Source organism: Triplophysa dalaica, chromosome 14 (genome assembly GCF_015846415.1).
Source record: "Triplophysa dalaica isolate WHDGS20190420 chromosome 14, ASM1584641v1, whole genome shotgun sequence".
NCBI classification, from domain to species: domain Eukaryota; kingdom Metazoa; phylum Chordata; class Actinopteri; order Cypriniformes; family Nemacheilidae; genus Triplophysa; species Triplophysa dalaica.
The window spans coordinates 22,012,354-22,156,532 of NC_079555.1; the positions used below are offsets into that span (position 1 = coordinate 22,012,354).

At 41.3% G+C, this 144,179-nt stretch overlaps 5 protein-coding genes and 1 long non-coding RNA gene across 8 annotated transcripts in view; 1 reads left to right on the forward strand and 5 right to left on the reverse strand.

Moving 5' to 3' along the window:
- mapk6 (mitogen-activated protein kinase 6) overlaps positions 1-2,199 on the forward strand; it is a 24,469-nt gene extending 22,270 nt beyond the window's left edge. For all 3 annotated transcript variants that reach the window (XM_056765712.1, XM_056765713.1, XM_056765711.1), the window contains exon 6: positions 1-2,199. This exon is cut by the window's left edge and continues 197 nt beyond it. In XM_056765712.1, the coding sequence (XP_056621690.1) occupies positions 1-923 (923 nt within the window). In that variant the 3' untranslated portion in view covers positions 924-2,199.
- Positions 2,200-19,993: 17,794 nt separating this feature from the next.
- bcl2l10 (BCL2 like 10) lies at positions 19,994-25,754 on the reverse strand. Its single transcript, XM_056766938.1, has 3 exons — positions 25,620-25,754; positions 24,526-24,936; positions 19,994-20,766 (listed from the first exon to the last, which is right to left on the reverse strand). The coding sequence occupies exons 2-3, from the start codon at positions 24,931-24,933 to the stop codon at positions 20,644-20,646; spliced, it is 531 nt and encodes a 176-aa protein (XP_056622916.1). The 5' UTR covers positions 24,934-24,936; positions 25,620-25,754; the 3' UTR covers positions 19,994-20,643.
- Positions 25,755-27,210: 1,456 nt separating this feature from the next.
- Positions 27,211-81,527, reverse strand: gnb5b (guanine nucleotide binding protein (G protein), beta 5b). The gene is made up of 12 exons (XM_056766906.1): positions 81,402-81,527; positions 75,364-75,475; positions 66,768-66,904; positions 66,582-66,623; positions 54,925-55,001; positions 53,367-53,499; positions 33,538-33,681; positions 33,255-33,346; positions 31,162-31,210; positions 30,745-30,841; positions 29,674-29,840; positions 27,211-28,067 (listed from the first exon to the last, which is right to left on the reverse strand). Exons 1-12 carry the CDS (start codon positions 81,525-81,527, stop codon positions 28,056-28,058), a joined length of 1,188 nt encoding a protein of 395 aa, XP_056622884.1. The 3' UTR covers positions 27,211-28,055.
- A 3,176-nt stretch (positions 81,528-84,703) lies between these two features.
- On the reverse strand, positions 84,704-92,662 carry LOC130436068 (uncharacterized). The gene is made up of 3 exons (XR_008908911.1): positions 92,622-92,662; positions 87,085-87,201; positions 84,704-84,859 (listed from the first exon to the last, which is right to left on the reverse strand). It is a non-coding gene; the product is annotated as an uncharacterized LOC130436068 (long non-coding RNA).
- Positions 92,663-129,821: 37,159 nt separating this feature from the next.
- Positions 129,822-132,259, reverse strand: LOC130435750 (arylamine N-acetyltransferase, pineal gland isozyme NAT-3-like). The gene is made up of 2 exons (XM_056766569.1): positions 132,167-132,259; positions 129,822-130,854 (listed from the first exon to the last, which is right to left on the reverse strand). The coding sequence occupies exons 1-2, from the start codon at positions 132,256-132,258 to the stop codon at positions 129,975-129,977; spliced, it is 972 nt and encodes a 323-aa protein (XP_056622547.1). The 5' UTR covers position 132,259; the 3' UTR covers positions 129,822-129,974.
- A 4,191-nt stretch (positions 132,260-136,450) lies between these two features.
- Positions 136,451-143,511, reverse strand: LOC130435278 (neuronal acetylcholine receptor subunit alpha-5-like). Its single transcript, XM_056765766.1, is given in 9 exon segments — positions 136,451-136,618; positions 136,933-137,013; positions 137,015-137,305; positions 137,439-137,780; positions 137,852-138,023; positions 138,217-138,313; positions 138,316-138,423; positions 143,075-143,171; positions 143,448-143,511. Coding segments are annotated over 8 exon segments (1,332 nt in total). The 5' UTR covers positions 143,148-143,171; positions 143,448-143,511.
- Positions 143,512-144,179: the final 668 nt, after the last annotated feature.

Below are 144,179 nucleotides of genomic sequence, written 5' to 3' on the forward strand. Positions count from 1 at the left end.
CGTGGGAACATGAAGATCACCACGAGAACAAGTACTGCGACCAGGAGTGCAGCTACACCTGCAACTACAAAGCTGTGTCCCCTTCCTACCTGGATAACCTGATCTGGAGGGACAGCGAGGTGAACCACTACTACGAGCCCAAGCTCATCATCGACCTCTCCAACTGGAAGGAGCAACAAAGCAAAGAGAAGCTCGACAAGAAGGGCAAGAGCAAGTGCGAGAAAAACGGGCTGGTGAAGGCCCAGATGGCCCTACGGGAGGCGACTCAGAACCACGCCGTCCCCGAGAAGGACCGCGAGCAGGAGAAACACCAGAACCTCAACCAGGGCTTTGATTTCGACTCCTTCATCGCCAGCACCATCAAGCTCAGCCTGCAGCCGGAACTCGGTGACGTGGACCTGCTGAATGAGCTGAACACCTCGGTTTCTCAGCTGGACACCCGCGTCCCCGCTGGCTCCATGTCCAAGTCCATCAGTCAGGAGAAAGAGGAGAAGTGTCTGGTAAACCTGGCCCAGCTCGGCGTCTGGGCGCCTTGTCCTTGGGACAGTGACACGGGAGGCATGGACGAGAGCAGCCTGATCGACGAAGCCTGCTGGGATGTCCGCAAAGATGAGCAGCTCCAGAAGGAGAACAGCGACTGCCAGAGTAGTTACCTGGACCGGCTCTTCAGCAAACGCGAGGAGGTGGAGTCTGATGTTCAGTCTGGCACCGTGGAAGCACCCGTCCCAGAGGACGACTTCATATCTTGCGGCAACAGCATCGTCCTCAACTTGCAGCTAGAGTCTCTGGCCATTCCGGGCTTCGAGGGAGCAGACGACATTCCTCTGAAATCTATCCAGGCCTCGCTGACGCCCTCTGCTGTGAAGCGCTCCCCTCAAATCGCCCACAAAACGTACAGCAGCATTCTCAAGCATTTGAATTAAACTCCACCCATTCAAGCAGAGTCCAGCTTAGTTTTTAGAGTTGTGTATTTCTGTACTTGAATCATTTCATATCTTTTTAATTTTTAAGGAAGCCTTTTTTTTACCCGAATCATATATGAATTCAGTTAGCAAGTTTATCTAAAAGTGCTGGACTGTGTTCACTTCACAAACATGAAAACCCTCAGATTTCCACTTTCTCTGACTGATAGAAATAATAATAAATCAAACTAATGGCATGACATTTGCACACAGTGTACTGTAGGTTGACGATCGGGAAAGACTGTTAAACAGAATTAGATGGTGTGATCGATGTAGGCAAAGCAATTGAGACGGCTAGCGTGGTATAATGCACTGACTTACAGTAATGTGACCTTCTGACTGACAGCCAATAGGAGAAAGACAAGCAGTGCATCTTTGCCTTCTCTATCTTACCTGACTTGAGGCTTTTTATTTATAAAAATGTTCCATCTGGTTTCTGTTCAAAGCGATGCCTTTAGGCGATTTGTTGATAATGTAATCTTCCTGAAACACAATGCCAGCATGGAAAGCGTTAACTGTAGGTTTGTAAAGGCGTTATCTACCTCAAGGTAACAGCAGAAGGTTTTGTCTCCCGACTGTAGTGCTTTAATGAATCACTTTCATCCACTTCTACTTTCATTTTGCGCTCGCCATAGTGAAGTGTTAAGACCATTATTTATTTTGAGTAGATGTGAGATATTTATTTTCAAAACGTTGTAATTCTTTTTTTTAATGCAAGTCATTGGACTTCTGTTCTGGTCTGTCTTGGTGATCTGTGTTTGTTTAGCTGTGGATGATCTCTCATCCCTTTGAGTTGTACAGAAATTCACAATGCTCTCCCGAGTTCCAGCATTTGTTTTCAAAAGGATTTACCATAAGGAATTTTTTTTACTTGTTAGGTGCTTTGTACCAGTGGAATACTGCTTTATGGCATTTTATGCGCCTAAAAGTCTTAATTTTCCTTTTTTATATCTATTATAGACATTGTTAGAATTGTGTGCATGGAAGAAAACCCATGGAAGGTACATTAAAATGAAGTTAATGGTGAAGTATATTGTGAGTCATTAATTTTATTTTAGTTGTATGTTTTTATTACCAGTTAATTTTTCCAAGCAAGCATGGTTGAATTAGGTTGAGATCTAGCATGTAGTACACATACCAAATTTTCTTTTGTTTAGTTTTTTTATTTTGCTTTTAAGTGCTGGTTTATATTATTTGTTCCACTGTAAAGAAACATCAATAAAATGGCCAGCAAAGATCTCGCTGTCATCTTGACTCATTTTTTTCAGATTCCAGAAATTCCCCATGGGGAAAAATGATCTACATTATGGTGATGGAGACATCATCAACAGTGTCTGTCAATACACAAACGGATGCTAATCTAAAACTAACTCGCTTCCTGCTTCCGGCAAAACAATGGGCGTAAAAGTCCAGTGCACTTCTACTCTGGGCATTTGCCGGTAGACTGTAAACATCCACTCATCTAGTGATTCCCTGCTGTCAGTGAGGTCACCTGTCAATAGATGAAGGCCATCGTTTCCTCAGAAAATCCAAGTCTGTTTTGTAATTGTAAATGTTCCACATGCAGTAGACGTGTCCTGTGAGCATGGCAACCCATCTCTCCATGGGTGGGAATTTAGGTTCAACAAAGCAGTGGATTATTGTGAGTCTGGAAAATGGTGCATGGCTCCCTGCGGGTTGTGTGGACATGGTAACCTCAGGCCACGTGATGTTCATAAAGAGACACACTGAGCTGTTCATCGCTCTGATGGGAATTCAGTACCCACTCGTACCTGTATCCTTGAGCAGCTAGAAACATGCTTTTCTCCTGCGTCTCAGATATTTATCTTTTTCAGAAGTCATGTCACAAACTGAACTCTAATGCATGCTTGGCAGATCTGTCAAATGTAGCCAAGTGCAGATTATTTTTTTAAGTTTATTTATATAGCGCTTTTCATAATGTGTATTGTTCCAAAGCAGCTTTACAGAGGCAAACAGGAAAAACAGTAAAGGTAAAACACAGCACAGTGCATAGTGTTTATAGAACAAGTAAGATCATTCTTATAAATAATATCTAATTAATAAATAAATCCAGTCTCCCGGTGAGCAAGCCAACACTGTCCTGCTGTGGTGAGGAACCCAAACTCCAATGATTGATTAATGGAGAAAAAAACCTTGGGAGAAACAAGGCTCAGCCGGGAGGGCCAGATCTCCTCTGACGTGTCGTAGCTGCACTCAGTGACCCTGACCAAAAGCCAACGAGCAAATGTCCACGAGGGAGAGCCCGCCATCCGCAACCCAGAAAGTCCCACTCACCGAAAACCGTGCAGGTTCAACCCTGAGCGTTCAACCCAATTTTGCCTCTACAATCTACATTCACACTTTAATTAAAAAAATGACATGATTTAGTTCTCTTTTTATTTCTTCTAAGCAGTTTAAGAAGAAACATTTGAACTGCTCTGCTTAAAGGGGCCACATGGCGTGAACATGTTTTTCTGTCTTTGTTATGTTAAAAGCTGCCTATGCATGTATTAGACACGTAAAATTGCTACAATTAAAGTGTGTTTCAGTCAAATCTGGGTGAGCCTTCGCTTTTAAATTGAATGCTTCTTTTGTTCACACACTTTCATTTCTGCTATTTTTTGTGTATAACACACCAAAGACACAGAAAAACACGTGTTCACGCCATCTGACCCCTTTATTAAAGTAATGTGCGGAATTTGACATTGCAAACCAGTTGCAATGTTCCTGGGTTGTTGCCAGGTGTTTTCACATGTTTTGTAACCTAGCAAGTAAAAACGAATTAAAATAATTGTTTAGGTCTCTTAAACAGCCCACATTAAACCACTGTAAAGTTTCTAGTCAAAATTAATAAATCTTTTAAAGTGATGAGTTAAATTTCACCCCCCAAACACACTTAGCTCGCTCTCTCTCTCTCTCTCTCCATTAGTCTGTGCTGTCAATCTTCACACATAAGCAGGAGCAGGGTATAAATAAGTAGTGATGTGTCACTTGCTTCTCTTTCCTGCGACCTCTTTGGATCCATTACAGCCGATCTGCCCTGGCCTCTGGTGAACTGAGCTCACATCAGAGCATATACGACTTGATTTTCATTCTGGGTGTCTGGTTCAAACGCGGCTTGATTCACTCGGCACAGTGACCCTCGCTGATAATCGGTCACACTGTCAGGTGGAACGCTGGGTTAAAAATAAAGTGCCCGAGCCCAGGAACAGAACCATAAGCTGCTTTTTCTTTCGTCAGCTGATGGCAGCGTAAAGAAACATGTTATATTCAAGGTCACTGCTGTTCATTTTCATACCTCGAAATCCACACAGATCCCAGGAAACAGACTTATTCACTGAAGCTGATTTATGGCGGTTGAAAACACACTCACAAAATGTGCCATTAAAGGGATCATATGGCGTGAACGCTTGTTTTTCTGTGTCTTTGTTATTTTATAAGTTGCTCATGCATGTATTAGACACGTAAAATTGCAGAAATTAAAGTGTGTGAAGAAAAGATGCATTCTATGTAAAAGTGAATGCTCACCCAGACCTGCTTGAAACACCTCATATAACCACACCCCATCAGATGATGGTCTGATTTGACTAAGACCGCCCAAATGTATCCTCAAGTAAGGTGGTGTACCTGACAATTGACAATTGAAGAGGAACCTGATGTTCCAAATATGGCAAGATGCGTAACATTACCATCACACGCTTGCCGTAATCGACCAATCACTACGCACTGGTTAACTGGCCAATCATAGCACACCTCACTTTTCAGAGCCATGAGCTTTGTTAAAAATTTGTGTGTTTCAGAGAGGCGGTGCACAGAGGAGATAAAAACATGCACAGTGTGTGGAAAATACAGCGCTTTTGAACCTTAAATCCTGTTTACACATTGAGTTACATCTAAAACAAACCATAATATTCCATTTAGCCGTGTCATACGAACCCTTTAATAAAGATGACAGAAGAGATGACACCTCTAGATCGCTGTGTACCGAGGCTACTTCATTCTGAGTCACCCTGCTTCAGAAGAAGATGTTCCTGCTTTGGAATAAGTCATCTATTAAGGATAGTTTTTGTTCTAGTTTAATAGAGAACAAATTTGGTACTGTATGTAACGCCTTGATCTTAACACACACACACAACCGTGTTTTTATTTCATGTTGGCAGATATTAAAAGTCAGACACCACATTCCATGATCTTTTGTTTTGTTATGGCTAAGCCCTCATAAATTTCATGGTAAGAGTATTTCATAAAAGAGAGAGGCTCATTTTTATTTAAAAGCACTTCATCACAGAGAGATAAAATAATCTCATAAACAATGCATGTCTGTTCTAAAGGGTCCAAATGTAGTCGCAGAAATGTATGTGTAGTGAGAGGTTCTTCAGAGGCGCAAAACATCCCAAAAACATCCTACACAATGGAGTAATACCCCTCAAAATACTTGTGTAAACTAAGGGGTTGGGGGGAGCTCTGCTTGAGTCTGAAGCTCTGGTTGTCAGATGTTACCTCATCTTAAATGTCCACATAGGAAAATGAAGGCTTAAATTATAATAAAAAAATAACAACGTGCAAGATCAAAGTGCAGGGGTGAGAAATAGCTTACTTTAAACTGAATAGAAACGAGAGAAATCAATGTGATGTTAATAATACCATGTGCGTGTGAGTCAGGTTTCATTTTCTTTGTGAGGATCAAGAGCCCCGGCATTTTGTGTATGTGTGAGTAACAGAGATTGAGTGAGGAAAGTTCAGGAGGTGCACCACAGGACCTGCTTAACAGGTACTTCATTATTTGGAGCACGTGGAAATAATGAGTTCACTAAGAAGATGAATCACGAATCATACTCAAACCCACACAAACCCCCAAACACAATGTACCCTGTTGAAAAATCTGCATATGCTGGATTTGGTGTGTTTTGAAGATGGTTTGAACAGCAACATTTGATTGGGTTATAGCTATTCGCTTGGCTGTATTCTGTTCAAACGTAATGTTAAAAAACTCTGTGTTGCTTATGTTTTACGATTCTCCTTTAGAGAGATATGATCGAATTGTGCACACAAAACTTTTTAGTGCTAAATCTAGCTCCTAAAGCTGTGATACGTAAAGATAATAGAGAACTCATCAGTCCCACTATAACACTGTAATTCCTGCAGTCTGCCATAAATCTTCAACATTTTAGAAGGATTTCATAACAATGAGCTTAACCATAAAGAATACAGACATGTTATAAGACAGGCAAAATTCTTAAATTAGCTGAACATATACTTTATATATACTATATGAACATTTACTTTATTTACAAAAGATAAGTCATTTTTTAAATAATTCAAAAATCATGTTATTTATTGTATTTGTAAGCTGTATTTTTTTAAGTTATTGTTACCTAATAAAGAACAAACCGTTTTTGTAAATGTACTCTTCGCTGTTTGAATTAGCAACTTAAGTGTATATTTTATCATCTAAATTTAAATATGGCAACAATAATTATTTAAAATCTTTATTTGAATATGAGTAATTTTTTTTTAAGATCTTAATTTAAATATATCAGCATGAGACAACATACTATAATATTTCTCTGATTAAATGACTGAGAGAGACCCATCCTCTATCAGCCAATCTCTGTGGTCATAGTCAGTAAGCTTGCTGACATCATCCATAGCAACAAGGTCAACCCCGCCCAACCTCACAGCTTATCATTTCTTTCAGTCAAAGTTGCTCTCAGCAGCGTTATGAACAGGGTTTAAGAGGAAACTCTTCACTCAAAACTTTTACAGCTGTTTGGAAAACTATTGGTGGCAAGATCAAATGTTTTGTGAATAATAAACACTATCAAGTCTTTCTTTTAGTGTGAAGCACGTCAAATAACAGTTTTTCACAAAAATGACTCTCATAATGCCATCGCATGCAAAGCATGCTGGGAACTCTAAATCCACTGTTCAGTTAGTGACATTAACAAAAAGAATTAATGCGTCACTCCACAAAATAAAGTGAGTTGAACATTATAAAATTAAGTTGAATTCCCTCAATAGTTTGTGCATTTAGAATTCTGAAATTTTTCCCAACATCTTTAACTCAAATTTTGGTTGAAAAAAGAAGAACACGTATAGAAACAGTGTGAAAATCATTCTGAAATACTGATACATAAAACAGCACAGACACAAGGAGGTGAACAACCAATCCCAGCTCATACAAAAGAAGATATGAGTAAAGTTCAGAGATTCCCAAACAGAGTTAGATTGTGTAGATATGAAATCTGTTGATAGTGACCTCTGTTGGTAAAACAATATAACTGCTGCACGTCACACACGGGACACCTTGTTCTTACCTCCTGACAGTAAAAAAAATCATGGTTTATTTTCAAATGTCCCTCACTCTGGTAGTGGAAAATTAAGCACATTGCCTTGTGGGACACGGTGTTCACACCAAATGTCTTCTTTTGTGGATTATTTGACAAATGTTGAAGTATTGTTCATGTATTTTGAACAGACAGAAGAACTGGTGGTAGCAACGTTTGAAAGGTCAGAGTGAACTCACATTCACATAACTGACTTTCATTTCACTTTAAGTGCTGTCAATCAAACAACCGTAGGCTAAAGGGCTTATCACAACAAAAACCAATTTGCAAAGTTTATTCACAATGTCAACCTCTCAGAGTCTGAATGATGTTTCTTGTTCTACCTCGGATATCAATGAACTTTTGGTTATTGCTTGTGTTAGTGTGGGATCTCTACATAATTCTATAGGATACAATTCATGTAGGCATGTGTTTTTCTTTGGTATAGTAGCCCTGAAATACATTTCTGATTAATTGACCAGCTGACTGTACATTACTCTTGAGAAACTCACAGATTTTGTTAGCCTGATGTTCGTGCTCCATGTGTGGATATTAATATCACTGTGAGCTGGCCGATAGAAATGTGTCTCGCTCTCAGTTATGCCTGTATCATTTCACTTTTCAACATGTAAGGGCAAGGGATATTTTCAGTCTGTCAACACATGGAAGACAAGCAGAGCACTGAAACAGTGTAATAAAGCACAACATGAGTGCATGTGTAGTAATGAAAACTGGTACAAGCGTACAAGCACTTGTCTTCAGCTGGTGCTCCGTCTTAAGCTCGCTGCTCGACCTGATTTTGCCAGTGCTTGATGTTCTCAGGGCAACATATTTTGTTGATCTAAGGACAACATTTTTATAAATAAAACCTAAATCCACACCAAACCCCAACTCTAACCATGACTTACCCCTAAAATCAGAGGGAATTGATAAGTAAATATGATAAGAAGTCAAACTCAGTTCCTGGAGGGCCGCAGCTCTACACAGTTTAGCTCCAACCCTGATCAAACACACCTGATTCAGCTAAACAACATCTTCAGGATTACTAGAAACTTCCAAGCAGGTGTGGTTTAGAGCTGGTTGGAGCCAAACTGTGCAAAACTGCGGCCCTCCGGGAACTGAGTTTCCTTTCTGTCGGTCTCTCGACGTTGTGTCGAGAACGACAGATGGGGTTCGCCCTTGAGAAACAATCAACTCTGACTGCTATAGAAGAGGCGAATGAAATTTTGGGAATGAAATTTGCATGCTGGTCTCCGCCCCCGGATATCCGGTAAAAAAAAGGAAGACGGCGTGCAGCATTCATTTACCTTTTGTTCTTCAGAGCCTTCGTTCATGACTACTAACAAGATGAAATCAATGAATTCTTCTTCTTCTACATTGCCGGATCTATGACGTAGAGCAGCGGATCGTCCCAAACTGCAGCGACCTTTCCCTGGCCGTCTCGGTGGTTCCAGAGAGGTTAGAGATATTTTCCGAAAGGTCCTATTCAGGACTGAGCATTATCCAGCGTGTGACTTTGATGAGATGTCGCTCCGCATCTGACTGGCATTCGACCCTGAAGACTCCGAGCTCCCCACCCAAGGGGGTCGAGCTCAGGAGGAAGCAGAGGTGATGTCAGCCATTCTAACCCTAAATATCAGTTCAAATGTTTATTAGTTTAACAGTAACCTAAACAGTACTTAATAAAGTAGTTTAATGCTTTGTGCAAATATATTATGCTGATGTCAAATAAGATGGCATTAATAAACAGCACCCCTGGAGTAGTTTATATAAGGTCTACTTTAAATGTTATTGTAATCAGAAATAATTCATTTACATACTTCCATACACAACCACTAGATGGCGCATCTATGTCATTCACACAGTGTTTGACTGCATTATTCCACATGTAGGCCTACAGTAATAAAGGTATTTGCAAACGCGGTTTCAGTTGATTCAAATGGATGCATTCAGAAGAGACTTCAACGTGTTTCTAATAGACAGTCACTAGATCAGCCATTCGTATAGTTTCAAGCTATTAAATCGCAGAATGGCCAATTTTAGTCTCTGTATATAGATTATGTTATAATGTTAAAGCATCTCATAAAGACGTCTCAACTTCCAGACAGAGGATTTTCTGTGTACGTTACAAAACACTGTTCAGTTTCCCACTTAATAACAAATGACACAACACGCTCTTTTGAGGACCAAAACAGTTGTGTTCAGCGTTTATTTTTCTCTGGCCACCTGGATACATAAAGATAACACACAAAATGATGTTCTGAAGGAAACGGTTGCTCTGCATTTATGACAATTGTGTGCATGACGTAGAGAGCGAAGAAAGGTTCCTGATGGCCATCTGTACATCGTAGTCACCCATCACAAATTACAATAAATTGAATATTGCTATTTACGTGGGTGATCATCCTATAGCGGTCAAAAAATACAGAAATCCATATTTAACGAAAAAATCCCATCCCTGCAACAGCTGCTAGCCCTCATTGGCCACCTTAAATCTTGCATCAGAATAATTCCCCAAGGACAATCATTCAATTCCAACCTTCTATCAAACGCAGCATCAATGCCCTCCCTCCATGATATAGTCACTTGGATGAAGCCTGTAAAACAGTCATTTCTGTCTTCATTGAACTGTATTTCCATCTTTTATAATGACTACGTCACACATCCAGAAGACATCAAACTGTTCACAATTGCAGCACCTTCCACTAGCTTCGGCGGCTACTGCAACAGGCAGCCATAATCTTCAACTTAATCTGTAGTTGAAAGACCTTTTACCATGATTCATGAGAAGTTAATATCCTCAAGTCAAGTGGCCTTGCCGCATAACAGTTGAAACTGTTTCAAGGCATATCACTGCTTTTACCAGCTTCCGTTCCCTCAAATGTATGTGTGGTCTATCTGCAATTTCATCACTCACACCCATAACAATCAAAAAATCAGAGCATCATCCATTCAGACTAGCTTTCTGGGATAAACTTCATCCACAAACTTGCCACCGGCAACCAATGGCACTCTATTTCCCATTCTCATGTGTCCATGCTCCTCAAAGGTCTTCGATATTCAAGAACGAATCCACATTATTAAGCACCTTCTGTCAGGGGCATGTTTACCATTTTGGTGGTCCTAAGCAAGGTCAAGACCTGAGCCCACCCACACATTTCCTAACATTTTTGTTTGAATTGCAGAGCAGTATTGAGTACATGGAATTAATGAGACAAATATCCATACAAATATTAACTTGATTTATTTTACGTTGAACCACATAACAGCACACAATTCTCTACAGTTTGTTATAAGAATAAACCTTCTTGGTTTAGGGATGAAAGGGATGTTTTATACAGAAAAATACAGAATGCTTTTAGCTACATTATAAGAAAGTAAAAGATTCTTCTATTCATGCTTTTTTTATAGCATTCGTGCGCATCATTGTGTATATTTGAGTGTCTTAATCAAGCGTCAAATGGTTTTACCGCTTGTAGCCAATAGGGGACCCCCTTGCTAGCAGGGCTCTACGCAATTGCGTGGTTTGTGTGGTGGTTAACAACGCTACTGCCTACTGTTAACTTCCGACCTTCTGAGTCACTGCATTCGAAGGATACGTTCGGGTGACTTGAGCCCTTCAAGAAGACCAAACATTAGAGTGCATGTTTCTACTTGCACTTCTGAAATTGTTCCGAATTTGCCGCATCAACATCAGCATTCAACCCGGTCATTCATCCTACCCCATTTGACATCTCAGCTCATAACCCTGATTCTCTCGTATACACCATTAAGAAAACCAAGACACACTAGTTCGTGGAGTCGTTCCCTATTTACATTTTTTTGACTGAACTCCTTCCTTCCCCTATGAGCCTCTTTCTAAATATGTGCTCTCCAGAAAGTCCAACCATTCATCTCATCAAGAGCCACTCTTTCTGGCTGAAAACAGAAAAATAGCCACAAGATGTTAGCACAAATTTTCTAAATGCTCTCAGCTTTTCTGGAAAATAATGAATCAACCTTTCTTAGTATCGACATTCACAAATGTGGATCTGCAGGTTTGTCTTGGAACATTCTGATCTGTAAACATTGTTACTGAATGTGCAAAGTAGTTGTAGTTGGGACATATTCCATTGGGTTTCTGATGTGCATTGTCAAGTTTCATTGTTCAAACAAAAGGGCGATTGTGCTGAGAGGGCGAAATGTGCCATTAAATTCAAGGGAACTTCTCCCTCTTGTTTCTCATTCACACCATTTGTTTCTGAGGAGGATTGTGATGAGGGGCTCATCCAGTAATAACACATGAACTCAACATCCATGACACTCACTGTTGTTTTGATGTCACCGATGTTGTCAGGCAGTTACATCTGGAGTGATGTCACAAAAGAAAGTCATGCCAGGGCTTGTGGTAATGTAAGGGTTTGCCTTTGTGCATCCTCCCTTTCCCAGTAACCCCAGCGTACTGTAGCGGCTCTTAAATGATTAGTTCGCTCCTCTTTTAACATCCAGCTGCTCATTGTGAAGGAGATCATCATCACAGAGATTGTGGAATTTCCCCATTTCAATAATCTCTGTAATCTCAAACACAGACAACTTCATGAGCAAGAGCAGATATTTTGAGGACCAGATGTTTCATGAGATTGACATAAATGTCATGTGGAATCTCATTTTTATCAGCAACAATACTCGATGTCAACAGCGCCTTTGGTAACAAGACTCAATTCATCATTACTGCACAAGGAATTGATGTCGCTGCCGTTCACTGTACATGCTTGCAGAGAATTCTGAACATATTTAAGCAACTTTGTGTCCAAAATCTGTGAGTTTGCCTTTCAATGGGGTTGTTTTGTGGTATTTGCCCGAGCGGCTCTAATGATCCTCAGCTCTCATTATGGCGACACTTACAGCAAATGATGTTTCCCCTTAGCAAACACGACTAAAATTCTCAATATCAGCATTTACATGATGTGATCTATCAAAGTGCAGAAGGTTAAGCAGCCCTCCATCTCATAATCTAGCATCTGTTGTTTGTGATCATGTGAATGAGGTCACTGCATGTTTACCATCCCCCAATTAAACATGTTTCTATCAAATACATAAACACACGTTTTCAAAAAACAAACCATGATCCCGTAAATACATTTGTGCTAAAAATGTATTCAAAATGTTTAATGTACACTTCACTATACATTTGACAGCCTAATATAAGATATTTTATATCATAATATATACAGTATCTTTGATGAAGTATGCAGTTTATATGAAGAGTTTAGATCCCAGACCCTCAAAATCTGTCAGACGACTTTTCTTTTAAATTTTGTTTTATTAAAAAAGTTTGGAAGGAGCACGTGCAAATACATTTGCAACTGCCCAGCATTAGCAATCATGCCACCCAAATCAGACCGAGCTCTATAAATAGTAATTTAGCCTTACCTCATCCACTCTACATTTGCGCAGCATGTCAGAGAACAAGTTTTACGCCAACGACGACTCCACGGCCGCTCAGGGTTCTTCTGAAAACCCTGCCACCACCCAAAGCACCAGCGCCGGCCAAGACCCTGCCACCGCCAAGACCGCAGAGACACCGCGAGGCCGCCAGCTCTCCCACACCGTCTGTCGCACTCCGAAACGATGAGGTATCCCAACCTCCTCTCTTCCACCATCCAGGAATTCAGCGTCTTCCACGGCATCCTCCTACGCCTCAGCTCACTTCTCGATTCCAGAGAAAGCAACAAAAGCCGAGCTGTACAACCTGTACAACTCCAGCAAGCTTGAAGTACCTCCAACCACTTCCATTTCGAAGCCGAAAGTTGGCGACAAGACCGTCCGGGTCCGCAGCGCCATACCTCTACGGCCCAAGAAAACGGCCATTCCAGCCATCGCGTGGAAGAGGCACCGAACCCCAAGCCAAAGAGGCAGGCCTTCGACTAGCCTAGGCCGCGCCCCTGACCATGCCGACGTCAGCCACCAACCTTTTCCCGGATCTTCAGAGTCCAACACCTCTTCCAGCTCTACACCGGTCCACAACTGCCGCGGCAGTGCAAGCGCGCTCTTGCCAGCGGTAACATTGCCTAACCTATCTACTGCCTATCATCCTTTAAATTTCCGCACTGCCAAACGATAGTGTGAGGCTGCCTCCGTTATCGGCGCAGACCCAGACACTCGGTTATTCTCCTATCCCTGCTAATTTTCCTATTGCCACAGGCTTTTCCCCCACACACTCAATCCAGCTCTCGTTCCACCTTCATGCATATCTGTGATTTTTGTGGCGGTGCTCACGCCCCCTATATATGCCATGTTAAAAAGTCTGCAAATAAAAATTCTAGATTTTACCCATCAACTTCAGTGAATGTTTCTCACCTATCTCTCGAATTGTCACAACACCCTGACACAAACTTCAAAGTGTTTCCGGTCTCACACACGGCTTTAATCCCGGTGTCGAAAACCTCCCATCCGGAGCATCATCTGTGCTAACCTCCAGTCCGCTCTCGCCAAACCAGAATCAGTCGATCATCTATCTTCATGATAGGCCCATTTCAAAAAAAAAACTTAGGTGTTTTCGGCCATACGCATCATACCGCAAGGCCGTCCTTTCATTCCCTCTCTCCATCCATGCATTCGAGGACCGGATATCCCTGACAGACTTGTGCTGCAACGAGCTGAGTTTGTGAATAACTTTCCTGAAACAATGGAACAGACTCTCTTTTTTTACAATGACATGGTTTCGCGCCCAGACGATATCCAATCATATACGGATGCCGCTCCATCCGTCAGTTTCGGAGGGTATTACCAAGGCCTTTGGTTCGCATCCACATGGCACCCTCAGCTGTTAAACCTCCCTCGTCCTCTGCACTTTTCGAGCTATATTCATTGGTCATCGCAGCCTTTCTGTGGGGGAAGGAATGGTCAACCAACAGCATCACAGTTCAATTGGACAATGAAGCAGCCGTGCAATGCATTAAAAAAGGTTGTTTCCATTCCCCCGCACTAACACATTTTATAAGACGTCTAATTTGGATATCAGTATGCGACAAATTTATATTAACCGCAAAACACATTCGCGAGCCAAAAAAAACAAATAGCTGACTCTCTCTCCCGTTTTGCTTTTCAGAATTTCAGGTGGCTGGCTCCAGAAGCAGACCAACTACCTACCCCGGTACCTGACTATTCTGAACTAATTTCCCCTAAACCACCCGCTGAAGCCTCTCCTCGACGTCTCTCTCAACCATTTCATCGACTCAGTATCCCCCGGACATTACAATCGTACCTCACAGCTTAAAATCTTTCCATGCAGGATACAGCGAACATTCTCAGATTGTTCAATGCTAGCCATCACTTCATTCATCTCTTACCTAAACACTTCAAAGTCCTCCAAGCCAGTTCCATTAAAGGATACCTAAGCGGATTTTCAATTTTTCCACAAACTCATATTCGGATCACTTTCACCCCAAGTAGCCAATTCACAGACCTCCATGCTCATCAAAGGTATCCAAAGATTTATCTTTTTTCTGTATTTCACACTGCCACAGCAGTGCCGCCCCAGCAGGGGCCTTTCTCTGTATTTCACACTGCCACAGCAGTGTCTCTCCAGCAGTGTTGGGTAAGTTACTCTGAAAAAGTAATTCATTACTAGTTACTCAGTACATATTCAATAGTGTAATTAGATTACTGTCCAAATTACTCTGTCCAAAAAGTATTTAGTTACTCATTTATTACTTTCTATATCCTACATCAACCTTGATTAGTTAAGTGATTCAAGAATATACATGAAACGGCTTATTGAATTCATTGAAATAATATTATTAACTGACCAAAGTATTACAAAAGTGAGATTTATACATTAAAGCACAGATTTTAAAGTAAGACTTTGAATTTCTAAGTCAATTACGCTATTGCACACGCATATATTTAAATTAATTACATCAAAAGTAACTGTATTTAAATTACAGAAAACATATGAGTTATCCCTTACTTTACTTTTTCAATGGAAAAGTAATTCAATTACAGTAACTAATTACTTAGTAACTAGTTACACCCAACACTGCTCTCCAGCAGGGGCCCTGATCTGTATTTCTTACTGCCGCAGCAGTATCCCTACCTCACAAATGCAAACAGAAACCAACCCCCTTCCAGAGGCCTCAGCCGTGACTCTACCCCAAGCGAAGGCCACAACTCACCGGCCACAAGCTCTGCCATATTTTGTGGGCCAATAAAAACCCAGCCTTGGCTGCTGTCCTGCGCTACATGCATTGTTTTGGGGGGGAAGCACCCGAGGCTCGGGCAAACACAGAGATCGGAGCCCTCACCCCGGACAAAGGGGAGTGCTCTGGGGTCGGGAGAGAATGCCGACCCTGGAGCCCTCTCCCGGGACAGCATATAGTATGCGCCAAATACACATACTATATTCTCTGCTTAACTAAACTGCCACCCATTTAATTAATTGCTGAGGCAAACTCGTGAAATGAGCATTTTCAATCATTTACTTTCAGCAATAGCAGATTTTGAGACCGGACAGAGTTTGGTATTTAGTGCGATTTGAAGCAAAATTATTTGAGCAATGTGTACTGTTGCTTCCTCGGTGTATTTAATTGTGCTCACTATAAAAAAAAAGTAATCTCTGTCTGTATGTTGTTCCTGTGTGAGACGCTTCCATTGTTGCTAATTTTAGCTGTATCTGATGTGTTGTAGCAGGATGATTTGAGGCTTAGAGACTGAAACACGGTGCATTCCTTCGGATCAATGCCATGTTTCAACTGTGGCGAGTCAGGCAGGACCCAATCAGCGGCGCTATGGTTACAGATGAAATCAGCGGATCGCCAACACCTGCAGCCAATCTTCAGGGGAGATAAAAAGGAGAGAGCCAGGAGGAAGGGTGATCTACCTCTCCATATCTCGCAAGACATTGATGCTCTGTCTCTTTCTCTTTATTTAAAGATTCAAGCCCCTGAAGATTGGCAGGATCCTCGCCCGACGGACCATTCCCTCACACGCACGAGCACCTATTTTTTCGATTGCCTGCGCTGGAACGGACACTTTTCACGGGACACTTCGAGGAGAATCACTGCACCAAGAATTCACTGTCACTTTCACATGTGCTTTTGTAATAAATCACCCTCCGTGGATTGTTTTCACCAGCAAACGTGCCAGTCTTGTGTCTTATACCCCACACAACATATAAGAGCTACTTACCCCCTTGCACAAAATATCTTTACCAAATGTATTGCATGTGGCAATGCCATCATATTTTTTCACAAAGTTGAACCACACTTTGAAGGTTTGCTGCAGTCAGTCATAGTGCCAATGGTAATGAACTGCCCATGTGCGTAATGAGATAAGGTTGTGTGATACAGATCAGAGGACCAAACGCATGGTGTCCGTATCTCCTTTACAAGCGGTGGCCTGCAGACAGCAGATAAATGACAATGAGGCAACGTGACACGTGAAGCACCTGTCACCAGAAGCTCAGAGTGTCCCAGACAAGAACAGCGTGCAGTGGACAGTCCTTATGATGCTGAATATTTCAAGAAACACTGGTGTGTAAGAAGAGAGGCTCTGTTCCACAGCTCGCTTCATAAGCTTGCCTCCATACTCACAAGATCAAAACAATCCACACTTGGTTTATAATGGTGAATATTATAAACAGAACTAAACTTTAGCATCAAATGTGATCTAAGATATATACACTTCCATAAGTGCTCTTATGCTTTAGTATTTCTTTAGATTATCTTGAGAACATCTTTTCTTCAGACACCATGAATATGAACTAAAATCAGCTGATAACACTATATTTTAATTGTTTGGCTGCTGCAGCTGTATTATCAAACATTTCAAAGGAGCAACGTTAAGATTTTAGTGGCAGGTTCCATTGCAGCCAATGGTTCAAACCACCGCTCAAGTTTTTGTTTCTTTGCTGAAGGAGGTGGTGTGTGCAGGAAACATCGCTCTGTAGAGAAGTTTGTCCATTAGGGGCTACTATAGAAACAACATGGAGAATTTCATGCACGGGGACCCGCGGTGTATGTGCATAACGCTTCATTATGTTCTTTATACACCTCTGAACACATATTGCATTTTTTTTACTGTGTCCCAATTCCGGGCTGCGCTCTTTGAAGGCTGCAGTTTAAGAGCGATTGCGTCACAGCATCGCGACTAAAGGCTGGTAAAGATGTCTTGATTCAAAATGCGACCTTATTTCAGCGGGTTTTTAATGAAAGAACGAATGTATCCTTCACATCTTTCGCTATCCCGAGATTCATTGCGCGACTGTATCGGCTTGAAATTCTTAAATAATCATTCAAAACCTTAGTTAAATGAAAATATGTCACTCACAAAAGCGGTCCATTTCAGTGTTTTAATATTATATATGATGTTGTGAAGTAATATTATTGGTCCATTATTGTGTTTTAAATGAATAAGACTGGTTAATTTAAAATACTGTAAGGCTGTTAAAATCTACATAAGTGTCATATTCTCTAAAATAAAATAATTCTGGCTCTGTATTTGTTTAATAAGTCGTCTCAGTGTGTCCTGCTGTCGCTGCGCAACATGAGCAGGAGGTGACGCAATTAGGAAATCCTCTGCGAGGTTAGAGCGTCTCATTTCAGTTCACTTCTTGGACTTTTGAGGCTGCGTGCTTTTGAAGAACAAGTCCTAATTTTTAAGTCTGCAACCTTAGAAGGTTGAAACCCCTGAATTGGGACACAGCTAACATCAATAGATCCTCCAAAACATTACACACTGGACCTGCAGCACGCTTTAGCACAGTCTTCTTTTGCTTTTCGTTCTTTCGTGGAACACTAAGGAGCGGCTACGCAGAATGATCACAGTTTTTTACGATGAGTGAATATACACAGTAATGTACATATTAGTGTTTTGTGCCAAACCTGTTGTAAAGCTGTTCACAAACTGAGATTAAAAACAAGCTGTCTTGGTGATAAAGTTTTTTGCATCCAGACAAAAGCAAACATTGATATTGGTCAAGCTCAGTTTTCTCAGACATTCTACGATAAAAAACATATGACATAAAGAATCACCACACTGCTTTAACCCATCCCATTGTAAATTGCAGTTATTCATTTAGGATTGTAATGCATTTAGTCTGAAGGTATATTTTGGTGCATGATGTCAGAAGCTGTGAAGAAACAGGATACAGCTCAGCGCTTTCATCAGTACAAATTCTCAGAATCGTGACAGGAAAAAGCACTTTGGCCAAGACAGACTGCTAGACCAAAAACACCAGAGCTCAGCAGATGTTGTGTTACCATCAGATCTGAACACTAAAACAAGTGTTTGATCGCTCTTGCATTGTCTTGCATGGCATGTTATTGTCTCTTTTCAATTCCCCCGAGTAATTCTGAAAGGAACTTGATAGACAAAGAAAACTATATGAGCACTGGTCTGGGTGAAGCAAATGTGTGACCAATGACAACTTCATCCAAAGCTCTCGATACCATTTTATGTAACTCTTGCGTTCTCAGGACCAGCATGCCTTTGCAGAAACAGTTGCTTACAATACAATCAAAGACATCCCACATCACCACCTGGACTTTGATGCTGGTATCTGTACCATTGTTCATTAAAACACAGCAGAGAATGGCTTCAAAGAGACTACTGATGTTATGACGAGAGCAGGTGAGAAAGTAATGCCATACGCGGAAAAAAACTGCAAACATGCATTTTTATTTACAGCTTTGTCTGCAAAATAAATCATCCAAAAATTGCTACATTTTTACATATTCATACAATACGTCCAGGTTTTGTTGGACTAGTTTGGGTTGGAGCAAAGCTGAGCATTTGCATGATTGTTTGGACAAAGAGCAGGATAAAGTCCAGCAGCCTGTGAACGGAGAAAATACATGTGATGCTGCATTATATCCGTGAAAGACATAGAGATAAGGGCCAGAACGGAAGAGCGAATGCAAAGCACTGACAAATTCAGTCCACCATGCAAACTAAAAGCACAAGATAAAAAAAGCTGTGTAAATACAGACACACTTCAGACCGTCATTCAGTTATGAAGGCTTTAGGTAGAGCTGAGCTCCCTCCACGCATCCAAAGTCTTTCCAGAGCTGACAACAGGATTCACTTTAAACTTAATTTGCATTTGAAAATACAATGCAATTTAACATCTGTATATCAGAAGCACATCAAAGTGAGCAGGGTTGCAAAGTTATTTTCAAGAACAATGTTTAAGTTTTGAATAATAGTGACTGTACAATATTATAGGCATAGGAGTAACATTTTGAGCTTGGGTTTCAGGGCTAGACTTGATTTGCCATTGGGATGGTTTTTGTTACGGGGATCTGGCAACCCTGAAATTCAGCCTTAAAGCAGACTTTAATCATTTTTACCTTCCACAAAACTGCTGAGAATTCCCTTTTTTACTTATAAATTAAACGGGAAATAAAAAATGTCCCAATTGAGAAAACGTCAGATAATTAAAAATGACTCTAAATCAACCATCAGCTTTATGGTCAGCGAGTACTAAAGAATGTTGCTGAAGGATGTGCAAACCTACTTGCGCATTTCTAGTGGCAATAATAAACCTCTCAAAGGAGGCGATACACTCCCCTTTAGAAGGCTTATCTGCCAGCATGGTAAGTTCATATTCAACTAGATGTAAAACACATTAGTTTGCGGCATAAACACGTCCCAAATGATACCAACACAAACACTCAAGCTCACTGCATATACAGCACACAAAATAAACAGGCAAACAAGATTGGATTGAGTTCATCTTTACAGTAACATCATTTTTTTAAGAAAGAGGTTAATAAATAAAACAATGGAAAAATATAATGTTTTGTCAATTTTTGGGAATAGCCTAAATATCAATCATTTGTTCTTAAAAGGTAAATAAATACATTTACAACGTAAACTGGTCATTTACAATTGGGGAGAATAATCACAAATTATGCAAGAGGCTCAACAAGATAGCACCTTTATAACAAATGACTTTAGCAAGAAACCCAAAGTGAAACACAGTCAGGGCAAAGAATTATCAAATATATTCTGCACTTTCTCGTGTGACACAGCCATTCAAAGTGAACGCTCGCTTGACTGAGGAAAATAGAACTGTGCTTTCATCCCATCCTCACAAAACAAACAGTAAATTCTATCTAAACTAACAAGATGTACACAGAAACAAGTGACGAAAGGAATTACAAAACAAAAAGCACCTATTAGGACATGCAAAGAGTTCTTGTCCCATGTTAAGGCCATGTTTAAAATCAACAGGTGTGCTTTATACGTTTTGATGACGAGAAAAGAATTTGACTGAGAACTTACAGATGTGTTACCCTTTAAGAGCCATTTTATCTTGATAGAAATGAAGAGCAAGGTAAGGGCAGGTGTGTGTGTTTGTGGGCAATACGCCTTTAGCGGACCAAGAGAAAGGTTAGACCAGCTAAACCCACTCCTGCTGCTGCGAACAGTGCAGTCTTCATCGAGGACTCTTGCTTTAACTCTCTGGCGGTGTGGAAAAACCTGTAGAAACCCTCCTGAAACAGACAGAAGGAAGCAGGGTGAGTTTAAGCATGACACCATGAGGAGAAATGCAGCAAATGAAAACGGTCACATAACCTCATGGCCAGGAGAATGAGCTCACTCACACCGTGTCTACAACAGACGCCACACCATAACACAACACATTTTAATATCACATTTAGCCTACACTGGATGTGGTGCGGAGCGACACGACAAAACCCAGTAGGAACAAGCAGGTTTTGATGTCGTGTGGCGCTGCTCGCGTCCGGTGTAGTCACAGTGTCAGTGGTTCAGACATGAGATCCATGACCTGTCTATTCTTCTGTAACATTACACTCTATATATACACCTCAGCTTTTGTTAGCTCAACCACTCTCAAACGCTATACATGGCTGTATGAGACCAGTCTTTTTTGACTGCACTTATGCTTTTAGTTGACCAGATTGCTTCCATCGTTTACACCATCAGTAAGTCGCTTTGAATAAAAGTGTCTGCTGAATGAATAAATGTATGTAGTTGTTCTGCAGACTTTTTTCCTGACTGATGCTCACTAATCGACCATTAACTGGTAAGAAGGAAGTCAAATGACAATTTGTGTATCTTAAACTGATTAACAAAAGTTATTTTTCTCAGATTATAGGAGAATTTGTTAACAATTGTAAATGAATTACCACAAACTAACAATGTTTCTGCACTTTCAAAGCAAGGCAGCTGACTCCCTATCATGCAAAACAAGCCCAAGAGGCCGTCTGACTGACTGACACTTAAAGCAGCCAATGACGATTCAGCGCCATGTTCATGTGTCGATGTCCCTGCGTTTTCTGCAGAAATCAGGTTATGACTTCAAACTCCTGCAGTGTTTCATTGCAGTAGATTGATTGTCATTATGATACTCATGATTCTCCAACAAATACCTTTGTTAAACTACACTCTTGAAAATAAAGATGCTTCAAAAGTTTTCCACAGCGATGCCACAGAAGAACCATTCAGTCCAAGGCTCTTTAAAGAACCATCTCTTTCTTATCTTTTCATAATTTGAAGAACCTTTTTCCACCAATACGAACCTGTTGTGAAACAGAAAGGTTCTTTGGATGTTAAAGGTTCTTTATGGAACCACTTAAGACAAAAAAAGGTTGTTGAAGCAACTATACGTTTTTACACTGGACAACAATAGAACGCATTAGAACCCATTATGAGTCAAAATTTCATCCACACTGGATGCGACATGACAATCCGCATGGTTTGGCGTCTTGTGTAGACACGGTGTAAGAACGTATGGTCACTGTAGCAAAACCATGGTGAATTATTGCTTACCATAGTGTAACTGTACGGACACCATGTTTCCATGGATCATTTTGGTCAGGGTCAGAGGAATTAGCCCAAACCAAAGTAAATAGCTTTCTTAAATAGTGTTTAACTTTACAATCAGGTTGTATTTGTACTCTGAGTAAATGCATGAACTAACTGTGAATAATGTCATTTCTGAGCATTTATTAGTCTTCACAAGTGTTAGTTCTATTAAACGCTGAAATGATCTTGAAGTAAGATGAATAAATGTTGTTGTTCATTGTTATTTTGTGCTAGCTAATGCAAATATAACAAGTACAACGTTATTGTCAAGTTATTAGAGTTACACATAGAGGGACATACGGGTGTAACTGTCTGGACGCAGCAAAAAAACGGAAAGCTTCTTCAGACGCAACACCTGCTCTACTGAGTCCAGGTGCACAGCTTAGAATCATATGAGCGAAGCAATAGAAACCAACCATGCGCTTTACACACAATAGACCAAATGGATGAGAGGCCTTTAGCTCTGCTTTCAACAGCTGCCACATAAAGACAAAACAGATCAGAGAAAGAAAGAGCTACGCCAGGCCTCTCAAACCCTTCATTCAAATGCATGTTGCCATTTGCCTTATGGCACAAGACATGGAGTTCAACTGGACCATATCAGACATCACTGGTGACATCCTTATAGATTAGAACAAAGAATATAAACCTAAGGGGTTAAAGAGACCGTACACATTCGGTCATGTTATTCCTCACCTGTAAGAATGCATGATGTCACAAACTATTCGCTCAGACATGACTCACAACAGACAGACAAGGTTGAAGAGCATGGGCACAGTCAAACACTTCTGCTCGGTGTCTTACACAGGGCAACAAAATGACTTGACAAGACTTGTATAGAATACATTTCTGATCATTTTATGGTACTTTGCTCTATGGAGCATCACAGCCTCTGGTCACTGTATGGAAAAGCAGCAGTGACATTTTTGAAAGAAAAACAACAGACATAAGAAAGTCACATATATTTGGAAGGCCACAAAACAAGGATAGGGATGAAAGGATTACCAGTTTGACAGTTACTCAATGTTACCGTGTCTGTTTAGATTTTTGTTAAACTGTACTTGTTTCATGTTTTGGAAATCTACAGTTAAACACTGTTCAGCATCAGCCAAAACCAGCCAGAGTATAACACAGGTTAGATCAAAATCATCATGCAAAAGAATCTGTTATTGACATGTGGAATAGAATACATGTGGAATATCAAATCGGCCTGTGAACGCTCAAGAGCAGGCTGACTGTGAGTTTGCTACTATAGTAAAAACGTATTCACGATTGTGTTAAATGACACTAAAAATGGCAGACACATCTGGAGCACTCGAATGCGCCATCTAGTTATATATATATATATATCTATGGTTGTCTGCAGGTGTCATAGGAAAACAGCTCCCGGCTCCTAAAATACACTCGATTCTGACGACACAAAATCTGACTTGGAATTAGTTCATTCATTTAATAGTCTGCTATATTAGGAAGAAGTGAATGAAAATGAGTCAACAATATGGCACACTGACGTATAGAGCCTGCGTCACACAGTACTGTGGTGGAAATTCATCATAACCATAACAACAAGCTTATATTACACTGGTTGGGATTATTTTAAGTTTTAAATTCATATACACTTTATTTGTCATGTTTATCGTATTAGTTTATAATAAAGAAAACAACAAAACTTTATGGCACATCTGTTTGCTCTTGTGTTTAATCAAATTATTTCGTATACTTTTTGACCATTATCACATTCATTTAATGTTTCTTCTAAAAGAGTAGAATAATGCCATCTGATTTACTCAGGTAAATGTTGGCCTGATCTCTCATTGTGGTCATGTTGTGACAGCTGATCTCCTGGAGTTATTTTGGCAGGGGACTGTAGAGTAAACATTCCTAGTTCAGCGCATTCGAGTGGAAGAAGTCAAACCAAGAAAAGAGACTTGATGGGACATCGCAGAGCAGTTTGAAATGTACTTTAAAGAGCAGTGTAACGTCCCCACAAGCATTGGCAAGATTCTTTGGCTTAAAGCAGTCACTAACTGACACAAAGAGAGCAGCCACAAGGCGGCGGATGCTGTTCTCCACTGAAAGATCCCTACCTACAGATTATAGTAGAGATCTCTGACATAACACCGATAGAAAGAACACCCAAAAGATCAAACACACGCACAAATGAGCTGGCCTTTAAAATACATGAACAATTACGAGAAATGTGAAGCGAGACACCACCCACACATTAACCAAACATGAGCGTGGGCTGCGTGGCTAGGTTCCTCTAGGTGTGGAAAACCCCCCTCGCCAAATACTCGTTCAGATTTAAATTGAAACCTATGGATAACATCCAGGTTCTTCCCCTGTCCGAGGCACTAGTCAGTTTTTCACAAGCGCTGAAACGTAGATGGGTACCACACCAAACACAGTATTGCTATGCTTACCCAGCCTCCGTTTTCCATCAGCCAGTCTCGCTTTTCCCCACCCAGGTACTCCGCTACGGTCTCGGCGAGTCTCGGTGAGCACTCCGAATTCCCTCGCCTGGAGAGAAGCTCACTGGCCAGCACTCCAGTGAAAGCAAAGATGGAGACCACCCTTCCCCAGTTCAGTTTCCCATCTCCCACCAGTTCCCTCATGACCCTGTGCAGACACTGGCTAGGATCGGATCCGCAGGTGTCCAGGAACTCCTGGGAGAGAGATCTGAATTTGCCGCTGTGCTGCTGCTCCATCTCTTTGGCCAGGTATCTCATGGCTTGTGCTGACTCGCTGGGAGGCGTCTGTTGGACCCCGCTGCAGAAACCCACGTAATCTTCTGCCAGCACAAACGTCTCTTCCCTCAACCAACAAGACATTTTCTGAAAGTCAGGAACATAAAACAATATAAATGACATGTCATATAAATGACACATACAGCCTTTTATCGTCACGTACGTTTGGTGGCTTTTACACACAAAATATAACTGATCTGAAAAGCCCTCCAAAAACAAACCATTTTCATTATACATGATTTACATTATACATGATAACAGCTTTTGTTATTGTTGAGAAACTGACAGTGACCGAATATCTCCTCCCGAAATGTCACCATATAAAAAGTAAAACTTTCATTTGAATTCAATAACTTCCTTCACGGTATTCGTACACAGGACAACTCGAGAACACTGAATCCAGAGATCGGTAGATCATTTATAATAACGGCCTTCATCTGTGTAATAACCTCGTGGAAAGAAACGGATTAATACGAACCAGTAGAAACCTCCAACTTGTTTAAATAGCAATGACCCACCGCATAAACGTAGTATCTACATAAATGAAAGATATTTGATAAAACCTTATATTGTCGTGCGCAACTGTGCGAAACACAAAGCCGGCTGCGCCATTGCGCACCAGAACACAAAGACGCGCAATAACACACAGTCCGTCTAAAAATACACACAAATTCCGCTATCTGTTCTAACTCTGTCGGTGAAATGTAGACATTTTCGTATGTATTGGATGATTATTTGTTTACAAACGTGAAAATAATACATCGACTCACCCTCCCAGCGATGTCAGTCTGCGCTCTCCACCGACAGATTCACAAGCGGCAGTCCGATCACGCATCAGACGCTCTTCCGACATTCCGCACTCTTTAAATCCACGCCTCCTCTCTTTTAGACACGCCCTACCGTACGCCGGTCGTCAGAGAGGGGTGTGTCCAGTGTGGGCGGACAATTTCCAGCAATAGTATCCAGCTGCAGGCCCGCAGCCACTCGTTTTAGGACACACGATCCAGACCACGAGTCTCAAGCCGGAGGGGCGCGCCGGCAGCGCCACGCGTTTCTGGAGCAGGATGAGTTCTGTCCAGTTTTGTGAAAAATCTATGTATATACATCTTTCACATATTGTAATTACAATTTAAAATCGTTGTAGTATATCATAGTTTTTTATAGTTTTGTGCCCTTTACAGTCTCATGGAAGATGGAACACCTGGAAGGTTGCAGGGAGTGTCCTTTATATATTTTTTCATTCCAGGAACACATGGAGTATTTTCGGTGTAAATCGGATGATGAAATAGGACTGAAAGTTAATTTAATATCTAACTGTTTATTATTCCTGTTGCAATCATACATCTCTCAAAATTTACAAATATGTTCTGTTTGACTGTATTTTGTTGAAATGTTTGTTCGAGAAATGCAAGACTTAATGTAAAATAATGTCTATTTGACAAATAAAGTCCACAGTTTGTCCCCAAGTGTTGAACAGACATGGATTATTTAGATATTATGAACATCAAGTAAATCATATTTTGAAGTCTGAAAAATAAAGTAGCCTATATTTCACATTGAAAGTCTATACTTTGTGCCTAAGTGTTTGTTTCAAAATCAACAGATATTGATTATGTAGATATTTTGAACAGATCAAACGGATCGAACATAGTAAATGCATTTAAGAGAGTTAGAAAATATGACTAAGATGTTCAGAAACCACTTCACTTTCACACCACGTTGTATAATCAAATGCACAACAACTTTATCCCGTTCCTAATAGAGCACAGATAGTGGTGAATACTAATGCATTCAGTCTTTCTGCCACTCAGTGGGCGCCACTCGCTAGACTTCACGTAAATACCCTCTGTAGACTAAATGTGACCCTGGACCACAAAACCAGACACAAGTAGCACAGGAATATTAGTAGTAATAGCCAACAAAACATGGGTGAAAATGATCAAGTTTTCTTTTATACCCAAAATCATTAGGATATAAAGATCATGTTTCATGAAAATATTTTGTGGATGCAGCAAAATCATGAACAGAAGTTATGTGTAAATCTTAATTTAAAAAATGTACCCTTATGACTGGTTTTGTGGTCTAGGGTCACAAGTAAACATTTCCCTGTAGGAATGTAATGACTTTAAACAAATTAACACATCTTAAAAACAAGGGTGGCTATACCGATCACCAGTGGTATTTATTGAGATACTTATTAATTCAGCATTAAATTGTTTAGGAAAAATATATTTCTAAAATATATGTATCTATAAACTGATTATTTACTTTGTGACAAAGAAAGATGTTATTTTGCGTCAACAATATTTAAGCAAATCCACAGCAAAAAATAAATACAAATCCACACTGAAAACACTAAAACAGTCCATTTAATTCTTCTGAATACAGTGGCTATATTAAACAACTGGAGACATCAAACAATAATTAATACAGAGGGTATATCAACTTGAATAAAGCATACTGTTTGTGGATTGATGCAGCAATTAACCATTTGATTCAGATCAACACTAGAACACATTTGATCTAAACAGGACAACTGAAAAACTGAAAAGAGTTTTATTTACATTCAAGCGCAACCAAAACTCATATAGTTATAATAATAGCATCATGTAAACTACACACACTATTATTACAGTATATATGAAATAATGGCAGTAAAGTCAATTTTAAATACTGTTTTCATTATTTGTAGGGCTGGTTTCCTGGACAGGGTTTAGATAAAGCCAGGACTAGACAATAGTTAAATCTGGACATTTATTTGTTTTTACAAGCATGCCTTTCAAAAAACATTACTTGTGTGGGTTTTGAGATGAAAGAATTGGCACTGATGTATCTTAAGATATGTCAGTGCAAGCTGTTTTCAGTTTAGACGACTCAAACTGTATTTTTGTTCTAGAGCTAGTCTTAAACCCTGTATGGGAAACCACCTCATAGTCATTTAAACTAGACCTGTTCCACAAGGTCTCTCTTTGTAAATCACTAACATAACACTATAGCAACAAAAATATAATTCAAATATAATATGCTATTCTTAATAACTACTTGAATGAATGAGTTCATTTCGTTTATAACTTTAGAGATAAGATAAATGACATATGACATTTATGAATTTGTGTTAAATAATAGCCTGACAGATAAGACTCCCTACAGCGATACAAAGAAGTCCATGAAAAACATCTCTTGTCACACGGGTACAGACCAACACATCAAGCCCAAATCTGCAGAAAATAAAAAGACAATGTGCATGATATTGGTATAGAAGGATTGCAAAAGGAAACCAGAATATGGTTTAAAATGACGAAAGGTTTGGGGGGGGTGTTGTGTAAAGTCCCTCCTGCTCTCAGGCTGGTGTAAAACACCTATCACTACAGACACACCCTTTGCTATAAACTACATCTGACCCAATTCAACAATCTTATGTGCAATGTTTAAAAGCATTTACTGTACCAGCGCCAGTTTTACTATTGACTATTTTTATAACATCAACTCATCTTATTACACGGCTCATCTGAATACTTAATTCTGATCGGACAGTCGCGACATTCCAAGGGTTGTTCATTCCAAATAACAACTGCTCAAAACTAATAACACCCTGTAACCTGGATGCTGCAAATCATTTTGAGAGGGGCAGTTTAATATTACACATCAATGAATTAATAACATATTGACATTATATTTACAAATGATTAAACCAATTTGCCAGTTCGTGACGTTTGAACTTCGTTTCTCACGGAACTAAACAGCTTTTCCTCACTGAAGGTCTGCATTCAGTAAAAATGAGCTAATAAGATATTTCCAATTCACATTTCATATCCAGTTATTTTCTCACGTGGCAAGTAGCTGTGTAATAAGTGGGATAACGTACAAGCAGACGGCTGATATCACCAAATAGGCAAGACCATATACAAGACCCTCCGCTTCACGTCCTGATCACACTAACTGGGATGATTTCTGAGATAACAAGAAGCTGCCTTTACATTATCCCTTACATGACCTGTAACCATGTCTACATTCTTGACCAGATCACTGCTAATGTATTTTGGTTGCTTTTCATAGTTGCCTTGTAAAGATACCTGCCGAGACCGATGTTATCTTCCTATTTTGTATATATAGCTGTCCAGCTGGAATTCTTCAGACAAATCTTAACAGATTAATAGAAATGCTCCAGAACAGATAACGCCCTGCAGGTCTTTGGTAGTCACCTAAATTGAATAGTCTTCTATGTATTTCTATAGCTTCTGTGAATTTGTGAATCAACGTTTCAGTACAACTGGCTTAAAAGAATCCGCAGGTAGAAAAGTGCATATCACACACGTTTACAAGTTATTATGCAAAGCAGATTGTGGGTTGTGGGTTCGATCCCAGGGGATTGCAAATACCTATGTAAAATGTAAAGGATAAAGCAATGTAAGTCACTTAGGATAAAAGATCTGCCAAATGTCTAATGTAATGTAATTTTTGTGCATGAAATTGCAGTTAGATGTACAGATAAAATATATTTGTGGATTGTACATATGCATTGGGACAAGTGCATTTGTAAATAGAGGGCGTGTGGATTGCTGTGCGTGTGGATCTCTTGCGTTCATTTGTGAATTGTAGTGCGTGAATGTGGATTTTTTTACGTTTATCTGTGGGAGGTTTTGATATTCTTTTAACTCCACATTACATGACCATGCCCCTCCCAAACGTAATGGAATAAACTTCACAAAGTTTACAACAGGTCTATCAGACGGTTTGATTTTTTATGTGTCCCTACTGTATCTACATTATATGGGTAACGTATGACATGAAGCCTATTTGATAAATTTCGGAGTTGGTACTCACCCGCAAGGTGTTATCCCATGATCCCGAGCAGAATGCCGTACCATCAGGAGAAACTCGGACAGTGCTAATCCGGTTTTCATGGCCAAAGAGAACCCCCACCCTGGTACCTTTCAGCACATCCCAAACGTTAATGGTGTAGTCATTATATCCAGCAAACAGCAACCGACCTGAGAAAAGCATACAGAGAATACGTGTATTTTATTGAATGTTCAGTGTTTTCTCCCAAAAAATCTTTATTTCTCACACAGAGCATTTGAAGTTATTGAGCATGGACTGGGGATTTTGGGGGGTGAACTATTGCAATGCAATGTCTGATTTACTCATTTTGTAGGGTGGTATTTAGTCCAAAAACAGAAACTAGTGAACAATGTAAGGACATTGGAAATTCCAGCACTACAAGATCTGTCACAAGTATATAATCACGAGTGAACACAAACGTTAGTCCTCTCATTTTGTGTGTAATTACAGCTGATATTAAGTGATTCACTTTAGAAAATAAAGAAAGACTTTTTTGTCTATTGGCCTTAAACTGCTCGAACCCCGCAAACGCTGCTAGCAGCTATAATATTTCATTGAATCAGCATACTGTCTTTTTTACTCTATATATACTGTATAACATATGTGAAGTTTATAGAAGAGTCAAGAGAACACATCTGTCACTATGTACTCCCTTGTGACTTTCTTCCAGAAGCCATTATTTAGAAGGTTCACAAAACATGATGTGACCGAGGACAAGACCCGTCTGCCTATGACTCGCTCTGTAGCTCTTAATCTCATTAGCTACCACGAATTGTCCTCCATGTGCAAAAATAAATCTCAGCATTATACAGTCACTGGTGAACATGGGTCATGTATTCTGTGCTCTGGACTTTGTATGAACATCCGTTGTCAAATGACTTGTTCAGGGCAGCACTATATACATTTTGTTGTATTAACTACTATATAGGAATGTGTTTGACCCTCCTCATCCAGTTTTTACTTTTGTTGAATGCAAAATAACACATAGCATTACAATGTTCTGCTAAACTTCTTTTGATTTTGAGAATGAAAGGCTTGATTTTGTTGTCTCACCACTGAGGGAAAAGTCCACAGTGGAGGCTCCAAATATGACACTCTCTTTAGAGAAGACGGCCACCTCACGATCAGCTCTCAAGTCATACAGGCGACACTGAAATGACATCACAGAAGGATGGATTGAGACGCTTTGACTGGCTTATCATAGATCACTGGTTGACTAATACGCTTCATGAACCTTGATCCGTGATATCAACATCAAACAAACAACACACACGCAACATGAATTTATCAATTCATCAACATGATAAAAAGGGCATTAAGATTAAAATCAGATCAAATGATCAGTGATGGATTCACTGACTAAAGCAATGATTTTCTCATCTTTATCTACAGTATGTTTGGAGGGAGCATTCAGTGTACACAAGGCAATTAGAAATAGACTTGATCATCACTGTTCTTCAGTAAACTCACTGTAGCATCATCAGATCCAGATGCAAAAGCATCACCACTAGGATAATACCTGCAAATAAATAAACAAACAAATACACGTTAATGTTTTTGATTGAAATTTCAAGACACAATATGAAATATCAGCAGGGTCCACAACACTAAGCTAAAGATAATGCTGTTCAACATTTCTAAATGTATTGTGTCCATTCCAGTCCAGTGTCTGCTGAATTTCAAACAAATCAAAGCTCAGGAGAGACAAGTAAAGCTGTTTATTTTGTGTCAGCCAGAGCGCTTACATCAGTCATTATTACTCAATAATTTTAAAACCACTAATATATTTTATAACCTTATGTCTTTATCAGTGCACATACGTTCTTTTCAAAACATTGTTTCCCCACTGAAAGAGAAAACTATTAAATTAAGAAAAGGATCAGGAGCCCAACCAAAGCAAGTACTGATCACAATAACGTTGGTATTCCAAATCATTACAGGTGCAAAAGGAATATTGATTCAATGGAATTAACACTGAAAAATCAACAGTTTATTAGCAATTAATCTGTTTCAAAACTGTTTTGTTTTCCTATAATTTCAATTTATTCGGCAAGGATAAAAATCAATCTTGTTTGAAGAATCTTTTTTATTTTAAAGATATTACTTTTTTATATCTATATTATACTATAATTATAATGTAGCCAATTCATGTGACCCATTGGATGAAAATGTTTAAGTGCATAAAAAGGGCATAAAGATTTCACAAGCATGTGAGAAATCGAGATATTTAGATTTCGTTCCTGATGTGACATAGACGCAGGCTCTTATTATAATATTACCGACCCTTAATCTACACAATTCGACCAATGCTGCTGCCAACCTTTAGTTTCACAAGCGACAGCGGTGTCCGTGATGCCATGGCTAACGTACATGGACAGCATGCAATAAAGTTGCTGCACAGAGTCCAAACCTAGGAATTGACTATAGTGGATTTATTTCATTTTTAGTGGAAATCCCTCAGAAACCATAAGTAAAAACCTGCTTGTTTGCGAGAATCACTTCAAGCCGGGATGCTTTTACAAACCTGTGTGCGCATTACGTGGATTTTTGGCAAACATACACGCACAAAGTAAGCACATTAGGATGCGCTGTTTGCCGTGACATATTTTTTTGTCTCCAGTCAAATGGTTTGAGACGTTTAAAAGCGAAACTAACAGCATTGGAGTTCAGGAAACATAATTTAGCTTAACCATTGCCACAGTACTACACGTGTGTTGTGTTGACACGCCGGACAGAAGGGGGGTTGGGATGCGCTTTAACTCATTATCATTTAAAGAGACATGCACCAAAACGGGGTTGTGTGAAAAGGAGCTGTTTTTTGACGAGGAAAAAAGGATTTTGTTTACACAGCCATCAAGTGTTTTTAAGCAAAATATGTTCCAGACATTTCATGAAGACCCTAATAAAACACACCAACGTTGAATGTGCTCATACGATGAGTCCTTTAGAAAAGAATCATGGTATATTAAAAGAAACAGCTGCAGATTTACAGAAAGATGGTGGCTGGCATATTTTACAAACAATATCAATCATAAACTGTGTCCCAATTCGCATACTATCCATCCTAAATAGTATTAGAAAATAGAATGAGTATGTCCCAAATCATAGTATGCTGAAATGAGTATTCTCAAATTCCCCAGGTGGTCTACTGTTTCCGGTGAAAATTCGAAGTGTGAATCCTTGGACACTTAACGGCAGATATCACCCACAACTCACCACCAGAGAGCCGAGTTTAGTGAAACTACACTGCATTTATAAAATTAAATAAAAGATGCTTCACTAAATTAATAAATGTAAGTATACAGTCAACATTACACACAAAATAATGAATGAACGTTTAGCTTTAGTAAGTCCGAGTGCACAAAAATGTAAAATACTTTTACATAACAATAGTAAATACTTTAAGTACATAATATAAGCAGGCAAATTGGGACGCAGCAATAGACATTCAAGGCAAAACAGGTGAATGATTTCATTGCCATATGGGAAAATATACGGCTTTCAAATTTGGAAGATTTTTTCAGGATTGGTATAGATGTGTTTTTATGTGTTTAGTCACTCACTTCACACAGTTGATGTCAGACTCATGGGTCTCAAAGGACTGAACGTTCTGCCCTGACCGCATGTCCCACACATTAGCCTTTCTGTCACAGCCCTGAAACACACACAAAGCACTCCAGAAACCTGAAGAATGATAATCCAACATAACTGATTTCCCACACGAGGGGAACAATTCCAAAAATAGCGTCAACAGTGTGACCTCAGGTATGTTGTTGTGTGTGTTTGAGTGTAGACAAGTAGTGTTTATAGATGTTTAGATGGATTAGGAGGTTTTGTAGCTCTGACCCCTGACACAAAGGTGTTTCCAGTCTCAGAAGGTGCGAGGTTCAGTGAGAGAACATCTGCTGTGTGACCGTTGAAACTCTGCAGTAGTTGTGCACTTTCTACATCCCATAATGCACATGAGCCATCACCGCTTGATGTCAGAATCTGAAACACACACACAAACCTGCTGATCATAACATGATTTGCGTTGTATCATGGGAAATATGAGTGACCGACTGTACATCAGATGTACGCTCAAAATCAGAATGCATTGTGGGTAAAAGTAGTGATCAAATGTAGGGAATGAGTTGTTTACTCAGAATTTGGACAACACTACAAAATGGCGGACCCCCAATAGAGTGCACTATATAGGAGATAGTGGGTGAATTCAGACACAGTTAGAGTTGGAGTCTGTAGGACAGTTGCTCTCCAGGAGCAGGGTTGAGATCACTGGTATTGAGCCTCATCGCATCTTGTGGAAGTATTGGCAACGAATTGGCCGTTAACATGATGGCCTCATAAAGCAGGGTTCCTTAACTCCGGATTTCTTGATCCACGTTTCTGCAGAGTTTGGCTCCAACCCTAATCAAACACACCTGAACAAGCTCATCAAGATCTTCAGAATTCTTACAAACTTGCAGGTAGCCCTGATAGCAAGAGAGCAGATGATAACCATTGAATCAATGATAAAAACTGTTGATTTGTACATGTTAATTGTACCGAATCAATATTACTTTTGCACCCGAGATTAATGTTGAAGCAATGTTGACATTTCAACAAACCACCATTGTTGTGATCAGTGTTTTGAAGATAGATCATCTTTGGCCAGTGTGAAAATGTGTTCAAAGGCTCAAATTTGTTGTGGCAAAGAGAGACAGAGTCTTTAAGACCAGGTGATGATGGGGATTTTTTAAGTAGTGATGTAATCGATGTCAAGTCATCTATATAACTGGTCTTAAATGTGCGGTGTTATTTGTAACGGTGGCTGTCCAAGATAACATTACCACTAAAGGAGAGTATCTAACTCAAGTCTCTGGTGTTATGGCGCGTGGCTCTACCCACGAACCCTTATGTGGAAACTACAATTCGCAACAAAATAATACGACATTATATCAGATTTACGGTCAAGCTTAATTGTTAGGGCGCCAGATAGGAGTACGCCTGTAAAAAAATATAAAGAAACCCAGGTTCCCTTTCTGTCGGTCTCTCGACGTTGTGTCGAGACGACAGATGGGGTTCACCCTTGAGAACCAATCAACTCTGACTACTATAGAAGAGGCCAATGAAATTTGGCGAATGAAATTTGCATGCTGGTCTCCGCCCCTGGATATCCGGTATAAAAGGAAGACGGCGTGCAGCATTCATTTACCTTTTGTTCTTCAGAGCCTTTGCTCATGACTACTAACAAGACGAATTCAACGAATTCTTCTCCTACATTGCCGAATCTACGACGTAGAGCAGCAGATCGTCCCAAACTGCGGCGACCTTCCCTTGGGCGTTTCGGCAGTTCCAGAGGTGTTAGAGATATTTTCCAAAAGGAAAACCTCCACCCCGTCAGCAACCTTCTCACAAGAAGCAACACTAATGGGAAGACCCCAGGGAGAACAACATCGGGCCCGACCTTCACAGCCCCGTCTCTGATCGTTCAGTACGGGACGGCTTCTGCCTCTTCACCAAAGCCGGACCCTTTTCAGGGCCTGGCGCCCACTTACTCACAGAGTTTTTCCGCTCTCCCCGGGTGAACTTTGCAGCTGGACTGTGCTCGGCAATCCGATCTCACGTCTTGGAGAGGCGTGAGGTCGAAAACACACAACAGCAGCCACCACTCTCAAACTGACAGTGCGTGCAGCTGTTACGCCACGCAGGTAAGTAGGCGGAGCCAACGTGATGTGGTTGGCTCCGCCAGCCAACGAACCACTCCCCGTGGGAATGGTGAAGCAGACCGTCCTCTCTGTCCCCCTGCAGTCCCTGGGAGCTTGAAGGCTGCCCACACTGTCTCGGTAGCTAATGAGTACGGTCCGTCTTGGCTACTCGATCCAGTTCGCCAAAAACCCTCCCAAGTTTCAGGGCATCCTCTCTCCATCTGTCAGAGGCAGGGACGCCTCCGTACTTCGGGTAGAGGTCACCACCCTTCTGGCGAAACAGGCATCAAGTTCGTCCCTCAAGCCAAGATGTTCAGCGGGTTTAAAAGCTCGTACTTCATGGGTGCTCGGGCACCTAGATCGATTAGGACTAACAACAGGTCAACCGAGAAAGGAGCAAGCTCTCCCCAGTGCAAAGCATCCTCTTTCTCGGCATGGAACTGAACTCTGTCACTAGGTCGGCGTGACTGTCCGCAGTACGCGCCCAGTCGCTGTTGAACTGCCTGGAACAATTCGGGTAGTCAGCAGTCCCCCTGAAACAGTTTTCAGAGGCTCCTGGGAAACATGGCGTACTCGGCAGGGGTAATAGCCCTCGGGTCGAGGCACATGAGACCGCTCCAACACTGGCTACAGAGTCAAGTTCCAGAGGAAAGTGTGGCACACCGGCAGCAGGCGCATGGTGATGACGCCCCTCTGCCGACGCACCCTAACCCCCTGGTCTTCCATGACCTTTTTCCGGACTGAGGTCCAACTTGGGCTGTGGTGACAACGAACGCCTCCCTGCAGGGGTGCAGTGTGCAACGGGCACGCAGTAGCGGGGCGCTGGACGGGCCCCCGCCTGCGCTGGCATACCAATTGCCTAGAGTTGTGGGCTGTGCTATTTGCACTGAGGAGGCTACTCACCCTCTGTGGCGGAGACCATCAACCAGGCTAGTGCCCCATCTATTAGGCAGTTATACGTCTCTAGATGGCCCCTCTTCTCGTCCTGGTGTCTGTCTTAATGAGAAGATCCACTGAGGTGCTCGATCGGGATCATGTTGTCCTTCTTAAGAGACTGGAGACTAACATATCCCCTCCACACTGAATGTGTATGTAGTCGCTATCGCCACTCATCACGACTCAGTTGATAGAAAGTTTCTAGGGCAGCACGACTGGGTCACCAGGTTCCTAAGGGGCACGAGTGGGCTGAATCCGCCTCGTTTCCGATCCAAACCCTGTTGAGACCCTAACGTGGTCCTGGTGGGCGTCTCTGGGCCCCCTTAGAGCCCCTCGGAGGTTCAAATCTTCCTCACCTTTCGAGTAAGATGGCCCTCCTGATGGCGCTCGCTTCCTTCAAGAGGGTATGGAACCTTCAAGCATTCTCCGTGTCCTCGGATTGCCTTAAATTCGGCCCTGGAAACTCTCATGTTATCCTGAGACCGAGGCCCGGATACGTGCCCAAAGTTCCCAAGACTCCCTTCCGGGACCAGTTGGTGAGCTTACAGGCACTCCCCATCGGGGAGGAAGACCCAACCCCATTTGGTTGTGTCCAGTAAGCGCACTGCGCCTCTACTCTACTGTACCCATCTGAAAGCACTGGGACCCCCGACCATCACACTGGAAGTGTACAGTCTCGTGAAAGCCTCGTGCTGACACGCCCAGGCCTGCTTCCGTCGCTTTGCTAGAGATCGTGACATGATACATAGGAACCCCAGCTGTCGTCTCGACACAACGTCGAGAGACCGACAAAAAGGGAACGTCTTGGTTACGTATGTAACCTCAGTTCCCTGATGGAGGGAACGAGACGTTGTGTCCCTTATGCCACAAACGCATATCGTCCTCTTCTGTAGTCGTGAGAGGTTCTCAGGCTCTTCAGAACAAAAGGTAAATGCCTTTTATACCGGACATCCGGGGGAGGAGACAAAATCATTCGGCAAATTTCATTGGCCTTTTCTATAGTAGTCAGAGTTGATTGGTTTTCAAGGGCGAACCCCATCTGTCGTCTTGACACAACGTCTCGTTCCCTCCATCAGGGAACTGAGGTTACAGACGTAACTAAGACGATAGCATGTCACACACCACCTGTTACAAACTATGAAACAATAAATTCACAAGTTTTAAAAGCTCACCTTACATAAGCAGTTTAATAAACAAGAAAAACAACATTCACATCCCTCCAAGAACAGATTGTCACAAGAAGTCCCATCAACATCACGACTCAACCAAACAAAGAAAATATATACCCTTCAGATCCACATGAGTTTGGCAACGTAGGTCCAAATTGTTTAACCTCAACTCACATTTATCACACGGTTTGGAGTACTTAGTTTTTTACTTATTGAATGTCTCATATAAAGTCCATATATGAAACACCACAAATGAGCAGTTTCTTGTCGGCAGAACGAAGAGAAGACATTAAAAAAATCCCAGAAACATAACCGAAATACAAGTAAGTAACAGTAAACTTGTAACGGGTGTTTGAAAATCGGTGTTTGACTACCGTGTGCGTCTAAGCGTGTGTGTGCTGAAATGTTAATGTGGCAGAAAGTTTTCGTCACTGACCCAAGTTTAGCAGATTGTGATTCGTAGGGTGAGACTGAGGATCGCCTGTAGACTCCATGAAAGTCCTTTGCTCTGCCACTTTCCACAATAGATGGCTGTACAAATGGTGCGTGAAACTCCGCTAACCCACAGATACCAGCCACATGAATGTTTCCTGCAGGGCAGGGACACATGTCCATAAACCAGTAATCCACTTTAAAGTTCTCGACAACTCTCCCACGAGACTGCGTTCACTTGGGTTCTCTCTCAGGCCTCTCTCCAGTGCATTGGCCTTACCCTTAAATCCGCTTGGTTTCTTAATTGATGCACACACCTCTGCTTACGTCATCGAATTTGAAGTACCAGTACCTGTCAAAGTCGTGTTAAGGTTTTTCATTCTGCCACATATTAATGGGAGAATACAGTGCTATGGCCGTTGTGGTCCCAACAGAACATACTCAAAAATTGCTGAATAAATTAGTAATAAATAATCAGTGTATGAAACTCAAAATGTGACAATCAACAAAAGAAAGCTTCACGCTGCAATTCATGTTGGGTTACATCATAGTACAAAACTCATTCGTAACTCCCAGCATGCATTTCGGTTGAAGTTTGATGATCATCACCATTGTTGAGGTTTGTGTGAAGAGTGTTGATGTCTAAGTGAGTCACTGTCAAATTAAACATAACTGTAAAGTAATTTTACATTTGTGAACTAGAACATTTATATCAGTCATTAAAGAATCAACATCAGAATATTCCAAAGCAGCTTCTTACTTTTATTACAAATATTTTGGCATTTCAATACTCAACTGTTCTAATTGAAACACTAATGTAAATAGAAGAGATTTAGCTGAAACTAATTCTGGGCTCAAGAGCTCAACCAAAGCAAACACAATAATGGTGATTCATGTTTTTTCATTAATTGGAGGAGCAAAATTGAGATTGATTCAATGCCATGTCATTGAGAAATCAACATTTTTTGACATTGAATCAAGGGTTTTCCACTTCTCACATGCTATTAGGGCTAACCACACATTTGTAGTAAGCTCTTGATGAGCTTGTTCAGGTGTGTTTGATTAGGATCGGAGCAAAACTCTGCAGGAAAGTGGATCAAGAGGTCCAGATTTGAGGACTCCGGTCATAAAGCTTACTTTCCCCAACCTCAGAGCTCAATGTGTGAATCGCACCATTAACATCACCTGTGGCATAAACGGTTTAAAGAAAAATGCAATACACGCAGAAAAGAGCAGTTTCATGTACTTGTTCTAAACAAATTTTCACAGTTTTCAATTACAGTTATTAAGTGTGAAAAATCGCTTTAAAAAAACTGGGTTTTATTATCAGTATTTTTCCCCAAATGCCATCAATAAAGCTTATAGGTGAAGTATGTATGAAGTTGTCAATAGCCACTGGTTTGATCAAAATCACCCTGACCTCAGGGGAAAAAGTACCAATCTTACTAGGAAGTGATTTCGAAAACATGCATACGAAGTAAATCATACAAAAACAAACGATTATTAGAAAAGTGCTAGACAGAAGTTTCAGCCCCAACCTGTTACTGAAGGAACGGAATGCAAATCATATTAAAATGTGTAAATAAATCCTTATTAATTCATGCTAATTATCCAAGTTGTGAAATACTTAGGAATTGCCATGAGATTGTGAATTGACAAAATTCATGCTCCAAACTCACAGGAATATTTGAGGTTATGTTCCTGACTGGCAGGACAGTGCAAGGTTTTGATCGTTTTTTGGCCTTATGGAGGCAGCAACCCTCTACCCACTTAGTGTCTGTGTGTCTTATTATGAGATATTTTTTTTACATTTCTTACAGCCATTCACACAGCACACTGTGTAGTCTCTGTAAATGACACCTGACCTTGGCAATTCCATGCAAATGTCAACCTAACCATGAACTCAGATGTTAATATTCTGTGTTCAACATAATAAATGGATTCTCTGAGTTTCAAGTTTTGACCGCAAATGTCACGTCAATAAATGCTGGAATTGCCCACCTGTTTTTTTCCAAAGGTGATTTGTCCAGATCACTCAAATGTTTCCTTTTAAATCACTTTAGCAGGGAAAATCCCTTCTTCGTGAAGACTTTGTACTGCTCTTTAAATAACTATATTAAATCCCCTCCCTTGACAGAAAATATTTCACTTCATCTTTTTATTACTGTGTTTGGCAGGAACCATAAAAGAGGAACAATCTCTGACATATTGTGATACTCCACCGAGACAGAAACCCCTACATAGTCTTCCTGTAACACACTCTTCACAAACTGATCTATTACTGCTAACAGCTGGTGTGAACTTAAACACACCCCTCACATGCTATATTAGACGTCACTAATGAAGTCTACTGAAAGAATTGTTTGTTCAGGTATTTATTACTTGAAGCATTTGCTACCTTAATTCAGCGCAAATGTTGTGAATTCTTTGTTATGGTTTGTACTTGACATCAGTTCCGCAGTCGCACACTGAAGAAACTTGAGTAAATGTCACACATTTCAGACTTGAATAAATCTACTAAATAAATAATTTTATTTGACTGTAATAAATACCTCTAAATGTTGACGCCCTGTATACATACACACCAGAGAATCCTTTGCCTGGGCTGACTGGTCGCTAAATGCAGACTGAAAAGGAGACCCCTGTTACCCAGTACTGGCAGATGTCCTGTGTCTGGACCAGGGTTATTATAGTTTTAAAAAGTATATATATTTATTTAGTTTTGTAACTTGTCTTTTTATTTAGTCTAGTTTTATTTATTTTTAGTGGTGCATAAATAGTTTAGATTTTTTTAAATCAATACTTTTTTTTATTATTGTTAGAGTCTATAGCGTTATATCTTGGTAAAAAAATTAAAATGTAAAAAAAAACAGTTTGTTGACTTCTTGAACATCACTAAACGTTTGTATGTCTAGTTTTTATTGTGTATGAGTCTCATGATTGTCCTCATTGTGGAAAGACATACAAATTGTGTATATAACTGTAAACACGTACATCTAAAATACAACAAACTTAGTGTTATTTTTGTTACCGTTTTAAACAAATAACAAATACATCATGTGAACGTCGTTAATTCCCCTTTAAGTTTGTTGGATTCTTACCCTTTAGTGAAGTCCCACAAATGCTACCATTGCTTCTGATCACCATGTTTAGTTTAGTTTATGTTTATTTACTTATAAAGCACATTTAAAAGCAACAGGAGTTGCAACCAAAGTGCTGAACAACAATTATAAGACAAAATTATAGCATTTCCGATCAATCAAGATAAAACAAAGGGACAAATAACAGATCTTTTCAAAGCAGATTTAAACAAATAAATAGAAGGAGAAGAGATTGAATAGACGACCAAAGTGATATAGAGGTGGAATGCAGAATGACGAGACTACAAATATACTGGGGGGTAGAGCAAAGTAAAGCTTTAAAAACGAAAAGCAAAATCTTAAAATCAACATGTTCCAGACAATAATCTTGCTGCCGCATTTTGCACCAATTGCATCGGTTCAAAGATAATTTAGGCAAACCGAGATAAAGTGAGTTACAGTACTCCAACCTTGAAGTTATAAATGCATGAATTACAGTTTGATGGTCCATCATGTAAAGCGTCCTCTTAATTTTAGCTATTGATCTTAATCGAAAGAAACTGCTTTTGACAACAGAATTTATCGGCTTATCAAAAGACAATACAGAATCAAAGAAAACGCCAAGGTTTCTAACATGATCATCTTTCACCGCCATTGACAGGTGATCTTGTCATTAAAAAACGCTTCCCCGCCAAAGACGAGTTATTACGGCAAGCAGTATTTGTACAGCATGTGGCGCTATTAGATACCTTTGGGAAAAAGTACAGAACCCCAGAACCTAGAACTTATATGTTTTATCGGTTGTTAATGATTGTTCCGAGTGCAATCTGGGCGGAATCTTTGACCAAAAACGTTAATTATCTCAGCTGTTTAATCAAAGTGATGCACTTTTGAAGAAACCTACCCACATCTAGGAGTGATAAAAAACGAACACATGAAGATAGAAGAATACGGTTTCTTTTGTTTGAAAGCTGAGACTCTGATCTTTCATTTGACATATTGTTTGTCCGTATATTCTTTACACAAAATGTACTCTGAGCCATTAAACTTGGGTGAAAATGTTAAAAAATGCTGGCGTAGGGTGGCAACTTTTTTTTAAGAGGCTGACGGCGAAAGAGTTAAGGTAGGAAGCATTGATCAAGTCTTCAAAGAAGGATGTCATGATTATTGCAGTGGTTCTCAACCCTGGTCCTCGTGACCCCCCCCCCCTCCATCCCCCGACCCGCACTAGATGTTTTTTGTATCTCTCTTGTTTAACACACCTGATTTAAATCTCAAGCTCATTAGAAGAGAGCTCAATGAATGAACCGCATTCCGATTGACGTGTTCCCTGAACTGTGTTCATTGCTCTCTAATCCCTGCACACAGGAAATCGGCTGACGTTAATTTAAGAACACAAATTTGTGCCACAATACTGCCTGCTGCGTCTTCACACAGACAAAACCTATTACGGAAGATTGAAGGGCTATTTAACCGTAATCTTGAGATTTGCGCAACATTATGCCCATTTCGAACTGGAATTATGGCAGAATATCTAGTGATGTTTACTTCGCAGGGCTCTTGCGGGCGTATTGAACAAACATCCGAAGCGGTAGGAGAAGCATACAAAATATGCAGAGCGGGGGGGCGCGAGGACCAGGATTGAGAACCGCTGATCTATTGTATCAAATGCTGCAGTAAAATCAGGCATGATTAAGATACGGCAAGAACCAGAGTCGAGGGAAAGTAAAATATCAACCTTCAACAGGGCAGATTCAGTCCTATGAAATTCTCTTAACCCAGACTGAAATCTATCAAAAATATTTAAAGTACTCAAGTAAGATGAAATTTGAGAATAAACACATTTTTCCAAAACTTTTGAGATAACAGTTAATTTAGATATGGGTCTATAGTTATTCAGTTTATGCTGATCAAGACAATGCTTTTTTAGCAGTGATTGAACTATAGCATGTTTAAAAGAGGCTGGTACAATACCATTTGTTACCTTTCGCACAAATCAGTAGAGAATTCTATTGAATCACTAGGAACAGGATTTAAAAAGGCATGTATTTCCTCTGAGCTTCCTTAGCGGCACTCTGATACCGTTTAAGACGATCTCTAAAAATGTTGTATAATATCTGAAGTTTGTTTTTCTTCGAACTGCGCTCAGCATGCCTACACTCTTGTCTAATGGCACGGATGGGCCCCTGAAGCCATGGCTGTGCTTTTTTCATCATCTTGGATCTCTGTAACCTAAAGTGAGCAACTGAGTCCAAGGTGGAAATGCATGTATTATTAAAAAGTTCAACTAATTCATCAGGATGGACAGTAGAGGAAAGGACATTCACAGCAGTTGGAATTTGGGTAGATAGATACACATCATTGAAGGACTTGGCAGTAGAGGATTTAAAACATCTAAAATAATGAGGATAGTGATAGGATATAGGCAGAGTACATGACAATACGGAGTCAGAAATAACTGGACAGTGATTAGAAATAAAAGCATCACATTATTCAATATTTTTCACAGAAAAACCATGTGAAAACACTAGATCCAACGTGTGACCCTTCTGATGTGTAGGACCAGTGACAGATTGTATTAAAATAAAGAGAGTCCATAATACATGAAAACTCTTGACCAGAGGTTATGAGTAACAACATACATGAAAATTAAATTCACCCACAATTAAAAGACTATCAAAACGTGATACTAGAGAAGCCAAGAAGTTGGAAATCTCTTGGATAAAGTCCTTATTACAGTCAGGTCCATAAATATTGGGACATCGACACAACTGAAACGAACAAGATGTGCTTAAACTGCAGACTGTCAGCTTTCATTTGAGGGTATTTACATCCAAATCAGGTGAATGGTGTAGGAATTACAACAGTTTGCATATGTGCCTCCCACTTGTAACCAAAAGTAATGGGACAATTGGCTTCTCAGCTGTTCCATGGCAAGGTGTGTTATTCCCTCACTATCCCAATTACATGAGTTCATTTCAAGTGTGCTATTTGCATTTGGAATCTGTTGCTGTCAACTGTCAAGATGAGATCCAGAGATGTCAATATCACTGAAAAAAAAAACATCAGAGAGATAGCAAAATCATTAGGCGTGGCCAAAACAACTGTTTGGAACATTCTTAAAAAGAAGAAACGCACTGGTGTGCTCAGCACCAAAAGACCCGGAAGACAACAGAAAACAACTGGGGTGGATGACCAAGGAATTCTTTCGCTGGTGAAGAAAACACCCTTCACAACAGTCGGCAAGATCAAGAACACTCTCCAGGAGGTAGGTGTTTGTGTGTCAAAGTCAACAATCAAGAGAAGACTTCACCAGAGTGAATACAGAGGGTTCACCACAAGATATAAACCATTGGTGATCCTCAAAAACAGGAAGGCCAGATTAGTGTTTGCCAAACGACATCTAAAAAAGCCTTCACAGTTCCGGAACAAAATGCCCCAAGAACAAGCAGGAACTGAAGACGGTTGCAGTAGAGGCCTGGCAGAGCATCACCAGGGATGAAACCCAGCGTCTGGTGATGTCTATGCGTTCCAGACTTCAGACTGTAATTGACTGCAAAGGATTTGCAACCAAGTATTTAAAAGTGAAAGTTTGATTTATGATTATTATTCTGTCCCATTACTTTTGGTCCCTTAACAAGTGGGAGGCACATATGCAAACTGTTGTAATTCTTACACCATTCACCTGATTTGGATATAAATACCCTCAAATTAAAGCTGACAGTCTGCAGTTAAAGCACATCTTGTCCCAATATTTATGGACCTGACTGTATATTTTGGAAGTCTGTAAATCAGAGCACAGAGCTAGGAAGTGGGAAAATCAAACTTGAACAACTGCACCTCAAAACTATAAAAAATTTCATCAGGCAAGCGTTTACACTTAAAACAGCTACTGAAAATTGTTGCAATTCCACCTGTATGACCACCAATTCTAGGAGAATTAAAAAATGAATAGTCAGGAGGAGAGAGTTCAATCAGGGCTGTAGAATACCAAGACAATGCCATGTTTCTGTCATTAGTAAAAAATCCAACTCATGGGTAGTGCAAAAGTCATTTAAGATGAATGATTTGTTGGACACAGATCTAACATTTATTAGCCCAAATTTAAGAGAGAGAGATTTAGTTCTAGTAAGTGGGTGTATTGGTGAATATTCCAGAGAGAGAAGGTTGACAGAATTATCTCCAGTATCTAGGCTGGCACGGGAGAAGTGGACAGGAGACCAAACAACCAGTATTTTCATCATCAGCAAAATTACGAGGACGACTGGCAGTACAAAATTGAGCGGCGATGAAGATAGCGTCGGCGAAGGGCAATCCCCAAACAGCGACAGAGTTTATAGATTCCTTCTGGTAAAGGCGACGATGTGTTCAACTGAACCAGTTCAGCAGGTGAGTAGCAAAGAACCATTGTAGATAAAAACTTGTAAGGATCCAAAAAACGAGTGAATTCAACATGACGTGCACACTGAAAAAAGACAAAAATTCCGACCAGCACGGAGAAAACACTAAGCCAAGAACTACACATCTTTTCTGACCTAACTAATGTTACATGACCATGAATGGAAACACGTTAGCCTGAACGCCAAAAAACACCCAGAACCACCCTATATTGGGTAGGTAAAGGGCAGACCGGATAAGAATGCCCCAGACCTTTAAGAAACCCAAAAAGGAGTAAACATGTAACAGACTAGAGAGAACATGGAGGCTTACCCACGGGCCGATACGCAACAAGCTGGGGGAACTGATGGGATCAACTGATGGGGTCAATGAAGGACAGTAAAAGGATTACGAGGGAACACCAAAAGTTCGGCTTAGTCTTTGGTACATATGAGATATAATCCCCAGAAACCGGGGGTAGAAAGGCACACCGAGATTAATCCAGAAAAGGAAGCAAAACCATAGGAATAAACATCTGAGAGCAGCAACAGGCACACCAGCCAGGGTGTGTTAACGGTACTCTGAAGTCCTCTTAAACAGGGTGCAAAAAGTTCACAAAGGTTGCAAAATTTACAGAATCCGAATCAGAAAGAGCTTTATTGCCAGGTATGTTTGCACATACAAGGAATTTGTTTTGGTGACAGGAGCATCCAGTACACAGAATAAGCAACAACACAGAGACCATCAAACAATACAAAAAACAGTAACACAGATGATTTAAATAAGGGCCTAGGGGTATATAAATTAAGAAATACAATACAGTAAACATGGGAGTAAAGCTATAGAGAGTAAAGTTATGTGTGTATGTAAATATGTACAAGTAAAAAATAGAAAAGGAAAATAGTCCACAGAGTTTAATCAAAAACGGTATATGAAACACTGTCTACGTCAGCGTTCACTCTACCGGAAGAGTGGACTCGCTGTTCTTTGCAGCAGAATCGTATTAACAAAAATGCACCTACTATCTTCTCCATCTCTGCCAGCGCCATCGCTTCACTGCTGGACAGGTCAGAAGTTAATAGTTTGTCTGCCACCAACAGGTCATTACTAATCCGGCAGTATCAGTTTATAACACCAGTCACTCCGTGTTCAAGTGCTGATCCAACAATTTAAAATACCAAAACTAATCTTTCTTTTACTACATTTTATATATTTTTTCTTTGTTTTGTAGGTGCACATTTTGGTTACAGTATACAATTCAAATTTGTTTACTTTAGTTTTTATTTTAATTCCGTTAACGAAAATGTTATTTCACTAATAGTTTCAGATTTCATGATAGTTTTCGTTTGTGATAATAACCCTGGTTTGGACAACAAATTCTGTAAGGTAGTTACAGATAGCTCCAGGCCCAGATGTACCTCACATGCCCATACCCGACTAGAGATTACGCCAGATCCAGTTAAACATCCTGTGCATCCTCCTGTGAGAGCTTGTAGACTTACTGACCATCCCAGCTCTAGCTCAGGCAATTTCTTCACCAACCAAAGACGGACTACTTGTTGTCACAATAATGCAAACGTCTTGGTTAAGTATGTAACCTCAGTTCCCTGATGGAGGGAACGAGACATTGTGTTGAGAACGACAGATGGGGTTCGCCCTTGAGAACCAATCAACTCTGACTACTATAGAAAAGGCCAATGAAATTTGGCGAATGAAATTTGCATGCCGGTCTCCGCCCCCGGATGTCCGGTATAAAAGGAAGGCGGCATGCAGCATTCATTTACCTCTTGTTCTGAAGAGCCTGAGAGCCTCTCACGACTGCAGTAGAATGCCATACGTGTTTGTGGCATAAGGGACACAACGTCTCGTTCCCTCCATCAGGAAACTGAGGTTACATACGTAACCAAGACGTTCCTTTTCTGTCAGTCTCTCGACGTAGTGCTGTCCTCGGACCAGCACGTGCTTGTCCTGCACGAGAGGCCGCAGCCTGCTCAGTGCAAGTAGCACAGCCCACAACTCTTGGCAATTGATATGCCAGCGCAGGTGGGGGTTCATCCAACGCCCCGCCTGCGTGCCCGTTACACACTGCACCGTACCCCTGCAGGGAGGGGTCCGTCGTCACCACAACTTGCCTTGTGACCTGCCCAGAGGGACCTTAATCCGTCGAAAAGTCATGGAAGACCAGGGGTTATTGTGCGTCGGCAGCAGGGCGTCATCACCATGCGCCTGCTGCCAGTGTGCCACGCCCTCCTCGGAACTCGACTCTGAAGCCAGTGTTGGAGAAACTTTCCATCAACTGAGTCGTGATGAGTGGCGATAGCGACTACATACACATTCAGTGTGGAGGGGAGATGTTAGTCTCCAGTTTCGTAAGCAGGACAACACAATCCTGATCGAGCACCTCAGTGGGTCTCTCCCGTCTCGCGTCATCACCATGCGCCTGCTGCCAGTGTGCCACGCTCTCCTCGGAACTCGACTCTGAAGCCAGTGTTGGAGCGGTCTCATGTGCATCAACCCGAGGGGTATGACCCGGTGAGGACGTCATATGTCCCAGGAGCCTCTGAATTGTTTCAGGGGGACCGCTGTCTGCCTGAAATTTTCCAGGCAGTTCAACACCGGCTGGGCGCGTACTGCAGACAGTTGCGCCAACATGGTGACAGAGTTGAGTTCCATACCGAGAAAGAAAGCTCTGCACTGGGGAGATCTTGCCCTTCCCTTGGTTGACCTGGAGTCCCAATCGATCTAGGTGCCGGAGCACCAGGTCCCTTTGTGTACATAACAGATCTCGCGAGTGTGCCAAGATAGGCCAGTCGTTGAGATAGTTAGTACCCGCACACGTTCCTCCCCTCAGGGAGAAAGGGCGGCTTCCACGATCTTCGTGAAGACCTGTGGAGACAGTGACAGACCGAAAAGGAGGACTCCTTCAGGTCGATTGCCACGAACCAATCCTGACACCTGATAGATGTCAGGACGCGCCTCTGCGTGAGCATCCTGAAGAGCAGCTTGTGAAGGTGCTTTGTTCAGGGTACGCAGACCTCTGGGGCGCAACCCGCCGACTTTCTTGGGAACGATGAAGTGTGGGTTGTAATCCACTGAACATCTTGGTTTTGAGGGAGGAACTCGATGCCTGTTTTGCCAGAAGGTAGGTGACCTCTACCAAAAGTATGTAGGCGTCCCCACCTCTGACAGAGGGAGAGATGATGCCCCGAAACTTGGGAGAGTCTCTGGCGAAATGGATCGAGTAACCAAGACGGACCGTCCGCATTAGCCACCGAGACAGCTGTCGAGCTCCCAGGGACTGTGACAGGGGGACCAAGGGACGGTCTGCCTCTCCATTCCCACAGAGGGTGGTTCGATGGCTGGCGGAGCTAGCCATGTCGCGGGGGGGACCCCGGAGGGAAGATTGACTCTGCTTACTTACCTGCCTGGTGGGACAGCTGCACGCACTGTTGGTTTGAGAGTGGTAGCAGCTGCCGTGTGTGTACGACCCTACGCCTCGCCAGGACGTGAGGACGGGTTTGGCGGAAACATTCCAGTGGAGTGTGCGATCGGCTAGAAGGAACACCCAGAGGAAACAGAAAACTTTTTGTGAGTAAGTGGGTGCCAGGCCCCGAAAAGGGCCCGGCTTTGGTGATGAGGCAGGAGCCGTCCCGTACCGACCGATCAGAGTCGTAGCTGTGAAGGTCGGGCCCGATGTTGTTCTCCCTGGGGTCTTCCAGTCAGTGTCCCTTCTCGTGAGAAGGTTGCTGACAGGGGGGAGGTTTCCCCCTCGACCTCCGCTTCCGGGGTGCCCCCTGTGGGGCCCCAGGAACCGGAGGCGATGTCGAAGGGGTCCTGGGCTGCCGGAAAACAGACATCAGATGTGGCTAATCGCCACTGTCTGCTTCTTCACCGTCAAAAACTGCTGAGCGCAGTCCTCGACGGTGTTACCAAAAACCCACCCTGCGAGACGGGTGCATTAAGAAAGCGGACTTTCTCTGTGTCAGTCATCTGCGCAAGGGTCAGCCGGGGGTGTCTCTCCTGGACCACTACAGTTCTTGAGATTTTTTTCTTTTTAATATACCTTTGATACTATGGTGGAGCAAAACCACTCAAACTCAGACTTTTTTCTTGACTACCACCATTTAATTTCAAATAATGTCACAGATTTGTCAAAATGTTAGTATAAGTAATACTGTTGTAATTGGCTCATATGTAACTTGATAGTGTCCAAAGACTACAGTTGAAAGAAAAAGTATGTGAACCCTTTGGGCTTACTTGGATTTCTTCATAAATTGGTCATAAAATGTGTTCTGATCTTCATCTAAGTCACAACAATAGAGAAACACAGTCTGCTTAAACTAATACCGCACAAACATTATACGTTTTCATGTTTTTATTGAACACAACATGTAAACATTCATAGTGCAGGGTGGAAAAAGTATGTGAACCTTTGGGTTTAATAACTGGTTGACCCTCCTTTGGCAGCAATAACCTCAACCAAACGTTTCCTATAGTTGCAGATCAGACCTGCACAACGGTCAGGAGAAATTTTGGACCATTCCTCTTTACAAAAGTGTTTCAGTTCAGCAATATTCTTGGGATGTCTGGTGTGAATCGCTCTCTTGAGGTCATGCCACAGCATCTCAATCGGGTTGAGGTCAGGACTCTGACTGGGCCACTCCAGAAGGCGTATTTTCTTCTGTTGAAGTCATTCTGTTGTTGATTTACTTCTATGCTTTGGGTCGTTGTCCTGTTGCATCGTCCATCCTCTGTTAAGCTTCAATTGGCGGACAGATGGTCTTAAGTTTTCCTGCAAAATGTCTTGATAAACTTTGGAATTCATTTTTCCATCGATGACAGTAATCCGTCCAGGGCCTGAGGCAGCAAAGCAGCCCCAAACCATGATGCCCCCTCCACCATATTTCACAGTTGGGATGAGGTTTTGATGTTGGTGTGCTGTGCCTTTTGTTCTCCACACATAGCGTTGTGTGTTCTTTCCAAACAACTCAATTTTGGTTTCATCTGTCCACAGAATGTTTTGCCAGTAGTGCTGTGAAACATCCAGGTGCTCTTTTGCAAACTTCAAACGTGCTGCAATCTTTTTTTTGGACAGCAGTGGCTTCCTCCGTGGTGTCCTCCCATGAAGTCCATTCTTGTTTAATGTTTTCATTATTGTAGATTTGTCAACAAAAATGTTAGCATGTGCCAGAGATTTCTGTAAGTGTTTAGCTGACACTCTAGGATTCTTCTTCACCTCATTGAGCATTCTGCGCTTGTGCTCTTGCAGTCATCTTTACAGGACGACCACGCCTAGGAGTGTAGCAACAGTGCTGAACTTTCTCCATTTGTAGACAATCTGTCTTACCGTGGACACATGGACATCAAGGCTTTTAGATATACTTTTGTAGCCCTTTCCAGCTTTATGTAAGTCAACAATTCTTGATCGTAGGTCTTCTGAGAGCTCTTTTGTGCGAGGCATGGTTCACATCAGACAACGCTTCTTCAGAACAGCAAACTCAAAACTGGTGTGTGTTTTTATTGGACAGGCCAGCTTTAATCAACACATCCAATCTCATCACATTGATTGGACCTCAGGTTGGCTGACTCCTGGCTCCAATTAGCTCTTGGAGAAGTCATTAGCCTAGGGTTTCACATACTTTTTCCACCCTGCACTATGAATGTTTACATGTTGTGTTCAATAAAAACATGAAAACGTATAATGTTTGTGCGGTATTAGTTTAAGCAGACTGTGTTTCTCTATTGTTGTGACTTAGATGAAGATCAGAACACATTTTATGATCAATTTATGAAGAAATCCAAGTAAGCCCAAAGGGTTCACATACTTTTTCTTTCAACTGTATTATTTTCCCTAAACAACATATGGGCACTGGCTAGTGTCATTTGCTAGCTCATCTTTTTGATCACTTTTTTGTTTTGTTACATCTAAAATGTGAATGTCAATAAAAAAGTGAAACCATTTGGTCTAACTGTTGTTTTTTACGTGTTGCGGTTAGATCCCTTACAGGAATAAAATAATTCATGAATATGATTTAAAAACCATTTGGTTTATCATTAAAATACCTAAATATGATGCATTTTAATTAAATAGTTTATTATGTAGGAAATACATAATCCCAGTTTTAATGAATTTGAAACACATTTGATTTATTAATATTATTACATAAATCTTATTCATACTTGTTTCATTTACATATGTCTTATAAATTTGTATCACATAAAGATTATTACTTAATTTAGGTAAAAAAATATGTAATCCATAATTTTATATGCAATCAAAATACATAAATCTTAATTATTAGAGACAAATATTTTTTGAATGCAAGACCCTTCTCCATCGATGGCTCCGTGTGGACAGGAGGTCAGCTCAAGTTAGAGATCTGGTGGTTCCAAACCTCTTTCATGAAGGATTAATGGCAGCTACATGCATCTGTCAACCTTCAATACAACAGATTGTTTTCAGAAGTCTTCCCCAGATCTGTGTCTTGATATGATCCTGTCTCAGAGCTCTACTGGCAGCTCTTTTGACAGCATGTCTTGGTTTTTACTTTGATATGCATTTTCAGCTGTTGCACCTTTTATTGAGAGGTTTTTGTCCTTATTCAACTGAATTTGCCACAGGTAAACTAACTTTCAAGTGTCTCAGAAATAGGGATGCACCGATCCGATACTCTGGATCTCAGCTAAAAAGACCTGGATCGGGTATCGGACTGACGGGTTCTCTTCAGTCCGATCCGTTGCGATACCCGTGGATGTTACTCTAAAGCTTCATAAAGGACTAACTATCAGGAAATTACCATAAACGTTGTCAGGCACTGTTTTCGATGTCATGTATTTCGATAGCTTTATGCGAGGAATAAACCAATATAGCATAATTAAAAAACTCTGACCTCCGCTGGTGCGGTCACCTGTCGATCTCAATCCAGCATGCGTGTGTCCGGGAACAGTCAGGACGTTACTCGTTCAAAAGTTTTCAATATTCTTCATAATCACTAGATAATAGACTGTGGTTTTGTTTAAAATGCATTTTGCCGGAGACTGTACTCGCTGAGTGTAACGTTATTAGATTCAAGCACTAGAAGCGGTCTATGTTATGCGTCATTCATACATAACTTTAAACTTTAGGATGGATTCAATGTTCTATGATTTAAACACATAACATATCTCTTCTCTTTGTGTTATAACTGTTTTGAACTTGGGAAGCAAAGATCCCCGCGACAACAGGATCATCTCTATCCGGGATGCTCGTGAGTGAAGCGGGTGCATTAAGCGCATCATTCTGCGTCCAAAGTATTTTTTTTACTTAAAGTAGTTTAAGATAAGGCAACAACATAACAAAAAGTGAATAAAATGAAGGGGGATGAATAGTTTTGCAAGCCACTGTATAATTGAGTCCCTAATGCATCTAGAAACATAGAAAACGTGAAAAAGAAGAACCCAGTAACTTTGTTGTTGTGAGCCTTTTTCTGCAAGCATGTAAGAAATCGAGCTGATCAGATTTCACACCCCTTGTGACATAGAAAGGGGTTCATATGATAATATAACCGCCCATTAATCTGCATGTTTACACACACTGCATAGCCGTGGCATGCACTACACCAGTGTTGTTTACACAACCATGGAGTGTTTTTAAGCAAAATATATTACAGACTTTTCATGGAGACCTCGATAAATCATGTCAACTTGTTAAAAATGTTCATCCGATGAGCCCTTTAAAAACAATTTTAATGTTTGCTCTGTAAACAAAACAAATAACTTCAATTATATATTAATATACCTGACAAATTTCAAACATATGCCTACAGATCAAAATGTTTTAAGATCATGTAAAATATTTTAAACCTATGTGTAGGGTTGAGATATTATACATCAGGACCTTTCAGCCTGCACCTTTCATGACCCAAACACGTCATTTCATGGAAAACATGATTTACTGTACATAAGACGGCTTCACTTAACATTCATACTCAAACTATTGAAACACACACACTCACCTGCATATCAGACCTAGTAAAGCTGCAGGAAGACACATAGTTGGTGTGCATTGCCACAGATTTCCTCTTAGCAGCCAAATTCTCGTTTTTATCCAAAGAGAGAGGATAGACTGAGCATTTATTATCCAGACCACTAAGAGAATGAGAAAGAGAGAGAGCAAAGAATGTTAGATTTTCAGTAGTTGACATTACTCTCGTCTTACATCTCAGTGTGTCTACTTCTATCTTAAGGCACAGTATAGCTGTTTCAGCGCTATAGGTTGCAAAACAATAACTAATCGTAGCTTGATGACGATTTGAAGAAGCGTGAAATGGTGGGATTTGTGGTCTTCACTTCCACTGATGATGGAAATCCATCTGAAGAGACTTACACTGTCATGGATGGCACACCGCTCCCACAAACAATCAGCAAACTGCTCATAGACACCGCCAAGTGTGCCTTATAAGCAGACCAACACTACATACTACAACAAATACTTCTGCCTTCATTCATGAGCCTCACTAATTTGTCATGCACAGATCCATCAGCATTTACGGTCAACTAAAATATTACTAAGACACCATTTATCATTTGTTATATTTTTCTACTAGTGGGTCCAGTATACTATAGTTCATTTATGTGTTTTGAAGATAGCAAAATAAAGTAAACTGGGACAAAATATACCCAAACATTCTTCGTACAGTGGACTACCAGTAAAACTGATCAAACTTTGGGACTAAATTATTCAGACACTTTGAAGTGTTTTTTCTTTAACTGTTAATGTGACCTTTTTACACACCAGACTGATCAAAAGAAGCTTTGCTTGGTTGCCCTAAATTTACTAAACTATGGCCAATAATCATGTGATTATGAGAGTAGTTGAAGGTGTCTGAATAAATGTTGGTTTGACTGTATCACGAGAGTGACTCAACAGTAGTACTTTAAAAGCGCTCTCGATCAGCCAGCACAACACTGATGCAGTCCGAACCACATGATTTCTGAGAGCGGAAACCAATGATACCCAGACATGATGACAGGTGACCCTATAAATGCTGGTTTAATTTCTGTGGATTCAACAAAATAATACAGTATAAGGGGCCGATCACATAGAAAGCATTTATTGCCATAGATGCGCCTTCTCCCATTGTCCAATCTAATGAAAGGAGAGGTGGGCCTTCCGGTGTGGTGACGGAACTATACAGTTGATTGAATTGTCTGGAGACTGAATGATGAAGGAGAAACTTATGTTGGCTGACGCCGGTTAATCGAACAAGGTTTAGCAAGCGCCCTCTGCTTGTACCTGTTCAAAGTTTTTGATAATATGACAGTTAAAAGCAACTAGAGCTTTAATCCTTGACTGACAGGACAGATGTTCCGGTGGATACCTAGCAACATAAAAACCCACTCCGCACTGCCCCTTTACAAAGAGTCAACCAAAAGGGCAGCGGCGCGCCTCATGCTTTCAAACATGAAGAGCCAGTTCTATGTGATCGCCCCCTAATAAGCTAAATATATAATATAGTACTAGTTAAAACATTGTTGACCTTTAATAGCTAAATCATGGAAATTCAGACCTACCCACACGCCACAGCACAGCCAGAAGGGGAGTAAGCACACGCCATCACCCACGTGCAAGGCATAGTAACTACATGCTCCTGTTCAACACACATCACAATTACTCCTAAGGAATGTGACCAGCATGACAGAAGAAACAACGTGCAGATATAACAGATGAGGCAACAATGACATGCTTAAGAAACAGTTAGGAAAATATAATTCCTGTGATTATCATTGACAGGGCACTGAAGCAGCCAGTTACTGGAGATCACTTGGCCGCACGTCTCTATCGGCCGATAATCAGATCTGTGACTCAATTGGCACTCATTACATTTGGTCAATCTCACGGACCGTCTCACATTAAAATGTTTCAGTTTGTTTGTCTCTTTGGTCACGTGTTGGACAATGAATTATATCGAAGTTGCAAGGGTGTTGTTTTCATCAAGACATTGATCACTGTAAAGTTAATGTGTATTGTGCTTGTTTATCTTATTCTATATTTACACAATTCATCACCCTGGATTTATAAGGTTCTATCTGCATTCTTAGTAGTAACACTTTATTAAGCTTCGTAGATTTTGCAAAAATGAGAGGAGGAACAAATCTCTTTTAAACTGTAATTGTCAAAAATGAAACTGTAAAACAGGTATATTATCAAAATCATCTCAAATTTGTAAATAGGGATTTTTAGACCAGATGAAATACAGACAAAATAAAATCACTTTCTGCTTGGAATTATAAGCTTCTATCTGAAGCAATTCATTTGAAGCAACACAAACAGTTAACTTGTCATTGATTTGAAAAGATCAAATTGGTGTTTTAATTGGTGTTGAGATGTTTAAAAAAAGTTACATTTAATGCTTTATTATTATTATTTCTTATATTATGTTACATTATCCTATTATATTTAATTATAAATATATAAATTCTTATTTCATATTTTAGGACGGATAACTTTTTGTCTTGTTCAGGTAAAGCATAAAAGGAAGTGCTAAATATTTTGTTTAGTTCAGATGTTCATTTTAGGTAGGAACCGGGACTTTATTCCACAGAAAGCGGGATAGATGAAATGACATTCTCTCTAAAGATACACTCAGCAGAAATAAAACTCTAATGTTGTTTGTTGTAATTAAAGCTGTCTTCATATGAATAATTCCAACTTCTTAAGTCATGAAGGTGGTTTTGTTCAGGTGCTTGCTTGTCACCATAACCAGCTGGAGTCTCCTCTCAGGTCCACTAGAGGGCACTCTCCACATCACCTGGACTATCCGTTCACTTTCCAATTCCCATAACCCATTTCTGGACGTATTAATTTACCATTGCATTCAGCTGTGTCTCAATAGCCTTATTACCTCTCACTAAATAAACCCTTTTAATTCAGTCTGTCTTGTCTTTATTATTGTATAGATATTAGTGATGGGAGAAACAAAGCTTTTCGAAGCTTTGAATCAATTTCTTTGCAAAATGATTCAGGTTTTCGAAGCGCTTGAAAAAACACATGCTGGCGCCACCTACTGGTGAAAATGTTGCGAAAGCATCAAGATCTCAGGCCAAACTCAATGACAGATTATACAAACATTGCTAACGTTTTCTTAAAATTGTAAGGTTTTAAAATAAATTTGAAATCTATCATTAAATATTAGTGTATGCATTTTGTGTTTAATTGTATTTAATTATAATCATCAGAACATTAACACAATTAGGATAACCATCACTTTCCCCTTTAACAATGCACTTATTTGTCTTTAAGGCTGTCTAGCCAAATTAGTAGTTAAAGTTAAGATCGTGTTATACATCTGGAAAAGGGCAATGAAAGAATTTTTTTAATGTTTTACAAAGTTAGCTTTATCTTAATTAATTGTAAGAACTCAACAAGATGTTTCACATTTATTTAAGACCACACAGAAATTATGTTTGACAAAAATTAAGCTGTGATAAGAGTACAACAAGACAGAAGCATTATTATATATTTTATTTTAGAAAATACGGTTTTGCAATGTTTAAGCAATTAAAGTTAATGATTCACTTTTTACAACACAACCTCTTTTCGAAAATCCCCATCGGGCAATTCCGTGAAAATGTCAACCTTACCACAAAAAAATCTAAGTTTTTACCAGGGTTTTTTTCTTGTGGTAACGGCACAGAATTTAACATTTGGTGGTTCGGACACCCATGTGAGATCTCTCTTCAAATTTGTAAAACATTTGTTATATTTTTATTGCATGATTTCTCATAGTCAGGAAAGAGCCATTTTCAGGATTGTCACAACATATTCCTCATAAATTGACACATGAAAATGAATATAAAGTAACTATTTTATTTTCTATGAAGAGGCATCCCTTCTCCATTCATTTGGTATTATTGCTTCAGGTTGTGCATTTTATTTCACAGAAATCCTACAAAGTTTGTCGTCTCCTAAAAACCATGTCCTTTTTCCATAATGCATGTTTATTTCCCTTTTTTTAAATATATATTTTTCTTCCATAGACTGACTTATTTTGAGGGTTAGACTCTATCGACAATGGTTAATTAAAATATAAACAGATGGTTCAATATAATCCTAACAAATTCATTCTCTGAGCATTTTTATGTCCTGTCCATAACGCTGGAATTGCCTCATCTCGCCCCTGAAGCCTCATCCTCCAGCACTGAAAAGGGCCGTCTCTTTGATCATGTCCACTAAAGCCTCAAAAATCCCCTTTGGCCTAGCTAAAAATACATTAGAAATGATTAATGTTCACTGAGTGTATTTTGTAAATATTTATAGTGTGCAGTTTTAAGGATTTGAGAGGTTAACATTTCTTTAATCACATCAAAATGTGTTCTTGATCACTTTTGTCTGTAAGATGTCCAGAAGAGTAAGTGTGGAGCACTTTTTACATGCTCGGTCTATGAATCTCCATCAGATGTATGCCAATCCAATAAATCACAGTGTTGGGAGTGCAATTGTTTTAACATTAATGAAATGGTGTGATGTGGATCACAAATCATACACCTAAAAAACTTCACTCCATTTATCTGTGATATTATTTGTTTAAAAGCCAAGTGATCAGTTTTGCATGCTCAGTCTTTGCATACTCAGTCTCAGTCAGTTTTTCTCTAGATTTCATGACAGGCAGTATTAGGACATCTTAAGATGATAACTGAAAAAAAATTCTACAAACATAATTGATTAATTTGTGGTTTATTTTAAATATACATAGTAAAACTTGACAACTATTTGTAAAAACCATAGTAGACACCTGTTTATATGTTCAACTTCAAATCAACACCCCCTAGTGGTGAAACATGGGAGTTACGAAACCGTTTTGAAACAGTAATGACATAACGAAACCTCGTTTCCTAAAGTCACATGACTTGGCCAGTTTAATACGCACTCTGAAGCACTGATTCAAAACAAAAGATTTGCTTTGCCCTTTGGATTTATATGCCCTGTGTGGATTGATTGCCTGTGTTTGGATTATTTATTTCATGGATTATCAATTTGGATTACTTCTTGAATAAAGGTGCATTTTTATTCTCAACCCATAAATCTCTGAGCAGTGCGGGACTAAATATAGTAATAGTTCCGTTTCTGTCGGTCTCTCAACGTTGTGTCGAGAACGACAGATGGGGTTTGCCTATGAGAACCAATCAACTCTTACTACTATAGAAAAGGCCAGGAGGGTCGAGCTCGGGAGAAAGCAGAAGTGATGTCAGCATTGCTAACTGGGGGATACGTGGTTCCTGTGGTCGGAGCGCGGTGCAAACCGCGCCCACCCCGGGTGCCATTTTTTCCCGAAGGTGCATGAGGAGCTGTGTGAAACTTGTAGCGCTCCACTCCCCGCCTGCTCCAGTCAACCAGCTCCGGCTCCCTTACTTCCCTCGATGGTGGGGCAGTCAAAGGCTACGTCAAGATCCCCCGGCTGGAATTTGCGGCTGCGTTGCACCTGTGCCCAGGCTGCCACCTGGGGGAATCGGCCATGCCTACCGTCCAAGGCGTGTAGGACTTCGGCATCACTGGTGTTGAAGGCTTGCGCTGCCGCGGGCCAGGCTGCCTCCTCTCTCTACGCCTCCACCCCATCAGCAACCTTCTCGCAAGAAGTAACACTGATGGAAAGACCCCAGGGAGAACAGCATCGGGCCTGACCTTCACAGCCACGGCTCTGATCGGTCGGTACGTGACGGCTGTTGCCTCGTCACCAAAGCTGGACCCATTTCAGGGCCTGGTGCCCACTTGCTCACAGAGTTTTCCCGTTCTCCCCGGGAGTACTTGCAGCCGATCGCACACTCCACTGGACTGTGCCCGGCAACCCGACCTCACGCCCTGGCAAGGCGTAGGGTCGTACACACACGACAGCTGCCACCACTCTCAAACCGACAGTGCGTGCAGCTGTCCCGCCAGGCAGGCAAAAATGCGGAGCCAACCTTCCCTCCAGGGACCCCCCGCGACATATGGCTAGCTCCGCCAGCCGACGAACCACCCCCCATGGGAATGGTGAAGCAGACCGTCCCCTTGGTCCCCCTGTCACAGTCCCTGGGAGCTCGAGAGCTGCCCACACTGTCTCGGTGGCTAATGAGGACGGTCCATCTTGGTTCCTCGATCCAGTTCACCAGAGACTCTCCCAAGTTTCGGGGCATCATCTCTACCTCTGTCAGAGGCAGGGACGCCTACATACTTCGGGTAGAGGTCACAACCCTTCGGGCGAAACAGGCATCAAGTTCGTCCCTCAAAACCAAGATGTTCAGTGGGTTACAGCCCGCACTGCGCCTCCACCTGGACCGCACGCAGAGCTCAGAAGCTCTGACCAGCTCCTTGTCTGAGTTGGAGGACAGCAGAAGGGGAAGGCTGTCTCCAAGCAGAGGCTGGCGCACTGGGTCGTTGATGCCGTTACGACGGCATACCGATCTCAGAATCTCCCATGCCCATTGGCAGTGAGGGCTTACTCCACACGGGGTATAGCCACCTCCTGGGCACTGGCCAGAATCACCTCTGTAGAAGACATCTGTAGAGCTGCGGGATGGGCTACGCCCAAACAAGGCTTCGCAAGGGTTAACAACCTTTGCATAAATCTGGTGTCAGCCCACGTCCTGCGTGGCGACATGTAGGACTGGCATCCGGGGGGGGCATATGCCTGCGAAAGCACCTTTCCACCCTCCAGTAGGTTGGGTCAGTGTGCTATCTACCTCTCTTCTTACCCAAACATATGGCTAAGAACAGGTATCTCACCAACCTTCCTTCTTACCCAAACACTGGTTAAGGACAGGCATTCCATCCATCACTAAGCAAGCACCCCCTGGGGGTTGACTGGGCAGAGCAGCCTTCCCCCTCAGGCCGGGACACCATATGAACTATCACAGATAGCTCTAACCGGACCTAGTGCTACCGGACGTTTGTAACACGACCTCCGTGGGCTGTTCCGTCCGATTTATCCTCATAAAATGGTTCCGAGGACCATGATCTTCCCCAGTTGGACCACCACCTCGTGGTTAACTACTCAGCCAGCACGTTCCATGCGTTCTCCTCCAAGGACGAGACCGTACCTATGTCTATCGTATTCCTCCCCACGGGTAGGAGGTGGCCTCTGCAGCGCATCCCTAATTAAGGAAGTTGCGCTTACCCGATGTAAACCCAAGCCGGACGGCCTCTCGCCAGTAGAGAGCTAAGGCCTCCGTCCGTGAAAGGTTACCGGTCAGGGCTGTACCCATCTTTCTCCAAGAAAGCTCTGGAACCCCCCGACCACCACACTGGAAGGTTACAGTTTCGCGAAAGCTTCGAGATGACACGCCCAGGCCTGTTACCATCGCTTCGCTTGAGATTGTAACGCGATACCGCGTTGTGGCGTTTTCCATGGGCAACCCCATCTGTCGTTCTCGACACAACATCGAGAGACCGACAGAAAGGGAACGTCTTGGTTACGCAAGTAACCTCAGTTCCCTGATGGAGGGAACGAGACGTTGTTTCCCTTATGCCACAACATGTATCGTATTCTGATGCAGTCGTGAGAGGCTCTATGGCTCTTCAGAATAAGAGGTGAATGAATGCCCGGTGGCGGAGACCGGCATGCAGATTTCATTCGCCAAATTTCATTGGCCCTTTCTATAGTAGTCAGAGTTGATTGGTTCTCAAGGGCGAATCCCATCTGTCGTTCTCGACACAACGTCTTGTTCCCTCCATCAGGGAACTGAGGTTACATACGTAACCAAGACATTTTCAGCCATACTGTAAAGTTTTACCACATATTGGTGAAATACATTCTGTTTTTGCTGTGTATAAAACATACAATATGTTTCAAAGTTTATTCATATAAACACCAATTACGTACAGTTGTGCTCATAAATTTACACACCCCTTGCAGAATCTGGAAAAAACTTATTTTTCTCTGATTCTTAAGACAGTATGATGTTACCTAAACAATCAATGAGAGTTTTTATGTTGAGTCATAGTTGTTTAAGGGTTTCTTGTGTGTCCATAAAATATCTCAATAAAACTACTGAGGGATTTGAATGTCCATTTTCACACTTAGACAGTTCACCAGGAATGGTGTGGGTTTGTGGTGAAACTGCATATTACCATTTAGATGCAGGGGAATGGAAAGGTTGTTGTTATGCTGCTATTTTGTCCACAGGAACTAGCATAATGGAAAAGACAAATCTGGCCACATCTTTGAATAGACATAAAAGGGAAGTAAAACTGCCAAATTATTATGCAGGCCATAAGATAAGTGATCCATGGACTACTCCTTGGGAAAACGTGGGATGGTCCCTAGCAGGTTTGTTTACAGGAACCGGTACTACTGTTGCTCTGAACAAAATTAATGGTCTGGCATGGCAAGTTCTTTCTTTGGAAAATGACACAGCACAAGCTTTAAACTTAATCTCTAACGAATTAAAGAAAATGAGAGTTGCCGTCGTGCAACATAGACTTGCTTTGGATATATTAACAGCAGAGAAAGGAGGAGTGTGCAAAATGCTAGGAGTATCTTGTTGTTTTTCAATTCCAGATTATGCAGACAATGTCACCGACGTTGTGAAGCACATGAGAGAATCAGTTCGTGAACCCACACCGGTAGATGCAACATGGTTTCAATGGTTGGACAGCCTATCCGGGGGATGGGGATATTGGAAAACCGGTAAAGTAATTCCAGTTGTGATGACCATCTTAGCCTTGTTATTATTTTTGCCATGCATGTTGCAGTGTGTGGTCGGATGTGTTAAAAGATCTGTTACTTCCTTTACAACCAAAGGAACCGATCGAATGATGTTAGCGAAAAGAACGACTGACGTCAACCAGGCTATGCTGGTTAGACGCACATCTAAAGGTTATCGTCCGAAAGATCAGAATCAAACTTGGGGATCCATATTTGATCATAACAGCGATACGGACGAGGATGATAATGATTGTGTTCAAACACAGGAGTTAGAACCAGAACCAATACCGGTGATAGAAGAACCAAGAAATGTTGATGGACGTGACAATGTAATGGAAGGAGATAATGGGCTTGACGATTCGGTAATTGAGATTGGCACAGTAGATGATGAAGAGTAGATATAATTATGTTTATGTTTTCGTTTTTATTGAGGGTGATTGGTGTTGTTATGTTTTTATTACAAATCAGTCCGATTGATCTTTTACCTCAAAGAGCAGCTTGCAAACCAGAAAACCACATAAAAATACGCATATGCAACTATCCTTTTATTAAAAAATTTGTGTTAACCTTTTGATTAACCTTTTGTACTACTCTATATATATTTGTTCTTTAAAGGGACACAGGACGGCTTGTAAGACCGTTGGTCTGAAAGTGGCCATTGTGAGAATCTGGATTTCGTCCTGTCCTCCACAAATACTGCATCTGTGTTTATTCCAATATACATCATATGTATTCTTATTATTCACTTCTATTCATAATATTTGCTCCTTACTTTCTTGTTGTTTAACCTCGTTGAAAGTTGTATTATGTCTTATGCTGTCTTATGTTGATATAAGCATCTGTTGTTCTCCATATCAAGGTTCCTAATGATGTCTATGGACGATTGTTTTGTTATTGTAATATTAAATATGTAATCATATCTGATTGTTCAGGAGGAAAGACTAAACAGAAAGTCTGGTGATTTTCCACTGTTTTGGTGGTTTTATATGACGCCTCCTGAGGCAAACTTATAAGTATTAGTCCTAAAATAATAAACTTTGGACTCTGATTGAACAAGCACTTGTGTCTGTGTCAAACTTTGTCTCCAGGATCCTGAATACTCTGTGTGTTCCGTCGACTAGACTCTTCAACCGTAGAATATTGTTTAGACAAGGGGACAGAAGAAGTTTACATTCTTTCAATGAGTCATTAGACTGTCCACTGATCTTAAGAAAAATTATCCAGGTCCTCCACAATCTTTGCTTTTTCAGAATTTCTGGATATTTGACTGATGTCCAGCAGTAACTGTATGATGTTGAGATTCATCTTTTTACATTGAGGACAATCAAGAGACTCTTACACAACTATTACAATAGATAGAAACATTCAGTGCTGCCCAAGTCAACACCATTCATTTAAAGTCAGGTGGGTGTAAACCTCTGAAAATAGTTTTGGTGTAAAAAAAACTATATATAATTTCCTGAAAAACATTTATGTATTTTTTATTATTCTGAAGGACATTAGTGAATGAAAAAATAAGATGTATAAATGAAACAATAACAATTTACACCAAAACCATTTTCATAGGTTTTACACCCACCTAACTTTAAATGAATTGTGTTGACTTTATAATAGTTGTGTAAGAGTCTCTTGATTGTCCTCCATGTAAACAGAGGATTCTCAACATCACAATCTCAACAGTTACTGCTGCACATGATTCAAATATCCAAAATTCTGAAAAAGCAAAGATTGTGGAGAACTCTGTGTGATTGTTTTGAAGATCAGTGGACAGTCTAATGACTCATGACACACAAGAAACCCTTAAACAACTATGACTAAACATAAAAACTCTCATTGATTGTTTAGGTAACATCATTCTGTATTAAGAATCAGGGGCGTCTAAACTTTTGCACTGGGATATTTTGAGAAATTCTATTATTATTCTTTAGTGTGAACTTTATGTTAACATTTCTTTAGTGAAATAACTTGCACAGGGCAGGACTAAATTGAAAATAAACCTTCATTTTCAAAATTCCACTTATTCTTACAAATATTTAATCTTTTCCCAGATTCTGCAAAAGGTGTGTAAACTTTTGAGCACAACTGTAAATATGTCCTCATTTAATGACAAGACAACGCAATGAAGCTGTGGCGTAAAAAAACTAATGAAGCACATCTGTCACTTCTCCGATGCGCCATGTTTGAAGTTCAAACCCTGGCCACATGGGGAGATTCGGTATCAAATTGATTTCCCAACTTCCCAGTGGGAAACGTGACATCATAGGACGTTCATGTGCAATTTTTACCACGGAAATTTAGAAACTTTTTTCCGATAATTCCAAGAGCATGTGAAGGGAGCATAAGACCACATCAATTAATTCAATTGTTGACTTTTTGATCTTTAAGGCTTAATATTGTAATTTTAAGACGATTTAAGATTTAATTTGAAAAAAATTGTATTTGGTCCTCTTGTGAGTATTCAAAGTGCTGATAAACTCACAAACAGAACCTTAGAGAAACAAGTTAGAGTTTGACCAGCTAGAACCTCTTATAACAAAAGTCTTACAGAACTTAATTTACAGAAAACCATCACAGACTAGGGAAATGTGAATATATTCAGAGCCTTTTAATTCTAAGGTGCTGAATTATAATAAATAATAATATAAACAAGGCAGCAGCTTTATCAGAAATATTTGTCAGTCATCAATGAGTCATTCATCAAGAGACTTTTTTTCGATTCTAACGAATTGGTTTCATGATTCACTGACTCAGTTAAAATGTTCTACCAACAACTTGTCCTCTTAGTTTAACATTTAAAGTAAGCCTTACATTTCCCTTTCTGAACTTTGCTGTATAAATAAATATGTTGCACATTTGAATTCATTTCCACATGAAAAATGGTATTGTCTACTTTAGCATTCTGTACCAAACGTCTTACCAATTACTATAGTCAATACCACAAAACAGTGTTGTGAACAGTATAATACAGTTCACTATAGTAAATACAAAGTGTTTCATTTAGATGTGGTTTATTGTGTAGATTTTGATCATGAACACGGCACAGTATGGTGATACTTCAGCTGGTATAGTATCGGAAGAGGTATTTATGTTATCGTGACAACCCTACTCACAATGTGGAGACAGCATAAAAATGATTCAAACATAAACAGCAACAATCTACAAACATGGACAAAAACTAATGATTACTTCTGATAATCTCTCTCTCTCTCTCTTTAGCATGCATTTAAAACCCATGTACATGCAACTTTATTCAAATTTTCACACGTGAAATTCTGTACAACAGCATTTATTTTAGTGGTGGGCCGTTAACGGCAACGCAGTGAGACTTTTATCGCGCGATAAAAAAAATGTCGCCGTTAATCTATTCTCAAAGTTGGGTTGGGAGCTGGGTCTATACTACGCAAGCTATGATGACTTTCACCTTGATATTTTAGCGCGGATGTATACCAGCTTAACTGCACTGTACGGGGCGAGAACGAGATTTTTCAACTCGCGTGATTCGCGTCATTCGCGGAAGCAGAAGCCGCCTCATCATCTCATAACCAGGGCTTCATTCGCGCAGCAAGTAGGTCTATTGGCTCTTTGCATTAACATATAAATCACTCGCGCTTGACACGCCATTCGAGTTTGGTCTGAACACAACATAACGTTACTGTGAAATTACCGCATCAAACGTGACGTGCTAACATAGATGCAGCTATGAAGCCGCCGGGTTTGCTTCAGGGAATATTAATTTTTAAGAAGCTTCCCAATAGAAACATCGACAAGACTAAGGTTGTTGGCACCTTGTGAATGCGGAATTGGTTTAAAAAAAACACTTTCTCTCAACAGGTAGTGGTCTAGTTTCTCTCAACAGGTAGTGGTCTAGCTTTAGTTGAAACCAGTAACTTTGTATTGAGATCTAATGTATTATGGCTCCTGTATGACATATCGCTTGTTGCTCCCTCACTCTTTGTAAGTCGCTCTGGATAAAAGCATCTGCTAAATGACTAAATGTAAATGTACTGTAGGAGCTCTTCCAGTCTCAAGTACCACCTAAACGCAAATCATCCCTTAGCTAATGCGAAAGTAAACACAAGTTCATCTTATTGAACATAATTTAATTTTCATCACCAATTATCATAGTAGAACAGCTCTCTCAAGCAGTTTGTGATGTATTTTGGAAACAGGAGATGAGCCCCTGGTCTAATGCGCCACCTGGCTTGAGAAACCCGTTCTCAAAGAATTACTTTTAGTCATTATTTGGGTAGCACACATATTCTGAATGCCTTCGGCAGAATTCAAATGAGCCATTTTAATCTAGATTAATCTAGATTAATTCCAAGATTAATCTAGATTAATCTAGATTAAAAAAATTAATCTATGCCCACCACTAATTTATTTACGCTTGGCTGATGTTAAATGTTGTGCAGGATTCGTTTTTTCTTAATACCTCAGATTTCCATCAGAGTGCATTACAACTGTAAAACCCGCAGATTAAGCTGCACAGAAAAAACATTTATCTATTTACATACAGAAAAGTATAGTGACAGATATTGAAATATTTACCTTATTTGTTGTGTATGCATCCCACACAATGACTTTTCCATCCTACAGGAGAAATGATAAAATGGCTTGAGAACTAATGAACTATGGCTTCTAACCCTTCAGGACAACACACAACATGTAAAAAGCAATTTCTTGTTCTTCATCCATGAAAAGTAAGAAGTGGTCAAGCAGTATGAGTAATGTTACCTGAGAGGAGCTGACCATTCTTCTCTTGTCCAGGCACCAGTCCATACACAGCACTTTATTCCCGTGTCCCTTTAAAGTTCTCCTCGTCTTCATGACAAGCTGACCTAGAGTCTCTATCTTCTCTGCCACCTGATTCACTACAGCCAGACAGATATATCACCCAAAAATGAAAAGTCAATCATCATTCACTCACCCTCTTGTCATTTCAAACCTGTGTGACTTTCTTTCTTCCGCAGAACACAAAAGAAGATATTTTGAAGAATGTTGTTAACTGGACCCCATTCACTTGCATTGGTTTTGTGTCTGCACAATATAAGTCAATGTGTGCTGGCATTGTTCGGTTACCGACTTTCTTTAAAATATCTTCTTCTGTGTTCTGCTGGATGATGACAGAATTGTCCTTTTTTATTTTGCGTGTGGTATTTCAGATTATTGATAAGGCAGCTTTTTAGATCTCTGACATTTACAACTTTATAAAATATTGACATAGATTTTAAATAAAATGGTAAATCAGAGTAAAAATCTTAAAAAAGATCTTAAAGTTCACTTAATACTCCCCCTCTCATTCTCCTTCTGCTACTAGTCAGAGCCGTTGAAAGTTGTGACACTCCCGTAGACGTTCAAATGCATGAGTAACTCGTGTCATGATGGGCTCTAGTTCCTAACATTGCATTGAAGCCCCTTTATTTCAGTGTTCCCAAACACATTCCCTGATAAGTTGATGAAATACATCTCTGTTAAACTGGTGTTTTTTTATTAGGATGTTTTGGGAAAAAACTGTTTTCTTAAATAAAAATGCCTTTGTGTGTTTGTATATGTGATTGAATGAGTTTCTATGAAGACTGCTCATTAAATGAAAATGTTATCTACACTCTCCCTGTATAAATGATGTAATAAAATGTCTGAATGACTTGCATTTAGTTAGTTTTTGGTCCTCTTTATAGTGTTGCCCATTGCTTTCATTGCGCTGTATGGCCCTCTCTCTGTGTCTACTCTGTTCACCAAGCGGCATGGAGAAGCACAACATTCATGGACAAACAGGGTTTTCAATAACTAATCACTTATTCACCTTGTTTGAGCATTTATGATTCAAAATGCGATAACTGTCTGGGCATGTAAACACGAACACAGACAGATTTAAGCAGTTCAATGCCTAACTATAGCGTTAAAACTATTTAAACCGGCCGTGCAAAGGGAATTTCATGCATTCCGACTTCTTTACAATGTTAAACGTGCTGTCTTCTCATGCTTAACATGGTCAAAAAACGAGTTGGGCGTATTACTGTGCTCGATACATTCCCTCAGTGATCACTGATAGCATATTCTGGCAACACGACCAACTTGATTGCTCACCTTGCTCGGCACCATCCAGAGCTGAATCTTGAGCTGAATGCCAAACAACCTGAATCTTGATGTGACAGTGAGTAAATTACCGAGTACTTCGGAGAAAGCTAAACGCATTACAGTGCAAATATGATCTATACTTTGGAGTCGAGGTTCATTATACCATCAAGGATTCTTTTTCAGTGACAGTCAAATCCTGCAGAGCTGCTTCGTCATGTAGTGACTAAATGGAACTTAATGGGTAAAGACCCTGCTTTAGTCACAGACAACACTTCTAATATGGCTATAGCTGCACAATTAGACACTGTCTCCATGCTAAGCGCACACTCTCAACCTGGCCTCACAGCACCCACTAAAGCACCAGCTGTTGCAAAGTTACTTGGATGAGTATGACACGTTGCAGAAGTGCTCCAGGGCTTCATGCTTTGCAGAAAATCTAAAGTTACTGGAGCTCCCTCTGATAACAGAGGTTTTAACAAGATCGAATAGTGCCACTGACATGGTTATCGTTTCCTAGTACAACAGCCTCCAGTTACAGCTGAGCCGTGGAAGAGAGAGAAAGATATGAGCACCTTGATTGAGTCGGACATATCCAATGCAGAGGAATTAATTTAGGCCATGAAACCAGTGAAGGTAGCACCATGTGTTATGTCAGATGAGAAAAACCTGATGCTCTCTGTCATAGCCCCACTACATGCAGAGCTCCAGCATGACACCAAAGAGAACAGCTCAGGGGAGCGACAATCTTTACCAAGCTGCACGTCTGAAGCACTTACAATCTGGTGCGTATAGGAAGAGTGGAAGTCAGCATTGGTGACACCTACAGGTTACTCTGAATACTTAGTCATGCTAAATGGACAGCATAACGCACCTTCAGTATTCCAGGATTTCATGCATGAGGTCGTCAGAGACTTTTTGCATCAGTTCGAGATTGTCGACATAGACGACATTCTGATCTACCTCTCAAAGCATGCTGCGGAGGTCCTAGAGTGCCTCAGGGAACATCACCTGCACCTCAATGCTGAAAAGTGTAGCTTCCACCTATCTTCCATCCAGTTTCCTGGTTAACACATCTTAAGGGTATCGCCATGGACGAGGGGTAGGTGACCGCAGTACGCAACTGGCCAACACCCACAACCATCAAAGAACTTCAACCTTTCTGGGTCATCGTCGAGATAGACACGTCCTCTTCCAGGGTAGGAGCGCATTGGTTTAGGGGTGCTCAACATCTGTTCATCACATACACAGACCACAGAACCTGCAGCACACAAAAATCTACCCAGGGTCCAATGGAACCCTCTCACTTCTCAAGGAGAGCTTCTGGGGGTCCGTAATGGCGGGCGCAATGACCAAAAAATCTATTTCACAGAATGAGTCAATTTATTTTACGACGACAATATATTTCACAGTTACAATTTCCTATTATAATTCTATATCTTATCCCTATATTTCATTTATTTATTTATTACAGAACATTTCCTTTAAATGCTCACCATGGTTACAATGTTGGAAAGTTATGAAAATGTACTAAGGAAATCAGATTTATTATGATAGGCTATAGCCAGAAGATAAATATAAACAAATATGTATACAGCAGGAAGATAGACAACATGTAAGACAATGAAGTACGAATATATGCACAAACAATGAAAATACATGTAGGCCTATATGATTGGTGTTATAAACCGATGTTCATGGGGTCTGTCCTATAGGTCTTCATCTCTCTTCACTTTATATTAGATGTGCACTGTCACTGTGTTGCGACTCTGTCTTTAGGTTTGTTTATTTTCGCGCTTGTCATTGCACTGCGAATCTCTGATGACTTCACTGGCGTCGATCAAATAGGGAGGTAGCGCATCACGCTAAAAGTGTTCACGCGAGGAGCATCATTGCGCAAGTTTGGCCTCGGCTCGCCTAAAGTTGAACTTTATTAAAACTATTAACAGCTTTATAAAACAATCTGACTTCTGAAATACATGAGAATCAGTTTTTTTCATTTGCATGCGCATATACCTGCACCCCTGCATGAGCACTGCGGGTGAGAGAGAACACGCCGGAATAGAGCGAATCACAAAACTACAGACTGAAAGAAGATCAAAATAATATTTATCTATTTATCTATTATCCATTTTTTATGAGTGAATTCATTCACATTTTTTTCTCATCTTAACACCCAACTTGCAGAGTGCTAAGCTAACCACGCCTACTTATTTACATTCCGCATTTATTTACATTTACATTTATTTACAAAAATCTCTTACGGTTGACATTTTATTCCGCGGTAACAGAATATTCCGTCATTCCGCCCAGCCCTAGTGGTCCGGTATGACAGCGGATGTGAGACAGTTCATCCAGTCTTGTAGAGCCTGCTCCATCTCCAAGAACTCCAGACACTTACCTAAAGAATTATTTATTTCATGGCCGTTTTAGTATAATTCATGTAAAGTTATGTCTTTATTGGGGGAGGAATTGCATATCTTAGGAAATGTGACTGTGAGTTTGTCTCTATTAGCGAAGCTGCATAAACTACATATCAGGCATTAAATGTAAAATCCAATTTGTGCATTAATTGGTCTCATGTTAAATATAAGTGTATTAATAAAGCAAGTGAGTATATGTGCACACTTTCGTTTCTGTCGGGACTTCCCTCAGAGGCTCTGCTGCAGTGACGGTCCTGCACTTAATTCTCTAAACGACCACAAGATGGCGGAGCTTATCAACAAATCCGATATTAGAAAACACATATTTGATTAGAGGAATTTGATTAAATATCGGGACAAGTATCAGGAAACATTTTTTCCCTACTATGGCGAGGGATGGAACGTGTTTCTGTGTTTTAACAGTTATAACAGTCAGGGATGTCGCTAGGCCGTTTTTAGGTGGGCTTAGCCACCCTTACCTTATAGCTCTTTGCCCCACTAAAAATTTGTATTGCTTTAGTCCTCTTTAAAACTCTTATTATGAAAACGGTGCCAAGCCGCATTATTTATTGCATTCTTCAGTTCACAGCGGCACAGAGTGGAGTGAATGTCATAAGCTTATCCTCTGCAGTCTCTGCCACTTTCCCTCTCCCTAATCAGCTCTGTCTCCTTGATGCTAACACCGCTACCCACACCCTCTGCTCCACACTAACCTCCTGCTGAGACATCTTATGCCCTCTTACATCTAGGCCATCTCGTGCATCTCCTTCTGCCCTCTGGTTACCTGATGTTCTCCTTGAGCATCGTGCCCCTCTCAGGTCTGCTGAGAGAAATTGGCGCAAATCAATAGAACCTACTGACCTCTTTCTCTATCAATCTGTTCTCTCTTCCTTCTCTGCAGATGTCTCCTCTGTGAAAACCCAGTACTACCACGCTAAAATCAACAACTCTCCTGACCCTCGTACTCTCTCTAAAACCTTTTCTGCTCTTCTTTGCCCGCCTGCCCCCTCACCTCACCATTGTAAAGAAAATGACCACTATCAGCAATTCTCTGCGCGACCGTCTCTTGACAATGGCCTATCCCCAGACACATGCTTGCTCCCCTCGTTCTCTCTCCTATCTGAAGAGGACGTTTCCAAGGTCATTTCTTCTAACCACCCGACTACCGGCCCCCTAGATCCCATCCCCACTCATCTCCTCCAGGTCATCTCTCCATCGGTTGTTCCCACTCTGACCCACATTATCAACTCATCTCTCACCACTGGTACATTTCCTACACTCTTCAAAGAGGCCCGTATTACCCCACTACTAAAAAAACCTTCTCTTAATCCTGCAGTGTTAGAAAACTACAGACCGGTATCCCTCCTCCCCTTCGTTGCTAAAACTCTAGAACATGTTGTATGTAACCAGCTCTCATCCTTTCTCACCCAGAACAACCTCCAAGACAGCAACCAGTCTGGTTTCAAGAGCGGTCATTCCACTGAAACTGCGCTGCTCTCTGTCATTGAAGCCCTGAGACTGGAAAGAGCTTCCTCTAACTCATCTGTTCTCATCCTACTGGATCTATCTGCCGCCTTTGACACCGTTAACCATCACATCCTCCTGTCCAACCTCAAGGCTATGTGTGTCTCCGAAATGGTGCTACAATGGTTCAGGTCTTTCCTCTCAGGTAGGACATTTAGAGTATCCTGGAGAGGTGAGGTGTCACAATGACACTGTACGCCATAGTTACTTGAAAACAATAAAGTAGATCATGTTTTATTTACATCGATATCACACCTAGCTGACCACTAAGCAAAGGCTGCGCGAACGAACTTTTTAGCCCCGCCCCCTCGTGATTCTGTTCTTATGCCCGTGACACAATCGTCTTTTTACAGAAAGAAGCGTCCAGTTGTATCTGTCTTTCATAAATGTGATCAAACTAAAGACTCTATGGTTATTTGAAGGGTGCGATACTGTTCTTTATATACCCAAGATTAACATGACATATGCAGACGTTCTATGTGTTAGGTCTGCTTTAAAAGACTCTCACGGAACATTGATATCATTGTCTAATCGAACACGTCGGTTTTGAACTGTCTCTCTCCCTCACACTTTAATCAAAAGCAAGGTCAGAAGACAGAACCCACGTTTCACGTGGCCCATTCAGAGAATATTTTTACCTGAATTGCAGCTGGGGTAAATGTGCTCAAAAACATGCTTCCTTTTCTTCCCTGACAAGTGTTCCACACATGCAGCTGACAAAAAGGAAAAATCCCATTCTGTAAAGTGTTTTCTGTGTTAACTTCTATCTTTTGTGATGTCAGCTGTGAAAAACAAACAGCGCGTTAATGTATGCTAATGTCCGATTGGCAACGTAATGACTCATTTGAACAGATTCATTTTGTTGAAACAACTCAAGAATCAAACACTGAACTTACGAGACTCACTGACTGAACCCATCAAATCTGTCACACAAAACACATCAGAACACAAGCGTGCTTACACCATTAAACAAGAGTTTTTACTAAGATTAAGTATTTAAGTTTATTTATGACAACATCTAGTAATAAAGTACATTTAATATAATTTAGTTCTGAGTTACTTTTGAGTTTAGGCTAGCTTATTTTATTTTATGTGGTAAAAATAAAGAAGGCCAGTTGCAAAAATACAGCTTTTGCAAAGAGTGCAATAAAGGAGGATTGTGGAGAGTGCAAAATTTCATACCAAATACATAACTTGAATTAAAAACTAAATAATAACAACTGTATAAAATAACTTATTCAAAGTTTCTTTGCATTTATTTTGGATTTATGGGGCTATCAAGAGTTAAAGCTGAAATATGAAGCGGTCTATAGCCTACTATTTTAAAAGACAGAGTGACAAATAAACAGAATGTTTCATTAACTGAGGTCTTTATTCAAGGTCATTATGATTACTAGAAAAAAAGGGTGAGATGAAACTGTAGGTTGGTGCAACCAACAGAGACAGTGGGTCGCACCAGTGCCATCAGTGGGAAAAATGAGTCTAGATCCCTGTTATTCATTTAAAACATTGAGGATGTGTTAAATGAACATGCAGTCATGCACAGGAGTAACAGCGCCCATGCTGATCAGAATGAATGACAGGGATAAATCATACAAGTTCTTCCTTCTACTAAATAATGACTCAGTAGTTGATTGTGGCGTTTATAATATGGATTTGTGGCTGTTGTTGTCACTTTTAATTATAAATTTTGCAGATTGATTAATTAATGTGATATTAATTTTAGTTACAATAATGTGTCTTTATTCTGCATATATTTTAGTAATGTATGTGGTGCTTTATATAGCCTATATATAACCTCATTGGAGGCTGAGCCCGCCTAACATTAAAAACTTAGAATCGCCCCTGATAACAGTAGCATCAGTTCTGCCAGTTCTGAGCACCAGCGTGTCACGTGACAAATCAGCACCATCCACATCACACAGTTATTTTTAGCCAACCGCATGTAATAATCCTAAAATAAAATAAGTCTTAAAGATAAAAAATGCAGTCCTCATGTAAATTACTTTGCATGACGTAGGCTATTTCTTTCCTTCGCAAGAATTACTCTTAGCGTTGTAACGTTGTAGACATTTCTTTACACCCAGACAGCAACATTAGACATGGAGTATGTTTGAAAAAACAGATTTGCAAAATAATGTTCCAACTCGAGGCAACAATTGGGGTGTTTATAATGGGATTAATTGTCTTTGTTGAGTCACAACGAGACGTGGTGTAACGCTGGATGATCAAGAAGGGCCAAAGCGCTTGTGTTGTTTATTATGTTACCATTCCATGCAGTAATGTGAGCTTGTTTCTATCTCACACAAACACTGTTTGATGTATATGCTTGTTTGATAAAAGGTAAAACAGTAAGTTATAGTTTTTAACTATTTAACATAATATTCTTTTAATAAAACCTTACCAATCCTTAACATCCTGCTCAAGTCGCGCTGGCAAAGTTGATGTATCGGCTTGATCATATTTATTTTCCGTATCAGATTTGGGCTCTATCGATATAAGTATCTATGACATTTTATCACCTGTCAGTCAGTACAATGTCCTGGGAACCATATGTTCCGAATATGGTAAGAGGCGTTACATTTCCCTTAAACTCTTGCAGTATTCAACCAATCACTACGCACCGGTAACTGGCCAATCATAGCACACCTCGCTTTTCAGAGCGATGAGCTTTGTAAAAAGCGTGTTTCAGAGAGGCGGAGCAAAAGAGGAGATACAAACATGCACAGTGTGTGGAAAAAACAGCGTTTTTTTAACCTTAAATCGTGTATAAACATAACATTACATCTAAAACAAACCATAATATTCGTTTTGGCCGTGTAATTTGACCACTTTAATATAATACTGCCTATGACAGTTTAGAGAGTAGATACATGAAGCGATTACACTTGTCAGAACATCTAGGCTACTTGATGATGTCACTGACATGCTAATTAGTTTTCTAAATTATGCATTCTTCCTAGTCAAATTAAAGACACACATTTGATTATTATTATCTTTCTAACACTCGACAGACAAAAATTGCTCTAAATGTAATTTTAATCAGTGCATATAATATGTTTGTATTTAGTGAAAATTGCTGCAAATACAGCTGTGTCAACAATCCCATTCAAACACATTGGGAACAATTGAGAGCTCCATGAACCACGTGACCACGCGGCGGCGAGATCAAAGTGTGTCGCAATTCAGTTTATCAACGGCTCCGCTGCTAATAATCTTAAAGAGAAAGTGAAATGCCCGTGTTGCGCACTGACGCGCACTATAGTAAATCGGCTTTTGAGAAAGCGATGCCAAGTGTTTTTACTTACGTTCCACATCGTGTAGTTTTGCTCTCTCCTCCTCCAGTTTGGCTTTGAGAGACTCAGACTCGACTTTAAGTGTGTTCATGGTTTCGCCCTTTGCCAGTCCCCGACAGGCCATCTTTAAGGAAGCAAAGTTAGATTAAGGATGGAGAACTACATTTGGGTTTTTCAGGAGCTGAAACTGATAAGCAACTCCACACACTCTGCGCAGCTGATGATGCGAAAACGTCACCGGCACCAGCGTGTCACGTGACAAATCAGCGCCATCCGCATCACACATTTATTTTCGTTGCCCACTTTGACTGTAGCACGAAATATTCCGTGTACAGTACTTCAAAGTCTGCACTGCATGCACTGTATAATAATCATAGAATAAAAAAAGTTTTTTTTTTTTGATGGTGCTCTTGTTATAATGTGTATTTTTGTGTAGTGTGGCTGTGAATATATTTCTACAGATCCTTTTAGCCATATACTTGAAAGCACTGTACTTCAGAGGCCCTCTCATGACTACACGTGTTATTTGAGAGTTCAAAGATAAAGCATTCTACAGTACAAACATCATGTCTAAGTGATGATGAGGGACCAATTCCTTCTCTGAGACAAACACTCTAAACCAACACATGAACACATTTATAACATAAATAATATTTTAAGAAATTAAACAGTGTAGCATACATGCTTTTTATGTGTTCCCTGGGAATTGAACCCACAACCTTTTGAACTCAAACTTTTGAAAACGGGTCTCATTAGCGGGTTGTTAGCTGTGTCCCAATTGGGGGGTTTCAACCTTCCAAGGTCGCGGACTTAAAAATGAGGACTTGTTGTTCAGCCTCAAAAGTCCAAGAAGTGAACTGAAATGAAACGCTCTAACCTCGCAGAGGATTTCCTAATTGCGTGATTTGCATCAAGTGCTGCGTGGGGACAGCAGGAGTTTTTTTTAACAAATATGGAGCCAGGAAAATGATATTTTATTTGAGAGAATATGACACGTTTAAGTAGATTTAAACAGCCTAACAGTGTATTAAATTAACCAACCTTATTCATTTAAAACACTATAATGCATCAATAATGTTAATAAACATCATATATAATATTAAAACACTGAAATGGACCGCTTTTGTGAGTGACATATTTTCATTTAACTAAGGTTTTGAATGATTATTTAAGAATTTCAAGCCGATACAGTCGCGCAATGAATCTCGGGATAGCCAAAGATGTGAAGGATACATTCGTTCTTTCATTAAAAACCCGCTGAAATAAGGTCGCATTTTGAATCAAGACATCTTTACCAGCCTTTAGTCGCGATGCTGTGACGCAATCGCTCTTACAATGCAGCCTTCAAAGAGAGCAGCCCTGAATTGGGACACAGCGTTTAACTCCCCTGTTTCTGGTTAGCACACTGGACTCGGCCCCACCACCATTTTAGGAATGTGAACTGTTGATGGTAATGTTAAAGAATTTGAATTGTGTTAACCAAATGTCATCGTTATGAGAACGTAGCGACAACGTTGTGGTAAATTTACATTTTTTAGAATCTTGACTAACGTCCCAAAAACATTGTGGCCACATCCTGAAATGCAGCTGTGACTTCAGCCCACAGAGAACATTGTCGCAACGTGGTACGTTGAATACTTGAATGTATTTGGCCATTTTGTGTTTTAAAGGAAAATTATGATACATGTTATGCTATGGTAAATTTGTCATAGCTCAGTGGTAAGAGCATTGTGTCAACAACTCAAGGTTGTGGGTTCGATCCCAGGGGATTGCACATACCTAAGTATAAATGTATAGGATGCTTTGGATTAAAGTGTCTGCCAAATACATAAATGTAAATGTTATATTGTCTAGATAAATGTCATAAATCCTTATCTAAACAGCTGAAAATATCAAGTTTGAATATTTTTTAATAATGAGTTTTAATAAGATGCAAGAATTATAAATATCTCTTATTACTACTTTATTCCCAGAGCTTTTCTCCAGTATGCGCTTTCTCCTCTGATCTGCACAGAGCTGCACACTTACATCATTAAGAGATTGTCATGATTCCGCTATCATGTCATGTTTATTCTTGGTCTTGCAGCGGAGTCATGGCATAGCCTTAGGGTTTCGTGTGAGAAGGACATGGCTTTGTTTATATATTGGCTTGCCATGTGCTTTCTCATATCTCGTCTGTGTTTCCCGCCATCTCGTTTCCTCGTTAACTTTCCCTGAGTGTTTAATCCCTGTTACATGGTCCCTATTTATTATCCTTTGTCTGTTTCCCCTTTAAATAGTCCTTATGTTTTGTTGTCCTGTGCTCGGTCATTGTATGTGTTTCCTGTGTGCCACCATCGTGCTACCCTTGATGATTTGTATTCATACCTGATACTGGTGTTGGAAGCTCCTGTCTAGTCCAGTAAGTGTTCAGTTTAGTTTATGTCTGATGTTGTTACCTCACTTTATTGTTAGTTAATCTATGTCCTGTTATTATCCTGTTTGTGCTGTTATACCCCATCGTGGGTCTTTGTTTTGTGTTTCTTGGATTTAAATAAACCCTTTTTGTTAAACCCTTCATCCCCGCTGCCTGCAATTAGGTTCTTCCCCGAGAGTTCATGACAGAGATTTTTTTTTTGTTAGTTTTACACAAATGTAATATAAATCTTAGGGATCCACAGAATGTGTCTGTGAAGTTTCAGCTAAAAATACACCAGAGATCTTTTATTATACTATGCTCTAGGTGCCCAGTTTTGCATGTGAGGAGAAACTCGTTGTTTTGGTGTGTGTCTCTTTAAGTGCAAAAGTCTCCGCCCCCTTTTCAGCAGAAAACGCAGCCGGGGCTCTGGGCCTGTGCTTCCAATGACTAAACAAGAAAGAAGGGTCACGTAAAGACAATGAGAAACGCTGTGTCTAGTCTTTAAACACCAAACACATTTTTTCTACAAGCGAACAGACTACTAACAAAGCAGTCGTGTTTTATTTGTGAAAGAAAGTACATATGTGACCCTGGACGACAAAACCAGTCCTATGGGTCAATTGTTCGAAATTAGATTTTTACATCATCTGAAAGTTGACTAAACTATTCATGTTTGGGTTGTTAGGATAGGACAATATCTGGTGGAGATACAACCGTATAAAAGTCTGGAATCTGAGGGTGCCAAAAAATCTAAATATTGAGAAAATTGCCATTGAAGTTGTTATTCAAAGGCACTGTGGCAGGCCATCCACTCACAAAAATAAAGTTTTGATATATTTAAGATAGGAAATGTACTAAATATCTTCACGGACCATGATCCTTACTTGATATCCTTATGATTTTTGGCATAAAAATAATAGATCATTTTGACCCATACAATGTATTTTTATCTTTTACTAAAAATGTTCCCGTGCTTTTGTGATCCAGGGTCACAGATGAATAACCGGTCGCGTAGTAACGAACCATAACGTAGACTAACTATGTTCCGTACACAACGATGATCTGTAAAGATGACCTTTTACTGCTGATAGCTGTATAAATCAGTGTCATACATAAGCTGTAAATGTGTCATCCTTATTTTGCTTGGCTCCACTCTCAGCCCGAGACAGGCAGCACGTTTGCCCATCATTCTGCGTCCAGTCATTGTGATTATTTTTCATAAATTCTCATGTTTTAACAAATTAAACATTAACTGTAGCGCAATTGATTGTGATATTTTTGCTTCCAACTCTTCATAAAAATGAAAAGTTGAACGGAATGATAGAAAATTTAAACATATTTAATATGATTTCATACATAAAGTTATATAACAGTTAATTGCAAAACTGTGTGTATATAGGCAATTTTATAAACAACCATATTAACAACTAGATAGCTCACAGTCGACCAGTTAAATGTCCATTTTCGCAGTTGAAATCAAGTTATGCAATCTTTACGGAACATCATTGCAAGCCTGTACGGAACACTGTTAACCCTTATCATCTTCCATACATGAGCAGAAGAGGTACTTTTTCCCACATTTCGTAAATACGGATGGTCCAAAAGACATCAAAGTGTAAACTGTACACAACGACTTTTGGGAGTGAGACCCGGAATCACGTCCCGGGGTTTCACGGGTAAAATAACAAAACGGGGTGGCGGGAGATGGGTGTGAAAAACGGGAGATACGAATGGGAGTGTTGACAGGTATGTCTTTAGCAAACAGACCCCTAACAAAGGCGTAACGTTAACTATATGCAAATAAGCACACATGACAAACCGGTCAGGTATTTACAAACCATACTCACTGCTTTCTATAAGTGAAAGTACTCAAGACAAACACAACACATTTTCTCTAAGTGAAAGTAACGTTTCACAGACAATCCTGTCACGTGTTTACAAGCCACACACATTGCTTTCTATGAGTGAACGGACAATGTGTCACATTGACATTTTATCTAGTTTTAAGCTGCCACAGGTCCCTTAATTACCGGTACTATCAATGTCTTTATCCGCTGCTTTGCCTCGTTCGTTCTGGAGGATTCTCATTGAAAATAAAATAAATCCATAGCTCTCTTGTCTCATGTGAGGCTGGGAACAGAAACAGTGTTCTGTGCTGGTCTGTGCAGACAACAACACAACACACTGCAGAAAAATACTTTCTTGCTTAGTGTTTTTTTCCTGTAAAAATGTCTACAAATTTTTGAATCAAGAAGCATTTTCTTGATGAGCAAAATGAGCTAAGAAAATAAGTCTTGAATGCTTCTTGATTCAAGAATGTTTAGTTATTTCAAGTAAGAAAGTCATTTTTTGCAGTGCAGTTAGGATGCTTTGATTACTTTTGTCATGGTGTCGGAACTAATTCACGTATGTCGCTTTCGAAAACAAAATTGACGGCATCGCCATGGTTGAACCCAATCAGAAATAGGGGCGGTAATATTATGATAAGAATGGCTACCTATATCAGAAGAGGAGCGAAATCTGTACGACTCGTTTTCTCACACTGGGTTGTCATTTTTCATGTTTTCTGAGTTGATAGATGCACCAGAGTCCCAATTATGGCACCGCCAGCCTTTAAAAATGTTTTTACATGCCTACGCCAGTGTTTTTTTCACATTTTCACCCAATTTGAATGGCTCACAGTAAATTTTCTGTTAAGAATATATGGACAAACAATATGTCAAATGAAAGAACAGAGTCTGAGCTTTTCAACAAAAGAAACCGTATTCTTCTATCTTCATTTGTTCGTTTTTTATCACTCCGTAGATGTGGTTAGGTTTCTTCAAAAATGCATCATTTTGATTAAACAGCTGAGATAATTAATGTTTTTTGTCAAAGATTCCGCTCCGATTACACATTTTCACAACACGCCAGTTTGATCATTACGACCTGTTTTTCGTGTTCCAGCAGCGTTCAATGATACATTGCCAAAACTAATATAGGGTGCTTCTCAAACCCAAGCTGTGTCCTTTTTAGAAAAATCTTTCGAAGGCTTTTAGGCCTGAGTGCTTCCTAATATTAAACACTAAAATGAGACCGTGTAGTCATTATCTGTGGCAGTGTCATAATGGATTCTGCCCATTCAGTCACTGCATGAAAACTTCAAAGTAAAAAATAATAATATACTGCCACAAATGTTGAATTTATGCCCTTAAGACAGCGACATCTGCTGACTGACACCATGCTGCCTGGTCACAGGATCATGCCTGCTGAAGATACTGAGGAAATTACATCGGTCCCTTTGCCGAGTGCATTCCAAACGACTACATAATGGCACCCACATGCCCTGTTCTCTTCAAAGTGTAAACTACAATTTGTGATGCTACCAAGATACCTATGTTTTGCATTTTTTTAAATGAAAAAACGATGAAACCAGAAGGTGTTTTTATTGTGTACCAAAAGTTGATGTTCATAAAGTGGTAAAATGCGGTTATTGACTAAATTTATGGCTTTTAAACCTGAATCTGTGGTCGGAAGGAGACGGGCCGGGTGACTATCTAAAATGCTTAACAAGGTTTAACGTACCTAAACATCAACCAGGGAAGCCCACTTTTCTGTCAAGCCTTGTCATAAACACTAATATGTATTGGCAGGATAGTGTGTGAAAACATACCATCTCCACACACAGCGAGCAGTAGTTGATGGGCTCATTCTTTAGATAGATGTTCATCAGAGGTTTGTTCTGACTGCAGTTATCACACTGGCCAAACGTGATGGCCAAAAACGTCTGATCACACATCTTTGGGTCTTGTAGAGGATGAGCCTGTAAAAAAGAGAAGCAAACAAATGCAAAATCACTTCAGCTAATTACCATAGTTAAAATGTGACCTTTGTGAAGTTTACTCAATGAATACACATGTAATTATTTAGGTCATTTCAATGCTAGTATTTGAAGATTCTCACACAATTCTAACACTTTTTCTTACAGGAAAATAATTGGTATTTCATTTTCATATGCTTCTGACTAGCAATAACAAGTATTTTAAAAAGGTATTTAAAAAAAAATGATGGCATATCCCACCACTATAGTGAAAAATGTTTTCAAGGAAAATAATCAAATTGGCTGAGTGGCTGTAAGTTACTTTGATAAGATCATTTTTTCCGATAATTTTGTTAATTTGCAGGTCAATTTTTTGTTAAAAGCTGACTTTGTGAAGTAATTACGTCATGATGTCATTACATAACGTCACAAAACTGTGTCACTTCATAGAATATTGTTGTTACGGTGTGGGAAAAACAGGCAGAAAGAGTGGATCCAAATACAGTCATTTAATAAAATGAATCAAAGTACCAATATAACATGAGAACAGGGAAACAAGAAACCAGGAGGATCACTAAGAATGGTTTTAAACTGAAAACATGAAGCACAACATAACAGGAATAACAACTGACAACACTGGTGTTTAATCCTGCCTTCACCTGCGGTCAGAGTTATTGGAAATATGAGTTTCCAAGGTACAAACTGCACATGGACGCCCTTTGATGTTGCATTTCCCACTAGGAAATTGGGGAAAAATTTTGATGCCCAAATTTCCGTGATGGACGGGCCTTAAATTTTAACATGGCGGATTTCAGCTTTGAAAGATAAGATTTATTAGTTTTCCTGCAACAGCTTCTTTGTATTGTTGTTAAATTTGTTCATACAAATGTGAATAATCATTTGAAGCATAGGCCTACTGTATGTTTTACACACAGCGAAAATATGATGTATTTCTCCAATATCCCAGAATATTCAGCAAGCTGACTAGAACTATACAGGATGTACGGTTAACCATGAATCTGGCGTCTTCCATTTTTTCCGACAACAAAACGCCTGAACTCAACCAGCTCAGAATCATGACTTCAGAAGTGAGAATTGACAATAGTCCGAGGGCTTGTGAAGGAATCATAAATATACAGAACTTATAAGGAAACTAGCAACAACCAAACAACACACACATGGGAAACCAATGAACAAAGGAACTACAGAGGACTACACAGGAAACAGGAAGGATCAAAATACAAACTTAAAGTCCACCTAACAACAACAGGGAACATGTAACACATAACAATTGTAAAAGCAACATAAACACAAGACATGATCAGATATTGTTATTTATAAGTACTTTTGCAGTCATTTTAAAGGCTGCATCCTTCAGGTCGCATTTGTCAGCTTATGAAATGAGACACAGCTAGTTGTGTTGAAAATATGTGTATGAAATAAATGTATTTCTTTATTTTTCATAGCTGAAAGGATTTAGGTAAAAGTGACCTTTAAGTAAGTTTCCTTTGAGTAAAACAGAAGCAAAAGTTTAGTGCAATGTTATTGTCAGAAATCTACCAATGCAATATATTCACTAAAGAAGAAAAGTATCCTATTCAGTGACCTATTTAACAGAGTCAGAAAAGATATCTCATTAAGCAAAAGCTTTATGCACATGTTTATAATGACAACAATTATTTTATCTTTGAAAGCAGAATACATTTATTCAAACGTACCTTTCAATGGATGTGTGTTTGAAGAAGGCTTCAGTCTTGTGTAAGGAGAAAGGGATTAAACCTGTAAGACGTACAGTCAGTAATCTCCTTACACAAGCATTAGTGTTTATGCCCTGGAGAAGTTTTACCAGCTGAAATAGTAGCCAGTCAGAAACATGGAACAGAAACTCTCCTGAACACTGTAGCTTAAGCTGGTTAAAGCTCAGGGCATGTACACGTTAAAAACAAACGCTGCTATATAGCACTTAAAGTGCTTCTTTGGTGCGTAATCATAGGGGAACCACTTTAATGCCATATAGCACCTGTTTTTTAAAGCTGCTATATGTGTCCTTTGTCAAATGATGCTATGTAGAACCATAAGAGGTACCATAGCGCTTTATTAGCTACTTCAACAGAAATGGTGCTCAATAGAACAAAACGTGGTTATATGGGTCATAATCATATTGGGAACCTTCATTTCTTTGTTAAATGGTGCTCTATACAACCATTACAGGTGCCATATAATTTTTTCTTTTTTGAGCTAATAAGGCTCATTATTAGGCTGGATATTACCATAAACAAACTCATATTATCTTATAACTGACACTCATTTTAAAGATGAATGTTATTTGATCAAATCAAAAAACCTTAGACTTTAAAAACCTTTTGATCTTTCAGCAGAAAATAAAATCAGTGCTGACAAGTGAGGAAATGTACATATACAACAGCAGAGTAGAATCCCCCATTTATAATCAGACAAAACAACGAAACAAGGTTTACATACACTTGATGTTGCCCTGTAATCTCTTTTTGGCTCAAATGCTTACACTGTAAACCCAAATGTTCAAAATAATTAAATTGATTGAGTACTACAAAGATGATAGTATTTACTTTTAAACGTATACACATTTACTGTATACCACCAGTAAGCTGTTTTAGACAACTGCCATAGTTGTTGAAACACAAATAAATGATTTATAATGAGAAATTATATGGAATTGTCTTATACGTATTCATTTGTAGGTCCACAACAAAGATTCCAGGATGGAAGACAGTGACAGTTTGAGTGACAGCGTTGATGATGTCAGTCTTGACAAAGAAGATGAATTCTTTACAGAGAGTGTTCCTGCACCACATTCTTTTTTTTATTCCTCAAACTGCCTGGAAAACACTAAGAAAAAAAAAAAGATAACTTAAGGGATTGCAGTGGACCAACATTATCTCTTCAGGCATTCACACAGTCCATCCATATTGCCGTTTTGCCTTAACAGGCCACAGGGTAAAGATTCAAGGATCAACCAGGGACACACCTGTTATTAAATGCTATGGCTATTGAATGTTTACTGACTGCCCAGTAGAAGTTGAAGTTGTTGTTCACAGTTAGAAAACACTTAAAGCACATGTGTCCGTCAGAGGTGACATGTCAGTGCACAATAAGAGAGAGCTCCAAAGGCGACCTGTAAGAGCTGATGCCCAAAAGGAAATAAGTCAGCAATTGCAAACAACACTAACAAGGGCACTCTACCTTCAGAAAATAGAAAACCTTAGGGAATCTGTGGTAGAATCCGGCTGTCGAGATGAGGCACCATCACCAGGTGTTTTGAAATCCATTTCCTGGTGACGAAGAATGAAGGACAGGAAACATAAAAATGAAACGTCTTGCTTACGTATGTAACCTCAGTTCCCTGATGGAGGGACACGTTGTGTCGAGAACGACAGATGGGGTTCGCCCTTGAGAACCAATCAACTCTGACTACTATAGAAAAGGCCAATGAAATTTGCTGAATGAAATTTGCATGCCGGTCTCTGCCCCCGGATGTCCGGTATAAAAGGAAGCCGGCATGCAGCATTCATTTACCTTTTGTTCTGAAGAGCCTGAGAGCCTCTAACGACTGCAGCAGCATATGATACGCGTTTGTGGCATAAGGGACACAACGTCTCGTTCCCTCCATCAGGAAACTGAGGTTACATACGTAACCAAGACGTTCCCTTTCTGTCGGTCTCTCGACGTTGTGTCGAGAACGACAGATGGGGTTATCTATGGAAAACGCCACAACGCTGTATCGCGTCACAATCTCTAGCGAAGCGACAGTAACAGGCCTGGGTAACTGTAACCTTCCAGTGTGGTGGTCGGGGGGTTCCAGAGCTTTCTTGGAGAAAGATGGGTACAGCCCTGACCGGTAACCTTTCACGGACGGAGGCCTTAGCTCTCTACTTGCGAGAGGCCATCCGGCTCGGGTTTACACCGGGTGAGCGCAACTCTTAATCAGAGAAGCGCTGCAGAGGCCACCTCCTACCCGCGGGAGGGAATGGTGGATATAGGTATGGTCTCGTCCTTGGAGGAGAACGCATGGAACGTGGAGGCCCACCTGGGGAAGCTCATGGGTTACCATGTGTGGGAACCGTTGCCATGAGGATAAATCAAACGGAACAGCCGACGGGGGGGGGGGGGGTTGATTGTTACGGCGTCCGATAGCACTAGGTCCGGTTAGAGCTATCTGTGAAAGTTCATATGGTATCACGGCCTGAGGGGGAAGGCTGCTCTGCCCAGCCAACCCTGGGGGGTGCTTGCTTAGTGATGGATGGAATGCCTGTTCTTAGCCATATGTTTGGGTAAGAAGAAAGGTAGAGAGCACACTGACCCAACCTCTTGGAGGGTGGGAAGGTGCTTTCGCAGGCATACGCCCCCCGGATGCCAGTCCTACATGTCGCCACGCAGGACGTGAGCAGACACCGGGTTTACGCGAAGGATGTTAACCGTTGCGAAGGTGTTTGGGCGTAGCCCAACCCGCAGCTATACAGATGTCTGCTAGAGAGGGGCTTCTGGCCAGTGCCCAGGAGGTGGCTATACCCCGTGTGGAGTAAGCCCTCAGTGGGCATGGGAGATTCTGAGATCGAAATGCCGTCATAACGGCGTCCACGACCCAGTGCTCCAGCCTCTGCTTGGAGACAGCCTTCCCCTTCTGCTGTCCTCCAATACATACAAGGAGCTGGTCAGAACTACTGAAGCTCTGCGTGTGGTCCAGGACACAACACGGATGGGGTTGGGTCTTCCTCCCCGATGGGGGGAAGCACCTGCAAGTTCACCACTGGGTCCCGAAAGACGCCCAGGGGAAGGTCGCTGCAGGTAGGGACGATCCGCCGCTCTACGTCATTGATCCGGCAATGTAGAAGAAGAAGAATTCATTGAATTCGTTCTGTTCGTAGTAATGAGCGAAGGCTCTGAAGAACAAAAGGTAAATGAATGCTGCACGCCAGCTTCCTTTTATACCGGACATCCGGGGGCGGAGAACGGCATGCAAATTTGATACGTCAACTTTCATTGGCCAAATTTCATTGGCCTATTCTATAGTAGTCAGAGTTGATTGGTTCTCAAGGGCGAACCCCATCTGTTGTTCTTGACACAACGTCGAGAGACCGACAGAAAGGGAACTATCAGTCTCCATATGATGGTAAATGAAAAAAGAGATGAACCGGATGAGGTAATCCAGAAAGATATCCTTCATCTGAAGGGTGTGATGTCTTGGTCCAAGAAAAGCATTGATATATTCCACCAAAGATCTAAATGCGACATTGTCTATCTTGACGTAAATGAAGCATTGTCTTTTTACATATATGAGCTAGTTGTCAGAAACCCAAATAAGGGTTCCTCTCCTTTTCCAGCAGCTACCTATGTGACATGTGACCACACAACCTCATCAATTGTGTATTTTCTGAATGCTTTCCAAACAGATCATGCCAAGCAACATGGTCACAAAAACATCCGTCCACTCATGATTATATGTGATGGATCCTTGGTACTCATGAATGCCATTTCACTCGTCTACTGCCAAACCAACCTTAATGCCTTGCTCCAAAGTTACTTTAGAATTCTGACAGGGAAAGGCACTGCTGAAGACTTTGATCGTCCTATACTCCATCGCTGTCTTAGTCATATCATGATAAATGCTGAAACCCTGTGCAAAAAGCAGTAAGTAAAATCTCACTTTTATTTAAAGTACATAACCATATTAAGGACAACACATTTACATTTACATTTACATTTAGATATTTAGCAGACACTTTTATCCAAAGCGACTTACAAAGAGTTTAGGAGGAATAAGTGATAGTTCATGCTGGAGCCATAATACATTAGGTGCCAATACAAAGTTACTGCTTTCAATAAAAGCTAGACCACTACCTGTTGAGAGAATTTTTTTTTTTTGTCAAGTATTCACAGAAGAGATGGGTTTTAAGTAGTTTTTTTAATGTTGTGAGAGATGTGGTTGAACGGACAGAGTTAGGAAGATTGTGGAGTTGTGAAGCAGAATGAGTCGGAACGCGATTTACTGTCCTTATGGGAAGGCAATACAAGACGACGCTGGTTTGCTGAACGCAGGGATCTTGATAGGGTGTAGGAGTGCAGGAGAGTGTGGAAGTAAGCCAATACATAATTTGTGATGATTTATGATGAATGTTTTATTTTTTTTCTCTTTCAGTGCACCAAAGAACTACAAGCTGGCCATGCTTATTTTTGGACTTCTGACCACAGCAAGTTCCATTGCTGAGTTTGTTGATATGCTCCTGAGCTGCACTGTCATCTTCTCAAGCACATGCAGCTCAGAAAATGTTGAAAAACACTTCAACAACATTCAGGCTTTGTTGACCACTGTTGCAGAGTCAGTGGTTGATGACAACAGCATAGTTTCTGAGGACCTTGAGGTACACTTTAAACACATTAAAACATGTCTTGAAATAATGTATTCTGCTAACCTGATTTGAACCACTCATGTAAACATCATGTAAATTTCATATTTTAGGAAACCTTCAGTCAAACGCCTTTTCACAGGCATTTCATGGAGGTCATAGGCACTGCACCTCTCAACAAACATGGGGATCCTAATGTGTACTATACTGAGACATTCATCTCCTCATTGGCTGCACCCTTCTTGAGTCTTGCAGCTCTATGGACAGGCATTATGCTGGGTCAGTTACACTTTTTGTGATTAAAAGAGTCACTCAGGGAAAGACATAAACATATATTTACTTATTCACAATAATTTAGGGTAAAGTATTACTTGCCCATTGCCATGTATGGACAAATAATAGCAGATTGAGTCAGTTATCAAAATGCTTGCTTCAAGGCAAATATAAAATATATTGTTTAATAATATATTTATCTGTTTTGTTATATTATGTGAAGTAATTGTTCAAGGTTAAGGTCTCCTATCCTTTTCTCTCAAAGCAAGTTTTGAACTTTAGCTTTACAGATGTAGTGTTGTTCTAAGTTCTGGTGTAGCATATGATGGAGGCAAATTATTAAACCAAAAGAAGATGCAAACCTAATGTGTTTAACTGTATCTTCAGGGGACCTGGGCAGGCATAGTGATGGACCCCCATACCAGCTATTCTCAAAGAAATTTTCAAAAATTTCTAAGAAAAAATGCCAGGTGTGATATAATTTGGATAGGTATATGCAATCTAGTGTTTAAATGTTTGAACCTGTAACTTCAATCTGTACTATAACTCTTTTTTTTCATATCAGAATTTCACACAAGACAACAAGACTCAAGGAATTATGGAAAAAAGTCAGTGGGACTTGAAGAAAATTCGCTTTAGAGGCAGACGACTAAACAGACTTAATGACTTCATTATGACCTACAAAGACACCCACACTGCACTTCTGAGAGAATTTAATGATGCGGAACGTGTCACTAAACGAAAGCTAAAACAGTCTATTGTTCTTTAATCTATGTAAGTGTTATGTGTCCAAAAAGGTTAATATTTTATAAATCACAGACACATGAGAAATTGCTCTTTTGGTAAGAGAAGTCTTAGGATGCATTTTCATCCCTGCCATGTGTAACGGCTCGTGCAGGGAACACTCGAGAGATGCAGATAATCTAATATATTTAAATGTAATCCAAGAACACGCAGGGTAAAATCACAACATTATAGACATATACAGTGCCGAACAAAAAAGTGAACTAAGGAGAGAACTTAAATAGTAGACAGGTGAAGGGAATTAACAAATGATGTCCAGATGATGGGGATCATCTATTATGGATACTGTATTCATGAAATGAATGCCAAACACAACATGCCAAATGTGCACAGAAAATATAACAATATATAAATATGATTTTCGATAGGGTCATCCATACGCCCCAAAGAAAGATATACATTAGCAAATTAAATGCACTCTAAACAAGCACATTTTGGTGTTTTAGCTTAAATAAAAAGTATATATATATATCTAACATACAGTATATGTCAAGAAACATGTACAAATGTTGAAGAATGTCACTACCATACAAATAAACATTTTAATATATCAGAATTCCTTCTATATATTTCATTTTGTAGGAGCATTCTACTGAAGAAGAAGTGGAGGCAGCGAAAGCAAAGTAGAAGAGGAGTCTATGTTACCGCCATCAACAAGCCCTTCCATTTTAAAAAAGCAGTGGTAACATGAAGCACATTTTGATACTTTAGTAAATCCAATTTCTTCAAAGATATTTCTAGTTTTCTAGTTATGTCTTTCCCGAAATAAATCGGGTGTCTACAGCTCAGAGGACAACCGGCAGACCTTCTCCTGACAGACAAACACCATCAGTGTCAGCACAGGAACCAAAGACAGAGAGCCATGACAAAGATGCTTTGGAGGTGAACTTGGCTGTACTGTCTTTTCAGGTGTACAACTTACACCTTAAAGTCAAAACTGTACATTTTGGTCTGGGACATATTGAAACAATTTGATTGTACCAACCTTAAGGATACGCTACTTAAGTGATACCACATTCTTCTATGAAATTTCCAGTTTCTAATGTCTTTCCTAAAAATAAACCAGGTGTCTACAGCTCAGGGGAAAACCGGCACACCTTCTCCTGACAGACAAACACCATCAGTGTTAGCACAAGAAGCACAGACAGAGAGCCAAGACAAAGATACTTTGAAGGTAAACTTAAAGGTACTGTCTTTTGTAGTGTGCACTTGCATTCGCGAAAGTTTGACAATTAAAAGTTACGATAACAATACACATAATAAATGCAGGGCTATCAAGTTTTGAAGACAGGCAAGAGTGACACTCCCCCCAACCCCCCCCCCCAGAAGAAAATATCTGACACATGACACTGACAATTTAAACAAATACAAAGTGTTTATTCAATTTCCATTTATAAAATTTGTCTTCTGACACCTTAGCCATCTCCTCCACCGTCTCTTCCTCTTCCACCTGCACTGTCTCTTCATCTTCCACCTGCACTGTCTCATCATCTTCCACCTGCACTGTCTCTTCCACCTGCACTGTCTCATCATATTCCACCCTGCACTGTCTCATCATCTTCCACCTGCACTGTCTCATCATATTCCACCTGCACTGTCTCTTCATCTTCCACCTGCACTGTCTCATCATATTCCACCTGCACTGTCTCTTCATCTTCCACCTGCACTGTCTCATCATCTTCCACCTGCACTGTCTCATCATCTTCCACCTGCACTGTCTCATCATCTTCCACCTGCACTGTCTCATCATCTACCACTTGCACTGTCTCATCATCTACCACTTGCACTGTCTCATTATCTTCCACCTGCACTGTCTCATCATCTACCACTTGCACCGTCTCTTCATCTTCCACCTGCACCGTCTCATCATCTTCCACCTGCACTGTCTCATCATCTTCCACCTGCACTGTCTCATCATCTTCCACCTGCACTGTCTCATCATCTTCCACCAGCACTGTCTCATCATCTTCCACCTGCACTGTCTCATCATCTTCCACCAGCACTGTCTCATCATCTTCCACCTGCACTGTCTCATCATCTTCCACCAGCACTGTCTCATCATCTTCCACCTGCACTGTCTCATCATCTTCCACCTGCACTGTCTCATCATCTTCCACCTGCACTGTCTCATCATCTTCCACCTGCACTGTCTCATCATCTACCACTTGCACTGTCTCATCATCTTCCACCTGCACTGTCTCATCATCTTCCACCTGCACTGTCTCATCATCTTCCACCTGCACTGTCTCATCATCTTCCACCAGCACTGTCTCATCATCTTCCACCTGCACTGTCTCATCATCTTCCACCTGCACTGTCTCATCATCTTCCACCAGCACTGTCTCATCATCTTCCACCTGCACTGTCTCATCATATTCCACCTGCACTGTCTCATCATCTTCCACCTGCACTGTCTCATCATCTTCCACCAGCACTGTCTCATCATCTTCCACCTGCACTGTCTCATCATCTTCCACCTGCACTGTCTCATCATCTTCCACCTGCACTGTCTCATCATCTTCCACCTGCAGTGTCTCATCATCTTCCACCTGCACTGTCTCATCATCTTCCACCTGCACTGTCTCATCATCTTCCACCTGCACTGTCTCATCATCTTCCACCAGCACTGTCTCATCATCTTCCACCTGCACTGTCTCATCATCTTCCACCTGCACTGTCTCATCATCTTCCACCTGCACTGTCTCATCATCTTCCACCTGCACTGTCTCATCATATTCCACCTGCACTGTCTCATCATCTTCCACCTGCACTGTCTCATCATATTCCACCTGCACTGTCTCATCATCTTCCACCTGCACTGTCTCATCATCTTCCACCTGCACTGTCTCTTCATCTTCCACCTGCACTGTCTCATCATCTTCCACCTGCACTGTCTCTTCCACCTGCACTGTCTCATCATCTTCCACCTGCACTGTCTCATCAGCTTCCACCTGCACTGTCTCATCATCTTCCACCAGCACTGTCTCATCAGCTTCCACCTGCACTGTCTCATCATCTTCCACCTGCAACGTCTCTTCCACCTGCACTGTCTCATCATCTTCCACCTGCACCGTCTCCTCCTCTGTCTCCTCCCCTAATGTGCTTACCATTTTCGCCACCTTCTCTGGGCCAGCATCCTGTAACCTGCTCTTTTTGGGGGGCTTTCCTCTCAGGGTGAATGAAAGGATGCTTAGTTGCCTTTTACCTGACATCTTTGAAAGACAGATGCAATGATAAATGCATACATGGCCAGGATTATATAATTATAAAGTATGACATGATTTTAAAAGTGACCTATAACATCGACTATGCAATGCACTTTAATTAATTTAGTGCTAATAAAATGATTAAGCCTATTGGAGAGAGATATATTTATAATGTGACAATATGTCAGTCATCGTGTGATAACGAAAATATGACTAGGCCTAGACTAACGTTACGTGTTTTGAGCAGATGTTGTCAGTGAACAGGCTGTAAAACTGTTGGCTAAGTAACAGACACTCATGAAAAACTGATGCTAATTATCTGGGAAACATTCTCTAACAGCAGTCAAGTTGTCATTGTTTGTGTCAATTAAGTTGTGAATTTGTTGTAACAGGAGATCATTACTTACTTTGTGCTCAAAGTGATGCTCGTAGGTCCAGTGGTTTCCTCTGTGGGTGAACGAGGAAGATGGTGAACAATTCCAGGATGCTTTTTTTCATTGGTTGTTGTGTTAAATCTTACCCAGATACAATAGTGCTATTTTCTGATTGGCTATTGTGTAGCCTATTTCTTTTTTTTGATTGGCTGATAAGTGGCAGGCTAGATTAAAAACTCCAGGGGAGACGCGCTTGATTCCTGCCGGTTTCCATAGTGAGAGCGGCGCGACCAGATAACTTTTGGGCTCTGCGGCATATTAAATGTATTATAAATAGTTTTTCTGCGTGAGAAATACAATGTGTGGCGGGAGTGCGTGACAAAAGACCGAAATGAGTGACTGTCACGCTCAATGCTTGATACTTGAGAGCCCTGTATATGAAAGGCCGTATACCTTTCCGTATCCAAGTGATCTGAATGCATAGGCAAACAACAAAAAATACAAATAATCACGTATTTTTTACTGTAAAACTACGATCCTAACCGATCGTTGCCGTAAACCCCCTTGCAGACGCGCATGTAATTTTAAAGTGTAGATAGCGTGACCGCACTTATCCGAACCGCAGATGGCGTGACTCTTGTTATTTTGTCTGATGTGGACAAAAAGTAAATTACATGGAAAACATTTTTTTCGCTAGAGTCTTTTTGCCGTGGGGGTCGGTTTTTTTGATCAACCGTTGCTTTCATTTAGTGGGAAACTGGAGTTAGTACGGCCCCGCGAGCGCGATGTCTCGCTTTCCCGGCGCAGAAACCCCCTGGGGTTATGAGGCGCGGAAGTTGACAAAAGTGAAGCGAATGCCGAGAGAGGGGTTGAGTGTGCGCGAGAGGGGTTGAGTGTGCGCGAGAGGGTGCGAATACGCGCGAGAGGGTGCATACCATAAACGTGCGCAAGAGGGAGTCGAGAGTAAATTATTCTGAAAAAGTAATTAATTACTAGTTACTCATTACATATTCAATAGTGTAATTAGATTGCTGTCCAAAAAGTATTTAGTTACTCACTACTGATTACTTTCTATATCCTACATCAACCTTGATAAGTTAAGTGATTCAAGGATAGACATGAAACGGCTTATTTAATTCATTCAAAATAATAATATTATTAACTGACCAAAGTATTACAAATATGAGCACAGATTTTAAAGTAAGACTTTGAATTTTGAAGTCAATTACACAGTGTTCCTCCATTAACCTATGCCACTGATCCATGCTGTTCAAATTTCTGGAGCGCATACTTTCATCATATATTGTCACACAAGTGTTTAGTTCTGTAAAATATCTTTGAACATCATTGCACTGACAACAAGTGCACTTTAAAAGAATAGAAATTTACATATTTAGAATTGCAGGATACCTCCGTTGACCAATTCCCATTCTAACTCATACGGTATTGGTCAACGGAGGTATCCTGCAATTCTAAATATGTTTAAGACACGTTTTATAATTCTATTTCTATTCTTTTAAAGTGCACTTGTTGTCAGTGCAATGATGTTCAAAGATATTTTACAGAACTAAAATATTCACTTGTGTGACAATATATGATGAAAGTATGCGCTCCAGAAATTTGAACAGCATGGATCAGTGGCATAGGTTAATGGAGCGACACTGTCGTATACAGTGTTGGGTGTAACTAGTTACTAAGTAATTAGTTACTGTAATTTAATTACTTTCCCCTTGAAAAGTAAAGTAAGGGATTACTCATATGTTTTCTGCAATTTAATTACAGTTACTTTTGATGTAATTAAACTAAATACATTGTGAAATATATGCGTGTGCAATGGTGTAATTGACATCAAAATTCAAAGTCTTACTTTAAAATCTGTGCTCATATTTGTAATACTTTGGTCAGTTAATAATATTATTATTTTGAATGAATTAAATAAGCCGTTTCATGTCTATCCTTGAATCACTTAACTTATCAAGGTTGATGTAGGATATAGAAAGTAATCAGTAGTGAGTAACTAAATACTTTTTGGACAGCAATCTAATTACACTATTGAATATGTAATGAGTAATTAGTAATTAATTACTTTTTCAGAATAATTTACTCTCGAATCCCTCTTGCGCACGTTTATGGTATGCACCCTCTCGCGCGTATTCGCACCCTCTCGGGCGTATTTGGACCCCTCTCGCGCACACTCAACCCCTCTCTCGGCATTCGCTTCACTTTTGTCAACTTCCGCGCCTCATATGGGGTCTCGGGTCGCGGCGTCTGTGATTGAGCGGGAGGGAGAAGCTGCTCATATAGTTCACTGTAAGGCGGCCACCCCGTGAATAAAAGAGTACATAACAGCGTTTCTAAAACCCGTCGTCTGTAAATAAGCACATGGTTACAAAGCGCATGCGCCGTGCGACAGAATTAGCCAAAATCTCAGTTTTTTTTAAGGTGTGTGAATTTTATCAGACTATATCTTCGGTTATAAAACAGAACTGACAACCGAAAATATGTAAATGACAAAGGCTTTATTGGACAATAAGATGCATGTAACGATCAGACAGTAGAAACAAGTATGAAGTTGTAACATGTGCTGCCTCTTAGCGTTTCATATACAATGCATTTACTTTGGCGGTCACATTTTGTAATTTTCTTATCCATCCGTGATAAGACTGTATCTGTGATCGATTAACTAGTTGGATAAACAGCCCTTCCGCGTCTGCTCTCTTTCCTCAATTGTTTGGTTTGAGTTGCGCATGGCTGCGTGCGTGTCCTCCTTTTCCAAATTCGCATGCGCTCTCTACCGATGAGCTGAACAACCCCTCGGCCTCTCCTCCGATTATGTAGCTCCGTGTAGTGTATTTAACTGTCACTTGCATTTAAAGGTACAGTGTGTAGCATTTTGAAGGATTTATTTACCAAAATGTAATATATAATACAAAACTATGTTGTGAATGGTGCAGAAATATATTACAAAATTAAGTGAAATGTTTATATTACCTTACAATGAGCCATTTTATGTCAATACACCGCGGGCACACCCTTACATGTAATTTATCAAATTGCACAGTCATGTTTCTATAGTAGCACTACACGGACAAACTGAGCACGTTTTGTAAAACGAAGGATGCACGGGACTATGTTCTTCTTCTTCGGCTGTGTTTTGGAGGCAGCTTGCAAAGCCACTACATAGAAGGATTAGCAAAAGAAGTGGAAGAACAATATCAAAATTTACTTGTCGTGTTTTTTATTAGAAATAGGAACGGTTCTTTGTTGCAGTAAGAACTGAAATTTGCGCTAATGGCGGACCACACATACTCTGCAAACGAGCCGACAGAGCGTCAATCTGTGTCGTCAAAAATAGAAAATGCGATGCAGCAAGGCCAAGTCGAGACAAAAACGGCAGAAAACCCGAATAAACATTGGTGTGGTTCTTTTTGAAAAAGGAGGGCACTGTAGAAGGAAACAGCTTTGCTAAGCGACGCCGAAGTTGCCAGCTTTCTTTTGGACCGCTAAATTTGTCTAATTTGTCTAACTTCAGTCTGTTGTTCGCCTGTGAGACGTAGATTGAAATTATCAACACCACCGATAATGGCCGCTATCATTTACGGAACCCTTTTGTCCTGTGACCGTAGCTTCTCTAATGGGAGGGAGAGGGGGGTAGCGGAGCTGTAGGTTGCAATTTCCTACATCGCCAATAGTGGCCTCTGAAACTTACACACAGAGCCTTTAAAATCAGAGAAGCGTTCATAATATAGCAACACATTGTCGAGACAGGGCAAACAGCATATTGCCGAGTTATCCTCATCCAAACGCAGAACAGTCTTTATTGAGCACAACTATCCATGTGTAGTGCCAGTAGAGAACCAGTTGGAGCAACCTGGCATGCCATAATGTATGTTCCTGTCTTTCAAATGATTCAGGAGTTGTTTAAAAACACAGACATTCTAAACATGATTCAGAAACTTTGTGCTGTCTACTGGGCACTTGCCAATATGTCTCCAAAATACATATCAGCATTACACAACATACAGCTAGCAATGCTTTCAAAAGTTACAGACCTCCATAAACATGGGTATGCAGCTGTACTTGCTTCATTATTACGTGATGTTTATATTCTTGAAGAGGATGGTGTCTTCATCGAAAGACTTGGTCGCAATGTCAAAGGCACCATATTTTGTGTTTCTGCTGACAATCTAGCAGCCAACGGATTAAGTAGCTTTGTGGACCATGATCCGAATGAAGTACTTCACTTTAGAGTATTTGAACCAAAAGATTGCATCATTTCCATATCAGCACAATGATAAAGTGGATAGACCTCATCCAATTCCCAAAACATTTTTGTCTCGAGGAACAATAGGAGGAAATGGACATGAAAATGCTTCTCTGCTCCGTCTGCTTCCATTGCTTTTAGGCAGTGTAGTACCAGAAGGTGATAGTGCATGGGCAGTTTTGATGGAAGTGAAAGAGTTAGTGGAGTTAGCATTATGCCCATCATTAACTGTTGTAGCCTTAGACTATTTTCAGTCCAAAATCAGTGATCATAAGCAGGTACTGCTGGAGACGTTCCCCGAGTTTAGCCTTCGTCGTTAACATCACTACGTGGAGCATTACCCCACCCTGATCAAGTACTTTGGGCCCCTGGTGCATGTTTGGACTATGCGATTTGAGACCAAACACTGTTTTTTTAAACGGGTTGTGCATGACGCTAAAAACTTATAAATATTTTAAAGACAATGGCGGTCAGACACCCCCGGCTATACCTTGTGAAGAAGAGTGACACCAAGGAAGTCCGCTTTCTTGATGCACCCATCTCGCAGGGTGGGTTGTTGGTAACACCGTCGAGGACTGAGCTCAGCAGTTTTTGACGGTGTAGCAGACAGTGGCAATTAGCCAAATTTTTTCACGCCACGACTCTGCCGCCTACAGGCCTCCGAGATCTCACGTGACGTCTGCTTCCCTGCAACCCAGGACCCCTTCGACATCGGCTCCGGTTCCTGTGCCCCCACAGGCGGCACCCCGGAAGCAGAGGTCGAGGGGGAAACCTCCACCCCGTCAGCAACCTTCTCTTGAGAAGGGACACTGATGGGAAGACCCAAGGGAGAATAACATCGGGCCCGAACCTTCACAGCCACGGCTCTGATCGGTTGGTACGGGACGACTCCTGGCTCGTCACCAAAGCAGGGCCCTTTTCAGGGCTTGGCGCCCACTTACTCGCAGAGTTTTCTGTTCTCCCCGGGTGTACTTGCAGCCTATCGCACACTCCTCTGGACTGTGCACGGCGAACCGACCTCACACCCTGGCGAGGCGTGAGGTCGTACACATACGACAGCTGTCGCCACTCTCAAACCGACAGTGCGTGCCATCGTCCCGCAAGGCAGGTAAAAAGGCGGAGCCAACCTTCCCTCCGGGGACCCCCGCGACATGGTTAGCTCCGCCAGCCGACGAACCCCCCAGTGGGAATGATGAAGCAGACCGTCCCCTTGGTCACCCTGTCACAGTCACTGGGAGCTCGAGAGCTGCCCACAATGTCTCGCTGGCTAATGAGGGCGGTCCGTCTTGGTTACTCGATCAAGTTCGCCAGAGACTCTCCCAAGTTTTGGGGCATCATCTCTCCCTCTGTCAGAGGCAGGGACGACTCCGTACTTCGGGTAGAGGTCACCACCCTTCTGGCATTTGACCGCGTGGTATTCCCTGCCCTCGGCACGGATATCCTGGCACACAACTGACCGCGGGATGGGCGGAAGCACACCTTCCCCCCCCAGGAGCCTCCTTGCACAGACGCTGTGCAAGGTCAGGGAGCAGGAGCACCAAGTGTTATTGGTTACAGCACACCGGTCTAACCACACTTGGCTTCAGAGCTGATGCTCTGGACAGCGACTCCCCCTGAACCATTCCGCTGACAGAGGACCTGCTCTATCAGGGGAGGGACACGTTCTGGCATCCCAGATCAGACCTCTGGAACACCCATGTCTGGTCTCTAGACGGGAGGAGAAGATCCTGAGATGGCTACTCCCCCTCTATAGCAGAGACCATCACCCAGGCTAGGGCCCCATCTACTAGGCAGTTACACGCCTATAGACTGCGCCTCTTCTCGTCCTGGTGTCTCTCTCAATGAGAAAGACCCACTGAGGTGCTCGATCAGGATTGAGTTTTCCTTCTTACAAGACTGGAGACTAACATCTCCCCGCCACACTGAATGTTTATGTAGTCACTATTGCAACTCATCACGACTCAGTCGGTGGACAGTTTCTAGGGCAACACGACCTGGTCACCAGGTTCATAAGGGGCGCGAGAGGGCGGAATCCGCCTCATCTCCGCTCCATACCCTCTTGGGACCCTAAGTGGTCCTGGGGAGCCTCAGTACCCCCCAAGAGCCCCTCGGAGGTTCCGATTTTCCTCACAGAGTAAGACGGCCCTCCTGACAGCACTCACTTCCTTCAAGAGGGTAGGGGACCACCGAGCATCCTCCGTGTCCCCGGATTGCCTTAAAACTCCCATAGGGGAGGAAGACCCAACCCGATCAGTGTTGTGTCCAGGACGTGCTGGACCGCATGCAGAGCTCTGACCAGCTCCTTGTCTGTTGGAGGACAGCAGAAGGGGAAGGCTGTCTCAAAACAGAGGCTGGCGCACTGGGTCGTGGATGCCGTTACGACGGCATTCCGATCTCAGAATCTCCCATGCCCATTGGCAGTGAGGCCTCACTCCACACGGAGTTTAGCCACCTCCTGGGCACTGGCAGAAGCGCCTCTCTAACAGACATCTGTAGAGCTGCGGGTTGTGCTACGCCCAAACACCTTCGCAAGGGTTAACCTACGCGTAAACCCGGTGTCAGCCCACGTCCTGCGTGGCGACATGTAGGACTGGCATCCGGGGGGGCGTATGCCTGCGAAAGCACCTTTCCACCCTCTAACACGTTGGGTCAGTGTGCTATCTACCTGTTCTTCTTACCCAAAAACATGGCTAAGAAACTGGTACCTCACCAACCTCCCTTCTTACCCAGACACTGGTTAAGAACAGGCATTCCATCAATCACTAAGCAAGCACCCCCTGGGGGGCTGGCTGGGCAGAGCAGCCTTCCCCCTTAGGCCGGGATACCATGTGAGCTATCACAGATAGCTCTAACCGGACCTAGTGCTACCGGACGTCTGTAACACCCCCTCCGTGGGCTGTTCCGTCTGATGTATCCTCATGAGAATGGTTCCCACTCCTGGTAACCCATGAGCTTCCCCAGGTGGACCTCCACCTCACGGTTAACTACCCAGTCTGCACGTTCCATGCGTTCTCCTCCAAGGACGAGACCATACCTATATCCACCATATTCCTCCCCATGGGTAGGTGGTGGCCTCTGCAGCGCTTCTCTGATTAAGAGTTGCGCTCACCGGGTATAAACCCGAGCCGGACGGCCTCTCGCCAGTAGAGACCTAAGGCCCCATCTGTGAAAGGTTACCGGTCAGGGCTGTACCCATCTTTCTTCCAGAAAGCTTTGGAACCCCCTGACCACCACACTGGAAGGTTACAGTTTCGCGGAAGCATCGAGCTTACACGCCAAGGCTTGTTACCGTCGCTTCACTATAGATTGTGACGCGATACAGCGTTGTGGCGTTTTCCATAGGCAACCCCATCTTTCGTTCTCGACACAACATCGAGAGTCCGACAGAAAGGGAACGTCTTGGTTACGTATGTAACCTCAGTTCCCTGATGGAGGGAACTAGACGTTGTGTCCCTTATGCCACAAACATGTATCTTATTCTGCTGCAGTCGTGAGAGGCTCTCAGGCTCTTCAGAATAAGAGGTAAGTGAATGCTGCACGTCACATACGTAACCAAGATGTTTTTGCTTTAATATTGTTTTTTATTTTGCAGGGCACATCTGATGAACCACTGCTTTTAGATGTTGCAGTGGCCCTCCTTACAGTCGTCACAGATAATGAGACAAGTCCAGTTCACTTCCACCCTGTGAAAATCTCTGTTGTCATTGAAAGCTGTCACGGTTCACAAAGGGACTCAGATGCAGGTAAGGTACAACACAGTTTATTAGACAGGCTTACTGAGAGAACAAAAGATAGGCAGGGTACTCCTGGGCCAAAACACTCAATACACTGCTGGTAGAGAAAACCAAAAATCCACAAATCCGGGAAAGGTAAACGGGAACCAAAAATAACCGAATGGGGAAAAAATAAATCCAAACCGGCTCACGGGTTGCCACGTTCCTGCGGACAAATATGAAGAGGTAAAGTACACAGCACAGCAAGGGCAACAATGTCACAAATAAATTTACATCGCCACAAAGTGACACAAAAATTTACATCGCCACAGCCAAGCTAAAATAGAGGGAAACAGTGATGAGGAACAGGTGAGGGTAATAAACATTAAAGGGAGACAGGTGATGGAGATAAAACACTAATGGGAGACTAACGGAGAAACAAGGGGGCGGAGCTACACGCGGCAAACTATCAAAACATACCGCCACGTGTCTCCACATAAAACAAAACATACACACGAGACATGGTTCTGTCCTGACCTTGTCCAGGGAGTTAGAGAACTGAAAAAACAGGAAGGACAAGGTCCTGACAGAAAGCGAGATTGTGGTCAACCTCTTTAGATTTGCTGATGCCTTCCTGGTAATGTTTGGATTGATCTATGCACTACACCTCAGCTATACCAGGGGACTGACCAACACTTTTGAATACACTCAGAAAATTTTACTTTGTAACTTGGGTGACAGTTTACCATCTTCAAGACCGAGTCTCAAAAATTACTTGATGCGCATGTAGAAATATACAGATATATATTTCTACAGATATGTATCTGAAAAAGTTGTAAAGCTTGGCAGTTCCTCTGTAGTTCAATGCTGGTTGTTTATGTGAAAATAACGCCTTGAAAGGTTTCTGTTCTTATTTGTGGGGGGTTTTCTCTACTAAATGCACAATGTGCCTTTGTATTTATAAATGTTATTTGGTATTTATAAAGCTCTAGTTCTTGAGTTGTTAATCTGGGTAGTACTTGGTAACGGTACATGTAATGTTTTAAATGGTCCATGCTGTTATGCAGGTTCATGACATAGTTAATAGATTTTAGCCTAGTGCACCACTGAATTGTTTTTTATTAATAATGCAGTTTTAAATGGAAAAGGGCAAGAATTCAGTGTAACACAATGTAACTCAAACTGTTGAAGTTGTTTGTACTCAACTAAAAAAGATTAACACACGAAACTCAAACGAGTTCCCTCAAAACAATTAAGTATTGAGGCATGCGACTTTCAGTTTCGTGTGTCAATCTTTTTAAGTTATGTGTAATTAAATAAATTCACACAGAAACTAATAAATATTCTTTGTGTACTTTTTTTTTGAGTAACGTTAACTTAATGCCATGAGAATGGACAATGACATTTTTAAGTCACTGTATCTGAAAATTATTGAGTAGACCTAATAAGAACTTTTAATTTAACTGTTATCAAAATGTTTAAGTAGCACATAATCAAAATATTTAACCTCTAAAATAAATTTATTGCTTACTAATTTGGGTTTACAGTAGGGCTACATTAGCCCTTAACTGCATTTGGAAATCTATATTCTTTTTAACATTAGATAAGTGAATGAAATGATTAAAGATTGTTTATACACAACCAGTTGCAAACCAAGCTGTATACTCTGAAGTCCGGCAGTGTCTTTAATTGTCGAATGCGTTTTCAACGAAGGTGCATCAACTATGTACTGAATAAAGGGTCTGAAAACTTTCTAAGTGCACTGTTGTACAACTGCTCAACTATTTTCTGTCCATAACCAATATTATGTTTACTCTGATTGCACAGTTTGTGTAGATTAACTAACAAAACACTAATGTTTGTAATTAAATAATTTCCATAATTTCCAAAACAAAATGTGCAATAAGTCTAGCGCTTGAATTAGATTCAAGTGTTCATGGCACACCTCATCTTCAAACAGCAGCCATGTGTCCTCCTTGAGCAGTGAAGGCAAGAGCGAAAGAGCTGCTTCCAACTGTAGGCCTTTAAATAAAACAAAATCATTAGGTTAACTTTACATAGTGGATGCTTTCACCCAACAATTGTTCTGTTTTTTTAAACATCCATTACTATAAGACGGAACCATGCAGGGAGTAAGACAGGTGTGATCTCAGGCAGATAGGTGTAGCGTCAGCATCAACCTATTGGGGTAGTTAAATTGTTATACATAGGAAAAACATATGACTTCTACAGACTCAAAGAAATGGAATACACAATTTTTGAAAAACTACAACGTATGAGACCAGCAACCTTTAACAGTATGAGGAGAAAAAGCTAGAAGTTTGTCGAGTATGAACAAATGTGTTTCATTATGGTAAATAGAACAAATAAGGTTACTGCAGCTTTTTTCTTTTTGAGCGTCAATAGGATGGTAACGTTGTTCGTTTATTGATGAAAGCGTTTGGTCTGGCTCCAATACAAACAGGGTCCAACTTTTGCAAATACCAATACAAATTTCCCTTGACAAATACCTAATAGCCTATTTCTGTGGCCGGCTGCAGAGAAGCAGTGGGGGGCACGACTCCCTCCGTCCACGCCTGCCACGGAGGCTAGTCGGTGGTGGAGAGGCTGCAGCGGACAAGGTGGAGAGTGAGGAGAGACCCACGACCCCGATCTTCAAGGCCTGACCCTCCGGGATCGTGACCAACGGGGACGGAGACATGGACTGGACTTAGACCGCCGGCTCCGGCCGGTTCATGGCATATCTCACCATGCACTCGAAGTCCATTGGTCTCAGCATCCTCATCTCCGCCCGCAACAGAGGATCCCTGAGGCCAGCGTTGAACAGGGTCGCAAGTTCCGTCTCCCCAAAAACCACCTGCTCTGCAAAAATTGCCTCCTCTGCAGCCCCCAGGAAGCGGTCAACATAATTCAGGAGACTGTTGTTTTCCCTGACGGTGACTGCAGAGGAGGTGAGTCTGGCGGGATCTTCGGGTAACCATGCTGCCTGTTGGGTTCAGTATTGGCTAGTTCGTTCTGTCAGGGCTTTTAGATGAACCCAAGCGCAGGCAGCGTTGTAGGGGTAACACAGGGATTTATTGTTAAATCCAAAACAAAGACCCAAGTGGGGGTAAAACAATATACAAGAACCGGAAAAGTCCTCTTAACTAACAAGGAGTAAATACAACTCTAGACAATACAACTAAGACTAAACTTAACTTACTGATTTGGGGAGAACATCACGGGCAATAATAGGACAGAAAATACTAGGCAAGGTACAAGAGCTACAATGAACGCATGAAGCGGAAACCTCAAAGTCACAAGTACATTCAGGTACATACAACAAACGAGCACAGGACAATAGAAACGAGGATGTTTTATAGGGGAGACAAAGGATAATTAACAGGGACCAGGTGACAGGGATTCAACACTGAGGGAAAGCTAACGAGGAAACGAGATGGTGGGAACGAAGACGCAGACCTGAGAGAGAGTATAGCAAGCCAAAGGATCACTATTTCTCCCTCCACACACAACCTACAGCTATGCCATGACTACGCCTCAAGACCAAGAATAGACATGACATGATGGTGGAATCATGACAAGTGCAGAGGTTAATATAGCGGAGCCGATGAGTGTGGAGCGGTAGTGAGCAAGAGCTAGTACATTAACTCAGTGAAGCGATAACAAATTTGATACAATTTTAATAAAAAATTGACAAGTTAATTTTGTTAACTTGTGTTTGGGGTGAGTAATTTAATCATTAGCCATCCTTCCGTGACATTATATTTAGTGCAATAAATATGTTTAACTATGTTACTTATGTCTATTGTTGCACTTTTTACCAATAGAAGAAAACCAAACATGATGTGGTCGATGACATTGTGGAGAAAGTTGAATTGCTGAAACAAAAAAGATAATGTCACACACAAATACGGATTCTGGGGACAAGTATCCATTGCAATTGCCATTCCCAACATAAAAAACAATTGCTATAAACTGCAAATAGGATTTCATAGGGTAAGCATGTCCTTCAAATCATGAATCCAAACTGTATGAGACCTCTTATTTATGATAGTCAAAATCACAGGTTGTTGTAATGTTTGCATTTTGGGATCAACTTAAAACATAATGGTTGTACACTTTGTCAAAGCACCAGCTAGAGTCTTCTCCTCTGCCATCTGAGGACGGTATCAAGGGTAGCAATGGAGATGATCAGTCTCCAAGTCTCCAAGTCTCCAGAGCAAGTAAGTCATTGTTTCTTGTATATGTCTCTTTTGTTTTTGGTCTCTTACCTTGTAATGCCAAACGCTGGTAATGTTTCTTTGTTTTACAACTCCAACCACAGTCTTCCCCTTCTCCTCTGCTGTCTTTGGAGGGTAAAAGCGATGCATGAGTTTAGATGATATTTCAAAAATAGTTCTTATTGGACATACCTGTCAAAATAATATTTTAAATTGTCATTAGGGGTCCATGAGCAATGCATCTGATGAAGACGGATTCATTAAAATAAATCTACCAAATAACCACTCATTCTTTTTCATTGAGTGGGATGAATTGACAAAACAAGATAAAAAAAGAGGTTTCAAAGAATACAATATAATTTCTTAAGGACTGAGGACCATACACCCCTAGTCTTCATTTGGTTTAAAAACGACACAGAATGAAGGGTTTGGATATGAAAAAAGGAGGACCTGAATTTTCATGTCTTGGCTACTGCAGATTTGATGACTGCCCTGTCACTGTTACAGTAATAGAGCACAATACCAAAATTCACTAGGCCAAGATTTGCAAAAGCAGCTCCCAGGAGCCATTAAACTGACCAAGATAACACAAATACCAGAAGATGTTATGAGTCTGGCTGTAGGGATGAGGTCTAATGTCCCAGTGTCCTCAAAACCATTTCATGGGAAGCATGTCAGAGAAGCCAGCAACATAGTAATTGTGACCTTATGGAACTTTGACCAGATCTAGGTTAAAAGGTTCTTGACTTCGCCACCTGGTGCCTCTCACATCAGGATATACTCTGCACCTCAACTGCTAAATACCTCATCTAAGGCAAGCAGGTTCATAGAAATACACCAAAGATGAACTAGACGGAGACGTGCTTTCAATAGAAAAACAATAATACTTTATTATACAATAGCATGATTAAAAGAGTGACATCATCACACTAGAGGCACAGTAGGTACAAATGAAAAGGATTGGCCTAAAGAGAGAGAGCCGACCTGGCATTGGCTGTTACAAGGGACAATACAATTAACATATTAACAAGGAAATACTGATTCACTGTCAAGGCACGTTACCTGTCCGGAATACGCGTGACGTTCACCACCCGTGCTCTGGACTCTAGGGCCTACAATCGCATGCATGCACGCACACCCATACACACACCCACCCACACAGGCACGACCACTACAAGCTAATAATTCAATCAATTTTGTGAAGTGCAGTTTACCACTACAACACGTGGAGCAATGCGCGAAGACCGAACCAGGAACCTCTCTTGTGAGCAGCTACTCTAATACTCCGGAAAGAAAAGGGAAAAAGGACAAGAAGTTATTATCAATAAGAATATAAAACTATACACTACTTGAACAGCCAATACCACCTCAGTCAAACAGAAGGCCACGGCAAACTAACCACAATAAAGAAAAGAAAATGTATATTAGAGTTGAGCCGGATACTCGGCTGAAACGAGTATCCGGTACGGATAAAGCACTTTTGCCGAGTACGAGTATCATACGAGTAATACGAGTCAATATCTGTGCTCGGATTGAATAAAAATCCTCATTGGTTAGCTGACTGTGTCTGCGTTCTGTGATAGTCACAGTGCCCCTCCCCTACACATATACAGATGTGTTGTGTTACTGACTGTGTCTGTGTTCTGTGATAGTCACAGCGCACCTCCCCTACACACATGCAGATGTATTGTGTTGTCAGCTGGCTCTAACCAGTTTTTAATTAAAAGTTAAAAAAAGAAAGTTATGTTGAGATGAAAACTCTTGTTCATTACATTTTACTTCATAATTGCAACCGCATGTGTTGTATTCATTGTTGCAAAACTTATTCTGTATAAAGTTCGTTTGTCATCGTGATCAAAACCATTTATCTGAAGCTCAATGCTGATGCTGTCATGTAAATATTTTTCTAATCAGCATTAAATATAACAATTTCCGATCAACCCATATCAATTGCATGCTTAAAATAACATACCGATTAAAGCCCCGCCCATCTCAAGACAACCCGACCCAATTTCCGGGTTAAATCCCGCCCACTTCCTGGTTAGGCCCCGCCCAGTCCGACTACAGATACGGATACAGATAATTCATATGGTTAACAGATACAGATACAGATACAGATAATGCTGTACTCGCTCATCCCTAATGTATATATATATATATATATATAGAACTTAATTTAGGCAAGGCAAAGCAGCAGGAGCAATCTTCCTCAATGTTGACATACGAAATGACAGCCCTTTGCACGAACTGATTCTCTCATGTGCTTCACAACGTCGGTGACATTGTCTGCATAATCTGGAATTGAAAAACAACAAGATACTCCTTGCATTTTTCACACTCCTCCTTTCTCTGCTGTTAATATATCCAAAGCAAGTCTATGTTGCACGACGGCAACTCTCATTTTCTTTAATTCGTTAGAGATTAAGTTTAAAGCTTGTGCTGTTTCATTTTCCAAAGAAAGAACTTGCCATGCCAGACCATTAATTTTATTCAGAGCAACAGTAGTACCGGTTCCTGTAAACAAACCTGCTAGGGACCATCCCACGTTCTCCCAAGGAGTAGTCCTGGATCACTAGTCTTATGGCCTGCATAATAATTTGGCAGTTTTACTTCCCTTTTATGTCTATTCAAAGATGTGGCCAGATTTGTCTTTTCCATTATGCTAGTTCCTGTGGACAAAATCGCAGCATAACAACAACCTTTCCATTCCCCTGCATCTAAATGGTAATATGCAGTTTCACCACAAACCCACACCATTCCTGGTGAACTGTCTAAGTGTGAAAATGGACATTCAAATCCCTCAGTAGTTTTATTGAGATATTGTATGGTGCAGTTATGATGTCCGTTATTTGATTGAGACAAAGTAATTTCATTTCTACAATCGGACATTCCTACTATATGTCTGCCTGATTTGGAACACACACATAATTCTGCGGGACGAGCATTTACATAAAAGGCAGGACCTTGAAAAGGTTCTCCTGTATACGAACAGTTATAGTCTCGCATTACGGATGTTGGTGGTCTTCCTTCTCGAATATTCAGAGTCATTTGTACAATTAAAGACATTTGTTTTGGCATATTGCAATCACCCTTACCATTTACTAGCATGTCTGCTGTAAGCTCCTGCGTTCTCCACATTGAGAGGAGCTGTATACATACCCAACAATCTCCTCTAACCTCATCTGCTAAGACTTCTCTCTGCAATAAGGCTAAGGCACATGCATAATTACCACCACATTTAGATTTTGCAACTCTTACTTGTTTAGTTTCTTGGTCGAGATTAGAACCCATAAAAAATTCAATATCCTGTGGTGCTTCTCTTTGCTTATTTGAATAGCTGGGTATCGGGTTTGCACTTAGTTCCTTAATTCTTTCTTTTATTTTCCTCTAATTTTACTTCTTAATTTAGGATTATACCAGTGATTATTATACTTATTAGGATTAGAATAATCGTTGTTCCACACAGTCTACCTGGCTGCCTGAACGGGTGCCCTGGCCTGTTAGGTTCTATCATTTAAGAATTTAAGAATATCTGGGCCAAACACAATAAGGGCTTCTGTAAGTGTGCACGCAGTATAGGAATTGATATCTAAGAATTCCATGGGAAATTTGCTTAGGCTAACAATTTTTCCCTTTTTCCTTTTAAGATTCTATGTTAAATTGGAGCTTGCCTGCTCTCCCGAAGAACACAACTTCAGTCTGGAAGCGTTTATCCACTGTGGCTGGTAGTCCGTCAGAACTCCTGTCCGTGTTATGGCAATCACAGTTGCTGGTCCGTGGTACTTTGGTTCTCCAACCTTTGTTGGCTTCAGATTCCTCACAAAGACCTTTTGTCCTGGAACAAAGTTATGAGTAGGGTTTTCTGAGGGAAGAGCAAGGCACAAAGAAACATCAGCACATATAGAATTTAACTTTTCGACTAGGGAAGTCACATAGTCCTCCTGGATCACCTTCAGATCACCTAAAGAAGAAATACCAGACCGGCCTTTGACCCACGGGGTCGGGAAAGGTCTACCGATTAGTATTTAGAACGGTTACAATTTTGTCGTGGAAGATGGGGTCATTCTTATTTCTGCCAAGACTGCGGGCAATAAATCAAGCCCCTTTCTTCCTGTATCGAGTACAGCTTTTGTTAGTCGTGTTTTCAGTGTTCGATTACATCTCTCCACGACTGCTGCACTTTGCGGATGATATGGAATATTAAAATGCCAATCAACAGACAATGTTTTTGCTAAGAGCTGTGTTACCTTTGACGTGAAACTCGTCCCGTTATCCGATTCCAATCTGGCCGGTACGCCCCACCTTGGCACAATCTCCTTCGTTAAGATTTTTACCACTGTTTTAGCATCTTCCTTTGCGCATGGAAATGATTCAGGCCACTTTGAGAATCGATCAACAATTACCAAAAGATATTTTAAGTTACCTATTGGCGGCATGTGCATAAAATCAATTTGTAAATGTTAAAAAGGAGCTTCCGGATGTGTCAATGCATCGTGCTTAGCTGATTTGTGCGGATTTACCTGAGCACATGTTAAGCATGCATCCAAAACAAGCTTTGCTGTTCTATGAACATCGGCTATACAGTACAATTGATTAATTGCTTGAACTACTTTTGCACAACTGGTGTGAGATAACCCATGGTAATGTCTAATTAGGATGATTAACCCTAATTTCGGTAGTGCTATTCTTGCCTGTCCATCTCTTATAATCCCTTCCTTATCAGGAGTGCAAACACTTTTTGCTCCAATGCTCTAAGTCTCCCTGTGTTGGTTGACTTTGCAGGAATTTGATATCAATGTCAGATACATTCGTTATGTGCACCGTCATTGCTACCTTTGATTCATTTTTGGGATGAAATGGTGATTTAATCTGAGCTTGGGCTGCTGCCTTTGCGGCTTCATCAGCCCTTCTGTTGCCTATAGTCTGTTCATCCTCCCCCGAAGCGTGACCCTTGACCTTTACTATGGCCACTTCGAGCGGAAGCTGAACTGCTTCAGTCAACTGTCCTATCAGATTTGCATGTGCTATTGGCTTTCCATCAGCAGTTTTAAAACTTCTCGCTTCCCACATTCTGGCATAATGGTGAAGAACACTCCAAGCATACCGAGAATCGGTGTGAATTGTTACTCTCTTTCCTGTCATCAGCTCACAGGCCCGTATTAATGCTATCAACTCTGCAGCTTGAGCCGAATTGTAATCTAAAGCAAAAGCTTCTTTTACCTCTCCTGTCTCGGAAACCACAGCATAGCCACAGAGGTAGACACCGTCAGATGGCTTTGAACAAGACCCATCAACATAAATGTGTTCTCCCCCCTCTAGGGGCGTATCCAACAGATCGAACCTAGAAGAGTAAGAGGTGGTCAGTTCAAAGATGCAATCATGTTCAACATTAAAATCTGCCATGTCTACCATACCCAAAATACCCAGCAAAGCAGGATTAACGTTTGCTGTTGTTTGAATGCTAAGATTTTTTGTTGCCAGCAGAGTAGCCTCGTAACCTGAGCGTCGTTGCGCTGTCATGTGTTGTGTTTGCCTGTTGTGTAAAATTACACCTACCTGATGGGATGCATATAGTATTAAAGGGTGTGACAGCACAGTTTTCTCAGCCATCTGTACAATCAGAGCACATGCCGCTACAGCACGAAGACATGCTGGCATACCTGTGACTATGTTATCTAACTTTTTAGACAGATATGCAACTGGCCTATATGTTGAGCCATGAAGTTGCAATAAGACCCCTAAGGCGGCACCCGCTGTCTCCCTCACATGCAAGTGAAAAGGCTTGGTGTAGTCCGGCAGGCCCAATGCTGGTGCCGTCGTGATGGCTGCTTTCAAAGCATTGAAATGTTCATCAGCTTCCGCAGTCCACTCCAATGATGTGTTTGGCGGAGCTTTGTGATCTATCAGACCCCTCAGGTGCCTATCGTGAATCGCACAGTCAGGTATCCACTGTCTACAATAGTTAATTAGTCCCAGAAAGCTTTGTAGCTCCTTTATTGTTCGTGGGGACTTAACCTTTCTGATCAGCTGGACCCTATCTGTAGATATTGCTCTGAGACCTTGCATCAACACATGTCCCAGATAGGTTACCTTGGATTGAACCCATTGCAGTTTCTCTTTCGAGGCTTTAAAACCGGTTTCAGCAAGTACATTGCAAACAATTATAGATGCTTTTTCACAGTCCTCCTCCGTCTCCCCCGACACGAGTATGTCATCTGCAAACTGAAGCACACACACGGTTGAAGGCAAATCAGTCATTTTGGCCAAAGTTCTGTGCACTGCTGCAGAAAAGACAGCGGGTGAGTCTACATAGCCCTGAGCAAGGCGTTTCCATGAATATTGCTTCCCCTTAAATGTAAATGCTAACAAAGGCTGAGTATCTGGGTGTACAGGTACAGAGAAAAAGGCTGCACACAAATCAATTACTGTAAAATACTTGTGCGAATGTGGCACTGAATTCATAACAGTCAATACATCAGGCACAATTGGTGCGAGTGGTATAATTAACTGATTAACTGCCCTTAAATCTTGAGTTAATCTCCAAGTTTTCCCATCCGCTTTCAAAACAGGATTTATTGGTGTGTTATATGGTGAGTGTGTTTGTTCGAGGACACCCTGCTTGACAACATTTTCAATCAAATGTTGAATGCCTTGTTCCTTATCTTTAGACAAAGGGTATTGTTTAATGTAGACAGGTTTGTTTGTTTTAAGTTTAGCCCGATGAGGACCCATGTCAATGAAACCAGTTTCATCCCTGAACTGAGACCATAACAAAGGGTAAATCATGGTGTCCGCCCCTATAGATATGCTGCTACCGGAGGGAGTTACCCTTGAGCCGCTTATCAGTCCACTTGTAGGCAGAGGATCGACGGATGCCTGTAAACTAGACAGAAAGGAAAAACAACCATGTTATCAGTAAACTTAATGTCCATGCCTAATTTATGCATCATATCACGACCTAAAAGATTAAGTGGAGCACCTGGGATATTTGTGGATTTGTGGAAAAATGGTTTAAGACCATTGGCCTCCACATGACTCGAAAATGTTAGGGTTATCTCACATAAATTAGAACTGACATCTCTCTGTGAGTATCCCTATGCTTGATTTGAATGCCACTCAGTAGGATATGAAGCACCGGTGTTCTCATGTCTGCTCTGTGGTGTGTGTGTGCGAAACTTGTGCAACTCTCTGCACTCTCGTTTGTAATGGCCCCTCCTTCGCAATGAAAGCAAATGACCTCAGACTTCTTCCGTTGGCTAGGGTTTACAGCTGTTAGTTCAATGTTACTTTTTCCTAGATAGCCTGTAAACATGGCATTCTCTAAAGTCATATCATGCAAGTTATTCTGATCAATTGTGCTTGTTTATGATTCATGTTATTTAACAGAGTATTGACAAATAGAGGCTTTATATCATTATTCATAGGCAATTTAGAATCTTCAACCCATGCTTTCTTAAAAAGTACAAAAAATTGAGCAGCTGAGTCTCTTGCTGCCTGTTTCAAAAGATAAGACCTGTTGACTCCCTAGACATTTATCAAGAAACACTCTTATCTGTCTAAAATAATATTTCAACATCTGTAAAAGTTTCCCAAACAACGCATGTGGGTTTGCCCCTGTATCGCTGTTTGTGATTTTATCATTTTCAATTGATATTGTGGGGAGGGCAAACTTTTCTCAACGGTCTATCATTTAGCGTGTTACCAGCTCTTACCCAAACCATTGAATTTTGAGGGTTTGTAGTTACATTAGGTTTATCAATTAATTTTTCCGGTTTCATCTCTATTGGTTTTATCGACAGTGATGGTGCAGAGGGAGAAGTCTGTGTTTGGCAAGGGGCAGTTTTGATTTGCATACGCAACAATTTCATGTCTTTCCATACTGCATAAGCTTTAAACATGTATTGATAATCCCATATTGGGTCTCATGCCCTTTGCCAATAACATACACTCATCAGAAAAGGACCCTTCCCTCGGATAGGGAATATAACATTTTCGGTTTTATTCCCTCCAACCATCCTGCAAGATTGCTAACATACTGGATCTGTATAAAATCCCTGATTATTTCTGTACATACAGGCATGGCCGCATTAACAATAGGGCTAGGCGGGGCTAAAGCCCCGGGGCCCGAGCAAGGAGGGGGCCCGTGATTGGCTGTGGAGCAGATTGATTATTACTAGCCATCTGATTGCCAAAGCCTTACCACGTCCCCCACAAATTAGCCCTGTTATTAAGTAGCGCTTTGCCGTGTATTCCATGCATTATCATGGAATCATTCTCATTAATATTATTAACAAAATTGCGCATTCGCGTTATGATTGGTCAGGTCGCATGTCAATCAAACCCCCGTGGGCAGCAGGGCACGGTGAATTGAAACGTCACGTTTGAATTTGATATACCAAATCAAATGCATTTATTTTATATACAACAATTCAGCTTAGGCCTATCAGGCGATGGCTGTCTGCGCCTTATTAGAATATAGCCTACGCATCAACCAATCAATCGCCTCGACTCTTCACTTCATTCTTGACTATTCTTAAAATTGCCGCGCAAAAAACAGTCTTCGACAGCTAAAAAATGTCATCTTTAAAAAAAAAATGTGCGAGTGGGGCTCAAAATATGTTTTTTTTAAAAGCTAAACAGCAGAGGAAACATGAGCTACTCAGTAAAATCCCAAAACTATCAGGTTATTTTACTAAAGCTGATGATCACGGAGTGGTGGATGTTGGAGCTGATGATAAAGACACAGCGTCATCATCGACCCCACCAATTTCAGGTAACGTTAACTGTTAAGTTTGATTATTAACTTGATGGATGTATGATATTGCTTTTTGTGTTTGATCAAACTATTCGCCTAAAGGGCTGGCAGTGGCGATAGTGCTAATGTGTCCGGTAGAAATATGTCAATTGTGCTGCGCCATCATCATGATGTAGGTTTATAATTTAAACACGTATTTAAGCACCCAGCAAGCAAAAATTTGTTCCTTAGACGTTATTTAGACGTTATTTAGACCACTCCAGTCCACGTGCATTACTACAGGAAATGTTTTGGATGTCTCCCTAAACCAGCGGTTCCCAATCCTGGTCCTCGCGACCCCCTGCTCTGCATATTTTGTATGCTTCTCCTACCGCTTCGGAGGTTTGTTTAATACGCCCATAAGAGCCCTGCGAAGTAAACATCACTAGATATTCTGCCATAAATCCCGTTCGAAATGTGGATAATGTTGCGCAAATCTCAAAATTACGGTTAAATTACCCTTCAATCTTCCGTAGTAAGTTTTGTTCTTCGTGTTCTTAAATTAACGTCAGACGATTTCATGTGTGCAGGGAGTAGAGAGCAATGAACACAGTTCAGGGAACACGTCAATCGGAACGCGGTTCATTCATTAAGCTCTCTTCTAATGAGCTAGAAATTTAAATCAGGTGTGTTAAACAAGAGAGATACACAAAATATGCAGAGCGGTGGGTCGCGAGGACCAGGATTGGGAACCGCTGCCCTAAACAACACATGAAGAAGTTAATCAGTTAAATCAGGTTGAGTTAAGGAATCAATCATCACTTTATTATCTCATTAATGATGAACAGCTGCTGTTAACAAACACAATCACTAAAGAAAACATGAGCAATAAGAAGTCACCATAATAGTGTTTAGTGTTTCCTTTAGTTGGGTTTTACCCTTGTTTATACGAGAAGTTTTCTGAAGCACAAATCTAGCTACCAAGAAAAGAAAAAATGATTTAGTTTCTTGTTGTTGAGAAAATTTGCAGAAGAGAGACGGTTTTGCACAGCGCACTTTGTCTTAAAGTGACAGAAGCTGCTAATAAAGCTGATGTCGCTATTGTGTCAATAATGTTAATCAAACTTAATTGTATTTTGTAAATGAATTGGCAACAGTTATTCTGAATGATTCTAGATTATATTTATGTAAAACAACTTCAGCAGTGTTTAAAAAAACAGTGTTTTTTTCTCTTTCTCTGTAGTTGGTGACCTAAAGTGGTGGGGGGGCCCTGCAGTAACTGATAGCCCCGGGGCCCAGTGAGCTCTTAATGCGGCCCTGCATACAGGCGACTGGCGTTTCACCCGGCAGTGGCCTCGAAACAGAATTTCCCATCTTACACTCTATATATACCCGGCGGTGATAAACAGTACAGCCCTTTGCGCCAATCTTCACACTCCTACATAACAGTTGTTACACACAGCATATTCATTAAATACATTTCTATTATGAATTGATAATAAAACACAGCCATGCATTACGTCAGGACAACACAATCAGACTAATCTTACACGTCTTCAAAGCTATTAGTCCTCACACACTGGGTCTACTCGTAACAATAAACAACAGACATTTACCTTCTAGACGTTACGTCTAAATTGCGGTACAGCTACCTGGCGGGTGTTTTGCCCAAGACCCTCGGCAATACACAGCACAACTACCCGGAAGCGTCTGGCAATCAGTCAAACACCTTCGTTGCACAGGAGAACCGCATACCCAAGCCGTAACAAGACTGAAGTTATCTGGACACCAGTGAATCTCTCTAAGCCCGACAGTGAAAACGTTTTTTCAGAAACCAGCCTAGCCGCAAATGAGTTGTTTAGCCACTCACGGCTAGTTAGGTGACGTCAGAGGGCTACCATTATTGCCGAGGGACAAACTTCAACCAGACAGTGACTACTCTGCCGGTTACATAATGAAATTATAAGTCTTCAGATAATGCTGGAAAAAAACAAGCAGTCCTGGGGCTTATGTATAAAAACTTGCGTTGAATTCATACTAAAACATTGCGTACGCACAAAAAAACTCAGATGTATTAATCTCTGCGTACGCAGGATTCCATGCATATTTTCTTAGAACATCACAATTAATGTGAAATTGAGCGCACATTCAATTCAATTCAATTCAAGTTTATTTAAAAAGCGCTTTTCACAATATGTATTGTTTCAAAGCAGCTTTACAGGGGCAAACAAGAAAAACAGAAAAGGTAAAACACAGCACAGTGCATGTTATTTATACAACGAGTAAGATCATTCTAATAAATAATATCGAATTTCTAAATAAATGCAGTCTCCCGGTGAGCAGCCCAATACCGCCCTGCTGTGGCGAGGAACCCAAACTCCCATGATTGAACCAGGCTCAGCCGGAAGGGCCAGATCCCCTCTGATTTGTCATAGCTGCACTCAAACTGCTGACATGTGATTTTAGTTTAGCATTTAATACCAAATATTGTAACTTCAGCATTAATAAGACAAATAGTCAGTCTTTGCTCTTGGTTGGGGATGTAGTGGTCTGAGGTGGGATGGTCCGGACATGGTGGAACTTCTTCCTACCTCGGGATGCCCATAGAGGCGGAAAGAGAATAAAGAGAATAATTAGCGTAGCTGCTGTTCATTAACTATGCATTAAGTGAAAGCTTGGATGAAAAGATGTGTCTTTAATCTAGATTTAAATTGGGAGAGTGTGTCTGACCCTCGAATAGTTTCAGGAAGGCTATTCCAGAGTTTAGGTGCTACGTATGAGAAAACTCGACCCCCTTTGGTGGATTTAGTTATTCTAGGTGTCATCAAAAGTCCTGAGTTTTGAGATCTTAGAGAGTGTGATGGGTTGTAACAGGATAAAAGCTCAGTTAAATAAGTAGGGGCTAAACCATATAAAGATTTGTAATTAATTAAAAGAATTTTAAAATCAATACGATACTTAATGGGTAGCCAGTGAAGCGATGATAAAACTGGGGTTATGTGATCGTATTTTCTTGACCTAGTAAGAACTCTGGCAGCTGCATTCTGAACTAACTGTAGTTTGTTTATCGATGATACAGGACAACCACTAAGTAGAGCATAACAATAGTCAAGTCTTGAGGTCACAAATGCATGAATAAGCTTTTCTGCGTCAGCAACACATATATTTCGTAATTTGGCAACATTTCTAAGGTGGAAGAAGGCTGTGTTTGTGATATTTGAGATGTGATTTTTAAATGACAGATTGCCGTCTAATATAACGCCTAGATCTTTAACTGTATTTGTTGGAGTAACAGTGCAGCTTTCAATTTGCAGGCTGTAATCGGAGATATTCTGTTTACGTGAATTTGGTGCTATAAGTAATATTTCTGTTTTGCTAGAGTTAAACAGAAGGAAATTACTAGTCATCCAATGTTTTATGTCCTCGATGCACTCTGCCAGTTTGGATAGCTTAAAGGAATCATTTGGTCTTGATGAGATATATAGCTGAGTATCATCTGCATAACAGTGAAAGCTAATTCCATGTTTTCTAATAATGTTGCCGAGGGGCAGCATGTAGATGGAGAAAAGCAAGGGTCCTAAAACCGATCCCTGAGGTAATCCGTAATTTACTTGCGTGAGATTTGACGATTTCCCATTTAAATTGACATATTGATATCTGTCTGTTAAGTAAGATCTGAACCATTGTAGTGCCTGTCCCTGAATACCGGTATAATTGTGTAAACGATTTAATAGTATTTTATGGTCTACAGTATCGAAAGCAGCAATAAGGTTAAGCAGGACTAAGAGTGAGATGTTACCTTTATCTGAAGCAATAAGAAGGTCATTTGTAATTCTAACGAGCACAGTTTCAGTGCTGTGATGCGGTCTAAAGCCAGACTGAAACTTTTCGTGCATGTCAATATTTTGTAGGAAGGTACACAGTTGAGTTGACACTACTTTTTCTAGTATTTTAGACAAGTACGAGAGATTTGAAATCGGACAGGAGACAGACGAAGGTATCGCGCTGTAACTCCGTACTTCGTATTCGCCGGACTGGGCTTCCTAGAGAGGTGGGTTCAATCCAGCAGCTCTGATGCGCTACAGCACAGACGGAGGGTAGGCGAAGGTATCAAGCTTTCTCTATGTTTCGTACTCACAGGACTGGATTTCCTAGAGAGGTGGATTCAACTTAGCAGCTCCGGGGTGCTGCTGCACGGACAGAAGACAGACGAAAGTATCAAGCTTTTAACTCTGTATCTCGTACTCACAGGACTGGACTTCATAGAGAGGTGAGCTCAACTCAGCAGCTCCTGTGTGCTACAACACGGACAGAAGGCAGGCGAAGGCCTCAAACTTTAACTCTGTATTTCGTACTCACAGGACTGGACTTCATAGAGAGGTGAGCTCAACTCAGCAGCTCCGGTGTGCTACAACACGGACAGAAGACAGACGAAGGCCTCAAGCTTTAACTCTGTATTTCGTACTCACAGGACTGGACTTCATAGAGAGGTGAGCTCAAGTCAGCAGCTCTGGTGTGCTACAACACGGACAGAAGACAGACGAAGGCCTCAAACTTTAACTCTTTATTTTGTACTCACAGGACTGGACTTCATAGAGAGGTGAGCTCAACTCAGCAGCTCCGGTGTGCTACAACCAGACAGAAGGCGGGCGAAGGCCTCAAGCTTTAACTCTGTATTTCGTACTCACAGGACTGGACTTCATAGAGAGGTAAGTTGAACTCAGCAGCTCCTTGGTGCTACAAGCACGGACAGAAGACAGACGAAGGTATCAAGCTTTAACTCTGGATTTCGTACTCACAGGACTGGACTTCATAGAGAGGTAAGCTCAAGTCAGCAGCTCTGGTGTGCTACAACACGGACAGAAGACAGACGAAGGCCTCAAACTTTAACTCTGTATTTCGTACTCACAGGACTGGACTTCATAGAGAGGTGAGCTCAACTCAGCAGCTCTGGTGTGCTACCATAGAATGGTGAACTCAATCGCCCGAACGATCTGCGGGGTTCCCACACTCGTGTGTGTGCACTGCAAAAACACTCCACTCGTGAAAATATCAGCACCACACTACAATCACTCCCAACCTCAATGAATAGGGCAGTATTCGGGCTCAAATGGACACCTTAGTAAATGGAGATGTAATCATTCCTCCTCCTCCTTCAATCCTAAATCCTCAATCCTCAGTCCTCAACCCTCAGCCCTCAGTCCTCAATCCTTATATTTCTTACTGCCTCTCCCGCGGTTCCTTTCCACTCTCTCTGCACTCCCTCTCCTCTAATGCCAGCGTCTTTTATCCTTCTTGCGCTCCAATCACCGTTTGGGTTTTTCCCATCAAACGTGTCGGTGATTTAGCTCAATCCGCTCTCGCTGCACCACTGCCTCATTCGCGAGTCCGGAAATGACCCGGTGTTACACTGGAAGTGTCCCTCCACCGCAACAACTAAAAAAAAAGGTTCCGGCCCGGGTCACCCCGTGACATCCTCCCCCACCAATGAGTTCTAGTCCCTAGAGCTCCAGACCGGAGGTCCACTCGCCATATCTCTCGGGTGGTTGCCCCCTGTTATCTCGTCGCGAGCGTCGGGGTGGAGATGGTAGAGGCTCCCCTGCTGCCACAACTTCCAGTCCCTCTGGGAGCACTGCCCAACCCACCACGGGTGGTTTCAAGGGCCTAAGGGCAGTTGGACCCTCCCCCGCAGGCCTCGAATAATTAGGGCAGGGTCGAAGCAGATTCCGGTGCAACACCGGTTCTGGGCCCAACCCCCCTTCAGGGCGAATGGTATACACAGGTAAGTCCGGGTCTTCCTGCCGTTCCACAACGTAAGGCCTAGCCTCGATCACTCAACTTGCCTTTTCCTTGACGCCGATTTTCTCTGACCAATACCCGCTCTCCGGGTAGCAAAGGGGCTTCTCGGGCTGTTCGGTCGTACAATCGTTTGTTTTTCTCTGCAGCTCCGTTTATTCGGTCCGTGGTTCTACCATAGGCAAAATGGAGCTGTTGGTGGTGCCGATTCACCCATTCGGTGGTGCTCGGGGCCCCTGCCACCCCAGCAGTCCCCCAGAGTAGGTCAACCGGTAAGCGTACGTGTCTCCCAAACATCAAAAAGGACGGTGCAATGCCTGTGGTACTGTGTATGCTGTTATTATATGATTGCACCAACGAGGGGAGGTGATCCACCCATGAACTCTGCTGATCCGCATCAAGGGTCCCCAAAAGGTTTAACAAGGTCTGATTAAACCTCTCACATCCCCCATTCCCTTGAGGGTGGTATGGGGTAGTATGGGTCTTTCGGCACCCATAGAGTTGACACAATTCCGCGATAACCCTCGACTCAAAGTTTGGACCTTGGTCGGAATGGAGAATCTCTGGGCACCCAAAAGGCTGGAACACGGTCCTCCACAGGGCCGTAGCGGTGGTAATCGCCGTCTGATCGAGAGTGGGAACAGCCCAAGAATACTTGGTAAACAGATCTGTTGCCACCAAAATGTTCTGAAAGCGATCCATTGGTCGACCCAACGTCAGGAAATCCACCCCCACAATATGTAGAGGGGCCCGTGGCCGCATCGGGACCAATGGAGCTCTCACTTCCTTCCGGGTCTTAAACAGCAAACAACGGGGGCAATCCCGAATAAAGGCTCCTACCGTCGCCTCCCTCCTGGGCCAGAAGAAGTGTCTCCTTAATAAGGACAATGTCCTCTCTTGGCCTTGATGCCCCATCTGGGTATGGTAAGCGTGCAACAACGACTGGACCTGATCTTCAGGCACCACCACCTGGTACACTAGCTCTCGGGTTGCTGGGTCCTGAACAGAACGACAAATCACTCCTTCTTTTAAACAGAGCCTTTCCCAATGTCCACGAAGCAGCCTCACCGTCACCGTCTGTGCCTGTCTTTCTGTTACTTGTGGCAAAGAGCCTTTCACCAAGCCGGACCGGATCACCACAAGATCTTTATTTCTTCCCTGCAGCTCACTCCACCGTCTCGGGTCCCATCCCCAACTATTGGGGACATCCATGGTACTGGCTCCTGGAGCCTCTACTACCCCCACCAGGAGTTCCTCCTCTACCTCCATGGGAGGAGTCGCCCCCGGACCCCCTGCGCCGATCACCGGGAGCCTTGAGAGTACGTCCGCATTCGTATGTTCTCAACCAGGTTGGTACTTCAGCTGATAGTCATAATTGGCCAACTGTGCCACCCAACGCTGTTCGACAGCCCCCAGTTTAGCCGTGTGTAAGTGGACCAGGGGGTTGTTGTCCGTCACTACCAGCACCTTGGCCCCCCACAGATAATCCTTAAACTTTTCACTCATCGCCCACTTCATTGCCAGGAGTTCAATCTTAAAGGATCTGTAGTTCGAATCATTCCTCTCCGCTGGATGGAGACTTCGACTTGCGTATGCGATCACTCTTTCCACTCCCTGCTGGTACTGTGCTAGTACTGCTCCCAGCCCTAAATTGCTTGCATCGGTATAAAGGATAAACGGCTGGGAGAAGTCAGCATAGGCGAGAATCAGTGCTTGTAACAACTCTTGCTGGAGATTCCAGAAAGCTACCTCACATGCTGGACTCCAAGTCACCGCGGGGGACCCCCGGCCCCGTGGTCGTGCGGTGCCCACAAGCAATTGGTTTAGGGGCTTGGCAATTCTTGAAAAGTTTTTAATAAAGCGTCGGTAGTACCCCACAAAGCCCAAAAAGGATCGCACCTGTCGAACAGTTTTAGGGGGCTCCCACCCTTGCACAGCCGACACTTTTTCTGGATCCGGGGAGACTCCAGCAGCGCTGATGCAATGGCCCAGGAATTTCACTTCCTTCCGAAACAGTTGGCACTTTTCCGGCCGCAACTTCAGCCCGTACCTTTCCATAGCTTGAAACACTTGTTCCAGGTGGAGTAAATGAGTTGCAAAGTCCGGGGAGAAGACAATGATGTCATCCAAGTACACCAGTGTGGAGTCAACCAGTTGCCCCCCCAGGCACCGCTGCATGAGTCGCTGGAAGGTTGCAGGGGCATTACAGAGTCCAAACGGCATCCTATCCCATTCGAAGAGGCCGAAGGGGGTGGGTAAAAGTGGTCTTCTCTCTATCCCTCTCTTTTACCTGGACCTGCCAGTACCCACTGGCTAAGTCCAACGTGGAGTACCAGGCGGCTTGGGTTAGACTCGTGAGAGAGTCCTCGATTCGTGGTAGTGGGAAGGCGTCTTTCTTAGTCACATGGTTCAATTTACGATAGTCTACACAGAACCTCCAAGCTCCACTCTTCTTCCGCACTAAGACAATAGGGGCCGCCCAGGGACTCATGCTCTCACGGATAATGCCCCCCTCCAGCATCCCCCTCAACAGGGCACGAACCTCAGGATAAAGTATCGGTGTTACTGGACGATAACGTTCCCGACTTGGGGCTGCGTCCCCCGTGGGGATCTGATGTCTCACAAAGCCAGTACAACCGTAATCCTCTTCATGGGCGGAAAACACATGCCGCCACTTGCTCAAAAGGTCCTTGAGCTGATACCGCTGGTCCTCCTCCAGCCCTTCTCCACATAGGGACTCTCTTGTCAGATTGTCCGGCACCCCGCCTTCAACCGGGTCTATTCGCGGGCCCTCTTGCGTAATAGCCACTTCGACCACCGCAGCATCCACTCGGCTGAAACACACATCTCTGCTCTCTCGCACTTGCTGAGGTTCTACTGATGTCACCCGGACCAGTTGTTGATGACGATGGAGGCTAACAGGAAACGAGCTGGTATTCCGCACTTTCACAGCCACCCGTCCTCTGCGAACTACAGCGAGCCCCCGGGCAACCTCAACAGCCCGACAATTCCTGTGCGGTTCCACAAGGACTCAGTCGTCCGGTCTATCCGATCGGCCCAGCAACTGGGCCCATACAATGGCCTCACTCCTCGCCGGAACAGAAAGGGCATACCTGCAGACCACCCGACCGACATCTTCCCGGTCACACTGTGTTCTGGCAATATGGATCCTACGACAGTCTGCAATTAAACGTTCCCACTCTCGGTTCTTGGTGGCAGGGGGTCCTAGGGTGGGCAGACTCCGGAACAGCTCTTCCCAACATTCCGAGATAACATTCATGCCCAAAAGGGCTCGGTGGGTCCCCAGACACTGATCTCGGACGACGACGACGCCCTTTTGTCGGACCTCGACCCCCTGGATACGAAAGTCTTCTACTACTTAGCCGATGTAAGGTATATCGAGCCCATTCGCCCCTTGAAGACTGAGCCAGGGCTATTCAGTCCCCTGTCCTCTGCATACATCAGAGAGTTCCTTGGACAGACTTTCCGAGAACAAAGTGACTTGTGAGCCAGTATCGTCCAGGCATTGGAGCCTCTTACCATTGACTTGGATTTCGACTGTAGGACAACGCCCGACCAGTTGGTCTCGGGGAGCAGGCAGGGAGGGGGGGTCAATCGAAGGGGTCCCGACCACTTGTCCCACAGTGGCCGGTAAACCTAAAAACCCCCTTGTGAACCACGGCGTGGGCCACACTGACGACTCATGTGTCCCGACTCCCCGCATTGGTTACAGATTGGCCGCCCCGATCATCCCACTGAAACCTGGCCTGACCCGGCCGCCCAAGGCGGCGCCCCATCCCCCGACTCCCATCAGAGTATGACCGCTCACGTGGCGGAGGCGTTCCACCAGACCTTGCCGGAAGTTGAAAAACTGGGCCCGGAGAGCAGCCACCGGGGTGGCATCACCATACAATTCGGTAAGGAAGTCGAAGACAGCCTTTGCATTGGCTCGTGCAGCCCTGGGAGCAGCTTGGACCTCCCTCTTAGCCTCCCCCTCCAGGGACCCCAGCAAAAATTGCAGCTTCTGCTGTTCACTCACTCCTTGCAAGCCAGCCAAGTAATCCGTCTGGGTCTTCCACTCATGTAGACTCAGCTCTGATCCGGGCCCTCTGAACCTTTGCGCCCAAGGTGCTCCCATAAAGACCGGCATAACTTGGGGTCCATAACTGGATTTCCTAGAGAGGTGGATTCAACTTAGCAGCTCTGGGCTGCTACTGCACAGACAGAAGACAGACGAAAGTATCAAGCTTTAACTCTGTATTTCGTACTCACAGGACTGCATTTCATAGAGAGGTGGATTCAACTGAGCAGCTCCGGGGTGCTACTGCACAGACAGAAGACAGACAAAAGTATCAAGCTTTTAACTCTGTATCTCGTACTCACAGGACTGGACTTCATAGAGAGGTGAGCTCAACTCAGCAGCTCCGGTGTGCTACAACACGGACAGAAGACAGACGAAGGCCTCAAACTTTAACTCTGTATTTCGTACTCACAGGACTGGACTTCATAGAGAGGTGAGCTCAACTCAGCAGCTCCGGTGTGCTACAGCACGGACAGAAGACAGACGAAGGCCTCAAGCTTTAACTCTGTATTTCGTACTCACAGGACTGGACTTCATAGAGAGGTAAGTTCAACTCAGCAGCTCCAGGGTGCTACAGCACGGACAGAAGACAGACGAAGGTATCAAGCTTTAACTCTGGATTCGTTCTCACAGGACTGGACTTCATAGAGAGGTAAGCTCAAGTCAGCAGCTCTGGTGTGCTACAACACGGACAGAAGACAGACGAAGGCCTCAAGCTTTAACTCTGTATTTCGTACTCACAGGAATGGACTTCATAGAGAGGTGAGCTCAACTCAGCAGCTCCGGTGTGCTACAGCACGGACAGAAGACAGACGAAGGCCTCAAGCTTTAACTCTGGATTTCGTACTCACAGGACTGGGGTTCATAGAAAGGTGAACTCAATCGCCCGCATTGATTTTTAATACCGTTGGTTGATATGTATGTGTGTTTAAAGCCTGTTTAATTAGTGTGTCCTGCTGGTGTTATTGGTGCAGCAAATCCACATTTTGCTGAGGAAACATTAATACATAGTTGAGCAGCGAGAGCTCACAGTAAAGGAAGCTGCAATACTGTTTTGGCTATACTCGTGCGACCGAGCGTGTAATACGCATGCGTGTGATGTTTTTTTTTTTAGAAAGTTCCGTCTTGCAGTTTACATGGAAACGAAAAAGGCAGCGTTTTCAAAAAAATTGCACTTTGAGACCCGTCTTCAAAACTTTGCGTTTTTCAGTTGAAAAAGGTCTCACGTAAACAGACCCTAAAATGTGCAGTTTTATCACACAGCACAATGAAACAGATGTCGCCAGTTTTGGGGAAGTGTGCAATTGTCATGCCGACTGCATGAATCTCGACTAGAGCTGTTGCTCGAGAATTGAATGTTCATTTCTCTACCATAAGCCATCTCCAAAGAATTTTTTGTGAATTTGGCAGTACATCCAACCAACCTCACAACCGCAGACCACGTGTAACCACACCAGCCCTGGACCTCCACATCTAGCATCTTCACCTCCAAGATCGTCTAAGACCAGCCACCCGGACTGCTGCTTCACTAAGCAAGCACCTCCTACGGGCAGGCTGGGCAGAGCATTCCTGCCCCTTAGGTCGGGAACCATTTCACATATCCACACATAGCTCTAACCGGACCTAGTGCTAACTCCCCCACTTGGGCGGTTCCGTCCGATGTATACTCATGTAGGTTCCCACCTTGGCAACCCATGACCCACCCAGGTGGACCTCCGCACGGCTAACTACCTCAGTCCGCTTATTTTCCCATGAGCTATCCCCTGACGGTGAGACCATGAGGGTGTCTCCACTAGAACTCCTCCCGATGGTAGGAAGTGGTCTCTGTAGTGCATTCCCCATTCGAGGAGTGCACTTACCCAGTGGCCTTGCGGCACTGGGCGGCTTCTAGCTGTTAGAGAAACCATGCCGCCGCCCGTGAGGACCAAAAGTAGAGGCTTCCCACCTTTTCTAAAAGCTCTGGGACCCTCTACCCACTGGAAGGTTACAAATTTCACGAAACGCTCATGTCTGACACGCCCAGGCTTGTCACCGTCATTTCGAAGAGATTGTAATACGGTGTTTGTATGGGACAGCTATATAGTAATTCTGTAATTCTGGCTAATGTGTATGTTCCAAACTGGGATGACGACAATTTTTTCCATCAATTGTTTGCCAAATTACCTGACATGTCCACTCATCTACTTACTATGGGGGGTGACTTCAACTGTTGGCTTAATCCTGTATTAGATCGTTCTTCTACTAGACCAGGAGTGCCCTCAAAGTCCTCTAAGACCATTTTATCCTTTATGGATGAGTTCTCAGTCTCTGATCCATGGCGTTTTCTCAATCCGTCTGGTAAAATGTATTCTTTTTTCTCTCATGTACATCACTCCTTTTCTCGTATTGATCATTTTCTCCTGGATAACCGCTTTCTCCATTCTGTTCAGTCTTGCTCTTATGAGGCTATTCTTATATCAGATCACGCTCCGACCACACTGGAGTTATTCATACAGGAGCGCGGATGTACATGCCCCTCTTGGCGTCTCAATACGCGCATGCTATCTAATGAGGATTTTGTTAAATTTGTTTCTAATCAAATTGACTTTTTTCTTACTACCAACAGAACTCCAGGGATCTCAGCCTCCCGTCTTTGGGAGACTATGAAAGCATACATTAGAGGTGAAATTATTTCATACAGCAGCTATGAGAACAAACAAAGGAAAAAACAATTAAAGGAATTGAGGGTACGAATCTCCCAGCTTGATGATATCTATGCTTCCTCCCCATCCCCTAACATATATAAGGATCGTCTCTCTCTTCAGGCTGAGTTTGATGTTCTTTCTACTAAAGACGTTGAGGAGCTTTTATTTAAAGCTAAATATTGTTATTATGAATCTGGGGACAAGGCAACCAAACTTTTGGCCCATCAGCTTCGACAAGCTTCCTCCTCTCTGCAGATTTCACAAATTAATACTCCTTCTGGCGTCACAACCGATCCTAATACAATTAATGATCAGTTTAAACGGTTTTACTCCTCTTTATATACTTCTGAGGTTGGGTCTGATCTGTCAGCCCTGGATAGCTTTTTTGACTCACTGGAGTTGGTTAAGGTAGATGCTAATATTGCTGAGCAGGTGGAGGGCCCAATCACCATAGATGAACTTAAACGGGCAACATTTTCTTTGCAATCGGGAAAATGTCCAGGCCCGGACGGTTTTCCGACCGAGTTTTACAAGACATTTTGTGACAGATTAGCACCAGTTTTGATAGAAATGTTAAATGAATCTCTTACTCTTTCTAAATTACCTCAGACTCTAAATCAGGCCTCCATATCACTACTCCTAAAAAAAGAATAAGGACCCTCTGTCCTGCTCAAGTTACCGTCCAATTAGTCTTTTATCTGTAGATGTAAAACTTCTGTCCAAATTATTAGCTCTGCGACTGGAATCAGTTTTGCCTTTGATAATCTCTCCTGATCAGACAGGTTTTGTTCAGAACAGACACGGGTTCTTTAATCTCAGACGACTTCTCAGTGTTGTTTATAATCCTTCTACGTCAATGGGGTCGGAAGCCGTAATATCGTTAGACGCGGAGAAGGCTTTTGACAGAGTGGAGTGGAACTAACTTTTTCACGCTTTGGAGAAATTTGGTTTTGGTCTGGAGTTCATTTCTTGGATTAAGTTGCTCTATTCATCCCCTGTGGCTTCAGTCAGAAGTAATGACACCCATTCAGATTATTTCCCTTTGCACCGCTCCACTCGTCAGGGCTGTCCTCTGAGTCCTCTTTTATTTGCTGTTGCTATTGAACCTCTGGCTATTGCGCTTCGTTCAGAGCCACGCATCATTGGAATAACAAGATATGGTCTTGAACAGAAGGTCTCTCTCTATGCCGATGATTTATAACTTTATGTGTCCAATCTCTCTGTCTCAGTTCCAGCTGCTCTTGACATCCTTAGTTATTTTGGTCAGATTTCAGGCTATAAACTAAATTTGGACAAGAGTGAGCTTTTTCCATTAAATCAAGGTGCCCAAAATGCTGCTCGGGGTTTCCCATTCAAAATTGTTCTATTTGGCTTTAAATACCTTGGTATACAGATTAGAGACCGATTTGAAGATTTGTTTGATTATAATTGTGCCCCTTTGTTAGATCAGATACGGATGGACTTTCAACTGTGGTCACTGTTACCTCTTTCTCTGTTGCCAGGGTCAATTCGGTTAAGATGAATATCCTCCCCAAATTGTCCTATCTCTTCCAGTGCATACCTGTCTGTCTCCCTCAGTCTTTTTTTCACAAATTAGACACAAATTAGTCAATCACTGAGTTTATATGGAACAGGAAGGTCCCTCGTTTGCGAAAGGAGCTGTTGCAGAGACCTAAGACCCTTGGGGGCTTGGCCCTTCCTAACTTGAGGTTTTATTACTGGGCATCCATCCTTAGAGTAATTCAGCTTTGGATTTCTCTGGAGGGGGTTCCAGTTCCTCCTACATGGTTGAATATGGAGATGTTTTCTGTCAAACCTGCTTCGTTGACTGCTCTCAACCACGCTCCCCTTAACTTTTCTCCCTCCCATTTTTGCAATAATATTTTAGTTAAATCCACTTTTAGAATTTGGAAACAATTTCGACGCTATTTTGGTCTACAGACCTTCTCTTTCCTAGCACCTTTATCAGCTAACCCTGTTTTTCATCCTTCCTTAATTGATGGGGCTTTTTCTCTGTGGTCTGACTACGGCATCAAGGCATTTTGGGACTTGTATATTTCTGGTACATTTGCATCATTCCAGCAACTCTCTGACAAATTCCATTTGCCTAGACTGCATCTTTTTAGATATCTTCAGGTTCGTAGTTTCATCCGCAATCTTAGCCCCAATTTCCCAAGTCTCCCAGAGGCCTCTCTAATTGACTCTTTTTTAACCCCATTGCCTACCATTAAGGGTGCTATTTCACGTTTATACAATCTTATCTATTCTTTGCAGCTTACCCCGCAGCATAAAATTAAAACTCAATGGGAGGAGGATCTAGGGGAGGGGATCTCGGAGGAGCTGTGGGATGCCATTTTGTGTCGGGTTCACTCCTCATCTATTTGTGCTAGACATGGTCTGACCCAGTGCAAAATTATACATCGTGCTCATCTCACTCGAGTTAGGCTTTCCAAAATCTATAATGATGTCGATCCCATGTGCATTAGATATCATCTGGCTCCAGCTACCCATGTCCATATGTTTTGGTCTTGCCCTTCACTATTTAATTTTTGGACACAGATATTTAATTCTATTTCTGTTTGTACAGGGGTTCAATTTGATCCAACAGCATGCACCGCTTTGTTTGGGGTTTTACCTCCTCCTTTGCAGCTTCTTAAATATAAAGCGGACTTTGTAGCCTTTCCTCCTTACTGGCTAGACGTTTGATTTTATTGAGGTGGAAGTCTCCTGCGCCGCCTTCTCACTCGTCTTGGATCAGGGAAATCCTTCAGTTTGTGAAGTTTGAGAAAGTTAGGTGCTTAATACATGGTTCCCTTGCAAAGTTTTTTGCAAATGTTGAGGGATTGATTTTTACGGCTATTCCAGAGTAGTAACCCTGACTGTCTACTAAGTGTGTGTTTTTATTCATCTTTGTGTAAGATAACATATTGGGCTTTTATTAAGCAGTGGGTGACCATTTTGTGTTTTTGTTTTGTCCTGTGTATTTGTTGTTATTTTTTTGGGGGGGGTTGTTTTGTTTTTTGTAATTTTTTCACTATTTAAACTATTACTATTTTTCCTTATCTGACTTTTTTTGTCTTGTCTGTTGTACTTGACACTGTTTAACACTCGAATTGTTACCTCTTGATTGTGTTATGTCACTGAAAAATCAATAAACAAATGTTTAAAAAAAAAGAGATTGTAATACGGCACAGCGTTGTAGAAGTTTTATTAGGAGCCCCATCTGTCGGTTCAACACAACGTCGAGAGACCGACAGAAAGGGAACATCTTGGTTACGGATGTCACGTCAGTTTCCTGATGGAGGGAACGAGACGTTTTGTCCTTCTTGCCACAAACACGTGCCAACCGCTGCAGCAGTCGTGAGATGCTCTCAGGCTAATTGGCCAATTTCATTGGCCTGATTCAAATCAGTCGAAGTGATAGGTTCTCAAGGGCGAACCCCATCTGTCGGTTCGACACAACGTCTCGTTCCCTCCATCAGGGAACTGAGGTTACATCCGTAACCAAGACGTTTTCAATAGTAAAAAGTTAATGTATTCAACAATTTAAGATCAGTTGACATGAGCACCAAGTTGAGTAAACCATTAGACTAGTTCAATCAACCCCTTATTCTGCTTTCAACAAACTTTTTGAGTAAGGTAGACTTAACCTAAACCAAAAGTATACTAATGTTTTATATACACGTTAGCCAAACTTAAACTGCTGAAGTTGAATAAAGCAACTGGATGCAAAGGTTTTTTAAATTTATTTATTAAAGTTAACTCAACTTTTTATTTTTTTACAGTGTAAATTTTTCTTTTTTGATTCTGTGAAAACATCAAATTGTCTTTGCTTAATTGTCATTCAAAATGAAATGGACACTCATAACCTTATAGTAGAATATTTACTGAATATTACATGCAGTAATGAGCTTTGTGGTTCTTAGGTGAGAACTTATTAACTAACACCACATTAAACTTTTCCCTCAGCAAAGCCTCTATCTCACAGTCTGGAATTTCCTTCATGTCCACCAAGTCAAAGTCCTCCTTAGGGTTGAATGTGATCTCACTAAACGTCCAGCCAATCAGAGCTCTAAAACCAGTAGGTGTCTGCAGAGAACAAATGGATTTGAGGACAAACCGAGAGTCTGGACTCGTCTGCAGGCACTCTGATGTCTCCAGAAAGTGATCGGCTCTACGTGGTGTTAATGTGAAGCAATACATGGTTTTCAACAGGCGCTGGTCGATAAGGGAAGATTTAGCAAAGGCGTTATCCTTGACCAGCGGCTTTCTTCCAGTCTTCTCCAGAACCCACCTCATCCCATCATTTAGGAGACGGAACACACCTGGAGGCTGTTGCTGATCTTTCCCTGAAATCATCTCTAAGGGATACCACATTTGACATGACACGCCATAGCTCACATCTGTGATGTAAGGTTTTCCATCGATCTCCACCAAATTAATGAGATGAGAATCGACAGGGTAGAAATCCTTTTTGAACGTACTAAACACCTTAGAGCCTAGTGTTGTGTATTTGTAACCCATCTCTCTTAGGACCCATGAGAATAAGAGGTTGTTTTCACAACACCAGCCACCTCGAATGCTCTTGACAATTTTATCATAGATGATTGACAGGTCTATTGTGTTCTTCTCCCCACAGTGGATGCTGAGGTTCTCAAAGGGAATATTCATAACATGAAGCTTGTGGATGGTGGATAAAGTGTGAAGGTCAGCTTTATCATATCGGCCAGTAAACCCAATCCTGTTGAAGTACTCCTTCAGATCCATTCTACTTCTGTAGGAACAGAGTTTATGGGTTATTTGTGTATGTAAAGCCGTTATAAAATATGAAGATCTATAGCTGCTGACAGCATAACATAGCCTTGTGTTTATTATCAGGCAGGAACGAAGAGTAACCTCTTCTCAAGGTGTCAGTTCTTCACCCCCTTTACCCACAGCTCACTGCCAGAACATCTGTGCACTGCACTACCAGTCAAAGGTTCAGAAATGCTTGACTGAAATGTTTCTAATAATCTTGAGAAAAAAAAATTCAAGGCGTATGCTTAAATGTCTAAACATTACGTATATATTTAAAATTGATTACTCTGACCAAAAAAAAGGAAGAAAAGGAAGCTAATTAGAGCCATGAATAGATGAGAACTTCAATACTCTTTAAAAACCTTCCCAGGTTGAGACCTCAAGAAGCTGAATGAAAAGAATCCCACAAGAATGATTCTGCAGATTTGAGTCATAGGCTGGCAAATTGAAGATGTTATAATATAAGATAACACAAAAAATTATTTATTTTAGATGCTTGCATTTGCAACATAATTCCCACACTTACTTTTGAAACATTATTTTAATTGTAAAGATTTTGGGGCTCAGTGTTTGAAACAAAAATACTTTTCACATAGCCCTTTTCCACCAAGGCAGTTTCGGTGCTGGTTCGGAACGAGAGCCTATAGTTCCAAATCAGTTCCAAATCCACATCCATTGTCCACATGTCTTTCCACGTCCAAATCACCATATCCAAACCCGAAAAAGTGGTTCTTATCTAGCACAGAAACGTTGCTGGGCTAGAAAGTAAAAACGGGTTGTGTCAGGTGCTGGGGGCAGGGTTACTGTGACCATTGACGCATACTGACCACCGTTTTTTTCAATTCACAATGGATGCGAAACAAAAGCAACACTGGTTTCGCTGTTATTCGCCGTGTTTGGATGCAGATGTATGCTAGCAAAGCCATGAACATCACAAGCAACGCAACGTCCACCATCGTTGGTGGTGTTTTACGTTGCTGGGAAAGATGAGACGTAGTCAGTGACTGTTTAACTGTTTTCTTTAACAGTTTGTGCAGATAAAGCTAATAAAACATTACCAAACACTTTACAGTTTTGTGAATTCATCTACTTTTCAACTTCTCTTAAAAGACTGGTTAAAATTTTACTGGAAACCATGACAAGAATCATTATTTTATGAAATAACTTACCTTCTTATTCACTAAACTATTTATCTTAATAACATACAGCTTAAATAACAGGTAGTAAAATGTTCAACATAAAGTAGTGCCATACAACTGAAGAAATGTCTTCCATTAAACAAATCCTACCTTGATGAAGACTGAGAGATTTCTTGAGAGCTCAAGAAACAGCAAGATTCTGTTGAAGAGTATAAAGTGAGGAACAGGATGTTGGATGACATATGAACGTTACCCTTGAACCACAGGGTAGTGTCAAAAGTATAAATAAATAAACTATTATACTGAAGCAGATAAAGCCAATGCGTTCATGTGTAGATGAACAACAAACACAGTGACAAAAACATGAAAGAACAGGCAAAGATGAAAACCCACACAATAATAATCCAAAAGTGTAACTCCCAAAAAAGAGACAACAAACTCTTTTCAAATAACGGTGCTCTCCTCGAACACTGCCTTTAAATTATTGAACATGAAAATACATACACCTTAGAAAAGTGTAGGTTAACAATACAAAATACAAAAAAAACTTGGCATTAATACTAGCAGCTCCAAAGATGAAGTAGAAGAAAACACACAAAAAAAGAAGACATTCACAATACGTCAAAGACAGACTCATAGTATTTTAAAATAGATGTACCTTTTAGATTTTTCACTTTTAGAGACTTTAATTAATAACTTAGTAATTTAGTTAGAGATTACTTTGTATAAAGGTCGATATTTAGACAGTCGACATTTATAGATAAAAAAATTGCCATTTAGGATAATAAAATTTGTCATAAAATGTTTTTATCTTTATGTTCATAATAACAAATCTCTTGTTGTCATTGAACCAATTTTTGTAGAAGAAGCAGAAAAGTAATATTCCCAAAATAATAGCACCTTCAGACTAAAAAAACTTAACAACATAAAAAGAACATTCCATTGTAATATCCAAAAATGCATATAGGGAAATATTGGTTGGATATTTTGTGTAAAATCTTTAGATGAGTTTCTCTTATTTTATCTGAAATACTAACTCTATAGGGTAGCAACGCCTTTCTCCAATTAATATCATTAATGAAAGCATTCCAGTAAAATGTCCACTCTCTTTTTTCATGAAATATTTGTGTAATCCTTCTTTGTCATTTTTTATCCAAAATACATTTTCCATTTAAAGGAAATTACAATGTTTATAATGAACTTCCTAATATGTCAAGTGACTATGGATTAAGTAAGCAAATCCAGAGGTAATAGCTTGACTACAGTAGAAATTTATTTATATTTTATAAGAAAATTGTACTTGGACAGAAAAGAAATCACAAGAATACATTTCAAAATTCAAATCAAATAAATTACTCACATAATTTAACCCATAATAAATTATAGTTCCCCCCCAAAAAACACTATTATTATTAATTTGTTATTCCAAATTTTTATTCTACAAGGAGAGAAATTATACACAAAGCATATGTTGCAGGCTAAAAGTGCTTGCTAATGGAATTTAGATAACTTTACTGGTCATTTAAAAGATGAGAAATTACAGGCCAAAAGAAAATCAAGTCTAAACATTTTTTTTATATGTTGTTTGGATTCAAAAGAACCAAATTGAATCAGGATCATCGATTCACTTTTTTATCAATTAATCTTGAAAGTACTGCTAATATCTGCAAAATCTAGCATTTCCAGTCCTTCTTCAGATTTCTTTCCTGCTAACACAGCTTTTTACACATTGTGGATTTGTTCCAACAAAAATTAACCAGCAGTTTATTCATTTCTTTGCCGGTATGATCATTAACAGATAAAGAAAGGTCAGGAAAATGAATCTAGATAAACCTTCTGCCTTGTTAACAAGACTCCACCAAAAATAGATAGATGTCTGCGCAACCAATTGTTAAATCATTTTTGCCTTCTTAGCCTTGCCGTCAAAATTAAAGTGTTGTCTAACTGACAAGTTTTTGGATATATAAATCCCTTAATATATAATGCATTCTTTGACTGGAATGTTAAACAATGATTGTTCAGAAAAAGCATGTACCAGAAGAACTTATATATACATATTTTGCAATGTTTAAGTGGAGACCTGATGCATCAGAAACAGTATGAACTTTAGTGGGTCCTTGAGCAAGACACTTTACTCCATGTTGCTCCAGGGGGATTGTCCCTGTAATAAGTGCACTGTAAGTCGCTTTGGATAAAAGCGTCTGCCAAATGACTAAATTAAATTAAATAAAATTAAATTGTTATTTCAGGATGTGCTTATCTATATTATAATGTAAATCCAATCCAAACCGTATATAAGAGCATATGCAACATTTCGCCATGAAGCCAGTTTGAGAAATGCTTATTATGACCCCAATCAAGTTTTCTTTAGTTAAAAAAAATATTCCTTCATCTCAGTGGAATAAGATTTTATACATTTCCTATCTATATTCACATGAAAAAAATGGGCTTGATTAGCAGGGCCGGATTGGGACACAAATTCCAGGACACAAACATCCAGGCCACAAACCACAAATCTATTTTTTATCAAATGTAGAATGCTTTGTAATCATCACACAATGCACCATGAATGCTTAATTACTTGCTTATGAGCAAAATAAATACAATACAAAAGCATGTTAAATGATTTATACTGCAAATTTATCTTAAACTGAAGAATCATTCAATGTTCAGGTTTAATAATAAAACAACAAATACACATTATATGCTTAAATTGTATGTGTGAAGAGAAAAAATTGAATCATGCTGTCAACAATCTCTCCTGCACTGCTTTATGACTGTTTTTCCTTAAACTGCTATTGACGTTAGAAACGTGAATGTCACTTTGTTGACGGTCCCTAAATTGATTACAGCCCGTAGTTGCTCTCCTCTCGCACAAGGACGATCCTTTCCTCATTTTTGTATTTGGGGTCAATGTGAGCCCAATTGAAAATGAATGTGAAATGAGAAATTCTGTGACCCAGGCATACATCTGAATGTTTCCACTCAGAAATGAAGGCCTGGTACTAGAGCACATATGCAATGTTGAAAAGACATGTAAACCACATATACGTGTGTGTGTGTGTGTTATCATCACTGATGATGTTTTCAGAGGCATCAAGCGAAGGATGTGTACAACACTCTAATCTAAGGCATCTTGTTTTTCCTCTATAGCTCAGTTGGCCTGTACAGCAGAGAACTGGCCCTCCTGGTTGAGTCGTTTTTTCTATTCTCCATTTACATTAGTTATTGAGCCAATTGGGAATACAATGCAAATCACAAGTAGCGCTATCAAAATAAGCTTCACTTGAATCTTGTCTGTTGTGGTTGAGTAGAGAGTTATCAGTAGTTTATATTATGATGTATTAATATTAATTATGTATTATAAAGTAGCTGTCGCGAACTGCTCCGAGACTCAGGGGTTGCGGATCTAAATGCAGCTTTATTTAACAAAATAAACAGGCAATGGTCAGGGCAGGCAGAAAACAGGCATAAACAAAGTCACAAGCATGGGTCGATGCAGGCAGCAGAGGTTCCAAAACGAGAGATACAGTCCCAGGTCAAAACACAATAATCCAATACAAGAATGGTCAGAAATGCAGTCCAACACAAAAACAAGACTTCTCAATAAGTGAGAGTGGAAACCAGGCCTATATGGATAGAGGTAATGAGATAATTACACACAGGTGAGAGTGATCATTGTACAATGAGTCCGGGCAATGGTTTATGGGAGGTGTAGTGTTCAATGACAGTCCGGGTGATGAGGGGAGTTCCCTCTAGTGGATTTCAGAGGGCACTCCACCTGGTGGCAGTAGTGTGACAGTAGCCTTGGCTTCTCTTACATAGTACATTTATGTAATTAAGGGTGATCATGCATGACATTTTTCCCGGACACGTCCTGGGAAATTCAAGTGCATCATGCGGATGTTGCATTTGTCCATCATACGTCATCTAGGTTTATTATTTCAGGTTTTATTTCAGAAAAGCATCCGTTATATTTTAAGGTAAGAACGAAACTACAGTGATTATACGTCTTAAGAGAAATAAATGTCGATTTTATGTTTTTTGTAACTGAAATGCGAGAATCTCGACGACGTATGCAGTGGACAAACGTGACCTCCGAAAGAAGCACCACTAAAAAAGCACGGTCAAATAATAAGCCTAATATGCTGAATTCAAATTTGTTGTGATGTTGTCAGGGTAGAAACACACGGATTCAAGTGGGGGGTAAGGAGAAGTTTATTAAGGTTCGATTACACAGGTAATGTACTGGAAAAGTTTGTAATGCTGAATCTGCCAAGGATCAAAGTCTCTCGCGCTTGCTGCAAGGCCAACTGGGAACTACAGTTCTCAATGTGATGACAATTTTAACTCAAGTTTTGGGTCAAATCGTTGATCAATATTTCTAGTCATTTTACCCTATATTAATATTGAAAGACCATATAATGTATACAGTCACTTGCTATAGTTGGTACTTCCAGCATAGTTGAGGACAATGATGTTGGCCCATTTATAGATAACAGGAATAAAAAGAAGAGTAGAACCACACACAGACACCAGAAGGAATGCCCACAGGAAAACCCTGTCCAGAACCTGGTCCACAAACTTCCAGTCTTGCACAACCTGAAAAGAGACACGCATTCAAATGTAGTAACACTCAATGTTATGATGACATTATGATGGACAGACAACGTCCACAGTAATGTTCTGCCTTAAAACAGAACTGCAAGTGAAATGACAAGTTGACTTTACTTTACTCTACTCTTTTGTACTTTATTGTGTCTTGTTATTATACTTAATTATACTGTTATTAACTCTGCTGTGCTGTACTGCACTTGAGTGTAAAGTAATCTACTCTCCTCTACAAGCGGTGTAAATGCAGTTAACATGGACCATGCTCTCTTCGCACATGCCACTAATGCAAGACAGGATTTTACCTCTCTGACTTCATTTTCCTTCACAACATGAAGAGTGATGTAGCCTATAGATTCCAGAGCTGCCTGTAAACGGTGTTCTGCTTTGGGAAGTGGGGTTGTTTCCCTTACCCAAACTCTTGGCGTAACCCACACCTCCTCTTCCAGTCCTGTCTGCCCGCTGGATGCCAGCAGCACTGGCGTAGCGGTCCACGTGGCTGTGCATGCACAGAACTTTAGGCACGTGGTGCAAAAAGATGCGCCTGACCCAGGGTGCCATGTTGTGATGAGTAGATGAGGAATGATGGTGGATATTGATGGCGCAGACGGTGATAACAATAGAAAGGGTCACAAAGATCATGGTAAACACCAAATACTCTCCAATGAGAGGAATCACCTGTAATCAGAGATCAGAGGAGTGTTGGGGGTTGTTTACCTTTAGGTGGAGAATGTCACATTTAGAATTATTCCAAAAGAAAGATAAATTAGAATGTGAATTAGGTTCATTTTATTGACGAAATGACACCAACTAAACGACACAGTCTCAACTTTGAGGAAGAAGGGATGATTTCTTCTATCACTAGCAGGAAGACGTAAGGGAGACGAGTACATAGGGAGATTTTCTCTCCTCCGTTCGACGGAAGATAAAACACCAGAACAGTCAGGAAGGACAGGCCAATGCAGGGAATGATGAGGAACAGTGTGTAGAAGATAGGAAGACGGCGGATGATAGAGGAGTAGGTGATGGATGGGTAGAAAAATGTGCCATCGGTTCTCAAGCCTCGGCTGCCGGTTGCCTTCGTGATTTCCCACTCCCCGTTGTCAAAATAGTCTTGCTTGTCAACATGCACATCCTCAAGGACAACGTCCACCTTATCAACCATGAAAAAATACAATAACGTTGATTTCCACACACTATTTCTGAGAAGTGTGGAAATTGTACCTGTGAACCGTCATAAGTCCAGGAACCAAATTTCATAGAGCAGTTCTGAAGGTCAAAGGGGAAAAAGGTCACATCGATGGTGCAGGCTGATTTATAATTGGCTGGAGCTGTCCAGGAGATAGTCCCATCATATTGCACAACTGCTTTCGTTACTGTGGCCTCAAAATCTGCACTGCGGGTTACAATCACTGTCAGATTTCACTGTGAGGCAAATCAAGTAACTGCTGTGAAATCTTGGGCTTGTCAACATAATGTTAATGACAGGTGAAAACACCTATTTGAATAAATCAGATTTTCTGTACCTTTAAAGAGACTTCATGTGAAATCTGTTGCTTTATGAATATAAATACGAAAGCATCACAAACTTGTCATATAGCACAATGTCAGGAATCCAGATGGAGTCTGAGGGAATTCTGATGGAGGTGATTCCCAGGTAATCATCTGGATTCCATCTGAGATCCTCCACTGGTCATTCAGATCCTCCACTGGTCTCACCCATTTCTGATAGTTCCTGAAGAGTCTTTTAAAAAGTTTATCCTCTGTCTTGGCATAGGAAGACAGCACAGGACGCCCTTAAACAAAACAAGGAGGATCAGTCAGAGGGGCTCGGACATTAAACATCACAATTTAGCTAATGACACTGAAAACACTTCAGGTAAGAATTTGTTAGTCACGCATTGTCGCTTGTGTACGTGTCACTGCCATGGACAAATTCTGACCAACAGAATAAGGCTAACACCTCTGTTGAGAAAAGCACCATATGCTGGTTAGGTATGTTTTGAAGCATCATAGCTGGTTTACGCTGGTCATGTTCTGGTCCTGGGCTAGGAGTTAGCTGCAACAGGGACAGTTATGCACATCAGATGTTTTTATTGAACAAAACAAAATCAAAAATCTCGCACAAACGTTTCTATTTGCCTCAACCGACGACGTCTCAGTAATCTGTTCTACTTGCTTCTCATTACTTCAGCGTGACCGGTCCCTGAAATGTACATTACGTTTTCACAATACAATCGTTTAGCTTAAAATGTCCTCACACTGACTTTGACTTCTGCATTTATGTAAACGTCTGCTTAATAGACTCTAATAAAGTCCATTTTACATTGTGTGTGACTGGATCTCTTATTATTCAGACAGCTCGTATGATTAGATTTGACTTCCTCAGTCACTGGGGTAAACCAAACGTGATTATAGGACACATGTTCTATGTCTGCACTGGAGTTACTGATGGAGATTTATGGACCTCTGGATGTAAAACTGGCTTCACAGATCTGGGTTTTGTTGGAAAAGATGCTCTGCTGGAACATTCATGTCACGATGGCATCTTTAATGCCTACATAGGCAGCTTACTACAGTTTGTTTTAGAATAAGGCTTATATGTTTGCAGAAGCACTTTATAACATGAAATGTAAAAAAAATCACTTTAAAATATAATTGAATATATATTGGCTATACAACTCAGTCATGACTGAGGTAAAATGATTTCAAAAACCTTTGTTATTTAAACTTGCTCAATGTGGCGTTTGTTCACAAGGACACTATCAAACACTTTTTTTTCACAAGATTTCCACATCTAAAAATTAGACGGGGCTTTTCAATTCAATGCTACATGCTTCAATGTCCTATAGAGCCTGAATTGCAGAATCCATGATCTGGCTTCCCCAAGGGAAAGATTTCAACCTGTTCACGAATAAAACACATTCAGGGACATTTCTGCCGAGAAAGGTCGGTTTATTGGTTGATTCATTTAATGTGTCTTATTTATGACCACATTTAGACATGACTTAGATTTTTTGCCAAAAATGTTCAATGCTTATAAAGCCTGATGTTATTTTACTCATAACAATACAGCTAACCCCTGACAATAATCCAGTTTCAGCTGGTTTTCACATAAATCAATATCTGAGGTGATGCTCTCTTTCTCTAATCAATATGCAGTCGATGAGGAGATTCATTATTTCTGAGATCTCACTGTCCAAGAAATTGCTAAATGTTCTGCACTCTAATCATTTTTCTTTATTTAAACAGGGGATACAAATTCAATTGCTACTTTCGGTGTATGTCCATACAAAAACTCTTACAATTATACAGTCAATGCATGATTATCTTGAGGTGAACATGATGACAGAGACTACCCCTACATTCATAGTTTTATATTTTAAAATATTACATTCAGAGTCACAGAACTCTTTAACACATATCACCAGTGTCCTGAAATGTCATCCTACCCGTCAGATTGTCCAACCAAGCATGCACACATCAATATTACGTCTTTTTTTGCACAAGAAAATCATCCTACCTGTTAATTTTAAAACTGCTACAACAGTCTGATTTTCATTGTTAAATCATTCTACATACTTATTTATTATCGGTAGGGCAATTTGATAGGGTATTTTGCACTGTAAATGAATCCTATCTGTTTATTTTGTGGATGTGGTTTACATTGTATAAGTGTTACCCTGCGATAGGACAATCTGACAGGGTAGAACAATTCGACAGAACACGTTACTTTCGAAATAAAAGCATGACGCTCACTCTTCTAAACTTCTCAAGCTCTGGGTAGCTTCATCTTGGATGCTCGGGCGAGAGGTTACCATAGAAACGTTGTTTGCCGTTGATTAGTGTTGTGACTAGGGCTAGGTATCAATTCTGATCTTTTTATTTGATTCTGATTCACAAGCTCTCAATTTAATTTGAGTCAATGATTATAGATTTAATATAAACCTATAGCGATTTCTAAAAAAGATCATGAAACATCAGATAACTGTGGTGAATTAAAACAGAAATTAAGAGCCACAAACCTGTATATTTAACTTTAAACACACTTGGGTATATTGAAACAGAACAGTCGCATACCTTGATCAAACAGGATTAGGTTATTTTACATTTAAGATTCAGTATAACAAACAATTTTTCACAAAATCATCTTGTAACAAATCTCCATAAAAGGGAAGGAAGGAGGCGGGAACCGGCAGACATTAAACACAAAGTTTTAATATAAATAATAACAGCCGGCGGCCCCTCACGGACGACCGCCGGCGAAATAACATAAACTATAAATATAAATACAAACGTAAAACAAGTTCGGGCCCGGTCCTCTCGCTTCGACGGTCCGGTCGCTCGTTCCTTTTATATGCTCCCAATCTCCTACGTGATTCGAGCCCGGTGTGCGCACAGCTGGCGCTAATTCACAATTACTCACCGGACTCGAACCACGGTCTCGCCCTGCCTACTCTACTACACATCTGTAAAGAAAGGCTGCAATCATATGAACCGCTGTCTTTTATGTGATAGTGATGTTAAATTCGACGACACACCTGCATCCACCATTTTAATTAAGCAAAGAATGAATCCCTGTTGTAACATCCACCCGTTGTAAGAAGAAAAGTGACATCTAGTGGATAGTAGTAGCAATAACATTCGTGTTACTGAATGTTCAGTATTTGCGGAAATATGAAAGAAAAAAATAGATTCGTGGCTTTTGAGAATCGATATCGAATCGACCGCATTTTAAAAAACTATAAATTGTCGCTAGTCGCGTACATTGGTCTAACTAACTTACCAAGATCTAACAGCTCAACTGTACCTTCTGAATTCAATTCAATTCAGTTTTATTTATATAATGGACTGGCTGAACAGATTCCGTCTGGCATTATCAACCCCCCACTGTTTAACTTTCTTGCAACTCGCCCTTTACGGTTGGCAGGGCAGAGGACATTTCCACACCAGAGCCTACCCATGTTAACCCTCCGATTTCCACTGGAGTTTTTTGGCGAGGGGGCTACATAGTCAAGACTCTGGGTACTGCGGAGATTGGCGCATTACAACATGGCAGGGCAGCATGTCAGGAGCCTCTCTACAGGAACGCTGTTAAGCGGGAGTCGCCAGTCAAGATGTCTACCAGATCAGAACCACTAGCCAATATGGCTGACAGTCCAGAGTCCTCTCACAAGAAAGCCTGCCATACAGGAGCTTCCAGCCATCATGGCCGTCTCACAAGTATATCCAAGTCCAGTGTTTCCAAGTCTGTTTTTTTCAAGACCGGTGTTTCCAACTCTGCCTGCCACGCCCAGGTTTCCAGCTCTGCGGGTCCCGACTCTTCACCAAGGCCCAGGCCCTCCCGTGCCTCCCCCTGTTCCAGCTCCACTCCACCAGCCTCATAAAGTTTTGGGGACTCTTGTTTTATTATGGGTGTCAGGAGACAGCCATTAAGATGGGGGGGTCGGTCGTGTCTTTTACTTTGAAATTTAAATTGTAATCATTGTCAGTGGGTTTTGTAGTCTTTTGAGTCGCCCTGCCCTTATTGTTTCATTGTCACCAGGTGTGCCTTGTTAGTCTTTAGTCCTTATGTGTATATACAGTTGAAAGAAAAAGTATGTGAACCCTTTGGGCGTACTTGGATTTCTTCATAAATTGGTCATAAAATGTGTTCTGATCTTCATCTAAGTCACAACAATAGAGAAACACAATCTGCTTAAACTAATACCGCACAAACATACGTTTTCATGTTTTTATTGAACACAACATGTAAACATTCATAGTGCAGGGTGGAAAAAGTATGTGAACCTTTGGGTTTAATAACTGGTTGACCCTCCTAGGAAACTTTTTCTTTCAACTGTATACTGCAGGTATGTATAAGGGGTGCCTAGTCATGTTTGCTGTGTCTCGTCTTGTGGATTATTGTTCATATTTGGATTGTTAAAGAGTATAGCTGCACTCAAAATCCTTCTCCCAGTTTCGTGATTTGGGCAACATCCTTACAATTATGATGTTCTTCAATGATAAATGTTGCTGAAGCCTAAGACACCTGGCGAGCCAAATGATTTTTTTTAAAAGAGCCACAGGTTCCCGACCACTGATCTAGTTCATGCACTCATTTTTATGCTCTTCTTTTCTTCAATCTTGCATGAATACAGCCGTTAACACCCCCACTGCGTGTGAATCGAGCAAAGAGGACATGATGTAATGTGCATGTATGTTATTTGAGTCATATTACTATCAATTGTTGCTGTAATGCTCAAATGTTTTAAATACTACTGTACTGTACGTCAATACAAATGATGTAATAATATTTACCTGATTTAAATTCCAAATGTCTATGCTTTATACCAACAACAGTTTGTGTTTGTGATATAGTATTGATAAGCCTGTCCTTTAAGCAAAAAACAATCAGCCAGGCAGAGATGTTGGGAGGGGTATTAAGACAAGATGAGAGAAACTCACCTTTAGAAGAGCAAATGACAGAAGAGCAGATGAGCAGCAGGAGAGATGTGAAAACACTGTTAGCTGTCCGCATTATATCATAAGCCACAGAGAAGACCTGTAAACATACATTCACTCGTTATTACAACAACCACACCAGTATCTATCTTTCTATTATCTATCTATCTATCTATCTATCTATCTATCTATCTATCTATCTATCTATCTATCTATCTATCTATCTATCTATCTATCTATCTATCTATCTATCTATCTATCTATCTATCTATCTGTCCTCTATCATCTATCGAGCTGTATGATGCACTTATGCACACCTTGCTCAGTCTGATAACCCTCCATCTGTCTCTTTTGTCTCATTCTCTTCTATTCTTACCTGGTAATGGACAGGAAGAGACTTCAATCCTCAAAATATCTGTCTTCCATTTGGTCGCTGTGTTCATGGCCAACAGTGTATGTGGGACTGCTAACACACACACCCACACTGCCCCCTGCATGCATTTTCCAGCACATTGAACCAATCACACTGCTAAAGTCTGACCCCTTCTGTTTAAACAGTCTTATATGAATGAAAAGCAGTCTGTGATGTACAGTCGTGGCCAAAAGTTTTGAGAATTACATAAATATTCGTTTTCAAATAATTTGCTGCTAAACTGCTTTTAGATCTTTGTTTCAGTTGTTTCTGTGATGTACTGAAATATAATTATAAGCACTTCATACGTTTCAAAGGCTTTTATCAACAATTACATGACATTTATGCAAAGAGTCAGTATTTGCAGTGTTGGCCCTTCTTTTTCAGGACCTCTGCAATTCAACTGGGAATGCTCTCAATCAACTTCTGGGCAAAATCCTGACTGATAGCAACCCATTCTTTCATAATAACTTCTGGAGTTTGTCAGAATTAGTGGGTTTTTGTTTGTCCACCCGCCTCTTGAGGATTGACCACAAGTTCTCAATGGGATTAAGATCTGGGAACTTTCCAGGCCATGGACCCAAAATTTCAACATTCTGGTCCCCGAGCCACTTAGTTATCACTTTTGCCTTATGGCACTGTGCTCCATCGTGCTGGAGAATGCATTGTTCTGCACCAAACTGTTGTTGGAAGTTG

Coding starts and splice junctions, on each gene's coding strand:
- gnb5b (XM_056766906.1), bottom strand. CDS start 81,527: ATGTGTGATCAGACGTTTTTGGCCATCACGTTTGGCCAGTGTGATAAC. Junction 66,905..75,363: donor AAAACTACACGATGTGGAAC/GTAAGTAAAAAC, acceptor GTCTGGCTGTAG/TGAATCAGGTGGCAGAGAAG. Junction 31,211..33,254: donor TCTGACATCAACTGTGTGAA/GTGAGTGACTAA, acceptor ATTTATTTGCAG/GTATTATCCTAGTGGTGATG.
- bcl2l10 (XM_056766938.1), bottom strand. CDS start 24,933: ATGTCTTGTTGGTTGAGGGAAGAGACGTTTGTGCTGGCAGAAGATTAC. Junction 20,767..24,525: donor TGATGGAAAACGGAGGCTGG/GTAAGCATAGCA, acceptor TGTCTGTTTCAG/GAGGGTTTCTACAGGTTTTT.
- LOC130435750 (XM_056766569.1), bottom strand. CDS start 132,258: ATGTCATCCAACATCCTGTTCCTCACTTTATACTCTTCAACAGAATCT. Junction 130,855..132,166: donor ATCTCTCAGTCTTCATCAAG/GTAGGATTTGTT, acceptor CTGTTCCTACAG/AAGTAGAATGGATCTGAAGG.